Source organism: Abramis brama (assembly GCF_963993115.1).
Source record: "Abramis brama genome assembly, chromosome: 21".
NCBI classification, from domain to species: Eukaryota; Metazoa; Chordata; class Actinopteri; order Cypriniformes; family Leuciscidae; genus Abramis; species Abramis brama.
Genome location: NC_139983.1, coordinates 14,426,919 through 14,534,014, shown reverse-complemented (window position 1 = coordinate 14,534,014; position 107,096 = coordinate 14,426,919). Strand labels below are relative to the sequence as shown.

General features: G+C 37.2%; 5 protein-coding genes across 10 annotated transcripts; 2 read left to right on the top strand and 3 right to left on the bottom strand.

The window, feature by feature from the left end:
* Nucleotides 1–228: 228 nt before the first annotated feature.
* Nucleotides 229–17,600, top strand: pnoca (prepronociceptin a). Its single transcript, XM_084097827.1, has 3 exons — nt 229–316; nt 12,815–12,967; nt 15,557–17,600. The coding sequence occupies exons 2-3, from the start codon at nt 12,845–12,847 to the stop codon at nt 16,148–16,150; spliced, it is 717 nt and encodes a 238-aa protein (XP_083953953.1). The 5' UTR covers nt 229–316; nt 12,815–12,844; the 3' UTR covers nt 16,151–17,600.
* A 161-nt stretch (nt 17,601–17,761) lies between these two features.
* On the bottom strand, nt 17,762–28,810 carry znf395a (zinc finger protein 395a). Of its 2 annotated transcripts, none has more exons than XM_084097825.1 (10): nt 28,482–28,810; nt 24,753–24,986; nt 24,430–24,617; nt 24,248–24,354; nt 23,032–23,225; nt 22,829–22,929; nt 22,492–22,723; nt 22,231–22,329; nt 20,085–20,203; nt 17,762–19,208 (listed from the first exon to the last, which is right to left on the bottom strand). In XM_084097825.1, the coding sequence occupies exons 2-10, from the start codon at nt 24,894–24,896 to the stop codon at nt 19,097–19,099; spliced, it is 1,296 nt and encodes a 431-aa protein (XP_083953951.1). In that variant the 5' UTR covers nt 24,897–24,986; nt 28,482–28,810; the 3' UTR covers nt 17,762–19,096. The 2 variants fall into 2 exon arrangements, with proteins under 2 accessions (XP_083953951.1, XP_083953952.1); XM_084097826.1 differs by having other exon boundaries at nt 28,389–28,525.
* A 1,354-nt stretch (nt 28,811–30,164) lies between these two features.
* On the bottom strand, nt 30,165–42,145 carry LOC311072661 (uncharacterized protein). Of its 3 annotated transcripts, none has more exons than XM_084097828.1 (7): nt 41,992–42,139; nt 36,021–36,159; nt 34,638–34,701; nt 32,743–32,812; nt 32,559–32,636; nt 32,306–32,370; nt 30,165–31,556 (listed from the first exon to the last, which is right to left on the bottom strand). In XM_084097828.1, the coding sequence occupies exons 2-6, from the start codon at nt 36,146–36,148 to the stop codon at nt 32,312–32,314; spliced, it is 399 nt and encodes a 132-aa protein (XP_083953954.1). In that variant the 5' UTR covers nt 36,149–36,159; nt 41,992–42,139; the 3' UTR covers nt 30,165–31,556; nt 32,306–32,311. The 3 variants fall into 3 exon arrangements, with proteins under 3 accessions (XP_083953954.1, XP_083953956.1, XP_083953955.1); XM_084097830.1 differs by having other exon boundaries at nt 30,166–31,364; nt 41,992–42,145; XM_084097829.1 differs by having other exon boundaries at nt 30,166–31,204; nt 41,992–42,145.
* Nucleotides 42,146–44,573: 2,428 nt separating this feature from the next.
* Nucleotides 44,574–59,030, top strand: map7a (microtubule-associated protein 7a). 3 transcript variants are annotated; one of them, XM_084097822.1, is made up of 15 exons: nt 44,574–44,835; nt 49,220–49,333; nt 49,561–49,635; nt 49,715–49,878; nt 52,293–52,398; nt 52,529–52,642; nt 52,845–52,969; nt 53,085–53,200; nt 54,396–54,616; nt 55,623–55,779; nt 56,037–56,208; nt 56,552–56,653; nt 57,122–57,172; nt 57,250–57,448; nt 57,694–59,030. In XM_084097822.1, the coding sequence occupies exons 1-15, from the start codon at nt 44,703–44,705 to the stop codon at nt 57,702–57,704; spliced, it is 1,860 nt and encodes a 619-aa protein (XP_083953948.1). In that variant the 5' UTR covers nt 44,574–44,702; the 3' UTR covers nt 57,705–59,030. The 3 variants fall into 3 exon arrangements, with proteins under 3 accessions (XP_083953948.1, XP_083953947.1, XP_083953949.1); XM_084097821.1 differs by having other exon boundaries at nt 52,821–52,969; XM_084097823.1 differs by lacking the exon at nt 52,529–52,642.
* Nucleotides 59,031–65,651: 6,621 nt separating this feature from the next.
* clmna (calmin a) lies at nt 65,652–94,391 on the bottom strand. Its single transcript, XM_084097008.1, has 13 exons — nt 93,988–94,391; nt 76,784–76,845; nt 75,400–75,495; nt 75,227–75,310; nt 75,040–75,132; nt 74,444–74,637; nt 74,163–74,356; nt 73,526–73,608; nt 71,441–73,444; nt 69,851–70,014; nt 69,396–69,474; nt 68,668–68,726; nt 65,652–66,115 (listed from the first exon to the last, which is right to left on the bottom strand). The coding sequence occupies exons 1-13, from the start codon at nt 94,070–94,072 to the stop codon at nt 65,950–65,952; spliced, it is 3,363 nt and encodes a 1,120-aa protein (XP_083953134.1). The 5' UTR covers nt 94,073–94,391; the 3' UTR covers nt 65,652–65,949.
* Between the last annotated feature and the right edge of the window lie 12,705 nt (nt 94,392–107,096).

Genomic DNA, 107,096 nt, shown 5'->3' with positions numbered 1-107,096 from the left:
TTTTGCTTATATTTTTAGTTTTCTAGCTTGTTCTGAGAGACTGCAATCCTTGACGTAGAAGATAGGTCTTGACGTCCACCCATCCCAATACGCAAGACAGTCTTCTGTGTCCTCTCTCTCTCTCTCTCTCTCTCACATACACACTTGTAAAACAGGGGGTTAGGGGTTGGACCACAGGGAGGGGTGTGTCTCTATAAAACGACCGAGCAACAGCATCCTCTTAGGAAACAAACAGAAGCAGGCATTAGGAGAATATAACCGCCTTCAGTTTCAGCAGATCTGCTCAGGACAGGTGCCTGAACCGCACACAGCTCAGGTAGGCTGACAGAGGGGGAGAAACACTTTAGATTCACATCAGTTTACTCAGGCCACTTTGCACGAATCTGATTGCTGATTATTTGAAATTTAGAGTGTGCAATTCGAGTAAAGAAATGTTTGTTAAACTTGGACGTTAAAGGGATAGTTCACATTTACTCTATTACTTTCTTTCTGTGTTAAATTTTGTTTGGACCCCAACGTATAATATCTTCTTTTGAAAGAAAGTCATACAGGTTTTGAACAACATGGGATTGTAATAGATGATATTATCCTTTCTGGGTGATATATCCCATCAGATCAGTAGTTTATTGCATAATCGTAGTTAACCACGTGCAAGATATTTTATATTTTTTCCCCATAATTTACTGAAATAAAGCATAAAATTATACATAAAAAATATGGTTTATAGCATGTTGTGTCTTCTGTATTCTGTCTTGTGAATGACAGGGACGTATTTTTCACTTTGCTCTCACAATTATGTCATTGATTTGTCCATAGTGAAATCAATGCATCTCTTTACAGGGCATAATCCAGGCTTCTATACACTTCATTTAACTTTAGGGAGAAATTTACTGTACTCTGAGGTGTTCGATTCAGCTGAGAGGGAATATCGGCAGTTTTGTGAAATATTTTTGAAAACAAGCTGACTTTTGGTGCGGCAAAATGCCCAGCACCTGCTCCGTTCATGGGCCATTACCATGCAATTTTCTACTATCTGTGGCCAGTGCCTATAAATGTCTTATCTGCTGGATTTAGTTTGGATTTAGTGCTCAGGTTACAAAAATTAAGAGTGACATAAATAGTTTGTTGATTTCACATGAGGTCATAATGAATTAGCCTTTAAAGATTGTGATGCATTGGATGTAATTCTGCCTTGGATGATTTAAAAGGTAACTTTCTGATGTTGCAACAGATCATTTCATACCTAACTTGTTCTAAACCACAGAGTGTCACTAAAAGATCAGAGCTGAGTTTGCAAGAATTGTGGCTATGATCATAAAACATTTTTTTTTTTTAAACGTGTTAATACTGTTTATTGTATAACAAAAACCTGGCTGAATTACAACTCAAAAGAGTTTTGAAAAAGATTAAGTGCCATTGATTCCTTCTATGCAAATTCCTAATGTTGTATGTTGGATTTTATTAGAATAATGCCAATCGTTTCAGTACTTCTTAAAAAAAAAAAAAAAACTATGTAAAGAAAAATCCACATGATGATTAATAGAAAATTTTCACAAGTATGATACACTCTCAGAAAAAAAGGTTCAAAAGCTGTTACAGTGGCAGTACCTAATTCACACCTTCATAGCCTATTTACCCCTTAAGAATGCATATTAGTACCTTAAAGGTACATATCAGTACGTGTACTAGTACCTTTTAAAAAGGTACCGCCCCAGTGACAGCTTTTGTGCCTTTTTTCTAAGATTGTAGAAAAATCATTGAGGGAAAGTGCTGCTATGATGGCAAATTTATCAGCTCGTCGGAAACTCATGCCACAAATTTAGCCACTGTGAAATTGACTCCTGATTAGCTATCCTAGTGGTACTTTAAATATCCTGATGCAAAAAAAGCATAATCAAAAGCATAAAAGAAAAATATATAAGCATAATCACTAGAAATATTTAGCTTTATTATAAATATTTAATATAAAGCTTTATAATAAACATGAACATTTTTTGACATGAATATATATCTATCGGACTATGTTGAATTATATTGTTTAGTTGTTGTTTTTTTAAGATATTTTACAGTGGTCAGCCAGTTCAAAATAGTAGCTATACAGGATATTAGACACTGGCTGGAGAAAAGGAAGGCTTTGTTTGAAGATGGATGTGCAGTACAGCAGTGTGATGTGACTCAGATCTATGCTTCATTCTTACAATACAATCATGAAAATAGGTGTTAAATGCTATAGTAAGAGTACAAACCTGAAAGTAATATCACATATACATTTTTTCAAATTCCAAACAGTTTATCTGCCATCTAGACTAATATGTCTGTTTGATGCTATGAAATGCACTGGAGTGAGAGACTGCACTGCAGGATGATAATTCATCAAGGAGTTCCTCTGCCCTTAACTTGAGTTTAACAACTGCATTCAATACCGCAGATGAAACAATTACTTTTGCATCACAAGCATGAAAACAACCTTAAGCTTTTTTGATTAGATAATCTATCTGTATATCGTGGGTGTCAATGACTGCTGTTTAAGTGTGGTGAATCCTTCTATTCCAGTTAATAATTATTTCTTATAAGAAATTTTTTTTTAGTTGTGGTTATTGGGGCAATTTGGCATTTAATTTGTGCCTGCGTTGATCTGCTTGTGAGTTTGTAGGTGTATACACAAATGTTTGTCTTTGACCTTCATGGGCTGCAGTGGCCCTGCTGAGACATACAGGTGAACAAAGTGCACTACACTCTATTATTTTCTGTCTCATTTCCTTTCATCTTACCTCTCTGTGTCGTGCGTGTTTGCCACTGATGTGAGCTCCTGCTACAACAAACTGTGCAATTTCGGCAATCCTATAAGATCATTACAAATCACACTGTACGACATGGAACTAATAAACTTGGGTACGTCATGTATGTAGACTGTACGATGGTGACACCTATTGAATCGTAGGCTATGACGCAAGTTAGTATAGTTGAATAAAACGTCATCAGCATGCGCTAGTGGTAAATAAATAGAGAAAGATGAATCGCACTTTGGCAATTGAGGTTTTTATGAGCCCTAAAAAAGAGGAGGAAGCAAAAGAGGAGAATATGGATGCGGTCAATGCTAGGAAAAAGAGGCCAAATTGGCATGCCACTTTTGTAAATGGAGCTTGAGGTACGTAGTTTTACGTTTTAGCGCCAGGTCAAGTTGATCAATACGCCATTTCATGTTGCATTTTTATTGGCTAGTCAGTAGACATATGTCGTAGAAGCAAACACACTGTGAGATGATCATGCTAAATTTCTGACACTGTCATAAAATTATCGCAGGCTATCTTTGGTCGCAAGACCGTGACAACGGTCGTCTTTGAACCTCTCTCACTGTATGACGTAGAAAACACCATTTAGAAGCCACAACCACAGAAATCGCCACGATTGGTCATCTTTCGTCTGGGACAGCCCGAAATCGCACAATGTGTACAGGGCATTAGAGTTTCAGAAGAGATCTCAAACTGTGCTCAGATTGGCCAAGATACCAAACATCAGAGATCAAAATACAAACCCAAACATCTCTCATCAGATTCTTCTAAAACCAAATCATATCTGTCTGTACTGTCGTCCACCTTCATTTTATAGCTCTATACACTCTCACTGTACGTCAACAATTGTCTCTTTTTTATTTCTCCTAAGGATTTTAAGGAGAAACATAAATTATCCTTAAGCCTAACTGAGACTCACCTTTAAGTCTCCTGAGCTATGTAAGAGCAACGTATTAGCAATAAAATGTTCCTCAGGGGTGTTGCTGCATCACTGGTCATTTCATTGACATTCATTATGTTTACAGCCAATAATAATGACACCTGTTGGATCAACTACTATTGGATACTAATGGCTCTTGGGTTAATACTGGATTCGTAATAATGGTCATTGATTTCTTCTTTTTTAACTGATCTATAGCATCATGCTTGAAGGAAATTGAGGTCATTAATTCAAACCAGGTACAGCTGTTAGCGTCATATAGTGCTCAATGGTGTTTTAAGCCCCCAATGGCTCCTTAGAGGCAGCTAACCCTACCCTCAACCTTAAACCTACCCATCCCCTCGCTGCCTGGAAGGCGCTATTGGGGGCTTAAAATACCAAACACCTCATAGGGTCGCCACCTCAATGGCCAGCCCATTATGATCATATATCACTATTTATTTCCTTAGGTTATGGTGTTAGTTTTGTGTCATACATACATAATGTAAATGTTATGGACCAGTTTCACAGACAGCGCTTAGATTAAGCCAGGATTAGGCCTTAGGTCAATTAAGGCATTTAAGTAGCTTTTATTAACGTGCCTTATAAAAAACATAAATGGTGTGCATCTTGAGACAAAACAATGCCAGTGACATATTTTAAGCTTTCATTTAAAACAGCTCAAACATGCATTTTAGTCTAGGACTAGCCTTGTCTATGAAACCGGGGGTATATGTGATCCTAATTACGTGTTAGTCAGCTCACAGACCCCTTGCAGGAATTTCTTTCCAGCTTTCCATCTGCAGTTGCACAATTCTGGTCTAATTAGACACAGCATTGAACCTCGCATCTCCGCCACTGAGAACCCCTCTGGTATTTAGCTTTGATTATGACGCGTTTGATTGAGAAATGGGCTGTGCAAAACTAACCCCATTTACTTCTGGAGTTTAATTGAGCCAGTGAGTGTCTTTAACCAATATATTCAAAAATCTCAGGAGGTAACGCATCTGAAATGATGGACAATATCTCCAAGAGAGTAGCAACTGGTGATGGAGACAGGAAATGAAGCAGAACATGGAATTCTTTCCACTTGCTTTGTTTACTGGACAACGTCTGATATTTCTCATCATGGTATTTATGAGCATCAATGACAGAAATGCTGCAGTGTACTCGTTAGAATCCATTAATTCATTGTGTCTTTCCTCTTATCTGATCAGAATGTGGAAAAGAAGCTAACATAATTGAAGGTGTATTAGAATATGAAGAAAGAACACATTAAAAGCTTATGGACTAAATGTTTACACAGCTGAGATAAAGTTGCTCGGAGGAGGCTGAGTGCCTGCACCAGATTCTATGTAAAAACACGATTCCGCATGAAAACCATAAAATATGTAGATCTGATCCATCTCAGTCCATAGAATCAGAGACAGATCTGATTGTGTACATGGGCAGACAAACATGACGCAACAGCGTGTATCACATAGACACGAACAATAACCAACAAGGGACTGAACTGAACGGGGATAATATATACACAAAGTAAACGAGGGAACTAACTAGACACAGGTGGATGAAGGTTAACTAATCAGGGACTAACAAGAACAGGTGCAGACAAGACAGAACATAATTGTGACATTACGCACCCCCCCCCCCCCCCCCTTCGAAAAGGCGTATCCTCGCGCCGTGATAACAGAAGTAAAAAAAACAGAAAAAGGGCGGAGGTTTCGGTGGAGGGCTTGGAGCTAGGAGCTAGGATGAACTGGACCCTGGGGGCGTCGGCCACGGGGACCATGGTGGCGCAGATGGGGGGGAGGAGCCAGGGTGGAGTCCAGACAGAGGGGGTGGACAGAACCCTGGAGCCGATCAGCAGAGGCGGAACCATGGTGAGAGGTGGAGGAACCGGTGGAACTGAGCAGACCATGACGACACCGTAGACCCGGAAGATGGGAGCTGAGCCGCTGACCTGCGGGACTGAGGTGATGACGTGGGGACAGATGACCGGGGTGACGATGTGGTGAGGGAGGCCGATGGGGAGGTCAGAGGAAGGGAGGAGTCTAGGGGTGCAGGGTGAGGGCGCAGCCCGAATCCCAGAAGTCCGTAGCTGCCGCTGGGCGTCGATCGCTGAAGGCCGACCTGGAGTGTCGAGTGAGCCCAGCGGAGCTTCCGGGCAGACGGACTGCGGAGGCGATGAAGGAGTGGTGGGTTGAGGTGAGGGCAACGGGCTGACAGGACGAGGTGGTGGTGTGGGCCTGGAGGCCCGAGGTGTAGCCGGGGACTCTGCCTTTAGCCGAGCTGGTGGCCGGGGAGCCCGAGGTGCGGAGGATGAGCTGCGCGGAGTGAGCAGCGGTGGCAGAGCCAAGGAGCTACACGACACCAGTGGTGCCAACGGATCCAGGGGGCTGGTCGTGACCAGCGATGTTGACGGGATAAGGATGACAGGCAGGGATGCGGACGGAAAACTTCCGGACGGGACCGGCGAAGAAGATGACGATGTGAAGGTGGGGACTTGGGTGGGAATAGGATCCGCGGACCACAGGTCTATTAGGTTGTAGTCCACTCCTGGCTCTGCGATGGACTGACCCGCCTGCGTCGACTCCGGGGCTGGTTCAGGAACGACCTCGGTGTGCGCCTCAGGCTCGCTGGCTGTGAGGGAGAGGTCACCATTCTGGCCAGGTAACCCAGATAGGGCCTGCTCTCCGGGCAGAGGAGAAGCTGCAGCGTGGGTGAGTCCATCAAGTTCATCTTTGTTTGGTCGGTTATTCTGTCACGCTTTGGCTGATGAAGCAGACAGACAAAGCTTGATTCCAAAAATATAACAAAGCTTTAATGGACACAGGCAGGTGAACAGGATGCAACAGCGTGTATCACATAGACACGAACAATAACCGACAAGGGACTGAACTGAACGGGGAGAATATATACACGGTAAACGAGGGAACTAACTAGGTGGATAAAGGTTAACTAATCAGGGACAAGCAAGAACAAGACAGAACATAGTTGTGACACTGATGCTGCTTTTGTTCTGTAAATTAAAATAAAATGCAGCAGCAAAACACTGAAACTTTGCTGTTGTAATGATAGGGTATATATTTAATTATTTATAAATTATAATTAGATACATTTATTTGTAATTTCATATTTTCATTCATCATTTCACATTTCTATGAGAGCCCATATCAGAGCGAAAAATACGACAGTTTTAAAATAAGAAATAAAGCAACACTGAGATATAAAGTCATATTGCAAGATATAAAGTCTCAGTGAGAAATAAACTATAAAGTCACATTATGCTATTTAATGTCACAATTTCGAGAAATTAAGTCACAATTAAGAGAAATGGTTGCAATTGTGAGAGATAAAATCATATTGCGAGAAATAAAGATTCAAATATGACAAATAAAGTTGCAATCGTGAGCTGTAAAGTGACACTGTGCCAAATAAAGTTGCAATTATGAAAAATCAATTAGAATTACAATAAATAAAGGCGCAATTCTGTGATATAAAATAACATTGTGACTGAGATATATAAAGTCTGAACTGTGAAAAAATATGAAGTCACAATTGTCAGATATAAAATCGCAATTCACTTTTTTCATTTGTTAATTCTTTTTTTACTTTGAAGCAGAAACAGGCTTTCATCTTTCAATAATGTCATATTTAAAACATTCATTTATTTATACCACTCTAAAAAACACAGGGTTAAAAACAACGCAATTTGGGTAAATATAGGACAGAAATTGTTGGGCTAATTTTACCCAGCAAATTTGGTTGTTTATTAAACCCAACAATGGGTTGATTTTATTATTTAATTTTAAATATAATACTCGCTTATTTTTACTTCAAACAAGAATGAGTGATTACAGATTAAGTTAAATTATCTAAACTTTTGTAAAGTACTCAACACAACCACTGGTTTGTATAACTTCCTTTATTTTCGATATAGCATAGGCCTATTATATTTTAGCCTACAGTAAAGTATGTAACGTTAGTATGTAGGCTATACAATATTTCCTATATTTAAAATAATTTAACAAACATTAGAAGTAAAAACAAAAACAAAAAAACAATTCGAGGTAACTCACGTGTAATCGACCAGTCTCTGTTATCCCGTTTCCACCGTAACGACACTGCCTGTCTCTCGTGGCGGAGTTGGTATCGGGTTCGGCGGGGGAACTGCTAACTTCAGACCGCCGCCCGCCCAGCGTTTCACTCCTCATAGCCGAAATATGCTGACTGACTCCATAACTTGTCCATAAACAAACAGTGAACAGCTCTGAGGACACATTTAACATTCAAAGTAATTAGATTTAGTATATCTTTATTAGGCTACGAATAAAATCATTTATTTTATGCAAGGCACTGGCGTTTCCATCAAGCGAAAACACCGATGCCACACTCGTTTAGATGACTCACATCGCATCCCTGTATGTTGCTTTGCATAAAATTAAATATTTTACAGCACAGTAGGCTACAATTTTATAAATAAAATAAAACGTAGCCTACACAAACCTGTATTTTACCGAAGAAATGCACCAGTTCGATGTCACTGAGAACTACGGTACTCTCTGCAGAGGATGCAAAAAGCCCGCGATAAATAACTCAACCGCTGAGTTGTTACGTTTGACTCAGGAGCATAGGCTAACACAAAAACTACCAAGATGCTGAAAAAATAAACCCCAAACACAGGCTAAACCCAAGATTTTTTTAGAGTGCAATTGTAAGTAATTCTGAGTAAACGCATTTATGCCTCCTCTGTGCAGCATTAAACAATTTTAAATTAATCTTATTTTGGTATAAGTGCCACTCCAGCTGCAGATGGCAGACAATGTCACAAATCATGCACTGCTACTGCAGAAAAGATCACTATTTCCTTTTCAAAACAGAAAAGCTTTCTTATGATATAAAGCACTGTTTCTCAAACTGTACCAATTTCCTCCCACTTAGTCAATGAGAGATTGTTCTTTCCTTTGGGTATATGAGATAATTCCAAAGGTCAGGAGTTAAATCACTGTGTCTATCTTGGTTAAGTCTTTTTTATTACATAATTGAGTTAGTTAATTACATTTTGAAGGTCTGCCAAGCTCTGCATCCCACATGTATGTATAGGTCTGTAAAAACTGCAGTGAAATTAAGAACTTCTGGGGCACTTGAGGTGCACAGAAAAGCTTGTCCTGGTAATCTAAATTCAAATGAGAAACTTCAACAAGAATAAATAACTGCTGAAGAGAAATACTGTAGTTGCAACAAACAATCTTCACTTGAAATATCACCTCTAAACAATGCTGCACTCTGGCCAGAATCCATTTAGGTGCGTCATCTTGTAGTTCCCGAGAAGAGGAAAAAAAATAAATTAGCTAAAGGGGGTGGTGAAAATCAATATCTAGTTCATTCTCCCCTACATAAAGTTGTGTAATTCACTCACACACTTATAATTATGTGTCTTTCCTGTCTGTTGCTCGTACAGTGACCAAATTCAATAAAACTCAGTGACTTACACCTTTGCTTTTGTTCCTGGTGACACCTTCAGTACAAGTGTAATGCAGGTGAAATTGATTTATCTTGAAGTTGCTTTTGAAGCAACTAAACAACTGATGGTTTGGCGGTCAGTGCTGTCAATGCTGAAATGTATAGGCTACATTCTCATCTGTGCTTTATTTGCTTGAGCAGGAAGCCACAGAGGTTATTATTCTTAAAGCGCTTACATGCTGAAGCTTTATATCCTTTCTATTGTTTAGAATAATGTGGTGACTGCTTAACCAGCATGCATCACGGCGGCTCAAATCCTCCTACTCTTCTCTATTCTGCTCCCATTACGCCACAAACACTAATTCTAGCTTCAATTACTACAGATGATGAGTTTTGCTAATGAAGTACATGCAAATGCTAAGTCTGTCTCAAATTCAATCAAAAAGTACCTTTAAATATAGTTTATTAACATCACACATATGACACATTTTTACATCTTAATCTAGTTTAGATTATGTGAGTGATAAAGTACATTCAGACAGTCATTATCAAAAAATAATCTTACCCTGAAGGGGATTATTTTGCAATAATGACCTTCTGACTGTACATTATTCTGCTCATTACATGGCTAATTGCCAAATAAACAAATAAATTGATCATTAAATACTGAACTGAGTTGAAATTATTGTATTAATGTATCTAAAGCTTCCATAAAGAAAACAGTCCATTAAAACTTATTAAACAAAGTCGCCCAGCAACCAACTAAACACTGCAAAAATATAACAGAATTATTTTATAATAAATTAATCTGCAATCAAGTTTTTTTTATATGGACTAGGTAACATATTTAGCTCTAATGTGACATTCTAAGCTCAGGGGGTCTTATTCCAGTTCTTCAAAAACAATGCTTTCATTTTCTAACTGGGGACTCTTGAGCTAGCCAGATTTCAAAGGGTTTATGCTCACCAATACCATTCTAAAGTTGAGTCTGAAAGTTTAAGAAGTTAATACTTTTATTCAGCAAGGATGCATTAAATGTCACAACTGGTGGTTGTAGATAGGCACACGACGATGAAGATGAATGTCAAAGTAAAGTTTTTAATCCAAAAGGCAAACACAGATCAAGGCAGGAATAGCGCAACCACACGTATACATCGAGACCGGACAAAACTCAAATGAAACACAAGGACTTAAATACACAGATCAAATAATGTAACTAATGATGAACAGCTGAACAGAATGACTAAATCAAATTAATAACTATGGTGACAAACTAAGGCGGTAAAACGGCAAACAAAGTCCAAACAACATATAACCCTGACAGTACGCCCCATCCCGAAGAGGCGCGACCTCGCTGGAGGACGGGAAACCAGGAGGACTGAAGACTGAGAAAACCTGGGTGGAGCCAGGGAGAAGCCCGGAGCAGGGGAAGCCAGGTGGAATCCCAGAGTCCAGGCAAGATGGAGATCCACTACGGCGGCGAAGGAGGGAGGAGCCATGGCGGGGATTTCCTTGGCGACGACTGACAATGAACTGATGGTGGTGGAGCGCTGGGTGCAGACGGAGAGCTGATGTTCCGGTGCGATACCATAGGGTTCGGAGGCCGTGGCGAAGCTGTAGCGACGACCCCCCGAGGTGGAACTGGGATACCGGAGGGCTGAGGTTGAACTGGAGCGACTGAGGTCTGAGGCGAAGCCGGAGGTAGGTCGGAGCCAGACGGAGCTGTAGGGATGGAGAGACAGAGCACAGCAGACGTCTCGTAGGTCCGTGGCGTAGTCATGTCGACGTCTACCCAAGGCGAAGCCGGCAGGCCGAGGGAGCCCAGTGGAGCCAGGGGGGGGAGACGCGAAGGTGGAGGAGTCAGGGCGACGGGCTGAAGAGGAGTGACGGGATCAGCGGCTGGAGGCGGAGCCAGGGGATCCACTCAACCAGGGGTAGGTGGCTCACAGAAGACCCGAGGTGAATCCAGATCACTGTGAGGAGGCTGAGGAGGAACAGAGGGGCTGTCGGGAGACAGCGGAGTCTGGGTAGAAGGACTGGTTGAGGTTTTGAGAGGAAGTGGGAGAGGGAGGCTGTGGGATCCATAGATTTGAATCTGAAGCGTCTGATTCGGGTGGGATCAGGGAATCCTCCTCTCCAAAGTAAAAACAACAGTCTGCGGTGGGCTCAGGCTTCGTGTCATCTCACATGATGGTGTCTGGCTGGACTCTGGGTTGGGAGTGGGGCTGGTGTCCTCTTCGGGGCTGACGACAAAATCCAGTCCATTTTGCACCAGCACCCACTCCAAATAGGTAGGGTCGTCCTCACTCCCACCGTTCGCTGGGAGGCGTGCCTTCGCCTGCTCACTCAGGCTGGCATGGAAAAAGATGCCGTGCGAGTCATCGTCATAGTACGATGGCCAGATCTAAAAAGTCCTGGGTATAATCCGCCAGCGAACGGTCCATCTGCTCCAGGCAAAACAGTCTTATTGCAGGCAAAGCCATGGTGAGGGGGAAAATTAAAGAAAAAATACTAATAAAAAAAAACAACCAACAAAACATATTTTCTTGGTCCAGTCTTCTGTCACAACTGGTGGTTGTAGATAGGCACACGACGATGAAGATGTAAAGAAGTAAAGATGATGAAGAAGTAAAGTTTTTAATAGATAATCCCAAAGGGAAACACAGACACAAGAATAGGACAACCACATGTATACATAGACAAGACCAGACAAAACTCAAATGACACATGGACATAAATACACAGATCAAACAAGGTAACTAATGATGAACAGCTGAACAGAATGACAAAGTAAAATTAGTAACTATGGTGACAAACCAAGACGGAAAATGGCGAACAAAGTCCAAACAACATAGAACCCTGACTTAAATTGATCAAGTCAAGTCACCTTCATTTATATACAGATTATCAGTAATAAACAGGAAAATAACAGAATCAGTTATAAAAATTCAAGTGACAGTGAATACTTTTATATGTTATAAATATTTTTGTTCCAAATAAATGCTATTCTTTTGAACTTTCTATTCATCAAAGAATCCTGAAAAAGGTTTTCCACAAAAATATTAGGCAGCACAACTGTTCAACATTGATAATAATAAGCAATGTTTCTTAAGAATCAAATCAGCATATTTGAATGATTTTTAGATCATGTGACACTGAGGACTGGAGTAATGGTGCTGAAAATTCAGCTTTGATCATTATTATTAATTATTATTATTAATTATTATTAATTTTAAAATAGCATTTAAAATGAATGCTATTTTAAAATTTATTAAAATAGATACCAGTTAAAACTACCAGTTATTTTAAATTGTAATATTTAACAATATTACTGTTTTTACCGTATTTTTATCAAATAAATGCAGCCTTGAACTTCTTTCAGAAACATAAAAAAATCTTACAGACACTACCCAAACTTTTGAATGTTGTATATAAACATAATTCTGAAGTTATTCAGGCTATTTTTATTACATTTGAGTTTATTAGATTTGAGTCACAAAAGATAGTGCTAATGATGCTTGAACAATCAGAGGAATTCCAGGAAAGTCTTTGGTTTAACTAATGTATATACTGTTGTGCCAAGTTTTGTTTCTGTAACTTATTTTCTCTCTCGCACCATCATCTCTTTTCTCTACAGACTGCACTTCAGCTGTTCTCACACTCCGTGATGAAGACTCCACTGTGGACGCTGCTGTTGCTTGGACTGTGTAACCCAGCATGGTGTGACTGCCAGAGGGATTGCCTGTTCTGCAGCCAAAAACTGCCTAATGAATATGCCTTCAACAATTTGGTAATTCCCTACAGTTGTCATCACTTCCCGTATAGAATATCACAAATGATATCTCTTAAATATCTCTCTTAGACAGCAATAAGATTAAATGGAAAGCATTTGGAAGAATTTTGAATCTTCAGGAAAAAATGATCTCACATATTTCTTGTCTCACTTTCAGAAAAGATATCAATGTCACAGATTGTGTTCACATACAAACTGTCTGTAATCAGATATTTAATAAGAGCTCAAATTGTATTCTTATTAAATCCTCCCAAAACTAAATCATCCATGTTAATTTTAATAGCTTTATGCTCTTATAGGTTACTATACGACAATAATTGTCTTCTTTGTTTCTATTTTAATTTTTTCTTCAAATGAGAAATGTACAAAGTTGATCCCCAAATAAGACACAATTAATTCTCATGCATTCTCAGACTATAACAGAAGAAAAAAAAATCCCATACACATTTACATTCAACGATTTATCCAAGACATAGCCTATCTAAACCGGAATATCATAGAGACCACTCAAAACACCCTACAAACCACAAAAGTAACGTGCTAAAGCACCTTAGGAACCACTCAAAAGTCAGAGGCATATTTCTTCAGAATATAAGTTTTCTTTGTTACTCTTCCCAGATCTTCTACAGTTTCGTTCATCTTATTTAATTTTTCTGTAGGCCTACTGTTCAAGATCTTTGGCCTCAACTGTATCGAATTTCCCCAAGACTCTAATTATAATGATCATAACAGCGGAATGTGGCTGTGCACTGCAGCTGATTATAGCTCCGAGGAGAGGAGGACACTGTCTGATTCATGTCAATAAGACGCATTTGCGGGGGCAGAAGTGCTAATTTGGTTAAAGATGGACCTTTGACTCAAAACAGCTGGGGTGATTCAGTTATCATGTTGTGTAATTAAGTAGAAACACAATAACATAATTTGGCAAGGCTGCTTACGGAAACTGATTGGGCTGAGTAGCCCTCCATCGTTACGTAGGCTCTCCCTGAGGTGTTTTTTAATTCATTTTCAGCATGAATGACCACATTTTTCTCTCTGTCTCTCTCCCTCTTTCTGGTCACTAACAAACTCCCTCGAAGCCAGACTTTTAAATCGAATAGGTTAATTGATTGCACAGGATTAAAAGAGCTCGCACTCCTCCCACTTTTTAAAGTTTTAAAATATATTTTATATATAAAATATATTTATATATATTTTACATATTCATATTAAAATATGCGAGGGTCGTGACTCGTGATCATAGCATAGACTGTAAAAAAAGGTCGTGACTCGTGACTTTAGTTGCTCAGAACACCATTTTAGCTGAATGGGAGACCATCTTAAAGGGATAGTTCACCCAAAAATGAAAATTTTCTCATTACTTACTCACCCTCAAGTTGTTCCAAACCTGTATGAGTTTCTTTCTTATGTTGAGAACAAAAGAAAATATTTTAAAGAATTTTGTTAACCAGACAGTTGACGGCACCCATGGGCTGCGTCTGAAAACTTCGGCAAAGACTTTGCCTGAGCACGAAGGTTCCTCACGAAACTGATTTCGGACAGACTTCTGAGGAAACGTAACGGTTTAATGATCTACAGCAAAATAGAGCGAGTTTTGTTGAAAATTAAGTGAATATTTATTTGACTACAATAGTAATTTCTCGACCCACAACTTTCAGAAGCCATCTTTATTTTTCTAGCTCAACTGTCACAGAATGGAAAGCACAGGATTGTGGGATATTAAGGCAGCAATGGATACATAGATGCTGCCTTCAAAAATCGATCAGATGAAGGTATCTCAGGAGATACAGCATTTATCAGTTTTTGGATGCAGCCATGGATTTCCATGGTATTTTTTTCCCTACTATAAGTCAATGGCTACCGTCAGCGTCCACTGTTTGATTACCAGCATTTTTCAAAATATCTTCTTTTGTGTTCAACAGAAGAAAGAAACTCATACAGGTTGAGGGTGAGTAAGTAATGATAAAATTTTCATTTCTGTCAAGACCACTACCGTCAAATACGATTGACAATTAGCATACAGTTTGGATTGGCGGTATGGTTCTGTTCTGGGCAACTCCCTGTGCATCCATGCAACCTAGCATGGATAAGAGCAGGGAGAGCAGCAATAAATCCCCCTTGGGGTAAACAGAACAGAACCAACATGAATGTTTGCAAATATATTTAATTCAAGATTTTAAAGTACAACATAATTTGAGAATTTATTCTGATTCAAGGGGAATCAGAATGTCAAATCCTGACTGGGCGAGAGGAGGAGCTGGGAATGGAGGAGGGTAATTAGCTCCTGAGAAACGCGATAACTGCTGATAATACTGAAGGAGCTTATATATGTATACGGTGATAGGCCTCGTATTCCTATTGGTAGATGTGGATCAGCTAATGCGAGCTTGACTAACGTGACCTGCCAGAACTAACGCTATGCTTGATTTTTGGGTGAACTCTCCCTTTAAATCAGCTAAGACCAGTCAATGGATAAATTGTGTTGAAAATAACTTTACAGACATTCTTCACCTCTGAGTGTGTCTGTGTTATTAAAGTATATTGATGTTGGAATGTGTGTGTGTGTTTGTGTGTGTCTTCTTTCAGGTGTGTCTGGTAGAGTGTCATGGTAAACTTTCTCCAGGCGACACCTGGGAGATGTGTCGCAGGACCATTGTGGAGCAGAAACCAAAAGCTTCATTATCGGTTGGAGGTGCCATGCTGAAAAGAGCAGATGAAGAGGTGGACACCTCTCTGCCTGTGGACCAAGATGATGGGGAGTTTTCTGAAACCCTCCAGAGGTTTGACCACATAACACGGGCTTTGGAAATGGATGATCAGGACCGAGATATGCAGCTAAGTAAAAAATACAAGTTCCTGCAACTACAGTCGGCACAGGAATCTGAGGAAGAGCGAGATGGAGCCAACGAGATTGAAGGTGACGAGGAAGAAAAAGCTGCCATCCACCTAATCAAACGCTTTGGAGGCTTCCTCAAAAACAAGTATGGCTACAGAAAGTTCATGGATCCTGGCAGGTCTTTGCAAAAGAGATATGGGGGTTTCATAGGCGTCCGCAAATCCGCTCGCAAATGGAACAACCAGAAGCGTTTTAGCGAGTTCCTCAAGCAGTATTTGGGCATGAGTACTCGAGCTAGCGAGTTTAATAGTATGTCTGCTGATGTCACCCAACAGAACGAGTAAGCTTTGATCTTCGAAGCGAATAAACTTACCCAGCAAATCATTTGTTATGCTCATTCGAAAGATATCATGCACTGTTCTCCTCAAACACAAAAAGCTCTCATAGTGCCACAGGGTTAGATGTGCATTTACTCATTAAAGCATCTAATCTGTGTCAAACAAAGCTAACAATAAGTAACATTAGCTAGAAGTTTGAAGAAAACTCTTCAGATTCAATTCGAGACATCTAAAGTTTGCATATGATTGGTATTGTATATGAAGGCTCCTGTAGTATACATTGTACAAAGACCATTTAAAAACTTTACTAGATTCAAATCCATCTCCTCTACAACACTGCCACCTATTGGTCAATGAGAATTCCCATAATGAAAACTCCAAATTAAGGCGAGATATCGGGTGATTAGGCTACTAGGCACAAAATAGAACGATTAAAGGAATAGTTCACCAAAAATTTAAAAAACAATTGTCATGATGACACTCAATATTATGTCGTTTTGAGCTCCAAAATCACCATTAAAATCTCATGAACCTGTGAGAAACAGATTTTAAGTAGGTTTTTAATTATCACTTATCACCTAATTTTTGCTTTCAAATCTCAAATCAAACCAATCTCAGTCACGAACCAATTATGTTTGGGAAGTGATAACAGATTAATTGTCTGTTCTTAGCATTAAATATATTAGGCTTACTTCAGAAGTAATATGGATTAATTTTCTGTCACTTTTTGTCATTTTTGGAGCTAAATGGGCTGTATAAATAACAAATTTGCTTTCAACCAAAAAAACATCCTGATCTGAGCGTAATGTGAATCGTATGAAAATTAAGGCTATGTTTTTAAGGAAAAAAAAAAGTAAGCATGAAGATCCAGCCCTAACTCATAAACATAAGCATCACTCGGCTTAAACAGTACAAATGTGAATGTACCAATTAATTCGAACTTGCCACCAATTTGCCAAAACATAAAATAGTTACGAATTGCCATGAGATTGTATTGGGAAAATAGCAGCTTGAACAATCTCCCTTTAGTGTTTTAAGGAAGAAAGAAAATAAAATGGGTTCTGTGTTGGTAATTGATGATATAATTGTCATTTGTGGGTAAACTATCCCTCTAAGGGGATTAAGGAAAGCTAATCTGTGTTTACTGTCTGTGTTTAAATAAATAAAGCCAGATTCCAGCAAAGACTCATCACTGTAATATGCCAATACAAACATAACAAATTCTGTCATGCACAGTTTGCTTCCTCATAAAAGAGTGGGAAACCAAAAGCTTTCATTTTATTTTTATTTTTAAGCTGTCAAAGTTTATTTGAATTTGTGCATATGAAATGATGTATTTTATGCAAACATCGCCAAGTCATGCTTTCCCCTTTATTCCGAAGATAAAAATCAGATGTTCCCTACATGAACTGTACATAGTAAAACTGAACTGTCAATAAAATAGTTTACTATTTTCTGTGGCTTGTCATGCAGCAAATGATTGTGTCCTGAAGTATTTTGTTCATCATTAATTTAAGTCTAAGACAATGTAATATTTTCTACCTGTTCACCTTATTGCAAACTGAAAGCACCCCACCTTTTCATTCTCAAATATTAAAATGCAACACTTGCTGTTGGTCATACTTGTTTGCACAAAAGTTTATTTAAAAAAGGCATGAAGCAACATAAGATTCATGAAAAGAAATTCTACTTTTATCTACTATACAGATCTCAAAGACAGTTCATAAAAGGAAATACTTTGGATGTACTTTACAAAATGTACAAAAATATTGTTCTCGAGGTTCACTGAATGTCTCTCAGACTAGGATGTTCTTACACAGCTATGACACTGGCTGTTGGAAATGCATAAAGACTTCCGGAGATCTTCAGGATAAGGTACATTCAGTTTTAATGATGTCAAAGCATCAAGCTTTGCAAAAAATAGAGTTGAGCTACATATAAAAACAAAAAGGATGACACATTGAAGTGTTATTCGAAATAAGACAATTTTTGGACCCAGTATTAAGAATATGAACCAATCAAACAGTTGGTTACAATGTTCTCATAAATGGTCAACAGATATATTTCACATTATAGATTTTCTTTGGCAAGAACACAGACCAAACAAACGAACAGCAAGTGAGTGGACTGGGGCGAGAAGCACAAAAGTAACTGAATAAATTGGATCAGATCATGCAAGTTTACACAAATACTTCCTTATAATGACATGACAGAAAAGTGAATCGTCTCATTTCACAGAAGTACAACCTGTGACATACACCGATAATGACGACACACGATTTAACACATTGCAGATATCAAAATCGTAATACAAAATCCTGTTTTCTTCCTATTTCCTTTTCAAAAGTTTGTCTTACAACATTTTACACTGGAAATCGAAGAAAGAAACTGCTTATCAGCAGGTAAACATGGCATACATGAACATAAACGTTATATGATATTGAAACATTGAAACTCTGCTTTTTGTTAATCTACAAATCTGACCTTAATCTGACCGTAAGCTGCCAATTTTGCACCTGAAAGCATCGGACTGCAGTAAAGACCTCTCTCCTGTCTCATTTCAGCAATTAAGTTGGAATGATAAATTAACTTTCCATCCGTGTCTGATGACAACAATGTTTAAACCACATTAAACAACATGCATATACATTAAGTATATGGCTGCTTACTGCATGTAAAAGGAAGGCAACACTTCATCAGTTCTTGATATGATGCAGGAAGACTGCAGGAGTTGTGGGGCAGAGGCTGTCCTTTTTTGTTTTATCATTTTTCCAGCACCAACATGGCTCCTTAGCACATTTAATAAAACGCAAAACACGTATTCGTGATAAAAAGTAGAAAAGGTTAAGTCTAAAGGTGCTCTTTTGGTTTCTTCCAACCATAGTTCCAGATCAGTTCCCCTCTTGTGAGTCTCTGTAAGGTTAGTGTTCTGTTTCCAATTTAAAGAAGGATTCAGTCGAGGAATCGCTGACAGGCCTTTTTCCAGCGGCAGGCGGTGCACCACTGGTCTCGGTGTTCAATGCCGTACACCTTCCGGCATTTCTTGGCTTCGCCCCGAATCCTCCTGTTAGTAGAAAATAAATTCAGAGTTCAATTTGACATCTAATCTGAATGCAACAGAACTAATGAAATGTTATTCACAACACAGTTTACTATGTCATTTATACTACGGTTTAAGATTGGGGTCAGTAAGATTCTTTTTTTTTTTTTTTAAAGAAATTAATACAAGGTTTTTTTCAGCAATGATGCATTAAATTGATAAAAGTGACAGTTAAGACGTTTACATTGTTACAAAAGATTTCTATTTCAAATAAATGTTCTTTCAAACTTTCTAGTCAAAGAATTATGAGTATCACGGTTTTAAAAAAAAGAACATTCAACATTTATAATAAAAAGCAATGTTAAGCACCAAATCAGCATATTAGAATGATTTCTGAAGGATCATGTGACACTGAAGACTGGAGTAATGATGCTGAACATTCAGCTTTGCATCACGGCAATAAATTACATTTTAAAATATATTCAATCAGAAAAATAATACTTCTGATTATCACTGTTTTTGCAGCTTTGTTGATCACAAGAGAATTTCAAAAACATTTTTAAAAAGTCTTACCAACACCAAACTTTTGAACGATAGTGTGTTTATTAAATATTTGGCTGAAAAATAAAAGAGTGGGTAGTTTTAATTTAACAGGATTTTATATTAAAATACTAAGATGTTGTTGGTTACTATTATTTTCCCATGCACACCCAACCGTAATTATAGGTACAGAGAAAAGTATGAAATCAAGCCTTTTTTTCAGCATTTTAATTTGCACTCATTGGCCAATAGGGCTAAACAGTGTCTGATTTCAATGTCAACATTTTTTTGATCAAACTAACTTTATAAATGAAGATTGACTAAAAGAGACTATAATTATTGAAAACAATCCAATCTCACCTGGAAGAGCAATGGTTTCTTGGAGGTGAAACACTGGCAGGATGTGGCCTGAAGGTGGCGTTGTTATTCTGGAGCCACTGTTCACCAACACTAACTGAACGACGGCGGAATGGTGAGGCCTGGGGAGGAGGTGAGGGAGGGAGGGAGAGAGAGAGGGAGAGAGAGAGAGACACCACTATTAGTCACAGAATGACGCACTGCAGGTTATATTACTGCACTACTCAGCGTCAGCGGTACAACAAACAATGCATCAGTGCAGTAAAACTGTGAAAAAAATATGCAATAAGAAATTATTCATTTCAAAGAAATAAACCTTTGACTGTTATAAACCAGCAAGATCAAAATACGCAGATCACATTATATTTACATGATTTTTCAACCTAGTGACAAGCATGCATTTAGACAAAGAGAACACATTGGCCTGAACTCCACTAGATGGCACTGCAATACCATCAGCATCTCTTGTGGGCGGAACAAAGGGGACACAAACAACATGGGCATGTCACTCCCATTTCCAGTGCGAAAACACAATGTATTTGAGACCATGTGGTGTTTTGTATATTCTGAAAGCCTCAGAGAAAACATTCATGCATAAACAATCCATTACCTATAAATATTCACAGCGAAAAGGCCTTTTAAAGACATCTGTGCTTTCTTTGACCTTGTAGATGATAATGGAATCAGTTAAAGAGTGTGTAGTTTTGCTGTTTGAGCCTGAAAAAGGTCTGCAATGTTACAAAGCACAAAGTCACTCCAGAGGGAGTTCAGTAAGCGCTTTCTGAACCCCCTGAAATGCCTAGATTGTTGTCTTGAGTTCTCTACTGGGAACTAACACGTCAAAATGGCCCTGTTTAAACCTGGTATTAAGATGTGTTTTGGTTGATCGGATCACAAGTGGATGATGCTAAATACAGGTGTAAACGGGGTCTTAAACGTTTTGAGCTTGTCCACTTTCATCCACTTCCAGAGGTAGTCGAAAACAGGACAAAAGAGACAGATTAAATCACCAGGTGTAAACGGGAATGTGTCTCCCTCGTATACTTGTGATTTGATCGAAGAAAATGCAAATGATACCAGGTGTAAACAGGGCCAATATTCCTTATTTAAATAACTCCCATTCAAGGCATACGCAAAAACAGGCAAGGGGCGTGACATTTCCAATACACGGTCGAAGCGGTTGACCAATCACAACACACTGGTCCAGCTGACCAATCAGAGCACATTGTGCTTTTCGGAAGGAGGGGCTTCATAGAGTTTGGAACTAAACAGGGGAGCATTTCCTGAAACCATCATTAGCCAACTATGGTCGCAATTTCCGTGGTTACCAACATCGTTCAACGATTTGCCGATTCTCGAAACCATAGTTCCAACGAACATTCGCAAACAGCATCGCAATCTTACGTGGTTGGAACTACAGCTCTCAAACTGTAGTTAGAAGCATAGTTTCTTGTTAAATGACATTAAATAGATCATGCTCTTGGGCACAATAAGCAACCGAACTTTTGGTACATTTTATTTCTTTCATTCCATTTAAATATATTTATAATATATTTTAGAGGGCCAACAATCAGTACCATTTTTAAAGAGTGCACATGTGCATAAAATGCGCAAGGGAACTCCAGAGTATGACGTATGAGGGAACCCTCGATGAATCAAACATCATATAAAGCAAAATAAGATGACACCTAATGACTGCTTCACTATTTTTATTCCATGTTCGTTACAGCAGCATCTCGGAGATCTCGAATAGATTAATTAGCATAAGTTATTTCTCCTCCACCTGCGTGTGACGTCATTAACGACAGTCCTATATTGTTGATCCAATGGGGTTCAAATGACAGAAGTGCAACCATGTCAGTACGGTTTTTCTCAGGAAACAGTCATGACAAGTTGGTTAGTTTCTCCAACGATGCATCATACTATGGTAGTTTATCAGCGAGTTACATCGTTGTATGGGAAACGCACTCTAGAGTGTTACTGACAGACTGGTAGGAGAGGTGCTGCAACAGTGCAATGCATTTTTTGAACAGTCAAGCATGAAAAACTATTCTAGTAGACTCCGAAAACAAAACCAAGACTTTGTAAAATATCATAATATGGTCTCTTTAAAAAAAAAAAAAAAAAAAAAAAAAAAAAATTATCTCACCTGTTTGCTCTGGTGAACTGTGAGAGGTGGAGTCCAGTGACAGGACACAGGAACAGAAACTGGTTTACACGGAGTCACAACCGGAACGGGTGGATGAGCCTAAAGAATCAACATCAACAGATTAAACAATCGTCCACGTTTCTTCATTTAGGACAACATGCAAACAGCGACATGTGACACCAATCAGATCTTTGATGCCACTAAAAGCCCTCAAGGGAAACACTGTGTTCAATTACATCACAACAATGTAAAGCATCTCACCTGGTAAGAGTGCTCAGTATGGACCTGCCAGGAGCTGCTCGGGGCCGACTGGCTGAGCGGGCTGGGATGGAGCATCTCCGGGGTGGAGGGAGAAGGGGGCCTGTGCCGGCTGGGACTGCATGGGGAAGCGCAAGAGGGCCGGGGGCCAGCAGGGGGAGCTGTCTGCTCCATGTCCTGATATACTTCAGTGTAGTAGAAGTCTTCTTCTCTTTGTGAGTGCTCTTCACTTTGTCTACAGAAAACATAGCACACAGTGCGTTTACAATCTAAACGTCCCAGATTGCTGCTTTCATTGGCTAGACACTTCTGGGAGACGTTTGGCGATTGTGATGCTTACCCAAGATGAGAATTTCGGATGTGACGTTTCATGCCTACTACTGAGGTCAGTATTTTTCCACATTTTGGCCACAAGCACCGATATGCCACTTTTACTGAGTTCTACAGGGTGAAAAACAACACAAACAGGACAATTAATCTACACACTCCATAAAACTAACACCTCATGTATTATACAGTATATAAATTCAGTTTGCAATGTACCTTGCGTTTCCTTGGCGTTGGCTCATTAAACAACATTTGGTCCAGTTCCATGTCCAGGCCTTCATCAACGAGAGGGGCGCTCTTGTCCATCTCTACGATGGGTGGGGATGGGGCGGGGCTTCCGTTTCCATGGTCGCAGCTCCAATATCCACCATCAGACAGTTCGCCACCACCATTTTCCATTCCACACAAAGCTAATACAAACAGAATAATAGGTAACCGAGTTGTGCTTCATCATAACATCCCTTTTCCCAAAGTCAAATTCAAGCACTTTTCAAGCTTTTCCAGCACCTTACAACAACTGTGGTAAATTACGTTTACATACATGTACGTACTTCATCACATTAAATCAGAAGTTATTGTGCGATAAAAAAAAAACATGATAGCATTTGTTAAAGCATTCTACAGAAAACAAGTTTCATTGTCCAAAATGTCTGTAAGACTTGGCATCCTATATAACCTTGATAAGTCGATATAAAACACTATATTAAAATTCAAGAATTTCCAGCACCTCTACGAACCCTGTTCTAAATGCTAGAACACATTGGAAAAATTATATAAATATTATAAAAATAATTAATATTAATACAAAATGTCATACAGTACATAATATAATATAACATTATTACCGTTCAAAAGTTTGGGGTCAGTAGGATTTTTAAATATGAGCAAAGATGCATTAAATATGCAAAATAATTATTTTTAACCTTCTATTCATAGAAAATATATAACAGTTACCACAAAAATATTAAGCAGCATAACTGTTTTCAACATGAGCAGCACATCACAGGAATAATTTACATTTTCAAATATGTTAAAATAGAAATAAGTTATTTTAAATTATAATCATATTTCACAATATTACTGTTTTTACTGTAATTTTGATCAAATAAATGCAGCCTTGGTGAGCATAAGAGACTTGTCAAAAACATTTAAAAATTATATATTATTTTTTCCCCCAGAAGTCTCAGTTTAGGCAGTAGGACCTTATTTTATCCTTCAGAAGTTATTAAAAATGATGATGACATGCAATCCTGTACAAGTGTAAGATTTTGTTCCACTAGCCAAAACTGTACGTGCAGTTGTTAGGGACTTTTTCTTGGTGACTAATGCCTATCTAAGCAAGCGTTGAGTAATCTCAGCTGGTTTATACCAGATTTGTACACCGTGCCATTGGTTTGGTAAAGCATTTATGAATGTGCAAGGTTAAACTAACCTGGAGCTACGCTCCCCGGAGCTGCGTGTTGGATGACTGGACTGCACGACAAACTTGTAAGCACCATTGCAGCCATAATCTCATCCATGTCCACTGTCTCTGGTCTCCTGCAGTGTTGAAGTAGAGTTATAAGGGAGTGCTCCTCATTCAAAAAGTCAACATTCGTCTATAACAAGCCATACCTTCTTGGCACATCAATGGACGAGGAGACTGAGGAGTTAAGACTGGACGTGGAGTTTGTCCATACATCTTCCAGCTTGCGATGAACGTGCTGGTTAAGCTGGGGCAGGAAGATAGACACCTCATTGTCCACGTGGTTATGCTGTTCGACCACACCTCCACATTCTTGTCCTCCGCAGTGCACATACACCTGAAGCGTATCAGGAAAAACACCATGAAGTGGCTGCGTGCTCCCGTGTTTACATTGTGTAGTGCAGAATACTCAGAATACTCAGAATACCAATCATATTTTGATTTACTCTACAACAAAGACATTCATGCTTACCTTCTGTCCAGGGTAAAGCTTGCTTCTGTGAAGCCCACTTTCCGGGCATCCATGGGGCCCCGTTTCTGTCAGGCCGTCCGCCGAGGAGCCACACACCAGGGTGCCCAGTGGGGAACGCTTCCCAAGCCTGGTTTTCGGTACCATTTTCAGTTCCTCGTACCTTGAATCTTCTCAACTGCTTTGACGAACTCCTGATGGAGATTCAGCAGCGCTATTCAAGCGACGGACAGAAAGCTGTTAAGAGGAAACAAACAAATGATTAATGTAGTCCGGGTCACTCAGCACATCTTATTGCCAGAAAGAGAGCCTGATGTTTTGGCCTCATTTTATTGTGTATATATCAGGAATAGGCCAAAAAAATTATCTCAGTTAGACACCCTGCTCTCTAGATATCAGTATCATTGAAAATGGAAAAACCCATAACGGTCAATCACTAGTTTTTTTTTATTTATTTTTTTATTCTTTATTTTCAAAAAGTGGAGCATAACAAAATGTTACAATAAGACATGTCCAAACATTATCCACTTTTGGTCAATCACTAGTTTTAACAAAGCAAAATAAAGTATTTATTTATGACAGAAGATCATAAACATGATTTAACTATCTAAATGTGTAAAGTTATAAATGCTTAACTCGATATATTAACCATTTACAAATTCAAGAAATAAACAAAAAGACAAGTTACTGGTATATATGTACAAAAATCTGATATTATATTTGAATCTGATCAGTGAAATCAGCATGAGTCACCATCCTTACGTGAAACATCCGGCAACTAAGTGTCAAACTATTAAGACATCACAGGACGAATGATGCAAAATTCAAAGTTTACGTGCAACTGTGCAGAATGACTATGAGTCATTGTCAGCACATAATGAACCATGCAAAAACTACTTTAACTGACGCAAGACATTAAAACGGTTATGGTCATGCTAGCCTTTGTAACCTCAGAATGTTCACCCAAGAGTTTGGGGCACAGAGGAATTGGTAATTACTAGAAAACCATTATTACCAGCTGCAGTCCGGTATTAAGTTTCCTCCGTTCCAGTAAAAGGTGATTCAGAGTAATTGCAAATGATTGAACCAAAAAAACTCACTTGGTTGCCAAATACTGCATATTTGGCAGCATGGGAGCTGCTTGAATTATTCTTATTTTATTATTTATAATATGTACAAAGCTAATACAAACAGAATAATAGAGGTGAATGAGAAGATAAGCTTCATCAAAAATGTAAATCTCCTGTAAACCAATGGATAAGTGTCTAGCTAGATGCGAAATATATAACAACGGAGCAGAAAATACTGTGGAAATCATTAATATCATACAATATTACTATATTACTTAGTATATCCTCCTGAGACCCAGAAAAAAAAAGTTTTTTGAATTTAGTTTTTTTTTTCATGTCATCACATTGTTTAGAGCATAAGAAACAAATGGTAAAATAACATTTTTGAAAAATAATCTTTTATTCATACGTTATGCTAAGTTGTTTAAAAAATAAAATGACATGAAATTATATGTATAGGCAAAAACAATGGGATTTTTTTTTTCAATCACCAATAAATTTGGGGGTTTTAACCAAAATTTGTATAAAGATGATTCTCAGCTATGTTATGAAGGATATAACGGAATGAGTTGATACACCATTTTACTTTATGCAATATGTGGGTAAAATGGCCATAAATTAATATTCCCATTCAATGCAATGTATCTATACACTGTATCTAATTTGCACATTAATGTGTTCTTAGAGCAACATTTAATGAAAAAATAAGTGTAATAATTGGAGTAATAATTAGCAACATTTTAATAATATCTAATATTTCATAGGAATATTGATGTATAATTTATTTCCATATTCTCTTGTTGTGTCTCCCAAAATGCCTGATAAACATGATTTAAGTCCTGGTGTCCTCTACAGTGGACATGTATGAAATCAATGCCCTGTTCTGTAACAGAAAGGTTTTTTTTTTTTTTTTTTTTTTTTAACCCCATAACATTTTCCTGAGATATTAGTTAATGAAATATAATTAATAAGTAAAAAGTAGTCCGATTTAAATTATAATTACAATATATTATCATATTTCCTACATTTGATCACTAAATTAATGTCAGACATTTTTAAAGACCAAGGAGTTTTTATGGTGAAACCTCCAAACATTTGGTATCTCTGAAAAGCCCTGAATGTGCTCTTTACAGGACACCCAGGTTGTGACATGTGACATGTATGATGTCAGAGAGATTCACTAAAATATAATGTCCACTACAGTGGACAAAAGTCTATTCCTGCGTCCCAGAAGGATATATAGTGTTTTGAACTCTACTTGACATGTCAATGTTGCACAATATGCAGCGGTTAGATATAATGTGCAATATAGGCTACAACGACAGATGTGAATGATAAAAATGGCTGCTGCTTGTTTTTTGCGTCTAATAATAACTTATTTATTCTAAAATTAGAAATTTGTGAAAAACAAAATTAATAAAATAAAAAAAAAAGTTTCCTTTCGAAAATCTGTTAAAAATAGCAGTTTGATTATAACTAACTAGGTGATTATAAGTTGGAGAATATAGTATTTTGTAATGGTTTTGGTACATGGATGTTCGGTATATTCAGAACTATTGATGGAAAGTCCGACTTAACCGGTTCCTTCGACCACTTTCTTGCAAAGAACCGGTTCAAAAAGCGATTCGGATGTCCGATTACGTCATATCGTAATTACGTCATCGCGTTTTCCCCCGACACACCGGCGTGGGATATTACATGTTTCCAAAACATTGCAAAGAAGCCATAGGCACATAGTGCTGTTTATTACGGTTTTATATTATTAAGTGCAATTACTGTGATTTAATGTATCCGAGTTCATTTTGTTGCAGCCATGATTCAGCTCAAATTAGATTAAACTTAGAACCTAACTCTGCTTTGAGACAATCTCAGGGTGAGCAAGTTTTTACAGGTTTTAATACATTTGATTATTTTATTAAAACCAGCTCTGTCTCGTATTAACTGTCAGCAATCAAGTTATGAACGTTTCATTTATTTCTGCTGTTCGACTATTAAAACAACTCTTATCGAACATGACATAAAAGCTGATTCATTAACGTCCAGTTAAAAATTAATTGAAGAGATCCAACTCAAAAGAGCCGTTCATTCCGGAATAACAGCTTATTCAGAACATGAATGACAACGCGTGAGTCCCCATATGCTCGCACTCGCAGCCTCGTTGCAGAAGCGACGAGCACGCGCAGCAGGAGCAGATTATCCATATTCATTGAAAGCGTTAAACGCAGTTTTTGCGAAACTGATCAGAATGGAGCAGCTGGACAGTTAATCTCTTTAGATGCTAAAAAGTTCGTTTTTGCAGATTATAAACCCGAATTAATAAACCAACTCACTTTTTTTCCATTGTGCTGGGATTTTTTTTTTTTTACATTTCATATCAAATGCAAAAGTTCACAGTTGTGTAGATTTTGAATCCGTATAGAACAACTAAAATAATATTTCTGCTAAAACGAAGCACATAGTCGCACAAACAAGCCATAAGTATCAAACATGATCATCCAAAAGCTTTTCACGTGAATTCACTGAAATAATGTACGAACCTAAATACTAACCTTACCTGCTATGTACTAACCTTAACAACGTAGTCTTGTCTGAGAAACACAGCGCAACAATAAGAAACAAAAGCATTAAAACAGAGAGAAAAACTTTCAATGAACACACGTACCTTTGCCAAATTTCAACACACCCCCTTCTCACTAGGCTCGCTCTGACCGGCTGTAACTTGAAAATGTCCTTTTTCAGAGACTAGAACGGCTTGTGTTTAGGTATTCAAAATCCCGGCCTGGATCTTTGCATTTACTGTAACCGTGTCTGTTTGATAAAGCACCAAGGCCGTAAGAACACTACTATTAAAGCAGTCTATTCTCATCTACAGTGTTCGCTTTACATGACAAAGATGAGGTGATCTTCTGTTTGACTTTGGTTTAATCCGTATTGTTTCCGTCTTCACAGAGGTGAGCCGTATCAGAGTAATCCAGTGCCGGGTTTTCACCCAAGCGCCTTCAAGCGGGCTTCTGCTCTTGTAGTAAACAACCTGACCACGTGGTAGGGATGTCGACGCTCATTGGCTAAGCAGCGCTTTCCAAGACACACGCCCTACAATTCCAACTTGTTTACGCAGAAGTTGAGGAAGGGTCAAGAAACACAATGGACACACATAGGACACTCACTGTATTTCATGCTACACCACTTTTTATTAAATCTCCGTGGCTTTGCATTACTACAGTAAAATGCATTTAAACAGGAATGAAAATGGATGCATTGTTGCTCACTGTGCAAATAATGATTTGAAATGTGGATTCCAGCTCATTTTATGCTTTTTATTGCATAACACGAATTGTGCATTAAAATTGCACTCATTTAGCTGTCATATATATGTGTGTCTGAATACGTGCAGTATTTGTTTCTTTGTACATGGGTACATCGTGTACCTTGTAACTTTTGGTTGGCAGATACTGCACTGTATGCATTGATTTAGTAAGAGAGCTGTCTTCATGTTCTTTAACATCTCACACACATTGTGATTTATTTTCAAATGTTTTCCATAATTTATCTTTTTGATCACAATACGCTTTGGAAACAGAGACACACTTGTCTTATGATTGGTCTCACATCCTAAACAAATCGATGAATTTTATTGGTTTACAATGAGAGAGTGTCAATCTGTTTGTTCAACTAACATCAGGCGTGTTATCTTTAAATGTACAAAAAAAACCATCTCAAATTCAGTAGCTGTGTTTTCTTTTTCTTCTTTTTATAGTAGCTGTTTTCTAAAGGGGAGGGCATGAAAGGGTTACATAATTCGAGTTTCCCCGTCCGCTGACATCACCGCCGCACGCCATTGGTCGAGCGCTGTGACTCGCCTCCCCACGCGCTGCGCTCGTGAACCAGCCGAGGCCAATAAACGCGTACGTGAGAGAACGCACATCCTTCATCGGGCCAGAACATTCAAGAACCTGCATTCTGCACGTCGGCCACAGATCCGCGTGCGTTTCCCAAAAACTGCAAGAACAGGCGTCACGTGAAGATCGGTTTAAACGTAACAGTGTTTTTCTTATTATCATTGTTTGTTTTTTTTACTTACCGTTGAACGCGTGTATTACGGACAAAGATCACAGGTCAAAGAAATAAGTTCAAAAGATTTTTTTAATAGATTTTTAAAGGATGTTGTCACGGTTGCGATGTTTTACACGTAGGTTACGTGCGACCTAATAAATAGACTTAAGTATTAATAATGATTATGATAAACGCATGATGCAACCTTTTTCTGCTGCAGGCTTTTTATATTTTCATAATGTATTATTTGTGATTCTGAATATGTATAATGTTCAAGCAAAACAAAAGCATTCAATTACACACATTTAGAATTTATTAGATAGGGCATGCAAAATAACCCTTATAGTCCGTTTTTGTTGTTGTCATACCGCAAAAACGTGCTTAGCAAAGAACTGGTTATAAACAAAATGTAAATTTGAACATGAATGAAAACACCCTCAGTTAAAAATGTCACATGTTTGGTGACAGAGACATCTAACATATATTGCATACCGGTAATATTTTACTTTAGATCTAGCTGAGTTAGGGTCAGTACAGTATCTGTTCAGTTCATTGATTTAAGTAGCCCATTTAAAATAAGGGTCAATGACAAAAAAAGAAATTACAAAAAGGAGTCTCCTTTTAAAGACATTTTTTAAAACCATGTGCCAAGTTCACAGATATGTTATGTAGGTTTCATTTTTTATTTATAAAAAAAAAAAAAAAATCTATATTTTGTAGAAAATGATTGACTCTCAAATCTAGTTTTTTCTATCATCCATATTTTTCTGTCTCAAATATCTTACAAAAATCATGCATTTTCATGCATGTTGTTTACACAATTATTAATCATTAAATATGAATATAATTGTTTCACTGCTTATTTTAAAGAAATAAAATATAATTTTATAAATGCCCTCATAAAAGAAGAAAAACAGAAAAGAGGCCCAATTCTAGAGAGCAAATATTTCCCCTAAATAAAGTCAATCTCACCAAAACAGGAGGGTTAATTCTAAAGCACTTGTTATTTTAATTACATTTTATTACATTAAAGTTTTTATAGGATGTATTCATGCCCACTGGAATTCGTACATTTGTTCAAAACCTAAGAATATTCACCAGTATGCATCCATCAAGTCAAACATATCCAGATCAATTGATCTGACAGATAAAATCTACAATCACCCCTATTAAGAATGAAATTGAATACAGAATAGTTGCACAATACTGGAATTCTTCAGAAAAGATACAATGTCTTCATGTCTCTTTGGTAGTGATGGTGGCGAAACTTCCACCTCATCTTCAGATGGAAATGTGACTTTCTTGCCTACGTCGCATTTAATTGGTGACCATCTGAAAAGAACAGGTGTGACCAGAAGATCAGGCTCCTTCTCCCCTGAGGGACACTGTTCATCTCTGTCTGAATTGTTGCATAAGGATTCAGCTTTGAGTCAGTATGGTTAATGCTGAGGGAAAGGGTGGGTCCAATATTTCCTATGAAGTTTGATGGGCACTTTATGGGAGTCAACACCACAAAGCAGGGTTTCAGAAGAATACAGAAAGCATTTCTCTCCAAATAGTGCGGGGATTTGTTTAGTAAGAGCATTTCAGGTCGCATAATAAAGATGGTGGAACTTTCTACAGGCTTGTTTACACCACAAAGTCTGTGGTGTTACAGCTACGTCGTCAACGCCATTTTTATTATCTGAGTTAAAGAATAAGTTGAATAAAACATGTTTATATTGTAATTTGAATTTTTACTCAAATGCAACTTAAAAGGAATAGATCACCCAAAAATGAAAATTATCCCATAATTTACTCACCCTTGAGCCATCCAAGGTGTATATGATTTCCTTCTTTCAGCTGAACACAGTCTGAGTTATATTAAATATCCTGGCTCTTCCTAGATTTGGTATTGAATGGCATTGAAAAGTGCCTGAGTTTTAAGCGCATCCATACATCATAAAAGTAATCCATACAACTCTAGTGGGTTAACACATGGATTTGCTTCAGAAGGCATTTATTAGGTAAAAAAAATATCCATATTTAAAACTTCATAAACGATAATCACTGAAATTCGGCAACAGCCGCACCCACGTTCACGAGAGAGTCGAGTTTTGGCGATCAAGTTTAGTTTTAAATATAGATATTTTTTCTTACAAAAACCCATCGCTTCGATTCAGAAGGCATTTATTAACCCACTGGAGTCGTATGGATTACTTTTATGATGGATGCACTTTTTGGAGCTTCAAAAACTCAGGCACTTTTCAATGCCATTACAAAGCTGGGAAGAGCCAGGATATTATTTAATATAACTGTTCAGCTGAAAGAAGAAAGTCATCTATACCTAGGATGGCTTGAAGGTGAGTAAATCATGGAGTAATTTTCATTTTTGGGTGAATTATTCCTTTAGGACTATTTTAAAAGTAGAACAGAATCATCTGAAGTGCTTACAATTTCTCAGTTAGCTTGAAGTGTTGTCCCAACACCGCCATTTATTTGAGTTGGTAGGTTTGGATCTGCAGAAAGCACATGCATTGTTGTGTGTTAGAGTCTAACACTAATAACTAACCGTTAGACTATTCTGTGCATTTCTCATTTCTGGGATCAAAATGTGTGGTGAGAAGTAAAGCAATTTCACAGGGTTTACATTACTTTTGTGGTTTGAATTCCTTGCAATTATCTTTTTTGTCCTGGAGAGACATACCTTGAGAGAGAGTGTGACTTCTCCAAGGTTTGTACACGATTCCTTCTTGAGAGATTGTTACATCCTCAGGATCTAAACCTTCAAAGACAAGATTAAAGTGCATCTGCTGAGCTGGTTTGATAGCATTGCAAAGTGATAAACAGCCATTCAGATTCAAAAGAAATTCATTAACAACTCAGTTTACCGATTTCATCACCCGTGATTTCATTAGCAGCGGGGTTGTGTCTGGCTCCTGATGAATCGCCTGTTCTTGCCTGTTCAATTGAGAATTGCACAAGTTTAGCACAAGATTTACATCACATTTGTGCATTTATTCACTCTTAGAAAAAAAAAAAAAAGGGGGTTCTGTCAGGCGCTTCATGTGTAAAACCTTTTAGGTTTTCCTATCATGGGATGATTTTTATGAATTTAGCTGTAATTCATTTAGTTTCAATTCATTTTATGAATTAAAGTGCCTCTATTATGCTTTTTTGAATATTCCCTTTCCTGCAGTGTGTAATATAGCTGTTTGTGAATGTAAAATGTCTGCAGTTTTTAAAGATCAAAGTGCACGATAAATAAAGCTATTGTCTCCTAAAGGAAAGAATCGATTCTGAACTGCTGATGAAGACTCGTGCTGGAATTGATATGGCAAAACCGACGCCATCATTCGTATCACTGTGTATCAAGCACCGCGGAAGCCTCTGTAGCTGAAATTCAGACATGGTTACGGGCTTTTCGTTTCTGACATTTGCTGTAAATGGTAGGCCAATCACAACAGAATGGGCCATCTGACCAATCAGAGCAGAGTAGACCAATCACAACAGAATGGGCCATCTGACCAATCAGAACAGAGTAGGCTGGTGGTAAGGAGAGGTTTAGAGAGACTGACTCTTCGAACGAACCGTTTTCAGACTCTTTTTCTGAAACAGCTGAAAATGAGGGCTATAAATACAGACAAAAGGGCCGTTTACACAACAGTTTTCAACTAAATACAGAAAACGTATGTGCTTTGTGCTGTTCATTTACCTGACAACGGCGTTTTGGGGGCCTGAAAACGCAAACTTTTGAAAACGCGATTCAAAGTGCAAGTTTTTCAAAACGATACCGTTATCGTCTCTGTGTAAACTACAAAAATGTGAATTTGTGAAAATGGTGACATCATGTGCATTCTGTCTATAGGGCCATAGTGTTTCTTTACAAAGTGACATCGGCATCGCCAACTACTGGCCTGACATGAATAATACAGCGTTTTTGGTTGTTTTCGCAGATCTGTGTGAGCGGGGATCGTTTTGACAATGTTGTCGTCTGTACGCGAAAAACACTAAGGAAAAAACACACCCTCAGTGGAGGGAGAAAACAAGGAACAGGTGGGGTAATCAATTAAAAAATGAGTAACCATGGAAACAAATGGAGAAATACCAATTAACTATGACAAATAATGAACAGGGACAAAGGAAACTAAAACTAACAGGTAAATAGAAACTTCATGTGACAGGATGCATGTAAACCTATTGTTAGAAACCTTTAAAATAGCATAATAGGGGCACTTTAAGCAGCTTGTAAACATACTTTATTACTAGAGAAAAAACACACACGAAATAACCAGTTAGTATTATGCAATCATTTAAGACATTTCTCCTTATATAGAAACTTTTTTGGCATAAAGTGTTATTTAAAATTGAGTCAATAAACCATGAACCTTTGAGTGTATGATAGGTTAAAGAAATATTGTAATATACTAAATATAAAACAGTTTTATATGCAGTGTTGGGTGTAATGTAATTTAATTACTTTTCCCTTGAAAAAGTGAAGGAACTACTCTTAATTTTTCTGTAATTTGATTACAGTTACTTCTGATGTAACTGCACTAAATACTTTATAGACTACAGAACAATTTTATATAAAACAATAGTGGATTTAAAACAAATTGAACTGGTCGAGGTTGATATGGGATTTAAAAAGTAATTAAATAATTACACGGTTGAAGATGTAGTAGCTGGTAATTACTTTTTTAGAGTAATTTACCCAACACTGTTTATATATATAAAAACAATGTCTATTTTCTTTTAGTTTTATGCCATTTCATTTGTCACTCACCACGCTCACAAGTGCTGATGATTTCTGTGCTGGTGCACTGTTGCTCTCCAACTCAAATGAATGTCTGTTGAGTAATAAAATAAATCAAAATTATTTGTGATTTAAAGCACGGCCATGCTTCTGATAAATTTTGCACTTAAGTTTAATCTTTTTGTTTAAAACACATAAGTGACTATTGCTTATACGATTCCATTTTGCCAGTGCAATAAAGTTTAAAGCCTAAAGTTTATCCCACATGCACTGAAGTTACTGGCTGGTGTCCGAGATTGAAACTGCAAAAATCGCCAAATAAATGTTCATTAATTTTCAAATCATTGTTGAATTAACAATCAATTTATATTTTAACACAAACAAGATTTAATTGCTTACAATAAATGTATGATATGCTGGGTTTAATGCATTGCTAAATGATGATTACTATTTTTTAATGACTTTTCCCTTGAAAAATTTAAGTATAGTTACTTTGGATGTAATTGCGTTAAATGCTATATGGACTATAGAGCAATTCTATATAAAACAAAAGTGAATTTTAAAATGTATATTGTTAAAATGTAACCTCCTCCCTTTAAAACAATTCAAGAATAATTTATGCAGTTTTATTAGTTTTATTTATTTGAAAGAATTAAAAGAACAGTTTCCTGTCGAGGTTGATATGGGATTTAGAAAGAAATAAGTAATGCAATACTTTTAGAGAGAGTAATTTGTACACTTTTGAAGATGTAATTAGTAGCTAGTAATTAATTTTTAGAGAAACACTGATGATACTAAAAGTATTGTCAGTCCAAAAATGCCTGAAGTTTTTCCAACACATCATGCATTGGAGTTCTTGGCTGGCCTCTAGTGGTTGAGATTAAAACTGTACCTGCAACTACAGGTACAGCTCCAAATAAATGTGAATAAACCTTTTTATTATAATAATATTATTTTATTTATAAGGAATTTACCTTAATGAGTTTAAACAATGTGAATGAGATTGAAATGCTAACTGGTATTTGACCCACTGGCTTATATATCATCACTATGCAGACAGTCTGCATAAACTTTAGAAATTTCAACCCCACAATATACTGCTTATTTGCTTGGTCTCTTTTTCATTTCTTTTTATGTGAAACATGAGCGAGAATGTGTAAGACGTAGTTTTTTGTGTTTTGTGATAGAGCCACATTCCTGCCTCATTCCTTACAAATTAGCATAGTAGAAAATCTTGACAGTGATGTCTAGGAATGTAGCTTACAACAATAGCGTAGGTGACTTTGCTACATAGCTTAACTACAGGACATGCATTGTTGCCTGTTTTCAGATGACTTTATCTTTTGAGCCATGTTTTTTTTAAACCAAAACCAAGCGAAATCACTTAAAGGTCACTCAGAAGAAACCACTTACTTTCTACAGCTCGCACAGAGAACCAAGAGCGCGATGCTAATGATGAAGAGGACGATTATGGAGAGAAATGCGGCCTCTGGTTGCTCTGAGATCGCCCAGCCAAAGAGATCTGGGCTGATTGGTGCCATGATTGTGGTACCTACAGGAAGATGAATAAATTGTTGAATACATTATATTATATTATATTATATTTTATTATATTTTATTTATTTAAATAAATAAATAAATAAATAAATAATTATTTATTTATTTATTTATTAGTCAAAGTGGACCTTCATGTACCTGAATAGTGCTTTACACACAAAAAAACAGCCAATTAAAAATAGGTTCAGAGAAAGAAAGATCCCATACTTACCAAATTAAAAAACTCCCAAGAAATGAACAACAATTGTTACATGACTTTGCATCATCAGGTCTGTTATATTGACTGTTTTGCCTATGTCATGAAGTACATCGATTACCACAGAAAGACGTTTTCACATAATGTATCCATTGACATCACCACCAGAAGATGGTTTTGATGTTGAGAAGTGCTGCAACAAATCCCTTTAGGAGGAACAAAACACCCCACACCAAATTGTAAAATCCTATTCTCAAGAAGCCACAGTTCACTCTTGATAAACCAGATGAGGCCTCTTGTTCTTCTCCTAAGGGCCCTTAAACATAAAACACCATCACAGGGACCATTCATCCAAAAATGGATATTCTGTCATTTACTCATCCTCCAAACCCGTGTGACTTGGTTTTTCCCATGCGAATACAAAGAACAGTGACTGAAGTTTTCAAGCTTCAAAAAAGATACAGAAATACCATACAAATGTGGTCCATATAACTATATTTCTATTCTTCTGAGACCATAGGATAGCTTTGCATAAGAAACGGACCAAGTAGCGATGCCTTATTCGTGAATGAATCACTCGTTTGAGTCAGGCCTTTATAATAAATTGGTTTGTGCAGCTCAGAAAAAGAAAAAAGAAAAACAGCTTGAAACTGCATCTGACTGAGCCGGTTCTAGAGTTGACTCAATTTCCCACACGCAGTGGTTAACGGCTCATTGGGGAGGAATAATTTAATTTAAATGGCATGTAATTTAAGCCCGTTTCTCACGCAAACCTATTTTATGTCTCCAGAAGACTTGGAATAAAGCACAAGAGTGGTATGGACTATTCTTATGTTTTTATTTCCTTTTTGAAGCTTGATAGTTTCCATGCCTTTTCATTGTAATTTGTGTTTTTATCTGAATAACCAGAATCAAATTTCTTTGTATCATAGAAAAAGCTAATAAAATAGGTTTGAAATGACTTAAGCGTGAGTAAATTAGGCTAAATGATGACAGAATACTGTGTGTGTGTACTTGTACAACTATCTTTGTGAGGACCAGTTTGAGTTTTAGACCATTGGAGTGAGGACAAAGAGTCCTCACTTTCTGAGACCCCTTTAAAGGCCTGTTTGAGGGTCAAGACTTGGTTTTAGGGATAAGGTTATAATTAGGTTAAGGGTAAGTTTAGGGTAAGGGTTCGGGTTAGGCACTTAGTTGTGATGGGTAAGGTTAGGGTAAGTGGCTAGAGATTGCATTGTCAATGAATGTCCTCACAAAGATAGATGTACAAGAATGTGCGTGCATGCGTGTGTATATATATGTGTGTGTATGTATGTATGTATGTATGCATGTATGTATGCATGTATGCAGGGGCGCTGCTAAGGATTTTGGGCCCCATGAAAAGAATCTTGACAGGGCCCCCAACACAGCTGAGACTTTTTTCATATTAATTTACATAAAATCATGGTTTATGGTATTTTGACTATCATTCTCATATATTTAAGTCAATCAGACATTTGAACTCCATCCCATGTCCACACCCGTAATTTGTCCTCTGTAATACTGCACTACTTCAGTACTGTATAATGTATATACTGTGCATAGCTGTACATGTGTCATATAGTGTATTCACATATATTTATATTTGTATGTATGTACTGTACATATTTGTCAAAAAATGGTACCGTAGAGACCTGGGGCCTCATGTACAAAGCGTGCGTACGCACAGAAAAGTGCCGTAGGCTACGATCATTGTCACGGGCGGTCCACTAACAATTTAGGCCTACTTACAAACCCACCTTTTCTTGTGAAATATTGGGTAACATACTGTCGACCCTTTGCCTCTTTCCAGGGTTTCCCCAGGTTTGATCACCCCAAATTTAAGACTTTTTTAAGACCTTTTTAAGACCACTTTAATGAAAATTAAGACCTACATCGCACCCATTATGCATTCGTAAAACACCAGATCAAATCCCAATAATGACTATTACTAACAAATATTTTAATTAAAAATACATTTATTATTAAAAAAACTCATTCAACAACACACTGCAAAGTGATGTTTTTGGTAAATATCAAACATTCATAACAATAAACAGATAAACTAACTTTTCAAATCGCCTTAGTAAAGTTTCTCAGCATTCAAATTGCTTCAACCATTGCTTCAGAGGGCTAGACAGATAGGTAAGAGAGATATAGATAGTAGGGGTGTAACGGTTCACAAAATTCACGGTTCGGTTCAATACGATACACTTGTGTCACGGTTTGGTACGTTTTCGATACAGCAAAAAGAAATAAATGCCAGAGAATTTTTTTTTATTATTATTATTATTTTATTTATTAAAACTAACACACTTTGACCAATTATGGAGCTATAATAGACTCTTCTTAGGAGCATAAAAAAAACAGCTCCTTGGAAAAAATGAAATGTAACCTAATATTGTAGTAGTTATAAACAAAGGTCTATTTTTAGTTCATATTAACATTTGAGGGCAGCAGTTTTATTCATAATGTCAAAATAAAACCAACGTAATGTTACTTGAAGGCATTATAGCCTACTATTCCTGCCAAACTTCTATGGTTGCAGTTAGTGTTACTACAGTAAATCCATGGTGAATGTTGCAGATCTGTGGACTCTGGATAGTTCATTCATCATGGCACAATGTTTCCTCTTCCGTCAAGTTGATATTCTGCCGGCGCTATAAGTGAAGTCAAGCTGTTTGTGTTGCCTGGATACAATTTGGGCGGACTGAACCATTTTATGATAATCAAGAGGGGGAGAGGGGCCCACGGACGTTTGTGTTTCCTAAACAAATAAAAAAATTTGACACCAGGAAACAGCAAATAGAATAATTTAAAGTTAATAATTTTTACTATCAAATATTTTTTTTAGCACCACAATTTTATTGGGGGCTTCTCTGGGCCCCCTCTTAGTCATGGGCCCCGAGAATCGTCATCGTTTACCCCCCCTTTACAGCGCCCCAGCATGTATGTATGCATGTATGTATGCATGTATGTATGCATGCATGTATGTATGTATGTATGTATGTATGTTTCTTCAATTGGGGGCTATTTTGCCATCTTACATTTTGATGAATGAAATTTGGTTGAATTTTGTTAGAATTATGTCAAGACAATGTTTACATGCTTTGATGTAAAGATATAATAATGGCCACGACTGAGCTTAAATATAATTTGAGTATTTTATATCTATTTGCCAACTGGCACTGCAAAACGTCATTCCCATCACAACATCAAAAAGTCTCATAATGCAAAGAATGTATCAAGGAGATCATTTAAACTCATTTATCTTGCAAACATTGTTAACCTTCAACAATACGTATAAAAAACAAAATGTTTCCATTCAGCGAATTACATATATTTTCTTGTTCTTACCATCAACATGTGTTTTTCTGTGTTCATCAAAGCACACTTTTGTTTAATTTCTGGAAAATTAATTTTAGATGTTTTTTCTTTGAATAGGTGGATGAGTATTTCATTAGGTTTTTCATGTAGCACCTCAATATTGAACATAAAACAGTTTTAAAGGTATGTTTGCTGTAAATTAAGCAACATGGCGGTAATGACATACTGTTCTGGTAATGACATAGTGTTTTGGTAATGACAAATGAAAAGTGCACTGATACATAAAGCAAATTTAAAGGCTTAAATAATGACTTCTGGTGAGTGTTGTTGAAAGAAATGGACAGATGTGAGGAGATGTAAATATGACAACCATCAGCTTGAACATGTTTATTTCAATCATGAAGAAACACTATGTCATTACCAGAACAGTATGTCATTACCGCCACGTTGCTTAACATACCTTTAAAACGGTTTTATGTTCACTGTTCTGACGTTGTTGCACTGGAGATCTTGGGGGGATGTCTGGAGATGTTGGGGAGGTGTTTGAAGCTACATAGTGTTGTACTTCCTGTCGAATTTTGTCATTGGCTCTTTTATTGTTTTGGTTAACTCTCCATTGTTTGCGTTTATGTCTTTGCTCCCGTTTTGAAAGTTGTGAGATTACTTTAAGCTTTCCTGTTTCTTTTCTTCTTTTGTATCTTCCCTTTTCTCTGTCAATGTACTGCTGATATTTTACAGGATCTTCCTTCAATTTTTTTCTATAATCTCTAGACCTTTCAGTTGATTTCTTGGGAGCCATTCTGGTTAAAAAATAAGAAAAAATAGTTTTAGGAAGTAAGGCATCTCACTTAAGTTTCATTGATAAGTTTTAAAGTCTGGGTTGGGGACAAGGCCTGAGTAGCCAAATATTAGTGATGAAAACATTTTTAAAAATGGAAATCATACTGATTTTAGTGTATACAATTTTTTGGCGGTGCAATAAATATTATTTGAAATAACTAAACTATTTATTTTATAATATAGTATTTTTAACATGAATGTATAACCTGGGGACATAAAAGTTCCCCTAATTGAAGAATCACCCATATATATAATTTTTGTTATATATTATATATTTATATATATTTATATGTGTATGTGTATATTTTTATATTATATTTGTGTGTGTGTGTGTGTGTGTGTGTGTGTGTGTGTGTGTGTGTGTGTGTGTGTGTGTGTGTGTGTGTGTGTGTATATATACACATACACAAATATAAATATAATATAAAAAATATACACATGCATATAAATATAAATGATTTAATATTTTTATTATATATATATATATATATATATATATATATATATATATATATATATATATATATATATATATATATATATATATATATATATATATATATACACATACATACATACATACATACATATACACATATATATACACACGCATATACACATATATACATATACATGTATATATATACACATACGCACTTTTAAGTACAATCAACTTGGATGTTTAAGCCATTTCAACTTAAATTACATTTAATAACTGACTTAAAAAAAAAAGTTTATTCTTGTATAACTTGTTAAAAAAAAGCTGAAAATTGCTTAACTTATTTTGAAGAGCTAAAGCAATGTAAAAACAATGTTGTCATAACTTATTGATCATATACATTTTTACAGGGAAGTTTCATTTTTGGGTGAACTATTATACTGAATATACAAGTGTAATATTTGGTTGAACTATTATACTGAATATAGAAGGCACTGCCACATTATATGGATTTGTTTATTCGTATAGCTGGGAGTGTTGTTGTACTTTGACCAGGACAACAAATCAAACCAGAATAACCACTTTTTAATGGATCAGTAAACCATCTTTCTTAGTGGGTATACTGTAGAGACATCGTTTACCGTACATCTGTAATTCCAACAGTACTACAAGTAAGGTAGGTAGACCTCACCCAAAACCAAAATGACACATGGAACAGATTCCAGTACTAAACTTAAAGAGATCAACCTGCTCTTAGTCATTTAAAATTGCACCTCTCCTAGTTCACTATTCAATTATGCTCACTGAACAATAAGACGGCAAGACCAAATAAACGTCCTTAAAGAGAAGGAAACTAAAGAATGAATTATAAAATTGTTTAAAAAAAATAATTATAATAATCTCCATTTGAAACAAAAAATAAAAGGCAATGAATAGGTATGGACTCACTTGCATACAACATGACAGGTGGAAATTATGAGCAAAAATATAGTGAAAAAAGAAAATACCTGTATAGATGATAATTCAGTGACCTCCTTCAGTCAGCGACCTGTTCAAAGCGTTCAGATCCAGTCCCTGGGCAGTCTCTTCTCTTGAACCCTACATATCGGTTCAGACAACAGACACCCGTCAGCCAGCTCCTGTCAGCATAACACTGACGCTACCTTTCTGACAGGAAGGGGAAAAGGCTTTGACAAGCTCCATTTCCTCATTCTTTCACCTGTCATCATCCATCAGACAGATCACTCATTCAGTGACTCGTGCAGATTCCTCTCTCTCACACCCGTGTTCAGATGTACTTACTGAAATCTAGTTACAGAAACAAATCAAACCAAAGAAATTTCACAGTGTTACACTAGCCATCATATTATAAACTCAAAAAAATTGAATTGTTTATCATATTTCATTTGTGATTTGATATGTACAGAATATTACTGAAAACATCTGTATGAATTGTCATCAGAAGTCTTACCATTCAGACATCCTGAGAATCTGACAAACCTAGAAGTGCCGCCACCCTGGAAAGGCTCACCTAACCTGATTATAATCGTCAAACTAGTATGTGGGTATGCTGTTAATGTAACTAACCAGAAATTTGCATTTACACAAATTAAAGATACGTACTTTGAACCTTGTGAACCTTTTAAAAGAATTCTTTTGACTCTGACGCATGTTCCAGATAAATCTAATTTACATATGATGCAATGTTATGTTATATATGAAACCGAGGCTAGCTGTCACAATGACTATACAGTATCTTAGTAACCCTAAGGTTTACTGAAAAAACGGTAATACAATAAGGTTTCATTTGTTAACATTAGTTAATGTATTAACTAAAATGAACTAACCATGAGCAATACATTTGTTACTGTATTTGTTTATCTTTGTTAATGTTAGTTAAAACATAGTTGTTGCATGTGCATTAACTAATGTTAACAAATACAACTTTTGATTTTAATAATGTCTTAGCAAATGCTGAAATTAGCATCAACAAAGAATAATAAATGCAGAAGTGCAGTTCATTATTAGTTCATGTTAACTAATGTAGTAAACTAATGAAACCTTATTGTAAAGTTTTACCAAAAAAACAACTGTATAATATAAAAAGTTGACATTACAAATAAATTTAAATGTAATATTTATTAAATACAATATTTTTACACATAAATAATTTGATACATAGTGATATCCAAAGTAAAATTTAAGTATTTAATAGTTTTCGGTAATTGAAATAAAGCTGAAATAAAATAAATATTAGATGAAAATGTAAACTTAAAATTAAAACGAAAATTAGAGATATTGCCTTGGCAACTACAAAGTACTAAAATGACTAAAAGCTAAAAAATAAAAGCTATATAAGAAATATTAAAAAAGCTAAAAATTAAAGTGGCAAAAGCGCATAATATTACTTAAATCTAAATTAAAACAAAAACTAAAAAAATAACAATAAAAGCTCATTTAAAACATGAATAAATACTATAGTGTTAAAAACACTGGTTCCACAGACAGGGTTTAGAGTAAGAAACGATTAAGCTTCAGTTAAATTACAACATTTAAGCAACTTTTTAAAAATGTGCCTTTGAAAAAAAAAAATCATGAGAATAAAACAGGCAGCGACATTTTAAAATATATCAGTGCAAGTTGCTTTCAGTTAAAACAGCTCTAACATGCATTTTAGTCTGGGACTAGACGAGCCAAAGTGTTGAAAAGTGTGACAACCTACTATAACCTTTTGTCTCCACTACATGCATGAGTGGTGTGTGTCTTGAAGGTTCAAAACTGAGTGCTGAAAGGGTGATTTATGAGTTCACCCAACCCATTCCTCAAGGGCGAATGTCCCAAAACATGAATTGCAAGTTGCATTGGATAGAAAGTATTTGCTAAAAGAAGACTAATGCACTATAATACAAGAGAACTATTACTGTACATAAAACCACCAATATGGAATCACAGTTGTTACTGACAGTGAACGCATTACGTCATCTTTCTGTCTGAGAGCAGACCTCACGCACAGGCAGACGATCTGTAGAAAAGCATTATGGGATGTGAAAAGCATGTCCAAGATACAGGACAAGAACTTTCCCCATTAATCTGATCTGTGACTGGTTGTATATTTTACGTTACAAGTCACTAATCCTTGTGCAGACTGAAATCACATTTTCTTTGCAGGGCTGCACAGTCTGCTGCTATTTCTGGACACTGGCATGCAATGTCATGCCTCCGTTCAGCCTCACAATTTTGCATATCACGATCACCAAGGCAACCACTTAGAATCTTTTTTGTTGTGTTGCGAATATTTCATCCTTGCTGCAGCTGCTTGCATGCTATCAATGTGACCGGGCAATGCAATGCAAGGGGCTCTATGGATTTTTTAAAGAGAAACACACTTCCAATAATCATCAGCTGGATGGGTTTCTTTTGTCAGAGGATGGCACATGTGCACTCTGTACATACGTATGCTTGAGTTTGCTTGCTGTGCACGTGTGCTGGACACAGCCCAGACAGGAGCAGATCAGCTGCTCACACAATTTCCCCCAGGAATAATTTCTGTCTCATACTCGGTCTCTCTCTCTCTCTCTCTCTCAACCAGTCTATTCCCTGTTAAGGATGCACTGACAAGCGGTTAGCTGGAGTGGAAGATTTCTGCACAGGGAACACAGATGCGCTGCACGTATTAGACGAACACACACAGACTCACAGGAGCTTTTGAAACTGAAAGATGCCAGCTCATCTGAGCCTGGCGGAGCAGGAACGGGAGTGGAGGAAGACGGGAAGAACGGCAGAGCTGGGTCTCGCTGCGATCGCAGAGAAAGGACAGCTGAAGATGTACGACACTGCGAGGAAACGGAAAGGTTGGTGAGCAGCAGCGATAAATATGGCATTCATTCTCATCATAAACTGATATTCTGTTCACATTTATTGCATCTGCTAATTCAGGGTCCAAAATAAACTGCGTACAACTTTGTGGCATATGTATCCTAAAATTCTGTGTGCAAACATGGACTGTATAAGCCATAAAAACATAAAACCGTTACCCATCTAAATGTTTACAGTGTATACTAAATTACAAGGTATTTCTTCATGGCTAGCTCAGATAGTGACGTATTAAGAATATGTGTGTGTGTGTGTGTGATGAGGCTAGCTGAGCTAAAGGTGTTTATAAGGGTCTTGCGTCACATGTTAGATGTCTATTATGTAAGGTGCCCCAATGTCAGGTACATCTGCTTTAATTTTCTTAGAGCAACTGACTAAAATATTCATGCATGCAAATTCAGCAGTTCTGAATGCATCGTACTCCACACTTCGACCCTCGATGTCACTGTTGTGGTGCTCTGGAGTGTCAAGTTCACCTCAAGAGTTCACCGTTAACGCTTCAGTCAGGCGCTGAATTTGTTGTTCTACACAGCAACAGTAAAACAAATGTTGCCTTTGTAATGGTGTACAGGCTTTGGGCTGTCTTGATTCATAGGACAGTCAAAACTGGCACGAGACAGGTCTCATGTTCATCTTTATATCTGCCTTTTGGCCCACAAGTTGTTTACAAAGGTGTTTTTAAAGACACTGCTGTGATAGAGATACAGTGAGGAAAATAAGTATTTGAACACCCTGCTATTTTGCAAGTTCTCCCACTTAGAAATCATGGAGGGGTCTGAACTTGTCATCGTAGGTGCATGTCCACTGTGAGAGACATAATCTAAAAAAAAAAAAATCCAGAAATCACAATATATTATTTTTTAACTATTTATTTGTATGATACAGCTGCAAATAAGTATTTGAACACCTGAGAAAATCAATGTTAATATTTGGTACAGTAGCCTTTGTTTGCAATTACAGAGGTCAAACGTTTCCTGTAGTTTTTCACCAGGTTTGCACACACTGCAGGAGGGATTTTGGCCCACTCCTCCACACAGATCTTCTCTAGATCAGTCAGGTTTCTGGGCTGTCGCTGAGAAACACGGAGTTTGAGCTCCCTCCAAAGATTCTCTATTGGGTTTAGGTCTGGAGACTGGCTAGGCCACGCCAGAACCTTGATATGCTTCTTACAGAGCCACTCCTTGGTTATCCTGGCTGTGTGCTTCGGGTCATTGTCATGTTGGAAGACCCAGCCTCGACCCATCTTCAATGCTCTAACTGAGGGAAGGAGGTTGTTCCCCAAAATCTCGCAATACATGGCCCCGGTCATCCTCTCCTTAATACAGTGCAGTCGCCCTGTCCCATGTGCAGAAAAACACCCCCAAAGCATGATGCTACCACCCCCATGCTTCACAGTAGGGATGGTGTTCTTGGGATGGTACTCATCATTCTTCTTCCTCCAAACACGTTTAGTGGAATTATGACCAAAAAGTTCTATTTTGGTCTCATCTGACCACATGACTTTCTCCCATGACTCCTCTGGATCATCCAAATGGTCATTGGCAAACTTAAGACGGGCCTTGACATGTGCTGGTTTAAGCAGGGGAACCTTCCGTGCCATGCATGATTTCAAACCATGACGTCTTAGTGTTTTACCAACAGTAACCTTGGAAACGGTGGTCCCAGCTCTTTTCAGGTCATTGACCAGCTCCTCCCGTGTAGTTCTGGGCTGATTTCTCACCTTTCTTAGGATCATTGAGACCCCACGAGGTGAGATCTTGCATGGAGCCCCAGTCCGAGGGAGATTGACAGTCATGTTTAGCTTCTTCCATTTTCTAATGATTGCTCCAACAGTGGACCTTTTTTCACCAAGCTGCTTGGCAATTTCCCCGTAGCCCTTTCCAGCCTTGTGGAGGTGTACAATTTTGTCTCTAGTGTCTTTGCACAGCTCTTTGGTCTTGGCCATGTTAGTAGTTGGATTCTTACTGATTGTATGGGGTGGACAGGTGTCTTTATGCAGCTAACGACCTCAAACAGGTGCATCTAATTTAGGATAATAAATGGAGTGGAGGTGGACATTTTAAAGGCAGACTAACAGGTCTTTGAGGGTCAGAATTCTAGCTGATAGACAGGTGTTCAAATACTTATTTGCAGCTGTATCATACAAATAAATAGTTAAAAAATCATATATTGTGATTTCTGGATTTTTTTTTTTAGATTATGTCTCTCACAGTGGACATGCACCTACGATGACAATTTCAGACCCCTCCATGATTTCCAAGTGGGAGAACTTGCAAAATAGCAGGGTGTTCAAATACTTATTTTCCTCACTGTAGGTCTGCATGGTATGGTAGGCCAAGCATGTATTTGCTTTAATACACTAATCGGTTAAATATATAGGATTATCACATTAAACAACTCTAAATGATCTTTTTTATCCCCAGGTTAAAGACACTTCTCTGGCTAAAGCAATGTTTCATACTAGTAAAGCACCGCTTTTAACCCTGGGGTTGTCTCAGTTACAAAACCGGATGCCAAAGATATACTGTATGAAAAGTTGAACAATATAACCCTGTGTTAAAAAGCCTTTTTTGTATGTGGCTAAAATGGTTCAATATCTATTTATTAGCTAACACCATGTTTTTCTTCATTATTTTGTGGTTTGGTGTTTGAAATAAGCCTCTTATGCTCACCAAGGATGCATTTATTTGATTAAAAAAAAAAAGTTTTCCATTTTAATACATTTTAAAAATGTAATTTATTCTTGTGATGCATTTTCAGCATCATTACTCCAGTTTTCAGTGTCACATGATCCTTCAGAAATCATTCTAATAAGCTAATTTGCTACTCAAGAAGCATTTCTTATTATCAGTGTTGAAAACAGTGCTGCTTAATATCTGCTTAATATTTTTGTGGACAACTGTTCACTGAAGAATCCTGAGAAAATGCACTAAGTTCAAAAGAACAGCATTTATTTGAAATAGAAATCTTTTGTAACATTATAAATGTATTACTGCCACTTTTAAATCAATTTAATGCATCTTTGCTGAAGTCTTAATTTCTTTACATATTCTACTGACCACACTCATGAGACAACAGGATTGGTGCAAATCTGAATAACAATTATGAAACCAATACACGCGTCTCTAAAATGTTTGAATTAACATAATTGTGAGCTTGTTTGAAGAATTTTTGAAGAGATAGAGATCACCATGAAGGCTTCCACTATGCCAGTGGTTCCCAAACTGGGGTACGCGAGGTGACAAAGGGGATACGTGAGTTTTGCCGTTCATTTAATTCCACCCCACTTTAAAATAACATTAAAACCGAACATTATAACCAGCAAAATAGGCCGTAAAAGGTCAAATACATGACATCCAATCAAATTACCTCATCTTTTGCAGTCAAAACTGACTGCATCCACACAAACAGCGTGCATATGATAGGTTGCGTGCAGATTATGCTGCCTTATCAAATTGCACTACATCACTGCCGTTCTCGATAATGTACCTTTGTACCATGAAGCACAAATATAGACAGACTGCATAGAGATCGATTTAGACTCAAATTCTCTTTAATACAAAAACATACCCTGTGTGAGTTCTTGTTTTTATTGTTGATAAGTTATGAGCAAGAATGCAATTTTTCACAAATATCCACACGATTGCAAATGTGACATTGGTTTAATACAACAGTTCAACACAGTATTATCAATACTGTTTGCTCTATTTTGCATGAGATAATAGTTCCAACGAAAGCCACAGCAGAACTGTTGTGAGTGTCCAAGCAACACACAGCAGTGTTTCGTTAGTGAACGAATCTGCGGCTTTGAACGAATCGGGAGAGTCAATGATTCAATGACTGATTCATAAATACAGCCGATTGATTGATTGATTGATTGATTGATTGATTGATTGATTGATTGATTGATTGAATGGCTCACTCATTAAGACAGTGACAATGCCACCTACTGGCAGTTTCAGTTTAATATTTAAAATTATCACTTTTTTTACCATCCTTGCATATTCCTCTATTGATTTTTTTTAAATTGAAATCATTATTTTATAAAAGGAAAAAATCCACCAGAAAATAATTTAAGGGGGCAAATATTGTCCATTAATGGAAAAGGAGTGACTGCAGTCCAAGTAGAAGAGACGGGGTACACAGAAGGATGTTAAATGCCTCAGGGGGTACGCCACTCTAAAAAGTTTGGGAACCAAGCATTCAGCTAAGCATTCCTCATTCTTGTAATGTTGTGAATCATAACATCCCTTAACTTCTAAACTGCCAGTCTGCTTTTCAAACTAGGTTGGAAAGTCTGGTGAATTTTTAGAGACCAAAAAACAAAGATTTTTATGTTTGGTGTTTTTGTTTTCCCCCCAGATTCCAGAACTGATGTGAAACCCACAGCCCTGGAGCAGAAAAGAAAAGCATGTGCTCCACAGCACATTAAATCAGCACAGATTAATATCCATAAACGAAATGGAAATAATACAGGTCTGAAATAGCTAATATTTATCCATCAATTCAATTTGCGTTTTCCTTTCTCAAACCCTTCAATTTCCTGATACTGCTGCCATGGATACAAAGTCAATAAAGAAAAGTCTTTGAAGCTGAATCTTTTCTGAGCTCTTCCCAGCAGCTCATTTATACCAACATAGTTGAATTTATTATATCATATGTGGCATAAAACATTTCAAATAGATTTTTTTTTTGTAATTTAGAGTCAAATGCGAAAAAAGTGGACGAGAGACTGCGATTGGCCCGGGAACGGAGAGAGGTGTACCAAAAACAGCTAGGTATTTTCCTTACTCTCAACATATAACATCATTACTAACTGAAGAACAAACAGATAGCTTTTCTTTTGCTGAACTGTAGCGTTGCGCGAGCACGGCTGGCTGATGAGGGAGGAGCGGGCCAAGCAGTTTTACGAGAAACACCTGGAGGAGCGACGGAAGAAGTTGGAGGAGCAGCGACAAAGAGAGGAAAGGAGGAGGGTGGCGGTCGAGGAGAAACGCAGACAGAGGATCAAAGAAGAAAGAGTGAGTTTGTGCATGAGATAAATTGTGACTGATGCTTGGTAGGAGAGATTTTCTTCATATAGTTTATATATGCTACCAATATACACACATATATACGTTTTACAGATCGGTAATATTTTTAAATCAACAGCCCTAAAATAAATAAATCGATTTTAATTGAATTAATATCATTGTGGAAACCATGATACCATTCAAACATTTGTGGTAAGATTAAACAAAGAGCGAAAGTAATACTTTTATTCATCAAGCATGCACTAAATTGATCAAAAGGGACAGTGAAGACATTTATAACGTTGCAAAAGATTTCCATTTAAAAAATACTTGTAAAAAAAAATGTAATAAATGTTATTTGGACTTTCTATTAATAAAAATCCTGAACAATAAGATGCATTATGGTTTCCACAACAATTTTAAGCAGCACAACTGTTTTCAACACTGTTAATAATCAGAAATGTTTCTTGAGCAGCAAATCAGCATATTGTAATGATTTGTGATGGATCATGTGACACTACAGACTGGAGTAATGATGCTGAAAATTCAGCTTCACCATCAGAGGAATAAATACATTTTAAATATAATATATTCACATAGAAAACAGTCAGTTTAATTTGTAATAAAAATTTCACAATATTACAGTTTTTACTGTATTTTTGATTAAATAAATGCAGCCTTGGTGAGCAGAAGAGACTTCTTTCAAAAACATTAAAAGGCTGTCAATTAGCACTGCATTATTCATATACTTTGTCAATAAATACCTTGAGATGGCTTGCAAAAACACACATAAACCCTATATTGTCGAAATCGTGTGTTTGTCTTCACGTTTCAGTCAAAACGTTTCTGCTTTTTATTCGGCTGCTGCTATAGCAAATAGCTGGATGTCTTTATCCATATTACGGATTTCCTGGAACGTCATAAGTTATTACTTCTATGAATCTGTTTTGAACTTTCTGTGAGAGAGCGCCCTCCGGCTTTGAGTATGAATGAAACATACATTACACAAGAGTTAGTGCTCCATAATGTTCAGATCGCCTCGTTTTAAAGGTGCAATGTGTAATATTTCTGAGGATCTATTGACAGAAATGCAATATAAGATCCATAACTATGTTTTCAGTGGTGTATAAAGACCTTACTTAATGAACCGTTGTTTTTATTACCTTAGAATGAGTCATTTATATCTACATAACCGCAGGCACCCCCCTTCTATGAAGGGCGACATATTGTGACGTCATGTTTCTACCGTAGCCGACAGCGAACAAACAGCGCTACAGAGCACGTTTCGTCACTAACTTGAATGAGAAGCAGCAGAAAAAGATGCAGCAGAATACTCAGGTTGTCCCTGACTCTGCAAATGTGGAGAAAAACATGCTGTCTGAACGACGCCTCGGACATTGTAACGTTAGCCATTTCCCCTTACCTAGCTGCTTTGATGCTCTTATCCATAGCTCTTATCTTATACTAACTAGCATGGAAACAAGCTATGGTAAAGTCAGTGAATAAAAGACTAACACAATGATGAACAAGTAAAAATAATCGCAATAACATGTGGTTTTACTGAATAATTAAGTAAATATAATTTAATATAAAATATAATATAAAGAAACCTCATTGCTTGACTTGCTACTCTCTGCTGACTCAGACTCAGACGACGACATCTTCCGATCCTACGTCGGCCACCGTAGCTTCTCCTTCGAGTTTGCAAAGGGAGGGATAGGCCGTGAGTGACTGGCTGTTTGCAATTCGCAAACCTCACCACTAGATGCCGCTAAAAATTACACACTGCACCTTTAAACGACAAAGCAATATCACACGAGTGCAGTTTTTGTCCCGAATAGCATGAGTGCAAATGATTAATTTTACTCAACAGTTCAATAAGTTAATATTGTGTTCATAAAGAGAGCCACTTACTTCATTCCTGAATGAATCAGCCGTTTCAACAAATCGAATGAAAGAATGACACAATTACTCATTTAGACATTTACCTCCACCTGCTGATAGTTTTAGTTTCTTATTTAGAGTATCATTTCATAATTTTTTTTTTTTTTTAAAAATCATAAAAAAACCCATTAGAGGTATAGTTCATCCAAAAATGAAAATTCTGTCATTTACTCGCTTGACAGCCCTTTTTTTTGGTAATAATATACATGCATACATATACACACAGACATTATTTACATAAGGGTAAAAACATCTGTTAAATGCATAAATGCATAAATGCATGCTTAAAGATTTTTAAGCTCATAAATTGAGCGAAGTGTCCACATTTTTGATTGGTAGTAGTGTATATCATCAGTTTCATAAACACTCTAGCAATGACTGCAGCAACGATGATGAAAAATTGCTCTTGTGATTTTGCAACCATGATTAAAAACATATGGAGCATGGAATCATGGGAGTGTTTTCATCCCATGTTTTAGGAGCGTTTTGAGTCTGTGGTGCGGAAGACGATGGAAAAAAGTCAGAAGGCCAAACAGAAACCTGGCCACTGCTCACGAAGGGTCACCAAGAACGAAAACAAAAATGGTGAATATCTCAATGCATGATTCAAAACGCAATAACTGGCACTAAAACTGTCTTCTAGCCTCGCATCTATTTTCCCAACTTCCTTTCTGACCTCTTCCTGTTGGTCGCTCTGCTTTCTGCTCTTCTCTAGCTAAACACCGCTCTCTTAGTCAGTGGGAGATTGACCTTGTCCGTCGTCTTCAGACTCCTACTGTCTCTTATCTAGCCAGAAGCAAGAGTGCTGTGTGTCTGTCACGAGACACAGGTATCACTTTAGAGTGACGAACTGCATCTTTCATTCAGATGTTAAAAGTGAAAACCAAAGTCTGCAGCTTTGTGTAATAAATATAAACTTTGTTTTCTTCTCCTGCTCATTGCTTCACCTGATTTCTCTGTACTCATTCATCCTTATCTTACAAAAAAACAACAACATACATCTTCAGTTGTTCATGTTTGTCGTCGTTCAGCCTCATGTCATACCATGAACTCCAGCACCATGCGCAAGCCAAAGGTGCATTGTGGGAAAGTGCCAAGCAGGCCTGCAAGCTCAAGTCCAAAAGTCACCATCCGCAGAACCACCAACAGAGAGCTGGTGGGAGTTAGAACTTTTTTTTAATTGTATTTTTTAAATACACCCCCCCCCCCGAAAGTTACTTTGTTGCATGGAGTATTGCATGTAAATGTTTTTTTTACATATATTATATCAGGTGGCAAAAGGTGATTTTGAGGAACAAGACTTGAAAAAGCCACAACTACAAACAACTGAAATCAAGCCCAAACAGGACACAAACCCACCGGGGCATACTGTCCTTCCACCATCATGGTACATTTTTTTTTTTGTAATCTTAGACTTAAAGGGATAGGTCACCAAATAATGTACATTTTGTCATTACTTACCCCCTCAAGTTGTTCCAAACCTGTATGAGTTTCTGTCCTCTGTTGAACATAAAAGAAGATATTTTAAGAATGTTGTTGATCAATTAGTCGACGGTAGGCATTGACTTCTATAGTATTAAAAGGAATGTGTACTAGTGTACTAGATAGCATGGGTGTCGGAAGAAAAAAAAAAGTGGATGGGTCCTCCCCCAGAAAAATGTTACTGGAGTAAATACCATTTCATGTAGGCTATTCTGGTGCCTTTTAATTAAAACAAGTAAACTAAACTCCACTTCACGTCGGGCGGTTCTTTGCCTCCACGTCGTGCATTAAATGCACAGCTATCCGTGGATTATCCCGCTAATACCATGGTCATTTGCCAGCAATGACAATTTAAAGCTGTTATTGATGTTTACAACGCAATATTTGACTGAAGGGTACAACGGGCGGTTACTTTCGTCAGTTGCAGCTCGTTGAGAAATATAATGTGAAATGGACTTGAATTTATTAGGGAATTCCCTAATAATTGGATTTGACTGATGGCGGCTCTGAAAAGCGAACAGACAAATGCGCTGAATTAGAGACGGTAAAAGTAAGCGGGTCCAATATCATTGGTCTTAAAAAGTGGGTGGGTCTTGTCCCACCCATATACAATGGTTCCGACGCCCATGCTAGATAGTAGTACTATGGAAGTCAATGGCTATAGTCAACTGGTTACCAACATTCTTAAAATATCTTTTATGTTCAAAGGAAGAAATAAACTCATGCAGGTTTGGAACAACATAAGGGTGTGTAAATGATGACAATTTTATTTTTTTCTCCTTGTAATATCATTACTGTCTAGGCCAGGAAAACAATTGAGATAATAAAGCTGCACTATATGGAGGTAAATTTCAGTTTCATGTCATTTGTCCTTGCATGTCATGCAGAAGAGCAGTGGCAAAGCACAACTGACATAAGAAACAACTCCAGCAGCGACAGAGAGGCTAAAGTTGTGTAGTACAGCTTTAAAAAGATCTCACTTGTGCTTTTACTTTCCTTCAAGAATGAGTAACACTTAACTTTTCTCACACTCAGAAAAATCAAAAAATTATACTGTGGGTAATTTTGACCCATTCTCTTTTTATATAACCATTTCCAAGGCTGCAGAACAGATCGCATGTCAGACACGCCACACTTAAACAAGATAGTTTACCTCCGCTGCCAGAAGAGGAGGATCTAGAACCAGAGTATGAACTCTCCTCCGGTCATCTACAACCTGACAAAACACTTACTCAACAATGTCTGCGAGATAACCAACTGCAGTTGAATCCAGCTGCTAATGGGCCTCTGAATCCACCAGCAGGCTCTCAGATTCCTAATGGTTAGTGAAAGACTCAAACATTTTCCAATGATTCCCACAATTTAATGATATTAATAAATCAGTTTAGAATCTTTTATGCTGAAATGGTTCTTTGTGTTGGGTATTTAGGTTATTTATTATTAAGGAAGGATTCAAATATTAATTTGCTGAAATGCATAAAATAGGAAGGAAGGAAGGAAGGAAGGAAGGAAGGAAGGAAGGAAGGAAGGAAGGAAGGAAGGAAGGAAGGAAGGAAGGAAGGAAGGAAGGAAGGAAGGAAGGAAGGAAGGAAGGAAAGATTTGCTGAAGGAAGGAAGGAAGGAAGGAAGGAAGGAAGGAAGGAAGGAAGGAAGGAAGGAAGGAAGGAAGGAAGGAAGGAAGGAAGGAAGGATGGATGGATTGAAAGATTTGCTGAAGGAAGGAAGGAAGGAAGGAAGGAAGGAAGGAAGGAAGGAAGGAAGGAAGGAAGGAAGGAAGGAAGGAAGGAAGGAAGGATTTGCTGAAGGAAGGAAGGAAGGAAGGAAGGAAGGAAGGAAGGAAGGAAGGAAGGATTAAAAGATTAATTTGCTGAAGGAAGGAAGGAAGGAAGGAAGGAAGGAAGGAAGGAAGGAAGGAAGGAAGGAAGGAAGGAAGGATTAAAAGATTAATTTGCTGAAGGAAGGAAGGAAGGAAGGAAGGAAGGAAGGAAGGAAGGAAGGAAGGAAGGAAGGAAGGAAGGAAGGAAGGAAGGAAGGATTAAAAGATTAATTTGCTGAAGGAAGGAAGGAAGGAATAAAATATATGGATGGATGGGATGTTTTTATTAACAGATTAATTTTGCTGCAGGATTTATTATTAAAACAATAGGCAGATTCCTAATTTTTGGGGAATATGTTTCAGTATCTTTAACTAATCTTTAATCTTCTTTGGCAGTTCTTGTCTTGAGTTTTAAAAAGTGCTGTTGACACCATAAAAGTGTTTGTGGATATTGTGAAGGTATTTTGAATACCCTGGTGAAATATCTCTCTCTTCTCTTATTCACTTTCAGGACCAAGTCAGATTGGTGACGGCGCTCAAGTCAGACCAAATACTTGGACTACAGACCCGGAGCAGGCCAGTCGCATTCTGGCAGAGAAAAGGAGGCAAGCCCGACTCCAGAGAGAGAAAGAGGAAGAGGAACGCAGACAGAAAGAGGAGACGGAGAGGTATACTTTAGTATTCTTACCTTTCCTCTATCAGTGTAAGATTTATTTTGTGTCTAAGTATTTTAAAGCTTAACTTTTGATTATCAATGCAAATGAAAAAGGCCACAACTTAGGCTATTTCTTTGCTGTAGCAACTAAAGAGTTAAAATAAATAACTTTATGCTAAAGTTAAAATGCACATGACATTCACGATGACAGATATAAATTCCCGAAGTGGTTTAGGTATCTCAATGAACTTGTGTGTCTCCTCTTTGCAGAAAGAGCAGAGAGGAACTGGCCCGTCGGAGAGCCGAAGAACGAGCCAGCCAGGAGGCAGAGGCCCAGAGACTGGAGGAAGAAAAGAGGAAGAAAGAGGAAGAAGAGCGACTTCAGGCTGAGGAGGAAAACACTCGCAGACAGAAAGAGGAGGAAAAAAGGCTTCAACAGCAGGTATTAAAGCTTTTCCCATACTCAGTTTAATACGTAGAAAATTATAAGGCCATATGAAAAGTGTTCAGTGATTTTAAGGCAGGACTGTCTATTTGTCCAAGGACAGAAGGAGAAACGCTCGGGAAACATGTTGGAAAACAATCATTGTTCAAGACTTTTTGCAAAAATACAAACTTCAGCTTTAAATATAGAGCTTCATATGCTACTCTTACTGACATTACCATCTTTTTTTGCTTCAGACCATTTTCCCCCCTTAAAATAAAGCAAGGATCATATCATATTAGATGGATCATCGGCAGATTGAATAAAAATTCCTATAATGCTCCATATAATGTGTTCTCAGAGAGAGGAAGAGGCTCGTCAAAGGGTGCTGGCAGAACAGCAGAGACTGGAAAGAGAGAGTCGTTTCCAGAGAGAGGAGGCCGAACGCCAAGAACGGAAAAAGGTACGCCTTAGGATACGTCTACTTTTATTCAGCAAGGATGTATCGGATTGATCAAAAGTCACAGTAAAGACATTTATGATGTTAAAAAAAAGATTTCCATTTCAAATGAAAAATGCTGTTCTTTAGAACTTTCAATTAATCAAAAGAATCCTGGAAAAAATGTCCACAAAAATATTAAGCAGCACAACTGCTTTCAACATTGATGATAATAAGAAATGTTTCTTGATCAGCAAATCATCATATTAGAATGATTTCTGAAGGATCATGTGACACTGAAGACCAGAGTAATGATGCTGAAAATTCAGCTTTACCATCACAGGAATAAATTATTTTAAATGAACAATATTACTGTTTTTACTGTACTTTTGAACAAATGCAGCCTTAAGAGACTTCTTAAAAAATAAAAAATAAATAGAATGATATTGTAGTTGTACATATATATTGTGCTTTCAATTTGATCCAAATCAGCGCCTGGAACAAATCATGAAAAGAACAAGAAAGACAGACTCTGAAGAAAAGGTAAGGCCATCACTGTCTGGCAGACTCTTTGTTTATGCCTCACCTAGAAGCCCTGCTCATTTTTTTGTCCCCATTAGAAAACAGCATCGGATAACTTGAAGGATAACTTGCCTTGTGAGAATGTGAAGCCTGTAATCAGGCTACCAGGTCCTGGAAAAACGCCAAATCTGGAGCTGAGGGACGAGGAGGATATGCTTCCTACTGTGGCCTTCAAGGAGCGCCGATCCTTCCGCAGTCTTTCTGGCCTGGATGAGATACAAGCCCATCAACAAACTGGTATGCAAATAAATTAATCTGTGGATAACTTTTGAAATCTTCACTTTAATCGAACATAACAATTTAATAGTATGCAACTCAAGATTAAATTTGATAATTCAAGGATTAGATTAAATATTAGTATGCTATTAAATGCATGCCGCCTGTTTTTATATTATGAATACATTAAGATTTAAATAAATTCACATTTGAATGTTGTCATTCAGTTGGTATACAAAACATAATTTCTCCCCTCCATGCTTCAGAGGTCATTTAACCAACGGACCTGTCATATGATGCCACGACCGTCAGCATCAGCATCAACTTCAGCAAGCTTGTCTTTCTGAAAAACACAAAAACAACATATGCACATGATTTCCCTGCACTTTAAAAAACATAAGTCACAATTCCTTCGACAGAACAGAGTTCTTTACCTTACTGCCCAATTAATACAGCCAATTACTACTTGATTTGCTAGAGTGACCATGCATCGCTGAGTAGCCAGATAACTTTGGGTGACTTAATAATAATAATAGTAATAATGACTTAAAGGTACATTACCCACCAAATAAAACTTGAATGCTTCATATTTTAGCTTTAATTTAGTCATATTTTATGTTTTAGTAAGTACGTTTATGGTGTTATGAAGAGAAAGCTTTCTCTTTGAATCTCTGAGCAGTGATGTGATAGTCTTATGGATTTATTTGTCTTATCAGGCACATATAAACAGCACTTCTCTTGCACAAATGCACTACAGTTCAAAAGTTTGGGGTCAGTATCATTTTTTTTTAAAGAATTAAAACTTTTATTCAGCAAGGATGCATTAAAATGACAGTGAAGACTAAGATTGTTAAAAATAAATATTTAAAATAAATTATTTTAAATTTTCTAACCAAAGGATCCTGAAAAAAAAAAAAAAAAAGTTTCATGATTTCCTCAAAATATTAAGCAGCACACTGGTTTTTACCATTGATAACAATAATAAATGTTTCTTGAGCAGCAAATCAGCATATTAGCATAATTCCTGAAAATTCAGTTTTGCGTCAGGAATAAATGACAAGATATTTTAAAACAGAAAAACAGCTGTTTTAAATTATAATCATATTTTTACAATATTACTGCTTTTTTATCAAATAAATGCAGCCTGCATTTGAACAAAAATCTTACTAACCCCAAAATTTTGAATGTTAGCATATGTGTACAGTATTTCTTTATAACCAGATATCTGTGTATTCATGTAATTAAGGATCTCTCTTTGCAATGCTGCTGTTTTGAGGGTACAAGTGTATACAGAGGTAATTTCCATCTGTCCTTATTGCTGAATAGTGCTTTTGAATGACAGTATTATGCCAGACAGGTGAGCTCATGAATTTCCACAGTTTTTGTAGCTGGTTTTGCACTGCTGCTATTTAGCTGTTCCAAATAAGAACATTTCCCCCACCCCTTTTTCGCAAATCAAAATGTATGATTATTACGTGCTCGTCTGCCTTATGAACATTAATATAGTGTGCCGGTACCCGCTGACCTTGTGCAATGATAAAGGCTTATGCAAATAAGGTGTAAAGATGTAAACATTTAATTAATTTTTTTTATTGGTGTAAGTAAATAAGCTTAAAAAAAATCAGACTGGTTGTTGGTGTGTTTTTTTTTACCACAGTCTACAAAAATACTATTAAAATGGAGTAATCATTGGATTTCTCATTGAGGTTTTGCATTAGCTGAAATTTTTGGAGGACTGAATGTTCTTGTATCCAAAAAAACATTGTTACATGTATGGTGAGTGGGCTGCCAGATGGGCAAACGGTAAAAGAAAACCTCAGATGAGAAGAATCCTGAATTTCCCAGTAAAAATCTTTGAGAACTACAAGTAAAAAAAAAAAAAAAAAAATTACAGGAAATAATCTTTTAGTAACATATGTATATATATATATATATATATATATATATATATATATATATATATATATATATATATATATATATATATATATATATATAAATAAATAAAAGTGTAAATATATATATATATAAATAAAAGTGTAAATATATATATATATATATATATATATATATATATATATATATATATATATATATATAAAATACAAAAAAATATATATTTTTATTATTTATATTTTAAATAAAGAAAAAAGAAAAAGGTCAAATATAAAATAAGGTTATTTAAAAAATGTTATGTCGATTTTAAGCACTGTTAATTTTTTTTTGTTATACCTTTTTAATTATTTTAATACAATTGAATTCAACAGATTATGCCCAAAATGTGACATTGTTGTAGTTATAGTTATACAGACAAGACTTCTAAATCTCAGACAGGACAAAATACTCCATTTAAAAGTAGCTACTTGTCATGTTAGGTTGATTTCATGTTAGATGATAGTTTATCTAACAAAAATACGATTTGTTCCCCCTATTGCTTAAAAAAAGCAAAATGGGACAGCATTGTACCCTATTCCTGGAAAGTGCCAGATATGCAACATAACAGACACTAAACCTCGGGGGATTGAATTTTGCAGCACTTACCAGATTTTGAGGGATTAAAGTGAGTTTTAACAACATTTGGTTGGATCATCCGAGCAAAACCGCGTTAGATGACAAAGGCGTCGTTCTTTGAAGACGACAGTTGAATTCTCAACTAAAGTTCGGCTAATTGGATCACCTGTCCACAGTTACCGCTTGACTGTCAGAGTCGACCAACTGTTTCCTCCTCTATCATATGTGATCTCACACTTAAGCAGAATATGAAGTATGTAAATTATATCGCTTTGTGCTTAGCCAGTAGTTTTATTTGTGTATTTACAGCTATATTAATAAGATTGTTTGATATAAACAAACGTCGATGTTTGAGTCGACCAGCAGGTGACGCTACAAGCAAATAAATTAGGATTTTCCGTCTGTCCGGAGACTAGAGCAAGCACATGCATCCAATTTCCAGCATTTCCTATTAAAAAGTAGTAAGTGTATTAATATGTGATATTTTCTTTGCACAACATACACACACAGGTAATTTCTTGTCAGTAAAATGTTTGAAGTGGTGGTTTACAAAAATGAAATGTTAAAAGCTTTTCACAACACTTTGGTATGTCCAATATAATGAATAAAAATAATTATTGCACTTAAATCATTTTGACCATAAACATTTTTTGGTCAACATTTTTCTTTTTTAGACCAAACATTTTTTCATGTCCCTGAGGCACTTCACTGAATATGTACTTCGAAAATATTTAACAAAATGTGCACAGTGTCAATAATGGCAATAATGTAAGTATTTATTTGTGTTACTATGTTGTGAAAAATATATTTAAAAAAAAGCTAGATATTTTATAAAAACCAGACTATAAAGTTATGTCCCTCAGTCTGAACTCAACCCTGTCATGCCAGCCATTCTACGCCCATAATATTTTAGACTCCACTCATATGTGACATCATTTACCAGGAATGACATAATTCAGGTCTCTTTAACAGTGGTGCAGAAGATGATATCATACTTTTTATTCATGTTTTTGAGGCGTACTATAGGTCAGGGAAGGTACCGTCAAGCTTAACAACTCAACCCCATCACATAAAATTGTGAGTATATTGAATCTTTTTCAAAATTATACAAAAGTATACAATGCATTTTTTTTATTTCATCACTGCCATATATGTTCTACTCTCCTACTCTACACAAACAGCAGTGGCCATTTTGAGCAAAAAACCTCAACACACTCAACCCTGTCATGTGTATATTTCTCATTGTTTCAGGATTGTGAACTTGTGACAGGGTTGAGTTTTTCCACTTCACTTATGAGTCATTTTAATTAGGATATATTTATATATATATATATACAAAACAACATGGATGCACCCAAGAGCCAAACAATGGCACATGATAGACTATGCCATCTGTCGTAAGAGAGACATCCGTGATGTAAAAATCACAAAGGCTATGCGCTTGGGCAGAATGTTGGACGGACCACCGTTTGGTCAGGACCATCCTGTCACTCCACATTGTCCCCACACACCGTAACAAGCCGAAAGCCATTAGACAAACCTTTGATGTTGCAAAGTTAAGGCAAACAAGGCAATGCGAAGAGTTTGCTGACCACCTGGATGAGCAATTTAGCTCCCTTGGCCCTCTGACTGGAAGCACAACTGAAAAGTGGAACCAGTTCAAAACATTAGTGTCAGAATCAGCAGATTCAACCCTTGGAAAACTGAAACGTACCCACCAGGACTGGTTTGATGAGAGCGATGAGATCATTGGAAACCTCCTGGAAGAGAAGAGGAAAGCCTACATTGAGTGGCAGAATGACATCTCATCCACCTCTAAGGGTGATCGTTTCCGGCATCTCCAGAGACAAGCACAGACTATGCTGCACAAGATGCAAAATTAATGGTGGAAGAGAAAGGCTGAAGAGGTCCAGGGATATGCCGATACTAAGAACTCTAAGATGTTCTTCAGTGCCATCAAACAAGTATGGAACAGTCAAACCTTGTACCACGCCTCTCCTGTCAGCAGATGGTCTTACATTGCTGAGAGACAAGAACAGCATCAACACGAGATAGAGAGAACACTTTAGCAACCTGCTAAATAGACCCTCCACTGTTGATCCTGATGCCTTGAACCAGATCCCCCAACTCTGGTGGGTTGATCTCCCACCAACAATGGACGAGCTCACAAAGGCCAAGCAAACCAGCCCAGGTAAAGCCTCTGGAATGGATGGAATTCCAACAGAGATATTTAAGTCTGCCGGTCCAGTGGCCCTTGAGGCCTTCCATGCCCTCCTTACCAGCATAGAAGAGGACATGCCAAAATACTTCAAAGATGCCATAGTCGTCTCCCTTTTCAAGAACAAGGGTAGCAGAGCTGATTGTGGCAATTACAGGGTATTTCTCTTCTGTCAATTGCCGGGAAGATCTTGGCTAGGGTAATTCTCAACCGCCTAATCTCCAACATAGCAGAGGTCAACCTACTAGAGTCTCAGCGTGGATTCCGCCTAGGTCGTAGCACCATTGACATGATCTTCACAGTCAGGCAGGTACAGGAAAAATGCATTGAGCAGAACATGGACCTCTACAGTGTCTTTATAGATTTGACCAAGGCGTTTGACACGGTTAATAGAGAGACCCTCTGGATGATTCTGGCAAGACTTGGATGCCCAGACAGGTTTGTGAACCTAATCAGACTGTTCCATGATGACATGACTGGCCAGGTACTCTCCGGTGGTGAAACGTCAGAACCGTTCAGCATTGCCAACGGCGTAAAACAAGGCTGTGTCCTGGCTCCTGTCCTCTTAAACCTCTTCTTTACATGTGTGCTGAGTCAGAGCCATGCAGTCAGAGACCTTGAACATGGGGTATTTTTGAGGTACAGGTTGGACGGATCGCTCTTCAATCTTCAACGCCTGAACGCCAGGACCAAAACAGTGGAGAGGAAAATACTTGAAGCACTCTTTGCCGACGACTGTGCTCTCATGGTGCAAACAGAGCCTGATCTCCAGTGCATTGTCAACAAGTTTGCGGAAGCCTCCCATCTCTTTGGTCTGACCATCAGCCTGGGCAAGACAGAGGTCCTGTTACAACGAGCCCTTTCCAATGCCCTTCCTCCATCTATCACCATTGATGGGACAGAACTGAAGACAGTCGAAGACTTCAAGTACCTGGGTAGTGTTATCTCCTGCGATGGAACAATAGACAAGGAGATCAGTGCCCGGATATGCAAAGTGCAAGTCAATCCCTTGGCCGCCTGAAAACACGTGTATTGAACCAGCACAACATCAGACTAACCACAAAAGTAAAACTGTATAGGCTATTGTTCTCACCGGCCTCCTGTATGGATGTGAAACATGGACCTTATCCAGAAGACATCTGAAACAGCTGGAACAGTTCCACATCCGCAGCCTGAGGTCACTTCTCTGCATCTGCTGGCAAGACCGCAAAACAAACCTCGAGGTCCTGGACAGAGCCGAGACAACCAGCATCGAAGGCAAGATCTTGAAATCTCAGCTTCAATGGACAGGGCATGTCATCCGCATGGATGACAGCAGATTGCCAAAACAGCTCCTATATGGTGAGCTTTGCTCAGGCAAACGCAAGCAAGGCAGACCACGCAAAAGGTTCAAAGACTGTGTAAAGTCCAACATGACACTTGCTGGGATTGCCCCAAAAGAGCTAGAGCACCGTGCATAAGACAGGACTGGCTGGTGTACTCTCTCAAGGAAGGCACAAGGCACCTTTGAGGTGAGACGCCACACACATCACTGAGGCCTGAGCAAGGAGGAATTTTGTTGCATCTGCACCTGCTGAACTAGGACAGTTCTCATGCCCCTACTGTAAACGGCTGTGTCCTTCAAGGATTGGACTCCACAGCCACCTACGAGTCCACAATAGATAAGCTGTACAAAGTATCGTCATCATCGACATCGATGGACTACCAAGATATATAATATATAATATATATATATACATATAATAGTCATGGTTTCATTAAATATATACTTACTAAAATCATGACAACTCATAATTTTGTTATAAATAGAATATTTGATGTAATGTGTCCATTTAAGAATTGACAAGCATCCTGTGTCAGCCACATCAGCAGCAGAAAGACTGTGTTGTGTATGCTGATATGTTGACCCAGAAAGAAGGGCAAAGTATGAGAGAGAGAGAGAGAGAGAGAGAGAGAGAGAGAGAAAGAGAGAGAGAGAGAGAGAGAAAATATAAAATTAAAGGCAATGTCTCCCTTCAAATCGGTTACAGTTAGTACTTAAATATGAAAAAAAAAAAAACTGAAAATAATAAAAGGTCTTTAATGCCTGAGGTTGGAAAATATGATATGCTGAGGGTTTGATATGTGCCTAAATTATGTTTAGACATTTAAAGATGAAAATTAATCATATGTAGTTAAAAAAAATCTACTTGGCTTTTGTCCATTGTGCAAAATCATGGACAGTGAACCTAAAGTATGAATTTTAAGGCTAAACGGCTAGACTAAGGATAAAGACATAAAATTAGGATACAATAAAGCACACAACAGTCATGGCAACCAAAGAATGTATCATTTATTGCACTCCAGTGCATTTTAACATGAAAATGTAACAATTTTCATTACAAAAGCAGGACATAGATTCACTTGGTGACTTTTAAAAATGTTAAAGACAAAAGTTATTTCCCATACACATTCTCATGCAGAAAGTTTGGCTTGTTCACAATTTTGGACATATTTTGTGTAGGCGTATAAATGAATCAGGATGCATTAACATTCTGGCTTTGTCCAGAGTTCACTTCAATTTGCTATGATCATGCGACTAGCACTCAGCAGCCAGTGTGCTTGTTCTATATTGTGGAAGTGTACATTTCAGCTTAAAATGTAGGAAATATAAGAACAAAAGCAACATTTTTACAACATATTACAAGCCCCACAGGCTCAAATTAAAACCTTCCGTTTAGGGAATTACATCAGACCTGGAAAACCACCACTAACAACTTCAGTGTCAATATAATGTATTTGTGTAAAATGACTAATAAATGTGTCATTATTTTTGTCACTAATAAATGGAATTTTTGTGTGCTATTGCATTTTGTAAAATGCATAAAATATATACTTTAAGTGCAGGATTTATTATTAAAACAATAGGCAAATTCATAATTTGTTCACTGTGTTTGGAATAGGTTTCTTTTACTGAATCTTTGGCAGTTCTTGTCTTGAGTTTTAAAAAGTGCTGTTGACACCTTAAAAGTGTCTCTTAACTTAGAAAGCCCTATGTGATGTATAAATATAAATGTTGGTGGAACATAATCATTTATTTGTGCTGAAAGCCTTCATTTTTACTAAAAATAATGCAAAAAAATAAGGGTCTATGTAATGCAATAACCTTTTTCAAAAGATACATTCAAAAACTTGTAGCATAACAGCTTTAAAGCATACCAAAAACCTTCGCTTATTTTATACAAACAGTTGCACAGTCTTAAAGATGCTTTTTCTTCATATAGTGTACGTACAAACAACATAAAAGGCCAAAAAGCACGTTTTTCTGAAGCATTATAAATAATATATTGTGTAATTGTGTTGCATGTGGACCTGTAATAGTGTGTGTGATTACAAACTGATTACAAAAAACCTTAAAAAAAAAAAAAAAAAAATATATATATATATATATATATATATATATATATTTATTTGTGTGCAGATGTGAATGGAAATATGAAAGGCAACAAGATCGATATGGCCAATTTTCCAATCTGTTTTATTTACTCATTAAACATTTGGGTCACGGGTCCTGATTCATGTCAAAGGGATAGTTCATTTTAAAAAAAACAAAAAAAACACACACTAAAAAAACATCTGTCATAATTTACTCACCCTCATGTTCCATACAGCACAATAGGGAATGCTTTATCAGAAAGTCTGTACTTTAATTTTTTGGGTGAACAATTCCTAATGTCAGGAAGCTGATCTACTATAAGAACATGATCTGAGTTGTAGGTGTGAGCATCAATTCTGTTATATAATAATATTGCAGTCATTCATCTATATTGAAGAGGAGTTTAGGAAGCATCCTTGAGTCAATCTGAGGCAGGACAAGAAGGCAGTACACGAAGAGCCAAGCAGCCAAGAGGATGTAGACAAGGTCGGACAAGGTTGTGTCATATATGCTTTCCTGACTCACAGCAGTCTTGCTCTCCAAGCTGAAATGAAACAAAAGTGCACACACATAATCTTAGAATTTCAGCCCGTTGCTTTATAGTGCCCCTATTATGTTTTTTTTCCCAGAGATTACTTTTCACGTAGTGTGTAATATAGCTGCTTGTGAATGTAAAAGGTCTGATAAAATTGAAGTGCACGATAAATTGAGTCGTCTCCTAAAAGAACCGATTCTGAACTGCCTGAAACGAGTTGTGAGTAATTTCAGTTTTACTTAATGCACGAACCTGGCCTGGAAGAGTTTGGCACGTGTTGTCAAATATGACGTTAGGCTTGTTCGACTTGAACCGGCGCTGCACAGGCCGATCGGTTTATAACATCAAAGTACCGCGAGAGCGATTAGAGAGCAGACGGCTCCTTATGCTTTTGAATCGCTCTCGCGGTACTTTGATGTCATAAACCGATCGGTCTGTGCAGCGCCGGTTCAAGTCGAACAAGCCTATACTCTGTAAGTGGTAGACCAATCACAACAGACTGGATCATCTGACCAATTAGAGCAGACCAGGCTCTCAGAAAGGAGGAGTTTAGAGAGACTGAATCCTTTATCAAAATGTTTCAGACACTTTAAGGGATATTCCACTTTTTTTGGAAATAGGCTCATTTTACAACTCCCCCAGAGTTAAACAGTTGAGTTTTACCGTTTTCGAATCCATTCATGCTAATGCCATTCATGCTAATCCATTCATGCATAGCTATGCTAAAAGTGGTCTGGCGGTACCACTTTTAGCATAGCTTAGTATAGATCACTGAATCGGACAAGACCATTAGCATCTCTCTCAAAAAAATGACCAAAGAGTTTCAATATTTTTCCTATTTAAAACTTGACTCTTCTGTAGTTACATCGTGTACTAAGACCGACGGAAAATGTAAAGTTGCGATTTTCTAGGCTGATATGGCTAGGAACTATACTCTCATTCCTGCGTAATAATCAAGAAACTTTGCTGCCGTACCATGAGTCCAGCAGGCGTAATGATATGACACAGCGCCTGAAAATAGTCGACCCTATAGTCTACCGAGCTGGGGACTATTTTCAGGCGCTGCCTATCGAAACTCTTTGGTCATTTTTTTGAGAGAGATGCTAATGGTCTTGTCCGATTCAATGATCTATGCTAAGCTATGCTAAAAGTGGTACCGCCAGACCCGGAGATCGGCTGAATGGATTCGAAAACGGTAAAACTCAACTGTTTAACTCTGAGGGAGTTGTAAAATGAGCCTATTTCCAAAAAAAGTGGAGTATCCCTTTAAGAAAAGAGGATATGCTGCAATGAATATAATGAGAAAATTAAAGCGTTTTTTGACCTTGGATGCCTGTAAACTTGTAGTTAGACCTTTAAAATAACATAATAGGGGCACTTTAAATATCCTATGAAATCAGTTTTGTTTAGTCTGTTTCTGTTAGCTTTGATGCTAATCTATATGTTGGAGTATTCCTGAAAGTTGACTGAATTAACCTTTTGCAGATATACACATTTAAAATGTACAGTCTTTCTCTTCCAAGAAAACAAATCAAAAATTGTATATGAATCATCTTTCACTGTGGTTTAAATAAGAAACATGTCAACAATGGAGACAAACGATTGTCAAGTGACTTCATGGTGTGTTGAAAATGAAACTTAAAGGGGTCATGACATGAGAAATCAAATTTGCCTTGGTCTTTTGACATTTAAGAGGTCTTTGTACCATTAAATCATCCTGCAAGTTTCAGAGCATAAAACGTCCTCCTCATTATAAACAAAGCATTTATTCAATCAAGCTCATATGGATGTCAGGGGATTTGTGACGTCACATGGGCAAATGCATTTGCATATGCCTGCCTCCAGAGCAAGACATCGACGAATAGTACATCATCACAACATAGGCCCCGCCCACTGCTGTTCAGTCACTTAACGGCTAACACTTGTCTACACCGCATGCGAGCGTTGTGTCAAAAGCAAATAGAATCCATTATAAATACTGACGCTGTCTACACTGGATACAGTATACAGATCCCTGTTCACTTTAGAAGCGTAAAGGAACATTCGTTTTGATGCATCCTGTTTAAACAGCTCATTTGCGTCTCTGTACAGACTTGATACCAGCGTCAGGAACAAGTGAATGGTTTATTTTTAATGGCGTCCTGGATCGCGTCGGAGGTTTATATATTTGTTCAGAGAATTTGACCGCAGATTGTTTTGTAAACGAGGCACAGTTTAGTTGACAAAAGAAACTTCAGTTGACAGATGAAGCAGTCAGCTGTATTGGATCTGACAGCTTCTACAGTACATCGCAAATCTTAAGTAAGCGATTTTATAATGCTTTGTCTGTAAATGAGATTTCCACATACTGTATATATGTTTTTTTTTGTGTGCAAAAAAACTATTTACATTACAAGTAAACCTCAAGGAACATATTAAAATAATAAAAACTCCATGTCAAGTCAAGTAAAAGTAAAGAAATCTTATGATGTAAGATCACAGTGCATTTCTGTGCAAAATATAAAGTGTCAGGAGTGTGAGTGTGTCTCAAAACAGTGTGCTTTGTATGGAGTACGGGTTACCTTTTATTTATGATGGTACTGTCCATTTTGCTGCAGTCTAAGGCTTTCCCATTTTGTCCCTATTAAAAAGAAACCAACAGATTGGTGAAATTAAAAAAAGTGAAGTCAATATATCTAGTACCAGAGAAAAAGCTGTCAGCCTTTATAAATGTTAATAATGTGGACACCTAAGATGAGATAATTGTATACACTATTGTTCCAAAATTTGGGGTCGGTAAGAAGTTTTTGAAAGACGTCTCTTATGCTAACCAAGGCTGCATTTATTTGATAAAAAATTCAGTAAGAACAGTAATATTGTGAAATATTATTGCAATTTCAACGTTAATGTGTTTTCTATTTTAATGTATTTTAAAATGTAATTTATTTCGGTGATGGCAAAGCTGAATTTTCATTACTCCAGTCTTCAGAGTCACATGATCCTTCAGAAATTATTCTAATATGCTGATTTGGTGCACAAAAACATTTCTTATTTTTATAATGTTGATGAATAGAAACTTCAAAAGAACAACATTTATTTAAAATAGAAATCTTTTGTAACTTTATCAATGTCTTTACTGTCATTTTTGATTAATGTAATGCATCCATTCCAAAAGTATCAATTTCTTTAAAAAAAATAAATAAATAAAAATCTTACTGACCCCAAACTTTTGCATGGTATTGTTTATCATAAGATATACTTATTTTTTAACAGGGTTGATTAGGGGGCACAATCAAGAACATTAGCAAACCTTTGATTCGCTGGTGTCAACGACCCTTCTCAAATGTATAGTAGTCAAAGGTTGGCTTGCATCCGTCACCACTTCGTCCCTTTTAAGAGCATGATACATTTGTTATGGTTGATAAAACAAACATTTCATATGCCTCACTGAACTCTTATATGGACCTAAGTTACAATTAAGCTCATTTATTCATGACAGACCGGCCAATCAGCTGTGCTGGAAAACGCACATTTTTATACAGTAACACAACATGCTATGAGATCAAAAATGTTTGCATCATTCATCTAAAATGGATATGACCTATTCACCAAAAGTCAACCAAAGTTTTCAAAACTAAACAAGTACATTTAAGGCAATTTGCAATGGTTCTAAGAGGTTTATGAGGTCACATCCTTCAGAAAACAGAACGCACCCCTGTGGCACAGACTGTGTCTCTGTAGCAGCCTCTATTAATAGAGCCGTACCTCAGAGCCTCAGTGTTTTCTCTGGCACCAGCGCTGGGCAGGTCCTCATCTGTCTTAATGAGCTCACAATGCTCAGCAGGTGAATCAGGCCCCACCGCACCCCATTCTCCTGGGTGCCTGTCAAACAGGCTTTGCTCCTGGAGATGCAAAGATCCCACTCTGTCCTAAATAGACACATGCAGAATGGAGTGATTTTAAAATGCAAGATTAAAGTTCAATATCCAGAATACAGACTCAAGCAATTTAATATTCACTCTGGTAATATTATCACTGTGATGACCATTCTTGCACAAGTATACTGAAGGCCATAAAAATAATACAAGGATACATTAAAATGATCAAAAGTGACAGTAAAAAGATTTTTATTTCACATAAATGCTGCCCTTTTGAATATCTATTATCTATCACGGTTTCAATAAAAATGTTAAGCAGCACAACTGTTTTCAACATCGATAATAATAAGAAATGTTTCTTGATCAGCATATTAGAGTGATTTTTGAAGGATCATGTGACCATCAGAGGAATATATTACATTTTCAAATGTATTCAAATAAAAAATAAAACAGTCATTTTAAATCATAATAATATTTTACTCTATTACTTTTTACTGTATTTTTGACCACATAAATGCAGCCTTGGTGACCGTTTCTTCCAAAAACAAATTTAGTCTGTGTGAATATGACAATCTCAACCACTATTGTTTTCCTGTTTGGCCTTTTTACCACTCTTTTTAAAAGGTCAACTGAAAAAAAGGAGAGTGAATAGGGAAATTGCATGAACCTGACTCAAACTCACACTGCCTCAGCATGTGCGGCTCCAAGAAAGCCAAAATACTTTTTTATCCCTTATCTACTGGTTTTACGGAGAGTGGATGACTCTGCTACTGAACCCAACTCTACAGAGAGCTGATCTACATACTGGTTATGTGAGGGAACTGAACTTGTCTTTCATAGTTCATCTTAAAGGAGAAGTTCACTTTTAAAATGAAAATTCTGTCATCATATAATCACCCTCATGTTGTTTCAAACCTGTATGAATTTCTTTCTTCTGCTGAACAGAAAGGAAGATATTTAGAAGAATGTCAGTAACCAGACAGTTTTTGGGTCCCATTGACTTCCATAGTATATTTTTTTCCTACTATGGAAGTCAATGGGACCCAAAAACTGCCTGGTTACTGATATTCTTCTAAATATCTTCCTTTCTGTTCAGCAGAAAAAAGAAATTCATACAGGTTTGAAACAACATGAGGGTGATTATATGATGACAGAATTTTCATTTTAAAAGTGAACTTCTCCTTTAACTATCAATCTTTAATCGTGAATGGAAATCGTGCAAGAGAAGTAAATGAAAACAGGATTATTTCTTCTGGCTCTGAATACTTGGTCTATACTCACAGGACTCAATAGCAACTGTAATAGATCATTAAAAAAAAGGATCATTTTGAGTAATGCGCTCAAGTGAACTACATTTGGAAAAGCAGGTCATGACCCTAAAACAGCTCATATGCTGATACCTTCTGTTTGTAGGTCAGTCTGTGCATTAAACTGAGCCTGTTTTCTAGGCTAAAGGAAAGTGAGAATGAAAAATAACCTTTCTCGACTTAAATCCCTTGCCGTGTTCCTCTGAAGTGTCTTCGGTGTCCGTATCCGATTCGGTAAGTGAACGTTTAGGAGGTGCCGGCTGAAGCGGAGTCATGCTGAGAGACAGGCGTAGCTCCGCGGGACGTTTTTCAAGGTACCCACGGACACCAATAATGGGCTCTGAGTCCTCACAGGTGGTTTCCGCTTCAATTGGTGACTCGAAGCTGGAAACTTCTAGACGCTGTCGCTGGTTTGATGTAGACTTGTCTTCTCCATCGTGGTTGGTGGAGTCAGAAAGAGGCACCACAATGGCTTCAGTGACAGATTTCAGAACGCCATATTGAGAGTCTACTACTGATACAGGCCTGTTATCCTTGGCCCCTCCAGGCTCCGTATTGTCTGAAATCTGAGCTTGGCTTTCACCATTTGTATTGTGGGAAAACTCAGTCCTCCTTATGCCGTCTGACCCACTTTCCATGTTGCTCTTACCTATAATAAGCAGATCTTCATGAATACCTTTACTCTCTCTTGGCTCATTCTTGAGATCACTTACAGATCCGTTTAATTCATTGTTCTGTTCCCTTGGATTGTCTTCAAAGTTTCCACCTCCTTCTGATTTACTGAAATGTCTTGAGTCTGAATTACAGTCCCTCTCAGTTGAGTTTAAATGGGACAGACAATCGTCACCCTGTTCGCTTGATTCAGCCGAGCTCTTCGCAACTGAACATCCACACATATAACACACCTGATCTTCGTTAGGAACCTCAACTTCTGTTTGGCTCTGGTCTGAGACAGGTTCTTCCAGGTTGTCAAATATCACATCCTTTACCTTAATTTCTGAAACACTTACTTGTTCCCCATCATGGAGGTCACTACTATCGTTGTTGGTTTCAGAATGACCATTTTCAAGATCATTTTTGCCTGGTTCCTCTGTTGGTTCTTCAGCCAGATCAGTGCACAATTTAATATCCTCCTCACTTCCTGATATAGAAACCCTCTCAAACTGCAAAACTGGACATTCCGGCTCACTGTCATACTCAATCATGAAAGGCTTCTCCTCAGGTCCATCTGTCAATTCGAAAGCATTCCTCTGCAAAGCTTCTGTATTGGAAGACTCTACATTGTCCTGAAAAGATTCAGATTCCAGATTTCCACTCACTTCTTCATCAACAGTGGAAGTAAGTGGTCTCTCATCCTCAGGTTGAGCTGGCATGGCTTCCTTGTTATCCTGAAAGTATCCTGAGTCACTTTCCAAACATGAAGGATCATTAAAAGATGGCTTGACTGGTTCCTGGTGCTCCAAAGGATTGGTTTCAGTTTGTTCTAAACATCCTGAATCTGATTTATTCCTCATGTTGTCGCTGGGCGAATGATAAGCAGATTGTTCTTCTTTAAGATCTAAGATATATTTGAAAGCATTGTCCTCCTCAGATGGCACAGTGGATTTGGCATGTAAACTATCCATGGAGCCGAGGGAATAGTTTCCCTCATCTATGAAAAGCTCACGGTCCAAATGTTTCTCCGGCATGCTCTCTGGTGAAAATGGTGACCCTAAATCTGAGGTCACTTCAACAGTCCCAGCCGTACTGCTTTCGCTTATAGGATCCTCATTGATCCGGTGAGAGTTAGTAGTCTCGCTAAGTATTTCACTCCACGAGTCGGGCGAGTTGACAGCAGAATCCGAGAACGAAGGTTGCGGAGAGCTTGTGATGGACAGGTCTTTATTCAAGTCCAATGGGTGATAAAGGGGCTTGTCGTTTGCAGGACTGGGACTTGAACCCACTGATGACCTTTCACTGGTCCATGGTCTGTCCTCAGGGGTCTGTGATAGGACTGGAGAGGTGATCTGCTCACGATCTTCAGACACCGAGGAGATGAAGATCTTGGGTGGTGGCTGAACCAAGTCTCTCTTGACCGTATAAGACTCCCGTTTTCTCTGAACCCCATTCCGAACAGGAGGTTCGTTCATACGAGCACTGGCTTTACTTCTTTCCAGAATATCTGACTTTTCATCCTGGAGAAAACAAAGCACATTTAGTTGAGATGTATGAGACTTATTGTATATTGATGCTGTAATTCACCGAAACGTTCCTACCTCCTCAATTCCAGGAAAGTGCTCCAAAAACTGGGACACATAGGTCATTATGGACTGTTCATCAGGGGGATTCAACATCACATCTGAGGAAAGACTTTTTAGTTCAACTCTGCTAATGTATTTCAATAGCTACTGTATATTAAAACAAATCAATGATATGACAAATGCCCTCAAGACCTCTGAAATGAAGCTGAAATACATTGTGTTACATTAGTAATACAGTGCTTGGACACGTAATGTATGAATGTCTTTGCATTATGTCAAACCAAGTGCCATATATTTTACATTTACATTTATTAATTTAGCAGAAATTCAATAAAATATATGCAAATATAAAAATATATAATAATATATAATTTAAATATGTATAAATATAAAATACATAGAAATGTATACGCGTTAAATATGTAAACATTTTTATATTATATATAATTTTATATCATATTTTTAAAGGAAATTAATACTTTTATTCAGCAAGGATGCATTAAATTGATCCAAAAAAAGTGACTGATGCAAAGTTCGCAATATTACTGTTTTTACTGTATTTTGATCAAATAAATGCAGTTTTTCAAAAACTTTTGAACAGTAGTGTACATTTTTGGGGCCACTATATATAAACCGACTCTTTTATATTTACCCTCAGGTTCTAGGAGTCTTGGGATGCCAAGACTGTAGTGTGCTGTTCTAAATGCTTCCTCAATGTTCTCTCTGGCCGTTCGGAGCAAAGCCCTCCTCATATCCACCAGACTGGGGTCAATGGACTTTATCACAGCAAGGAAAGCCATTCCACTTGTCCAGCTCTTTCCAAAGTTCTGTACAGCAACTCCATATCTGGAAGAACAAAGTAGCAAGCGATGCTTTGAAATCTGCCATAACTAAGTAAAAAAATTCCCAGTGGTCACTACATTTCTCTCTTACTTTCTAGTGCGTCTCTGGACCCAGTGCAAGAGGGTCTTGATTGCCTTCCCATGACCTCTTGGTGCAATGGTGGGCTTTCTCTCATCTGAGGGTGTGCTGGAATGCGAAGTGTCCGAATCAGAGCTGGTGGGTATGGAGGACAGGCTGGAGGAGGAGGGGAACTGGCTCGTAATATTCCCTGTGAGTTCCTTGATCTGTAATACAAACAGTTCATTACTGAACGAGTAGATGACAAGCATTGGCTCAGCGAGGTGGCCTTTCCTATCATGGAAACTCTTCGGTCCTATCTAAACACTGATTAGACATGAGTGATAAGAGAGCTGTCCTGTCTCAAAGACAAGATAAGATTAGTGCACATTTTGGACCCTAATCCAACCAGAATCAGAAGGATATCATAAGCAATCGTTGGTCCAGTCAGACCTCATCGTTTCCCACAGCCACTTTAAGCCACATAGAAAAGAGTCTTGAGTCACAAATAATCCACTGATTAGCTATTTTCCCCAACTAAATTCAATCAAATGTGGACTAATCCAAATGTAAAAGCATAAAGATGCAGAAATAAAGAAACACAAAGGGAGAAAACAAGATTATGCTACCTGGAAAAACAGTATGATATTCCAGATAAGCCCAAGCACAATGGATGGATTGCCATCTGCGATATCCGTTGCGTCGATGCTGACTAATTTCACCTAAAACCAGACACATTTATCACAGTTTCAGGAAAAGCATTCAGGGCGTTTTATTTGTTATTTTTGAGGGTGTGTAACCTCAAACAATACTTACGTTTCTTTCTTCCAGAAATGTCAATACCTTGGCGATGTTATTGAGCCTAAAAATACGATGCGAGGATGGCTTAAACCCATGCAGCTGAAAGATCAAAGGTCAGCGTTTTCTTAGCCGTTTGTGGGAACAGATGAAGTAAAATGATTCAGAAAATCTACTGAAATGATTCTCACCAGTTTGCATCCTGAGAGTTCTTCAAGTAGAGCCATCAGAAGCTTCCCGTCCTGGATATCGCGAAACAGATCCCGCACCTCCAAACGAGGGTTACACTGCACAGCAAAAAAAACAACAACATGCAGTTCAGTATCTAAACTCATATAAAAGATAATATTTATGTCATATTGTTTTATCTTATGTATTAAACATTTGATCTACATTTTTTTTTTTGTCTAAATTTTGTGTTGACTTTTTTTATACTTTAGTCTTATGTGAATGCTTGAGAACACGGGATACCAACACAGCAGTAAAGCAGTAGTTTTTTTGCACAGCAGTAAAATGACTATAAAGTCTTTTGATCCTTTGAACAGATCTCATATAAGAGAAGAACTTCAGAGAAAAATATATTTCTAAAAAAATTCAATACTATGAAAACATTTTTAAATAACATGTGTAGGAGGAAAAACCCACTCTTCTTCAATAATAACATTTGTCAGAAGAATAAAAAGGATATGATGGGACAACAGTGGAAACTGGAGGGTTAAAGGTGAAAATTTCCACCAAAACAGAACAGACAAAGTGTAATTGTCCGATGGTGGGTCGCAGTTTTGAGAAGAAGCCAAAACTCAGGGGCACAGAATAGAGCGACATTGTGCATGAAAACAAAGGATTCATCGCTGAGTGTTTTCAGTCAGTATTATGAGGCTCTGAAGAATGGCAGCATTACAATCTATAAGCTGTCTACAACACAAGAAGAGCCGCGGAGGACTGCCAGAGAAAACAAAAGAGAAGGCCTAAACGAGTTGTGTTCAATGACTAATGCTTTATGCAAATGTATGTGTGTGTGTGTTTTGTGTCTGTCTCGCCATTTCTGGTAGGGAAAATATGATAGTGAAAGTGGGTGAAGGGAGCATCAGAAGAGTAAGGGCCAGATTTACTAAACAGTAAATCTGGCCCTAAAAATCAAAACATGATTTTTTTTAAAACTGATATTAGTAATAAATACATAAATAAAGTATATATATGTATATATATACCGGTACATATACATAACACAATTGAGTAAGTAAATAATTTTTTTGATCAAATTTGAGCATAATGCAGTTTGGCCCACAAAAATATTACATCCCCCCAATACCATTTCCTCAGCCCTGATATTCTTCTTACAACTCAGGTTAATGTTTCAACCTCATGCATAATTAATGCTAAGAAATTACAATTTCAATTTCCTTCATTAATAATTCAGCAGAGAGAAGGAGGTATACATTTCCTGTTTGTAGTAGGCTACATGTAACCACCACAAAGATGCCTCGATCTGTGCACAAGGAGGATAATCTGAACATCTGAAGTCTATAAACTCCATCTACTGGGTTCATAGGATCCAAAAAAATTCCTACTGACCTTCTCTAGATGTAGATTCATCCATCTTGTGAATGTCCTTTTCTGCACCACCTCCCTCTCAACTGGAAGAGAAACAAAAACAACAGCGTCACGTCAACGGAGGTAAATGATGCACGGAGATGAAACGGCAAGAAGTTGCTTCATCTAAAACAGCAGCTCCATGTCATTAATCACATGTAGCCTGAAGCAATTGCTCACTTGTGAGCACGCCATGGCAACAAAGGCCAAACAGCACACAATAATTATAGTCAATGTGGAATGACCAGTGACCATAAACGGCAAACATCCACTGAGCTGTTTTATTTAATGAGCAGCCAATGGCAAATTTGCTTGCCTTTGCATTATTACGCTAAGAATCCACATACACTTGTAGAAACATCATTAATACCTAAATGTTTTACACTCTGCTGTAGAATAAACATTAAAATACAAAGAGCAAAGCAAAACTATGCGATTCAGAGGGTCTGGGCTAGTAAAAAACTACCATCATTGTGCTCTTGAGCAATGGACTTTATGTAAGGCTGCAGTCTCTAGCAAGTAAACCATAAATTGCTTCACAAATCAGTGCAGTCCGATTGGGTTCATATGCAGTTTCACTGATTATACTTAATATGCTCAAAACATCATGAAATGTCTTAAACTGTTTTTTTGTTTGTGTGTGTGTGTGTGTGTGTAAAGATCATAAACTGTTTATGCAAAATCCATATTGACACACCTACATCTTTGCTTTTCATCCCAATTACGCTTTGCATGTAAACTGCTTCATTCAGAGTTTCTGCAGGTTTTTAAAATCAAATTTGAAGCTTTTTAAGACCTGATTGTTTTTTAAATTCTGACATCATTTACTTACCATCATGTCATTCTAAACACGCAATACTTTTGTTCATTTTCAAAACAAATACAAATATTTTAATGAAATCTGAAGAATTTCGGTCCCTCTACTAACAGTTTACGACTACCACTTTGATGCTTCAAAAAATTCATAAAGAGATCGTAAAACTAATCCATATGAATTGAGCGGTTCAGTCCAAATTTTCTGAAGAGACAAGATCACTTTATATGATGAACAGATTGAATTTAGGCTTTTATTCACATATAAATATTAATCAGATATGGTAAATGGAAGCTCAAGCATGCCTGCTTGACATGCAAGAACCAATGAGGCTCATTCTCGTGTTACGCAGCACGTTTGAGCTTCCGCAAGAACCAATGAGGTTCATTCTCGTGTTACGCAGCACGTTTGAGCTTCTGCAAGAACCAATGAGGTTCATTCTCGTGTTACGCAGCACGTTTGAGCTTCTGCAAGAACCAGTGAGGTTCATTCTCGAGTTACGCAGCACGTTTGAGCTTCTGCAAGAACCAATGAGGTTCATTCTCGAGTTACGCAGCACGTTTGAGCTTCTGCAAGAACCAATGAGGTTCATTCTCGAGTTACGCAGCACGTTTGAGCTTCTGCAAGAACCAATGAGGTTCATTCTCGTGTTACGCAGCACGTTTGAGCTTCTGCAAGAACCAATGAGGTTCATTCTTGTGTTACGCAGCACGTTTGAGCTTCTGCAAGAACCAATGAGGTTCATTCTCGAGTTACGCAGCACGTTTGAGCTTCTGCAAGAACCAATGAGGTTCATTCTTGTGTTACGCAGCACGTTTGAGCTTCCGCAAGAACCAATGAGGTTCATTCTCGAGTTACGCAGCAGGTTTGAGCTTCTGCAAGAACCAATGAGGTTCATTCTTGTGTTACGCAGCAGGTTTGAGCTTCTGCAAGAACCAATGAGGTTCATTCTCGTGTTACGCAGCACGTTTGAGCTTCCGCAAGAACCAATGAGGTTCATTCTCGTGTTACGCAGCAGGTTTGAGCTTCTGCAAGAACCAATGAGGTTCATTCTTGTGTTACACAGCACGTTTGAGCTTCTAAAAAAAACAATGAAGTTCATTCTCGTGTTATGCAGCACGATTGAGCTTCCGCAAGAACCAATGAGCTTCATTTTTTTTTTTTTTATCAAACAATTGTAACTGATCCTTTATCTTATGCTTCTTATGTTGCCACAGAGAATGGTGGGGAATGCAGCTCGTCACACAAGTCATACAAACCAGCTGAGTGGCATTTTGTCAAGCTTTATCATTATTCTTCATCAACAGAACAAAAACATGTTCAAAATAAATCACATCTGACTTACAGCTATGACCAATAAAAACTTGCTTCTAATGTGAAAAAGGTAGATATGGTACTAAGTGGTGACTCTTTTACTTCATGTTTGGGAGGAAAGGTCAGATGTTTCTTTGGACCTCGTGTACACGCTTTGAAATAAAAGACATCTGGCCTAGAGAGATGGTGGTGGTTGGGGAGCCTCCCATGAGACTGTGCTTGATTACATGATCCGTCAGGCAAAGCGTCTACACAGTCTACCTCATGATGAATGCTTTCTTCTCAAGTTTTCTTTTCCTCAGCCGGCGGCTCATTTGGATTTTATAGGTGTACAGTACACACACAAGGAATGGGAAGATCCTGATGGGGATGTCACTGGAGGCATGGCTTTCCTCATTTATATTTAGTGCCAAAACATAAAGAGGCTCCATTTGCTGGAATCAATAACTGTGGTCTAAATGCCATGATGGAATAATGACCCAACAGTCGAACAGGAAGTCTAGGCATGTCGCCACATACAAAGAGCTCAACAGCACAATAGTGCACATTCAGAGAGTGGCCAAGTTAAAACCATTTTTGTGACAACACATTTAATAAGACCATAAATGCTTCACAGCAGAGCGCTTTCTTAATAAAAATCATTTTGGCAGATAATTCATCATTCAATGTTAGGGTAATGTGACCGCTGTTAAATGTCTCCTTGAATTCAGCTAGTGCTAAATTACGTCAACTAAAACATTTTACATGTTTATCTATGTTTTCCATGTGACTACATATTCTTTAATTCAAATAAAAACACCCCCAAGTTTAAACATGTAATGCAAAGTTTAATGAAACAGTGTTTCCTGGCTTCCAACGACTAGTTCTTTCTGGTCGGCCCTAAAAAAGAGCTAATCCTTGCAAAGGATTCTTGTTACTAATGGCTGCTCTTGCATTACCAAGCCCAGTATGACATGCTGGGGGGTGGTAAAGTTTCGATCACCTACAGCGCTTTAGCTGTTTTTTCGAACCCAAACATAAATGGAGTCTGTTCACACTAAAATATGCTATTTTTAATGGTTGGTCTATGTACAATATGATGAGTCAATAATTAATAAATGGCTGATATTTAAATCCTGTACTACTTTGACCAAATACATTTTAAATCTAACACTCCAAAACTTTAATGCTAAAAATGACTATTGGCATAATATTATAATGTACAGTGTGAAAATGGATATTCATTTTGAACTAAATATTAAATTAACCTTAAGTGAGCATTTGATAATGGCCAAATTCTTCTAAACGTAAAAATAGATGAAAAATGCACATGCACAAATAAATACACAATGCTGACCGATAGTGATAAATGTTTAAAAAAAAATTCAGCCAAAAATATACCTTATTTATTTTGTTTTGTGTGAACGGTTTCTACAATATTAGATGATACACATTTGTGTACTGCATAAAATCATAAAAAAAAGATATGAAACTAGATAATAACTTTGATCTTTAGTGGAGCAATATCAATTATACAGTACTACAAAAAAATCCCTTTGTTGAAATCACAAAGAACATTAACACGCCAGCCTCCATTTCTTTTTCCCTGCCAAAGGACCTATAAAGCATTTCAGGCCCGGGGCCCCAGCCAAGAACACAGTCCTCTCCATCTTTCTGCACAGACCATGTCTGTTTAATGAGGGGGCCGTCTTCCAGCTCCAAAGAGCCAGCGCTCAAACAAAACAGGACAGCTTTGAGCTCTCAAGTGTGACAGACGGGCCTGAACTCTGTGTGTCTGAAGGTTCAACATGAGCAGAGCTGGAACCTTTCATGAGAATGTCTTTGTTAGGACTGTAGTTTGTTTTGCTGTGGTCAGCAGTTCTGTTTGTATTTATAAATACAGCATGTAAACTGATTAATCTTAAGATTTTTTCCCCCATGTTTTGCATTATGGTAATGTCAACTAATATTTCCTTAACTGTCATAAAAATAATGTCACAATGCAAAAACAATGAATGGACTTAAAAATATGCTTCATTTTCTTTGTGCAAAAATAATTATATATTTCTTTCTTTAGTTTTCGGTGAGAATTATGAGCCAGATATTTTTTCGAATGGTTTTGTGAGATCCACCCATAAAAATAACAAAAACAAATGAAGTATTTCCAACTCTTACTCCTTTTGAAGTTATCATTCATATAATAATATAAGTATCTGTGTTGCATATAAGATTAAGATCCCTTTATGGTTAATTTAAAACTTAAATTTGATGTTTAACAACAACAAATTGTTATTTTGAACAAAATGACTGCGCTTTCATTCTCTGTTATTTATTTATTTAAAGCTGCAGTCTGTAGTTTTTCCTCTTTGTCGTCATCTCTGTTCGAAATCTGCAATTGCAGTTATTCGCGGAATTATCAACTTTACGTGGGTTGTGCCTCGGCGTGGCACAGCACGGATGAATCCAGTGTTTTGAGGAGAATGTGCGGCTGTCAATCACCGCGCCGGTGTGGATACGGGCATTCAGAATCACAGATTCTACTTTTTGGAAGTATGACCAACATAAGAATTTTCACCGGAAAATGTCATCTGAACAAGTAAGTAACATCCACTTTTGTTCTGACCAACTAAGGAAAAAAAAAAGATTGCAGTAAATCGCGCCGATTAAATCTAACGATCGCTTATCATATCACGTCAAACCGTGCAAATTATACTTTGTTCTCAAATTGTTAATGTTTATAACATCAGCATTGCGTGACTACATTTAATGCCCTTCCGATATTTATCATATTTATCCCCGATTGCAGTCTCTTTTTTTCTGTAGCCACTCCGAAGTCTTTTGCGTTTTACAACGGGTGAATCTCCAGTTGTCACTGGTGATTGTTGTTTGAACCTTTCTGGATCCGCCATCAAATTGATAAGTTTAATTATATCAAGTGCTGTGAGAAAAGGCTATACATCTCCACCTCCAACATCCTCACATGCAACATAGCCTACTAGCCGAGACACCTTCTTTATGTGTACAGATGTGACGTAATTACGCAAAGACATGCTCGAATTTTCCCATGGAAATCCACCAGTACCACTGGAGTTAAAAACATTAATACAAGCTTACCGTTTTGAATCGAGCTAAGGCAAGCAGATAGTTTTGAACACTGGCTGGTTATGCACTTGCTCAAAAATGTATTTTGGATCATTTTTAACCCAAAAAAGTTACGGACTGCAGCTTTAATGTTTTATTTGTATAGGGACAGATACAATAAACATAAATAAAACTGTGACAACAGCCATTCAATGCATTTCATAGTGCTTGTTGCTAAACTAATTTGCAACACTTGTCCCTAGAAGGGCTTTTCCCCTGTGCATTAAGTATTTGAAGTATAATGATGAAAGCAACAGTTAATCCTCACAAAGGTGTTTTGCAAAACTGAAATTATTGCATTTACTGCAAAAATGTAAGTAAACATTGATTTTTTTTTTTTATAGAAATTGATTTTTCAAAGTGCCATCACTGATGGAGATTCTCTGTGTGAAGACTCAACTAATCAATAATAAAATCATTAATGAATAAACTGACTAATCAATAATGAAGCAGTCGTTTTCATTATTATATCTATTTTATAAACAATTTAATCGTTTAGTTGTTGCAGCCCTCAATGTTATTGTATTATGTCAAGGGCTTAATGAATTTAAAACATGACGGCTTTAGTGATATACTTAAGTTTTATTCATATGCCAAGTATTAGCTGATTTGCAATAATTTTGCCTAACAAAGCAAACTCTGCTCTATTTTCATTTCCCAGGCTCCACATATAACTTAATATTACATGGCACAGACACATTTTCAATTGGTCCAACGTCTACATTGCAAGATCCACAGAAGTTTACTTCAGATGACTTTATGCTACGATGACTGTACATGCTCTTTAAAATAATAATCCATAGTAAATCAATCAAGAAACAACAAAGCAAAGATATGTGCATGCGTCCATGAAAGCAATGTTTCATCCAAACAGAATGACATAATTCTTCTGGTGAAATGCAAATTCTGTGGAAGAACCTTCTCTCTGATATACAATTATCTCTTAAGATGCTCAGATTTGCAGAATATGATCAAATTCAGAATCAAATGCAATTAATTCAAAACCAACAGAATCACTTAAGTTATCACAAATCAGTTACCAGATTCATTATTGTTCAGGACTCTTTACTCTTTCAGTCACCTGATAAATTCACAGACTCTGAATCATGTGACTCTTATTTGCTTAACATGCAAAGAATGGTTTTGCCAAGTGAGATCATCCAGCAGGAAACCAACCATTCTTATCACCTGGCGACATTGTGAATTTCGAACAGGAGAGTTTCCCATATATAGTAGGAGAGGGGAATAAAATAGAAACCACTAGTCAATTATGTAGTCATGAAAATGGCTTCCAAAAGCACAACATTAGAGTTTGATTGATGGTGCAAACAAGGAGGTCTATAAACTGTTACCCGTCCCATTCATCTCAATGGTAGTTGATTGGCTGGTGCAGGATCAGAATTAGAAATCTGTTGTATAAACAGTTATCCTCTTCTGTGAAGCCTTGGGTAAGAAATCTGGGTGATCATTTTTGATGATGGTTTGAAATTTGACAAACAGATAAATACAGTGGTCGAATCATGTTTCTTTCAGCATCGACTACTAGCAAAAGTCAAACCTATTCTGTCAAGTAAATTTTGAAAAAGTAATTCATGCCTTTATTACATCTAGGTTGGATTACTTTAACTGTATTTTGGGATTAGCCAGTCAACTCTATCCCGCTTGCAGATAGTTCAAAATGTGGCTGCAAGACTTGTACCTAGTACTAAAAAACGGGACCACATTACACCGGTTTTACGTTTTTTTTTTTGCACTGGTTGCCTGTGTGTTATCGAGTACATTTCTAAATTTCTCTTTTAGAGTTTAAATCTTTAAACGTTTTGGCTTCTCCTTACTTTTCGTATTTACTGATTGAACATCGTCCAGTTTTGTCTCTCCGGTCGTCCAACCAGAGATTGTTGTGCATCCCGAAGTCAAAGCTGAAATGTAGGGGTGACCTCACCTTTTCGGTAGCAGCCCCCAGACTGTGGAATCTTCTGTAGTAGATCTCCACCATCACTATCTGTTTTTAACTTTAACTTAAAACATCTTTTTGATTTGCCATTATCAGTGAGGAAGTTTTATTGCACTGTATTTTAGTAATGATATTGTTTTGTCTTAGTGTTCTGTTTTTATTGTGCAGCACATTGGTCAACCCTGGTTGTGTTTAATGGTGCTGTATTGAGATTGAGTCAGTGGAATGACCGGCATATATTGGGTAACATTGAAGCACTGTGAGAAAAACAATCCAAACAGCATGGTTTCAAACTATCACATTTAGGTAGAATTTGCTTGAATTTGCTTATTTGGGTAGGCTACCAAATTAAAGGTGAGTTTAAAGGCATATTTAAAATTAAAAATGCCAATTGCAATGACATTTTTGCAAAAACATTTAAAACGTAAATCCACTGGCTGGATCAGCATTGTCCCCATATTGGCTTCTTTATAATATTTCAAATTGTACAAAATGTGATGGCACTGTGATTGGGTGGCCATGAATGACAACTTATCTGTCTGCATTTTGTTGTCCATTCTTTCTAGTTCACATTTATTAAAGGAGAAGTTCACTTTCAAAAAAACTTTTGCTGATAATTTACTCACCCCCATGTCATCCAAGATGTCCATGTCTTTCTTTCTTCAGTCGCAAAGAAATTAAGGTTTTTGATGAAAACATTCCAGGATTTCCCCCCATGTAATGGATTCTATTGGGACCCAAACGGTAGAAGGTCCAAATGACAGTTTAAGTGCAGCTTCAAAGGGCTTTAAACGATACCAGACGATGAATAAGGGTCTTATCTAGCGAAACGATCGGTCATTTCCAAAATAAATAAAAAAGTTTAAGTTTTATAAGCACAAACGCTCGCCTTGCTCTGTTCTGTGATGCGCGTTGAAGACGTCACGTAATACGCAATTACATTGAAAAGGTCACACTTGACGTGTTTACAAATGTGCGGAAGGAGGACCATATACACATTTTCAAATGTATTTGTGTCAGTTTATCGTTTAAAATGCCCATTTCGTGTGCGTATCCTGGGTGTTTTAATATTAAAAAGCCAAAAAGAACATTTTCTTCAGGACAGAAATTTTTCAAGCGTGACCTTTTCAACGTAATTGCGTATTACGTGACGTCACGAACGCGCATCACAGAACAGAGCAAGGCGAACATTTGTGCTTATAAAACTTAAACTTTTTTATTTATTTTTGAAATGACCGATCGTTTCGCTAGATAAGACCCTTATTCATCGTCTGGTATCGTTTAAAGCCCTTTGAAGCTGCACTTAAACTGTCATTTGGACCTTCTACCGTTTGGGTCCCAATAGAATCCATTACATGGGGGGAAATCCTGGAATGTTTTCATCAAAAACCTTAATTTCTTTGCGACTGAAGAAAGAAAGACATGGACATCTTGGATGACATGGGGGTGAGTAAATTATCAGCAAAAGTTTTTTTGAAAGTGAACTTCTCCTTTAAACACTATACTACAGTCAAAAGAAGGTCTCATGAAATATATTTAAATGGTCAAAAACTGTACTGTATTCATTTAAAAGATGGCACAAAGGATAATGTCACCAAGTCATGCTTCAGTTTTTCTAAAACTCTGAAAGCAGCCATTGTGAGCATGTCAATGTTTTCCGTTTAAATAAATACATTTAGATACGCTTCTGTCTCAATCCTGAGTGGGCTACACAGAGACCTGCTGCCCTTGTAGATGGAGAACTCTAATTGGAAAGCACTATATGTTTAGGTCACATTTCATCACATTCAAGACATATTTTGCATAAAGAAATAAAGTTTACTTTTAGAACTGTTTTTGCATTGTACCTTTCTGCTCATGCTGATTAAATAGATTTTCCACCCAAATTCTCATTACTGGAACGCATCCAAGTGTTTTTATCTTTTAAGGTTTGTAATAAGGTCTGTAATTAAAAATGATAGAGATAAGGTTTTTTTTGCATTATGGTAATGACAAACTAATATGTCCTTAAAAGCACGCAAGTGTTGCCGCTACAGGTCGCATATTCAATACAATAACAAAAGCGTAGCTAGATGACGCTGTGAAGGAGCAAGGAATGATGGGATTTGTCATCTTAACCTCCACTGCTGATGGAAATCAATCTGACGGGACTCACAAACCAGGTTCATGAATGAACGCTTGATCACATGATTTTATTTCATTCTAATGAATTAGCCGCAAGTAACGTAATGTTTAATGCTAAATTACTACTCATACAAGTCACTTTATTTGTCGAATTAAAAGGTGGGGTAACGCAGTGCAGTTTTACGCGTTATCTTTGGCGACAGAACCTGCTGCAAACGATAACGAATTGTCCATGGCGACTGTGCGAAACAACAACAGAGTGGCGTACTAGACGCTACAACTAGTACTTCCGCATTTTTTCATGAGACTCACTGTGTTGCCATGGTTTCTACGGCAGTAAAAGAGGAAACCGAGGATAACACGGACATTACGTCATTGACAGGCGACGCAAAGAAGAGGGCCGTTACACTGGTTAAAATTGCGAATTTCTCTGGATTTAAACATTGTTGGAAACATTTGGGATAATGCAAGTACACAAGTGAACAAAATATATAACACTGTGCTAGAGGTTTTTGGATATTTTAAAGGGATGGTTCGGAGTAAAATCAACCTAGTGTCCTTTGCACCATGACCTCGAGCCAAACACCCCCCCAGAAGCCTTTTTTCCCTTGGTCGAACATTATTAAAGTTAGAGCTTATTAAGAGATATCAGCCGAATGGCTTAGTGCAGGCGCTAATGGATCCAAGGATGTATCACGTAAATTACCCCACTAATAATGCCCAGAATGGTACCAAACTTCTACAGTAGTACAAATAGGTTCTGTACTCATAAAAGGAGGCATTGAAAAGTTTGTAAGTACATTGGGAGTTTATTTAAATAACACTTGCCTGATGGCTTATGCTACCGCTAACCCGGTCTTCGAGGTCACTTCCGTGATTTGGATCGAGGTCATGGTTCAAAGCACCCTAGGTTGATTTTACTCCGAACCATCCCTTTAATGCAAAAATCTTACTTATTGTGCCTTTAATTGACATGAAAATTGTTGTCACAATGCAAAACCTCTTTATCTTTGTGAGATTCACCAATAAAAAGTATTTTGCAGCACTTACTCCCAGATAAAAGAGGAGAACACTGAAGCATTTACATGCTTATAAAGGGATTAAATGTCACAATTATATTTTTTTAGAGGCTTAAGGATTTACAAGGTGAACAGCACTTTTCACATCAAACGAATCGTACGCATGTCACCGGAGAGGGAATGAGGGAACTAGTCAAGCTGTGCAATGTCAAGAGAAAAGATCTCCCCTCCAATCACAGATATGCAGAATGTATAAAGAGATGAAAAGACTGGGTGAACGAAGAACAGCACAAACATATTTTTTGTAAAAACTTATTTTGAAAAACATATTTTAATGGCACATAAAATCAAAAAAAGATGTATTATCTCAGTTTTGTAACCCTGGAGCATTTAGTTCTGAATATCAGCAGAAGGGGTGTTATTGTTGGACAATGGCTATTATCTGTCAGCCGAAAGAATTTAATTAATCCCTTCGCAAAAACTCTACTTGACACCAAGAGACTCTTATGCAAGAGCAATTAGAGCTTGTTTCTCTCCTTAAGCAAGTTGCGGTGAACAATGTAAAACTAACAATATTTCAAAACTATCATGGGAAAAAAAAACATTGACTCTTGACGGTTTGTGTATCATGAGAACAAAACCATAGCAATCCAAAAATATTCAGTTTTAGAGACAAAAGATGGATGTGTGATGAACAATGCCATTCATTTAAGTCCAAGTCATTACACCATTTGCTTTAGAACGAGACTTTTATCATCTTTCTATCAAGATGACTGGCTAATCAGGAAAACCAGGCTGTTTAGACAATGAGACTACTTATAAAGCTGACAGAAGAACACTGAGCCTACTATTCATCTTTCATCACCACAGGTCTGTGCCAGCCGCCAAAAACACCCGCAACTAATAAAACAACTTTCTTGATGTTATCATTACCTAAAACAGAAGAAAAAAAAGAAAAAAAGAGTTCAGTAACCATCAGAAAAGGCACAAGTGTACAAAAGTGAAATGAATCTAAATTTCAAGTATTACATTTTTCTTTTTGGGAAAGTATAAAAATAAATGTTGACATGAAATTTTTTTTGTTGCTTTCCCATGCAAAACTCACCTCCATAATGCAAAAAGCAGTTGCTATAGAGTTGCTAATGTGTGTAAACACTGGTGACTTTCCTGTGACTTTCTTTCTTCTTTGGAACATTATTTTGAGAAATGTCTTCTTCTTTTTTCAAATACAATGATAGTCAATGGACAATGTTTTAGACAAGCTAAATGCCAAAGTTTTGTACCATGACTTAAGAAAACCAGATGTGAACAATACAGTGATTATTTCATTGGCAACCATCACTAATAAATTGCACACTGTCTCCATTATATAATCAATATGAAAATCTAAACACATGCTGTATACAAGAAATAGGCCTACTTACAAACAGCACACCATAAACATCTTATAAGCAGAGCTTGATTAAAGTAATCCTAAAGTAATAATTTTCAGATTCACCAGTAACTGGCCTGGAAACTATAGAGTTAACCAAGCTTACATAATTTCTCAGCTGCAGAGGTTTCTAGCACTCAGCTGCATCCTCCTTACATGCAGCCTATGTCAGGGAGGCCAGTCGCTCATGCGTGCAGGAGAAAGTGCCGGCTAAATATAGATAATGATACACCTACAGCACGGCTCTCCTCCACCGATGATGTGGCTCTAGATGTTCCAGAGCCAAACAGAATCCCTCAGATCTAAAAAGGAGGGTCATGGGAAATACCAGCGACTTCCCATGGTTTCCGAGTTCCTTTCTGCACTATAATAACTTCTATCTGAGACTCTTCAGGTAATTCCAAGAACATAACTATGCTTGAAGATAAACAACAGGGAAAGCACGTTTCAAAACGTTAATCACCTTTGCTAATGCTAAAAATGCTAATTCTGTCATCATTTACTCACCCTCAAGTTGTTTCAAACCTGTATGAATTTCTTTCTTCTGCTGAACACAAAAGAAGATATTTTGAAGAATGCCGGTAAACAAAAAGTTGATGGACCCAATTGACTTCCAAAGTATTTTCCCCCCATACTATGAGAGTCAATGGGGTCCATCAACTGTCTGTTTGGTTACACATATTTTTCAAAATATCTTCTTTTGTGTTCAGCAATTTTGTGCAGAAATTCATACAGGGTGAGGTCTTGAAGGGGTAGTTAATCCAAAAATGAAAATGTTGGTATAGATATTCATATCTGTTCCATGAAGAAAATAAGTCATAAAAGTTTGGAAGAGTAAATGATGAGGGTGAGTAAATGATCCCTTTAACCAAACAACATGCCACACAACAGGAATTAACTACTTAGATTTCATCATTTCATCGTGTTCTCTGCATAAACAGGGAACAGAAGGGAAGAGTTTTAAGTGAGGCTAAATTTGTGCTGAGTGGATATCGGAGTAGCTTCAGCTGCCCGAGGAAAATTACAGATAAAAACAGGAGAATAACGGAAAAGACAGGGAGATAGTGTTCTGATTTTTCTGCAAACTCAGTCTTCTACCCTACGGTCAACTCTTCCTGAAAAGCCTTCTAATGTAGACCAGCGTTTCCTGAAAAAAAGTGCCTAAAAAGTATGCAAGTGTGCATGTGAAACAGGGAAGGAGGGGGTACTTGAGCAATTTCTCATTCAACACTTCATATGAAAATATGTCCTGCTTGACAACTCATCCAATGAGAGTCCAGTATATTCGCACTGATCTCTACTTTATTGCACTTTTTCTACTCTAGTGCACACTGGCTCTGTTTCAGCACTTCAGAACGCTTCAGCAGATGTCCGACTCTTATATGTACTAAATATTGCTATCATCAGCAGCGCTCTGCTTTGTGGCAAGTTTATCACCATTTTAGAAGATTTTTAGACCTTTATGATAAAAAGCACTTTATCACACAGACCAAGAATACAAAGAGATGCTTTCCTTGTAGCATACGCTTCAGTCTTCCTGCTTTATTCAGTCTAAATAAGGGGAAAAGCACACACAAAAATCTAAAATATTGGCATTTGTAATAATACGTAATATGTGCATAACTTGATTGTTTCTATTATGCATTACATTTTAGTATTTTAACAGTGTTGTTCAACAAAAGCAAATTATTACTTGCTTTTGATACTTTGTTTGAACCAATTATTATTATCTCATTGTTATTATACGTTTTTAAGTAATTTATAAGTCGATTTTATTATTACACAAAAAATCTGATTACTCGATTAATCGTCAAAATAATCGACTAATTACTCAATTGCTAAGACAATAATAAGTGACAGACAGCCCTAGATTAGTCAAAACATTTCAAAATACAGCCGTCCTGCATTGTTGTGCATTTTGTTACTTTCCAGTCATATATTTTGTCATTAAAGATTTCATAAAATAGTGTTAAAATATTGTCTCGTGAACCCAATATTGTGTAACGTCTCGTGAGCTAAGTGTATCTTCCCACCACTAATAAAATGTAACTTGTACAAAAAAAAGAAAAAAGCCACTAGCCACAGTGGCTGGTGGGAAAAAAGTTAATGTAAGCCCTAATACTAGGAATTGAGAAACTTATATTCAATATAGGTATCTGATTTAGTTTTAGGCCTCATAAAATCCTCATTGATAGTGAAGATATCAACTATTAGAATACAAGAAAAATATTTATTTCACTCGCATAACACAGTGCACAGATGTCAAAATAATCCTCAAAGTGATATGGCAATCATGAAAAAGAGCGAATATACCACAATGATCAACTGTAACTACTATCTCTGTATCAACAATAAAAAAAATATTTCAATAGTTGTCACCAAATATTGTATAGTGGAACATGTGTGCATGCTTAGATATGGATTTTGCCTCCTTTTCAAAACAAACCTGCAGCAGACATGCACTGAGATCAGTCTGCATCCCAAATTATCTAGAAGCTCTCAAGGGCCTGCAGACTATTGCATTGAAATTCCAGAGGTCCAATGCAGAGGGCATTGCTCTTTCATTGAAGACAAGATATTATGTAATCTGCTTCCAGCATCTGTTTTCTGCAATGCTTCATTTATATTCTCCAGTAATTTCTCTGCTACTAAGCCCTATACATCCTAAATCCAAGCCACATTACATCCTAAATCCTATTGCAATGAACAGCACTAGGGCACAGAAGCAGCCTAGAGGCTTTATATTCAATTTGAAAGTTTTCAGAGAGCTACTTTACAGGCTCTAATGTTCATTTTCTCACTTCTTGACATGTATTTAGTCATTCATAGTCATGAAACCTGCGATACTAAACACATATAACAGCCTGAAATGCCACCGGCCAACACTGAGCAGCGATTAACGGCGCACATTAAAGTAATTGATGGCAAAGCCGAGAACATGCACAATCAGTGGTGTGTAAAACTCCTGCTCATTAAATCAATTCTTTCCAGGGCAACGATTTATTCTTGTTTATGCGTCAAATAAGTTGGACCGAAGGCTGCTTTGCAGGTGAACAGTCACATGCAGACTATATTCAGATAACTGTTGCTTCCCTTATCTAGAAAGTTGTCTCTAAAAAAAAATAAAAAGGGCGAAATTCATTCAGTCTTTTTTCAGTGACCCATTGGTTCTGCATCATGATCAACAGATTTAGTAATTCAGTCAGGATGATTGCTTGGTTGTCTGAACTTCTCAAATGTATAGGGGTCTTCTATCAGCTGTCAAGTTACTAATCATACAAAGTACTATAATAATAACTATGGCAAGCCACTGTAACATTTATTCCTTGAAACTAACTACTTGTTACTCATACTTATTTTATATACTTATTTAATAATAGAAATTATCCAACAGTGACTAGAATATTTTTCAATTTTACAAGTCCATATTAATACTAACATCTCACTAGTATTTTATGCTTGTGCACAAGTACATATTTTAAAAAATTGACTAGATGGTGGGTTGCCTGTAATCTGTCTTATTTCAGACAGTTAATAACAAACAACAAGTAAAGATTACTTCAATAACAAAATCTCAACATACAAAAGAACATTCTTAAAAAGAAAAAAAAAATTCTTCCTTTTTCCCAAAAGCCAATTCAATATTGTAAAGAATTTTTCCATATAACTGAATGGTGTTTCTTTTTGTTACTAATATAATAAATGGGTAAAAGACAAGAGTAACTCAATTTAACTGACTCAATCAAAAAATAACAGTCGAAAGCATAGCCTTTCAAAATAGACTTCATTGGATAGCGTACACGAATGCGAGCAGTTGACATGCATTCTAGAAAGTTTCATCTTTGTCCAGGGTCTGAGCTATTTTTCTCCAGAAGTTATGACCGATAAAAATGCCTCTGTACGTATTTTAAATTAAAGTGGAAGCTATCTCATAATGCCTTTACACAGTATTTTGTTGTTGTTTTCCATCTCTTTAATTTAGTTTTAATTTTATATTGTGAAACAACCTTGTGGAACAACTAGGGATGTAACAATATATTGTGTCACAATATATAGCGATACAAAATTGCAACAATATGTAGCCTATCATGGATAGTGACAATCTGTATTGTGTTTAGTTCACCCAAAATGAAAATTTCTGTGTGAGAAAAAAGTTAAAGTTTACAGAGTTTTAGTGTCAGTACTAAATTAAACTACTAGGCCTATATATATAATGTTGAACATAATATATAATAATTCAGTGGGGTGATATTTGTGGTTCCTGATAATGCCAAATGTCTTACGTTACCAGTAAAAAGTGGCCTACATTATTTTAAATAGCCTATATCTAGTCAGTGACAGAGTGCAAGCGTATTCGTCTGAAATAATTCTGTATTTTCAGCCTCAGAATCATGAATATTTGTATTCTGGTGTCACTATTTTCCTGTACATTGGTTACCAGCACCAAGTCCAAGCCTATTAATTTACACCCACAATGAAATTCCAAATTTAGCATTTTAATCAACAGTAAAAAAAATTGTTAACCTTTTATGTCTTGGAGTATTGCAATAATATATCGTTACACCCCTAGGAACAGCTGATTTGTGTAAAACAAGTTCAATGCGCACGTGCGACCTGCATGTAGAAAGTTACAAAGATCGGGCAGTGCGCATACAGTATGCATATACTATTTTGGTGACGACATTTGCATCATGTGCAAATTATGTGTATGCGGACCCTTGCATACACATAAAAAAAAAGTACATTTAAGAAACCGCACACAAGTACTAATCTGTCTTAATTCCAAGTCAAATAGGTTTCAGCAAATTAAAACACTGACACGTCATCTCAATAAAAAAAAAATCTACATCTGTCAACTGTGTTGCATTGGCAATGGCTGCTGTTGCTAGTGTCACTGGAAATCACCAGCTATCATTGAAAATGAATGATGTCTGAAAAATGTCACTGCAAATCGTTGACAATGCCCCATAACAGCTAAAGCACAGTGCTAATTGAAGTAAATATATCTAAACTACTTAAACTTGTATAAGAAAATAATTAGTTGAACTCACTATTTAAATTCATTGACCATTCCTTCTATCTAAGTAGCCTACTGAATAGTTAGCCTATTAGTGAGACTGAAAAATATAAAGTCACTAGGCTACTAAATTAATTATAAGCTAATACTTAGAAAAAAGGTATGAGTAACAAAAATAGATACAGCACGTTAAGGAATGCATGTTAAATTGGCTTGCCATAATGGAACACTAAAGCGCAACGCTATTATATCTATATTGTTACATGTAAATGTATCTCTTTTTCCCAGCGAGAGGTGAATGGAGACATTGGATCAACTCCGGTTACTTCCATACCAATGTTCGTGTCTTCGTGATCATACTCTTTTACCCATCCCATGCCTCCAGCACTTACCTTGCAGATTCTGCACTCGGATGTCGCTGATCTGCCCGATCAATTCCTCCCGTTCAAACCAATCATCCCACTCGTGTCCCGCCATCTGGATCAAACAGCGAGTTGCTCGTTATATGAGGCTCTCGTCCCGTGATTTCGGTAGATTTCTCTCTTATAAAGTGCTCTGTGTGGCGGGTGGCCAGGCGGTGGCCATGAGTGGAGTTTGTGGGGGTTTCAGGGGTCTGTATCCGAAGAGATGCTGGTTTTCGGCTCCCGCATTGCTCCAGTAAAGTTACTTTAATTCCTCGTGACGCACAGGAAAGTCTCTCCAGCGCAGCTTGGAGGAGGAAAATAAGAGGGAAATGTGTGAGGAATAACCACCTGGTTAATGTTTGCAGGATTCTCTGTCTGTGCACGCCCACACTACCTCTGATACTCTGATGGCTCTGTCTGTCTCTCTCTCTCTCTCTCTTTCTCTGTCTCATGTTTGATTCTTGAACGAATCATTGTTTTGAACTGATTCTTTTTTCCCCAGCAGAACCGATTGGCGAAGCGAAGGCCAAACTGAAGTGCGAACAATGGAAGCATGTTTAAATCATGATTCTCTTTCAGACAGGGCTTAGATTAAGCCAGGGTTAGGTCTTAGTTCAATTAGGGCATTTAAGTAGCTTTTATAAACGTGCCTTGAAAAAAAAAAAAAAACAGTACTGGTGTATATCTTGGGACAAAACAATGGCAGTGACACATTTGAAGATATGTCTGTACCAGTGGCGGAACTAGAGTTTTATACATGGGGTGGCCAGGGGGTGGCCACTGCTACTTTCGGGGGTACACAGTGCACACACACACAGTGGAAAAGCATGTGGAAGGAATTGGGTCACTCTGTTTGTGTCTATAAGTGTTGAACATCCAAAATATTTGCAGAAAACAAAGCTGAAGCACCAAGGAGATAAGATACCGCATGTGTCTGTTATGAACTGCTGCGTTTATTTACAATTATTTATTTTTTAATTAGATAGAGCAGGCATCAAGCAGACATGTCCTTGAAAAATGTAAACAATTTTATTGCCCATCAATATAAAATCTTATCCTAGGAAGATTTAATACAACATAATTCTTTCTTTATAATAATTTATAATAATTCTTTCTAATTATAATTATTTAATTTATAATTATTTTTTTGTGTTCATTTTTGGGTGAACTATCCTTTTAATCTGGCAAAATCATCTCAACTTAAATTCCTGAATTGGGTATGTGATTGACTGCCTGTGTCTGGTAGATGCTCTGACCTGTTGCTGGTTCTGAAGTCTGACCACACTGACTCTGACTAGCCAGTGGTGATGCAAGGGCTGGGGTCTGATCTGCCTGTTAGTCCAGTCATTTTAAGACAAAATGGGGGTCAACCTTGAACAAATTGCAACAGAAGCAAACTCAACTGATTTTGTATCCTCAATATGTCCTGAGTAAGGAAAAAAAAGCCCAGAAGAATCCCATTAGGGGAACATTTCGAAAAAGACCCAAATATAGCCTATTCATACGCCTATTCATTCTTTCTCTCATGTGAATGGGGTAAAAATTTTAACCTTTAGATATCACCATGAAAATTACTGAGTTGATTACTTACATCAAGACAAACAAAAAATGTATTCCAAGTTTTTTTAAATTGTTTGTTAAGATGGACAAACGGTGCATAATCTAATTACGTATGTGCTAATTTGCATAAATACCACAACAGATCTAAACATTGGGTATAGCCAGGTGAAAATGTCTTGTTGAATCTTGTTGACACATAACAGTAAAATACTTAATGTTAAGGTCTGAATGGAACCCATTTAGGCTACCCATGAACATTAATACATAGAGGCAGGAAGAAGTACTTAAGAGATGGGGTTTGGGGCTGGGTCTGTGCCTGTTTCTGGGGGACGAGTCTGAGGGAAGAACAGGAGACAAGGGTAAGGAGAATGCAGAAGACAAAAGGCAGGTAAAATAAAAAGTGAATCCCCAGAAACAGTTTTCGAAACTTTCCCCTAATGGGATTCTTCTGGACTTTTTTTTCCCTTACTCAGGACATAATGAGGATACAAAATTATTTGAGTTGGCTTCTGTTGCAATTTGTTCAACCTTTTTTCATAAAATGACTGGACTATGTTTGTGCTTATTTAAAAAGAACTCTGATATCTCTCCCTTTCTTTTCATGTTTAATTGACCCTGTTCAAAAATATGACAAATTTAAAGATTCCAATCATATTCATATTCTAATCATCATCCAATTACCAACATTTTTATCTTAACTATTCTCGCCAGTGTAAAAAAAAAAAAAAAAGAAGGTGTTTTTGGTCATTTTCACAATTTCATGGTGTTCAACAATTTCAATAATGTTTTATTCTAGCTTCGTGCGTCTTTTCTTATCAACACTTGAATGTTGGCAAGTTTCATAAAAAGCAACATGAACAAAAAGCTGAGAAAATCGCATTTTTATCAAAGACTACATCTAGATCAGATTCATAATGATGATCAAAACACAGTAGATCGAGTCCATCAACACCCTACACCCATAAAGCGTCATAGTCCTATAGTAATCGCATTATGATATCGCTTGTTTCTGCTCTTCTTTGCCTGCGTTTTGATCTCCTATCCTCACATTAGCTAGAACATTTGTATACTGTAACGTACACACACGGCAAGTACTGTATATGCGTGTATTAGGCCTAATGTAGGCTATTCGGAGCAAACCACCCTGATGCTAAACCTTAAAAACTTACTTCAAATATGATGTTTTCTTATTCGGTGAAGTTCGGTAGCCTATCTTGCAACCATCTCTCGTCCTCTGCTCGTCCGTTTGAAAACTGTGCGCGCGCCGCGCTGCCGGCGAACGTAATTTTTTATTATTTTTTTTAATCAGCATCAGCAACTGCCAGTAGCAAATAAAATTTTGGGGTGGCACCCGGGGTGGCCAATCACATGTCAGGGGTGTCCAGTGCCACCCCGGACCCCCCTCTGGCTCCGCCACTGGTCTGTACAAGTTGCTTTCAGTTACGAAAGCTCAAACATGTATTTTAGTCTAGGACTAGGTTTAAGACCTGTCTGTGAAACTGGGGAATTATGAGTTAATATCTGAATATATTGAGAATTTCAAAATAATAGAAAGTTTTTTTTCATTATTATGAGTAGCTTATGCCATCATATTAAGGAACGTTTGTAATTATTTAGAAATAATCATCATACAATAATGACTTAAGATTTATGATATTGAGAAATTGTCTCTGATTGTTTGTATGTCGTAATATTTGAAACTTTTAATGTATTTCCATTTTTTTTTTTTTTTTTTAGCCAACAACTTTTAGGTTTCCTTTTTTATTTTTTATTAAGGAATCAATTGAAAGTTACATTGTTGAAGATTGCAACATACATTGACAATTATCAAGTAAAGATTACTTCAAAATACAATATTAACACAAAATAAATATTCAGAAAAGAAAGAAAGAAAGAAAGAAAGAAAGAAAGAATATGTTCCTTGTTTCCAAGAAGCAAATTCAAGATCGATAATATTTAGGAGTGTATAGACATTATACCTACATTGTAAACAGTGTTGGGGAAGTTACTTTTAAAAAGTAGTGTTTGCTCGTTACTCGTTACTTTTTAAAAAAGTAATCCGTTACTTTACTTAGTTACCCCATTTGGAAAGTAACTTTTTACGTTACTCGTTACTATTACGTTACTTTTATGTTGCTTGACTTTGGGCAGAACCCAATATCTGTTCCTAAATATGTAGACATAAAGTTATACAATGGAGGACATAACAGGTAATTATTTTGTGCTCTTTATTATAAAAAATAGTATCAATTTCGAAAGAAAAAAAGTCCTTCTCATTGGCGCTGCTGTGTGCGGCAACTTTTATTCTCAGCCGGCTCTGCATCATGGGGTAGAGTGCGACACTCCGCGATGAGCAGCGCGCCCGCACCACTTCTCTCCGCTCCGCTCCCCCTATCCACCGAACTTTAAATTTCGGCAACAGCCAATAAAGCGCTCCTGCTCTCTAACACCGGTGCGAATCGCGTCTTGATAGCATAGGAAAAAATAATATAGAAGACATAAGCTTAGTTTTCAGACATACGACTCACTCTAAGGGAGTAGGAGAAAAAAAAAGAGATTTTGAGAGAAAAAAATATATTTTGTTTAAAAGTACACATATTCAAGCTTTCTATATATTTCTCAGGTCTGTGAGACAAGTATAGCTTATCTGAGTTTCGGTTCATTTACAGTATGGAGACGAGCTCCAGTTCACGTGCTGGTGCCGTCATGATTATTTTGCATGCCATATTTACTTATTTATTAAATTCAGGCAATTAATTGGTTGGTAAAACATTGATTAAAATTAAGATACAATTAATACACAACGAAATTCGTTTTAAAGAAAGTCTTTCTACAAAAACAAACTTAATAAAGTGGTCTAAATCATGTCTGCCCACTCCATTTATCTCCCGATATATTGCACAAAATTATGATCTTACTCATGCTTTTCACTTTTCATATAATCAACATAGATTAAATTATTTATTTATTTATTTTATTTAAACATAAATATGAAACTAAATAGTTTTCTTTAATTTACTTCTTATTAAATTCAGGCAATTGATTGATAAAACATTGATTAAAATTAAGATACAATTAATACAAAACGAAATTCACTTTAAATACAGGTTTTCTACAAAAACAAACTTAATAAAGTGGTCAAAATCATGTCTCCACACAAAATTGTTATTTTATTTAATTTAACTAAATCGTTTTCTTCAGTTCTCAACAGTTCTCTTCTCTCAAGCGCGCAGCTGAGGCAGTGTCGCTGTCAAATATATCCATGGGAAAAGTAACGTTGCGCCGAATTGAAAAAGGAACTACGTTTCGTTACCAAATTTTTAGTAGTAACGCGTTACACTACTTTTTACCCGAAAAAGTAGTTACGTTACTGTAACGCGTTACTTTGTAACGCGTTACACACAACACTGATTGTAAATAATACCTCTATTAAATGTAGGCCTTGTTTGCAGAAACAGGCGTGTAAAAACATGTTGTGTGTATCTAAAATATTACTATGAGATCTAAGCCATTATGAGAATCACTTGTAATAATATATAATTATCGTGTTTCAATCAAACCTTTCTAATCAAATGACGCGCGAAGACTTTTGTCGCTACTTTTTAAAGAAGACTCAATATAACAGGTGAATCAGTCGTGGGATTCGGTTCATTTGAACGGACCGTCAGAATGAATCATTTCACTAAAACGAATTGGACTTCCCAGAGCTGCTCTCTCTCTCTCTCTCGCTCGCTCTTTATCAGTGACGAAAGACATCTTGGAGGAATCGAGCCTGTGTGCAGGGTTGTGCAAATGTTAAGCACAAGTCATTCGTATGTGGCTTCGCTGCATATGTTATACTCAATGACCGAGCTAAATCTGCTTCATGTGATGTGCAAATCACCTACCCACCCCCATCTCGCGTGCACATATCCGACTGACCGTTTAAAGTGAGCTGTAATGGACAACCAGCTATCATCGTTCGTGACCACTCCTGCAGTGCATTTCTAATGACACAAACAAATATATTATATCAGTAGCCTATAGGCTACTGCACAAGTCAATCTGATAAGAAAGAAGAACAGGCTATAGTCAAGGTAAAGGTTATCGATTAACCTAAGCCACAGTAAACTGGTAGCCTACTATAAAAAGCAGTTGCTTGAACTACAAGGTTTTATCTTGATATTTCCTGAATTTAATCTTTAATCAGCAAACATTTTCTTATGAGCCTCAACTCCAAACTCTTATCAGTAGTAACCAAGTCTTGACCGTGACCAAAATCAGGCTATTGTTTGCAAAACCACATTTATGATTAGCCTATACGTAGCAACACTGTAGCCTAATATTTTACAATGAATGTTTAGTTCAATAGTAGCCTAGTTTTTTAAATACAAAGTGAAAGCTTAAATGTGTAATATGTCTCTAAGACGTTTCCTGTTGGATGTTTATCAGATGTTTTTACACAGCAGAAATTTTCCAAATAAAGCACTCTTTAGCAGACATCTTAGAGACGTACGTGTGCTATCTTGGCGAATAGAGTGCTGTTGCTAACTACCTTGTGCATAAGAGAGATAGAGAGCAAGATGTACAGTAACAGCTCTGTTGTTTTTGCATTGCAATGATTATGATGACATATGTCTCCAAGGGTCAGTTATGCAGAATATTCATAAAGATCGATGGACAGCAGCATTCACCCACCCTCTGTTCCAGGCAGAGGCGGCTGTTGTGTAACAGGGAAAAAGATGAGAAGTAAAAACCGCCCACAAACAGAAGCTGGAACAAAACATTTCATCCAAAGATCTTTGTCCTTAGCATTGTAATGCAATAGGCATTTGATTTGTTGAACTGTTAGGTTGAGTACGATACTGTCTGAGACGTTCCATGTTTCCTGCAAATGAAATAAAATAGTTTGTAATCTTTAGGACCTTAGGATAATTTTACTCGTTTGTGTTTGAAATATTTCTCACCTTGTAATAACCACACAAGAATGCTGTGCAATTCATGCCAAGCCATGTTGAGACTCAGGTTCAATTACAGCAGCCTGAGGGCTTCATGGTAGATGCGGTTGCAGACAGTCAATCTCTTGGAAAACAATGGCAAGTTGAAATAGGGGATATGAACTGAAGTTATAGGGGCTTTGGTGAATTAACTTTAATGCACCACTGGAACTCAATTATGAAGCTTAACAGGCTATAAAACCAACTACATCTGACATCATTAAACAATCCTTTGATTTACAATGATAGTGTTGGGGGATTTTCTTTCATTGTATTTCACTGGTCTATTTATGTAATATGTAAGTATTTGTATGTATCCAGATTAAACTCTACATAAACTTGACTGTTCAGAAATGTGACGGCTGCATCCGAAAACTGATAGATGCTGCCTTCGGAGGACGCATTTCAAGGTCGGAAGGCATCAAGGCACGTCCAAATGCACTTCGTGTCTCCTGAGATACCTTCATCTGATCGATTTTTGAAGGCAGCAATGTATCATTTGCTGCCTTTGATATCCCACAATCCTGTGCTTTCCATTCTGTGACAGTTGAGCTAGAAAAATAAAGATGGCGTCTGAAAGTTGTAGCTGGTTGTCAGTTTGTGTGTAAATATATATTTTTGATCAATGTTTTTCAATTATGATGTCATTTCTAGCGAGAAGTTAGGCTACTATTGTAGACTAGTCATTTAATATTCACTTAGTTTTCACCAAAGCTCGTCTATTATTGCTGTAGATCATTAAACCGTAACACTGCCTAAGAAGTCTGTCAGAAATCAGTTTCGTGAGGAACCTTTGTGCGTAAAAGCTGCCTGCAAAGTCATTGCCTGCAGCGAGGCAACAAGTCAGCTGCCTACGTTTTCGGATGCAGCCACAAGCTCAAGATATTTTCACTTTTTCTTATAAAATACATCAGTAATACTCTCTTGTGATTTTTTTTAAAGCTTTCACCTGTCTTGTAAAAGGCGGTTGCAAACAAGTTGCTAAAAAAGGCTACAGAAGTTGTCGTGGACATTAAAGTCCCTGTGAACCGGAAGTTGCAAACGACTTTTCTCCAGTGTTGTGACGTATTTCCAAGTGAAACGGAAGATTGAACAGAGGGCAGGGTTTTACTTTAGCGCTCCTCCTCTCCATCTCTGCTCATAGCACACTAACGGTTTGAGGGGAGTGGTTTAGCATTTTCAACCCAAGCCGTCAAACTGACGAGGAACGCCATTCCAGACCGGAAGTAACTTTTCAGATTTTGATTAAAGATTACCACGGCAAACAATTTTTTTCTGTGTATTAACTTGCACGGATGAATTGTTCACCACAAGACTAGTAATATGCGCTAACAAAGTAAATAGGGTAAATTTTGATTTCATGTCGACTTTAAAACGTAATTAGCCGAACAGGTAAACTCATCTACTCACTAATTGGATTTCACAGCCTCGCTGTGTTTATAATCGCGTTCTTGAAAACAATTCTAACTTTAACTTTCTGGGAAAATGTTTTTAAACAAAGACATGACACCCTTTTCAACTAAAATGTTTTGGCCGTTCATTTACATGATAATGGCATTTCGGGGCCCTGAAAATGCAAACTTTTGAAAACGGGTTTCAAAGTGCAAGATTTTGAAAACGGTGACATTATGCGCACGCGTATAACATGTTCAGTTTAGGCGTGTAGTGTTTCTTCACAAAGTGGCATCGCCAACTACTGGCCTCCTACACATATGCAGCGTTTTTAGTCGTTTTCGCAAATCCTTGTGAACGGGGATTTTTTTTCTATGTTGTTGTCTGTATGCAAAAACTTCTGTTTTTAGTACACCGTTGTCATGTAAACATACCATGAAAGAGTTGTCGGAACCTTAGTGATGGTAACGTTAAAGTCATGCAACCGTGGGGTTGTTCGTACGCTTCAAAATTCATAAAAGTTGTGTTCACAGACCTTATTTTTTAGCCTGGTAATACCAAACTCTGCTACTTCGCTTTGCTTCGTAGACAGAGTCTGGCATATCATAATTGAAAAGCGTTTTCTTTCTCGCGGGGGGGCGCTTGTCGGAAGTTTAAAATCATTGGTTACCCGTAAGCCAATCACATAAAGTTTGGTTATGGCGTGTGTTATGCGCATGCTCAGCCGCATCTAACTTCCACTGTAAACACATGTATGATGCGAAAACAAAACCATCGAGTGAAATACCGGAGTGAACATGGCTGTGAACGACTTTTGCAGATTATGTGAAGTAAATCTACGCATCCACGGTACAATCAGCGTCTACGTCACGGCTCTCAGCCCGCCCTCTGTTCGTTGATTGGCCGGCTGTTTTCAGGCCGGAGGAAAACGGAAAGCTATTACGCTTTCTCAGACTGAATACAGAAGCGAAATGAAATTGAGCGGAAGTAGGAAGTCTGATGTAGTCAGGCTACTTATTTTTTGCAATAATCCAAAAGCCAATAGAAAAAAATTCTATTGGGTTTTTGTGGAGGGATCCAGAGTCATGCTAATTTACAGGTTGGCCTACAAATATGCGTCATCCTACACCACTCTATATGTTCATAATCGTTTATAGTTGTACATTTTTATTTTGTTTTTTATTCTTACCCCCCCCCCAAAAAAAAAAAAACGTTTAAATGTATCTCTATCGCCCCCTTGAGTTTTAGGGTTTAACTATTTTAGCAACGATTTCAAAGTAATCTGTACAATGTGATCTGTACGAAAATGTAATTTTTTTTAGAAAAATTAAAAATGAAGGTCCACCCTAACCTAACTGTCAGTGTGGCTTAAGCAGATTATGCGAAAACATACAAATGATATCCTACGAATTAGCTACCAATTTGCAAAACAGTTATAAATTGCCATGGGAGTGTGTTGTCGTGGGTATTGTAGGATTAATGTTTGCTGTATTGATCAGTATTGGAAACAATTATTTTAAAACCTCAAGGGGAGGAAAGTCACTGAGCTTTGAATTTTGATTAATACTGACACCAAATTAATCTATATTTAATTTAGGGGTAGATTCTGCAGCTAGACTTTACACTCACCTTATTTGAATGTGGGCCACAGCTGTTTTGTGTATCTTGTGCATTGACCCGAGGCTCTGATGTGATGCCACTAGTTGCTGCAGTAGCACTGATTGGATTTATTTTTTCTGCTTTACAGACCAAGTGCTGCTAATGCTGCCAACACACTGGTGCCGACCATCTGTCCTCTGTGAAACATGGAGTAAGCAACGGCGATGTCACCGTTGAAGAGGGGTGGGTAAATGAACACTAATGGAGAACAATACTTGATCCATTCATTTTCACTCTCTGATGGTATTATATCATTGTGTGACATCACTTCCCCCCATCTGGAACCTGGTCCAAAACTGAAGGTCAGTGGGAAATTTTAACTGGGTTTTGTAGTAAACCATAAAGGGGCGTGTCCCACAACCCCAGCTTATCTCTCTTCTAAACACAGACCACTACAAAGGCGTCATTAAGCTGGGTTTAGCCAGTTTTAATTAAAAGGGTCATTTCATATATCAGGTCAGTCAGCCTGAGCCGTTTGCAGTCACCGCAACTGAACCCAGCCTGTGCTGCTCTGATGAACATAACTGCTGGGATACAAAATATTCAACTACAGTAGCTGCAATAAAGAGCTTATGATAGGAGATGTTATCACAGGCTCTTGGTAAATTATGTCTGAATAATATGCACTTGTCACTGAACACACTGTTCAATTTTACAGCTGTTCATAACGTACACAAAACTAGTATTTTATATCCTGTCCGGGTGCTTAGCTAGTAGATAATAACCTAAAAATAATGAAGTATATCGACCGCATCTGTGACATGCTGTCGATTGTGACTGAAAATCATTTAGATTTGTAATCTTGTGTGGTAATTAAATTCTTTTAAAAAACTACTACAACATTTGTCTACAACATTGTTTTAGTGTTGAGCCTGTTCTAGGTGGATGATGACATTCTACAGGTGTAATTCTTCTGGGTGGTGTTTGCTCTGTGTAAACAATACTTTGAGGATTATTTTGTTGTGTACACCATTCCTAAAATCCTCATGCATATATTGCAGTTACCATGAAAGATTGAAAGATTTATTGTTAGCAAGTCTTATGTTTAACATCTATAATCTTAAAATACTTTTTAAATATTAAATAATAATAATACAAAATATTTGATCAATTAAAACAACTATTTTTAACATTGATAATAATCAAAAATGTTTCTTGAGCAGCAAATCAGCATATTAGAATGATTTCTGAAGGATCATGTGACACTGGAGACTGGAGTAATGATGATGAAAATTCAGCTTTACCATCACAGGAATACATTTATTTTAAATTATATTAAAATAGAAAACAGTTATTTTAAATTGTAATAATATTTCACAATATAACTAGTATTTTTAATTAAATAAATAAAGCCTTGGTGAGTGTAAGAGAACTATGTGGTAACATTAAAATAAGGTTCCATTTGTTAACCTTAACATGAACTAACAATAAAAAGTCAATACTTGAGGGCACAGCTGATTGGTTCCTGCTGTATCAGTGGCCAATGAGCTCGCTGCTAAGCCTTCAAATACTTGGTCAGCATTTGCAGTAGCGGTGCAGAGTGCTTTCAGAAACCCTCCACCTTCCCCAGCTCCACCTGTATAGATCTGCTACGGGTAATTCATGTACGCTATATTGTACAGCAGCAGCATGTCTTACTTGCTCGCAGCAGCAATGTGTGTATTGGCAGTAGCAAGTCCCGCAGTTCCACCAAGACCAAACATACCGGTAATCAATATTGTCATACACATTACCATGCCAATCACTCAGAGAGTTGTCATGACAGAAATATACACATACACACACCCAAACTTAATTAGATAGACAACAGATAATTTGCATTCGTAGACCTCTTTATTCAACAGCCAGAAAAGGCAGTTCTTCAAATAAAGTTTTTCTCTCTCTCTCTCTCTCTCTCTCTCTCTCTCAGGAGCTGTCAATTTGCATTTACAAGACTTTCCCAGTGGAAAGCACCTCTGACATGGAAACCTTGGCTGTCATGGCAACATGCCACAGAATTAAATATTTACTACAGAGGGACTGGCCAGCCAGCGCAATAAACTAGATTCCTTCAGCCTCAACTTTAACAGACCAGGTGCACAATGATATTAACCTTTTGTTCTGATTAATTAACAATGAAATAGTCGTTGTTAGTGATATTGCTGTTTGACTTTTATAGTCACACAAAGCAAAAAATTTTCCAGACTTCGGCACAGTATTAAGGAAACAAGAAAATCCAAGTCTTAAGCAATGTGAGTCATGTCCGGCACATTAACAACAGCAGTTTATCATGTGACCAGGAGCTCTTGGTGTGTTTTTCATGTCCCATTTAAGCTAGCAAATGTGTAACTTGTACTCAAGTCAAAAGTTAAGTGGCTAAATCTGATTACGGAGCACATCCGGCTGGTGTGACTAGAGCTTCATCTCTTAAATGTCTTCTGTCTAGATAATTCTATTACTATTACAGTGCAGATTTCCGTACACATCATGTGGTTCATCTTTATTTATTCAATGATTGTGGAAGGGATACAGAATAAACAAAGTTATAACTCTACATTGGTGGGTCAGTGTTTGTGTAAAGCAGTGTTATTTATTTTAGTTTTATTTATACCTTTACAAGGTTTCAAACCAGGTAAGAACTGCAAAGTCACCACTTGTTTTGCAGATAAAGGGCACTTTTGCACTGGTTTTTGGTTAATGTTTCAGCGTTTAAAGGGTGGAGAGCTGCAAAAACTTTAATGTTTCATAGCCGTGCTCCAATGAAATGAATCTGGGTAAGATCACTGTATTATTCAAACCCCATTACTTTCACCTGAATGGCTAATTTCTAATGTAATCCATCAATCTGGTTCCTTGCTCCATAAATATTTGGGCATCAGCAAACAAACATGATTTGGATTGCATTGAGATGACATTTCCACTCCAGAGAAATATCTGCTCATTGCTACGCAGGAAGGAAACGGCAGTGTGAAATCATGTGGGTGAGTGTGTAGAATAGATCCAACTCTTTCCCACTCGTATAAATTAGGCCATGTGAGTGTGCTTTCGGGAAGTGGGCTTTGCCATTAAAATCATAGTCATGTATCTTTAAGCCAGATAGCCTTTAGAGTTCACTTACACACCTCGAAGACAAACATCCACCTGACTACACAGCGAATGTCAATAAACGGACTCCGTTATGACCAATGTTTAACCAAAACATGTATCTGTGCAGTCTGATAGTGACTTTAAATGTTTTACAAATAGTTGTTCTGACAGTGGTGTGCAGTATTCTTCAATTAGAACTAGTTTCCCTTTAGCTGGTGACCTAAATTACAATTACAATTTACAATTAGAACTACACTGTAATAATGTAGCTGCAATTCTTAACTTAAATATCCAACTAAACTAAAGTTAACTAAACTTACTATTTTAAGTCAAGCACAAACAAGTACTTTTTTTAAGTTGAAACAACACATTACTTCTTATTCTAATGTTGAATTTTAAGTTGTGATAAATAATCACAGTAATCATTTTTTACAGTGTAGTTTC

What these genes read in the sequence shown, in the direction of transcription:
- pnoca (XM_084097827.1), top strand. Translation starts at nt 12,845, where the DNA reads ATGAAGACTCCACTGTGGACGCTGCTGTTGCTTGGACTGTGTAACCCA. An exon ending in AATATGCCTTCAACAATTTG is followed by an intron (nt 12,968 to 15,556) that starts GTAATTCCCTAC and finishes GTCTTCTTTCAG; the next exon opens with GTGTGTCTGGTAGAGTGTCA.
- znf395a (XM_084097825.1), bottom strand. Translation starts at nt 24,896, where the DNA reads ATGGTACCGAAAACCAGGCTTGGGAAGCGTTCCCCACTGGGCACCCTG. An exon ending in TCCGGGGAGCGTAGCTCCAG is followed by an intron (nt 23,226 to 24,247) that starts GTTAGTTTAACC and finishes TGTTTGTATTAG; the next exon opens with CTTTGTGTGGAATGGAAAAT. An exon ending in CAACGCCAAGGAAACGCAAG is followed by an intron (nt 22,930 to 23,031) that starts GTACATTGCAAA and finishes TTCACCCTGTAG; the next exon opens with AACTCAGTAAAAGTGGCATA.
- LOC311072661 (XM_084097830.1), bottom strand. Translation starts at nt 36,148, where the DNA reads ATGGCACCAATCAGCCCAGATCTCTTTGGCTGGGCGATCTCAGAGCAA. An exon ending in AATCACGGGTGATGAAATCG is followed by an intron (nt 32,637 to 32,742) that starts GTAAACTGAGTT and finishes TTGTCTTTGAAG; the next exon opens with GTTTAGATCCTGAGGATGTA. An exon ending in AAGTCACACTCTCTCTCAAG is followed by an intron (nt 32,371 to 32,558) that starts GTATGTCTCTCC and finishes TGCTTTCTGCAG; the next exon opens with ATCCAAACCTACCAACTCAA.
- map7a (XM_084097821.1), top strand. Translation starts at nt 44,703, where the DNA reads ATGCCAGCTCATCTGAGCCTGGCGGAGCAGGAACGGGAGTGGAGGAAG. An exon ending in GGTGTACCAAAAACAGCTAG is followed by an intron (nt 49,636 to 49,714) that starts GTATTTTCCTTA and finishes GCTGAACTGTAG; the next exon opens with CGTTGCGCGAGCACGGCTGG. An exon ending in AAAAAAGGCTTCAACAGCAG is followed by an intron (nt 56,209 to 56,551) that starts GTATTAAAGCTT and finishes ATGTGTTCTCAG; the next exon opens with AGAGAGGAAGAGGCTCGTCA.
- clmna (XM_084097008.1), bottom strand. Translation starts at nt 94,072, where the DNA reads ATGGCGGGACACGAGTGGGATGATTGGTTTGAACGGGAGGAATTGATC. An exon ending in AAGACTCCTAGAACCTGAGG is followed by an intron (nt 73,609 to 74,162) that starts GTAAATATAAAA and finishes GTCTTTCCTCAG; the next exon opens with ATGTGATGTTGAATCCCCCT. An exon ending in GAAAACACTGAGGCTCTGAG is followed by an intron (nt 69,475 to 69,850) that starts GTACGGCTCTAT and finishes TGCTCTTAAAAG; the next exon opens with GGACGAAGTGGTGACGGATG.